We start from the raw sequence: 144,179 nt of genomic DNA on the forward strand, positions 1-144,179 counted from the left end.
CCAATTACTTCCTCTCCATCTGCATGAATCATCACAAAAGGAAATGGCTTATAGATTTAATAAATTCCATGCATCTGTTTCTACAAAGATACACATTTGAAATCTTCCTCACCAAAATTATCAGGTCAGAGGTACAAGACTGAACAACAGTTGACAGTCAACATTTTGCAAACTACTTTGGTAGAATAAAGGACGATGCATCACCAGACTCAGATGGCACTTACCTAATACTTTTTAAAGAAATAAAAAATGAAGGAGACTTCTCGCCTAAAATGTATAACCTACTAGGTAATAAATAGCCACTTTTCTGGAAAATGGTATTATTAATTTGATGCCTATGCTTAATAAGAGCCCTAAAGGGACCTGAGTGGGGACCAGCAAACTCGTGAGTCTCTGGAAAACTAGTGGTATAAATAATAAATTTAACAAGCCACAAAATAACTAAAAGTATGCCTATACTAACTAATTACATTATTTCTTAGGAAGATAGGCATGAATATAAAACTTGGTAAATATATTCTACTTTAAAACTTAGGAAAACTTTTGAAAATGTTTCACACCATAGGCTATTATTAAAATAAATGCAGGGGCACCTGGGTGGCTCAGTCGGTTAGGCGTCTGACTCCTGATGTGACTCAGGTCATGATCTCAAGGTCATGAGCTCAAACCCCACATCGGGCTCCATGCTGGGTGTGGAGCCTGCCTAGGATCCTCTCTCTCCCTTTCCTCCTCTCACCTCTCTAAAAAAATAAAAATTAAAAAAATTCAGTCATTATGGGATTAGTGAATGTGAGAGGGAAATTTTGTCACATAAAAACTGGCTTTGAGAAGGAAAAAAAATTAGGACTAAGCCAGTACTTCTCTGAATAGGGCAAGTTCCTCAGGGGTTAGTACTAAAGCCAATCTATTAGTCATCTTTATAAATGAGAACAGTTTAGTCTAATAGAAAGAAAAAATGTGAGCCACATATGTAACTTGAAATCTTTCAGTAGATACGTTTAAAAAAGTGAAAATTGGTGAAATTAATTTTAATACTTTGTACCCAACGCAATATACCCAATATGTTATCATTTCAACACATAATTTTCAATTTCAAGCAGGTATTTTACATTCTCTCTCTTTTTTTCTAACTGTCTTTGAAATTCAATGTATATTTCACATTTACAGCACATCTCCATTCAGACCAGTCACATTTCAAGAGTTCAATACCCACATGTGGATAGTGAACACCATATGGGACGGCACAGATTTAGAAGAACCAGAATGCAAGTACATTTTCAAATTTTAACATGACTTCACCCTTATAAATAATGTATCATCAGTTTGCTAGGTAGAGATTGTACACATAGACCTTTAAAATTTTTCCTGTTTTAAAAAAATTTTTTAAAGTTGGTGGTAAAGAACAAATTGAGGGTTGCTGGAGGGGAGATGGGTGGGGGATTGGCTAGACAGGTGATGGGAATTAAGAAGGGCACTTGTTGTGATGAGCCCTGGGTATTATTATATGCAAGTGATGAATCACTAAATTCCACACCTGAAACCAATTTTACCATATATGCTGCCTAACAAGAATTTAAATAAAAAATTGAAATAAAAAAATAAAGTTGGTGGTAAAATAAGGGAGATTTAATGAGAGCAGATGTGAACAGGCATCTCAGTTTCTTTAGCTTCTCCCACTAGTAATATTAGACTTAGGTACAGTGATATACAGGGTTGAGAGAGTGCTGACTCCTATATTTATTGGCATTATATAGAATTTAGGTAAAAAATTTAAGCATAAAAATACTTGGAATTACATGAGAGTTCATTTATTTTAATTACCTTCCAGTTGACCCATCCTTTGTCATTTTCATCCATGTTCTTTTTCAACTGGCCTCCATGGCTTGTCAAGTAAAACTGACAGAGATGGCAGACACAGAAAGAGAGCAAATGACCATTAGAGTCCAATATTTTATTTCTCTTCTATTCACATCTGATCATCAATGAAACATAAAATACAGTCATTTTAGAAAAAAATAAATTTGAGATGCTTTAACCATACAAGAATAAATGTGCGGTTGAAGTGACATGTTTGGCGTAGCTCATAACCCACTACCTTGAATAGTCCGTCCACATTTTCCCCATTTTACAAGCAGCTACAAGCTGATTCTCTCTCAGTGATAGCTTTTCTACTTCCCTATTCCCACGTCAAGTTTTCATTCAATTTCTTTTGCCACCACTGTTTTTTTTTTTTTTTTTTTTACCAGTTCAAAGTCTTCATAATTTTCCTTTGATTCTAAACCCTGACACCTATTGCAAGTCTCATCAAGGGTGAGAAGAATATAAAATGTAAAAATATAAAAATACTATCACTTGATAAAAAGAAAATAAATATCTAACCAGAAATCTTATTAAGAGTTTCTGGTTCTTATTCATTTAGTATTAAAATTTCATTTTATTGTAATATAGAATACATCTATCAGCAATATTCTAGCAAACCTCTTGAAAAGCCTGAGAAGGAGTAGAGAAGGCATTGCCATAGATTTACAAGCATGAGAGTAGCATGTATCAGATTTCATCATTTTGTGTGTTTTTCATTAAACATTTATGATTAAACATGTTCTTGATTTTTTATTACTTTCAAATTACATTGTGATACTCATAAAAATTCATGATTTGAAATGTTTCTTAAAATTAGCCCAAGGTACCTGAAATTGTATCTTCATTTTTAAAAAATGTGTTCCTAATTTTAAGCAGTATTCATAATTGTAATTTAAGATAGCTTAATTCTGAAAAGGCAATTGCGTAATTCAGGCTATTCACTCATTATATTCCATTTTAATAGTATTAGTAATAAACAAATAAAGTCTAAGTCATGTAGAAAAATTCTAAACTGGATTACTCAAAATGATTTTGTCAAACTGTAACTGTTCTCCTAAATAGAATAATAAACGATATCTCAGGTTAAAAAAAAAAAAAAAAAAAAGTTTCTGGTTCTTAACACCAGTGAGCCAGTGTTAATTTTTAGGTCACCTAGAATTCAAACACATTCAGTAAGAGAAAAGACCCTATCTACTCTTAACAGCAGCCAATTAGTCTCAGGAAGTACCTTTCGAAATGGTCAGACTCAAAATCCTTTAGGTAGAAGTAACCTAACCAACAGGTACGATGGCACCCATCAAGCTGGGGGCAGTTCCCTCGCTTCGTGTGAGGGAAGGAATTAAGAGCTGGGAAACTAGAATGAAAATATGTATATATCCCTTAGTGAAGATGTTAACTACACAGGAATGTGGTCAGTGTGCACAAAACACGATGACTGTGCAGCATGTGACTAAGACTGACATGGGAAATGTTGAAAATATTTTTGTAGCAAATTAAAATGTTTTTCAAATAGGCATTTTGTTCTCTAAGGAAAAGCATCTGTAAGATTCTTGTATAGGCAATTGGGATTACCTATGCCTTTTTCCAAGGAAGTTATAAAAGGAACCTGGAATCTGTTTTAAATTCCCCAAACATACCTGCACAGGATGCAGTGCTCGTCGATTCTCTGCATAACATCGCTGAATCTGCTTATGAAGCTTCTTAATGTCCTATAAAGAGTGTAATTTTTAAAGCAGCATTTTGAAAATCATCTATGGCCATTCCATAATCTTGGTAGAATAGAATAAGCAGAAGAGAGGGACTAGACAAGTACATTTTTTTCCTCTGGAAATACAGGTCCTTTCTGACATTTTCCATTCAACTTCTGTACATACATAATAATTACTACAAGTAAAGTCAATACCCTGACCAATAATTTCAATTTTGTATCCACTTAAAATGTTAATTCATGAAAACATTTACTCTTCTTAAGAGACAACAAAAGAAGAAAAACTCTCTTAGAGCCATACTACTGCTATTTTCATAACTTACTAACGGTTTGCAAAGTAAGTAAAGTATGTTTTCTTCGCTAACATTGTTCAGACAGCCAGTTTTCTCAAATTACTAAATAAGAAATAATTCTATTAAACCAATCGCATTTCTTACTTTCTTCTTTTGATTAGAACAAATAACAAAAACACTCCTGGATCTTCATGATTAATATAGAGTTACTGAGTCTTGTAATCTAATTACAGTGTCTGTCTCTCTCTTCTATGCATATAAATAAGAGCAATTTATTAGCTGGTTTAACTTATGGGGCATGATCTTGAAAAACTTTAAGATGCATTTTAGTATATGAATTTATATCAAAGTGATATTACCTATTAAAGCAAGAATTATTCAACCTACTTTATTTTGGTTTTTATTTTTTAAAGATTTTATTCATTTGAGAGAGAGAGAGAGCACAGCTGGGGGACCACCAGAGGTAGAGGGAGAAGCAGACTCCCTGCTGAGCAGGGACCCCGATGCGGAACTCGATCCCAGGACCCTGGGATCATGACCTGAGTTGAAGGCAGATGCTTAACTGAGTGGCTACCCAGGTGCCCCGCAACCTACTTTATCTCAGGATTTTTCTGACAATGATTCATGATACCTTTAATACCATCAAGCTGTCAAAACTGCAGTCAATGATAAGGCGGAGTGTGCTGTGAATAACATCTCTTCGAATACGTTTTCTGTCGTTTCCATCTGAGTTTGATTCCAGTTGACACTGTCGTTCTAATTGTTTTCTCTTGCGTTTTTCCTTCCGCTTTTGTCTAAAATTAGGTATTGAAACTTTTTGTTGTTATTTATATATTTAGATATTTACAAGACCCTTCTAAACAGACAAAAAAAAATAAGTTTTTTAAATTAGCAGGCTGAGCCACATGAAACTACCACTTCTGTGGATCAAATGTCAGCAATTTTATATAGTCCATCTAAAAGCTTCAGATAGAAAGAAAATGATTTTGCAAAAAACAATAGAATACTTTCTACACAAACCCTTACTACTACTAATTTCATTTGTTATTGGTATTACAGTAAGACTATAAAATACTGAAATTTTAGACTTAAGGATAAATTTTTACTTTTATCATTCTTCTCCTACATGATTTTCACACAACATTAATATAGAATAAAGCAAAGTAAAAGTGTTTTTTAAAAAAACCTCATGCTTTTTCTATAATCTACATCAACTATAGTTTATTTTCCCTCAATAAATGTTGGCATTATATAATAACAGCTTCAGCTTAACTGCTCTCACCAAAACCTACAATGGTTTTTCTAGCAAAATCAATGGTAGGCCCAAATTTGATCTTTCTGAGGTGGTTATTTTTGTTCTATATCTAGGACATGGATGCTAACTATATCCCTTATCTAAGTCAGTTATTTCAGAAACTGTGCTGCTACTCACAATAGGTTCTGGGTGAGAAAAAGTGTAGCGTAAATCCACCAGGACGGAAACAAATACAGTTTTAACAGCCAACTGACAATGCTGGCTAACAACATAAGTAGCTCCAATTTTAATGATCACAATTCCTTTTGATGTGTCAAAGGGCTGTGCAAAGTTCAACCCTCCTGAATAGGGTAGCATATGTATGCATACTTGCGGAGCTCTCGTTGTTCCTCCCATTGTTTCTGTTTAATGAGCTTCTTCATTTGTCGTTTAGATAATGGTTCAAACCCTTCACCTAATCTTGGCTTCTGGCTCTTCTCTTGATCTTCACTTAAGCTTTGCTTTCTTTCAACATTAGAAGACTCAATAAATGCTGGCAACATTTCAGAGGACATTATCTGATGCCTCTGAAAAAATTGAAAAGCAACTTTTGACATGAACAGTTAAGTTACAAACATATACAAAAAGTAAAAAAAAAAAAAGATGTGATTAGAATTAAATCCTATCAATAATGAATAAAAATATAAATTTAGACAATTAAATATCATTTACTGGCAAAGACCATTTGATGAAATGGGTGTTTGCATATACTAAAAGCAGTAATGGCACAATTTTCCAGAAGGTTACACAGATCTGTGTTTCAAGAGCTTTAAAATGTCATGATGCCCTTTGACCCAGTAACTTATTTCCTTAGAATAATTCCCTGTAAATGGATGAGAAAAATATGCAGAATTAAGGCAAAAGGGTATATGTACTGCAGTATAATTTTTAACAATGAAAAATTAGAAACTACTTGAATGTCAGCAAAAGGTGGCTGTAAATAAATTACAGTTCATCTATAACACGGGCTGGGAATACTAAGCATCCAGTGAAAATCATGTTTCCCAAAATTAGTTAGTGATAGGAAATGGTTATGCTAAGTAGAAAAAAATAAAAAAAACCAACATATACATCATGTCCAACTTTGTTTTAAAAAGAATATGTACACATAAATATGTTTAATTTTTATCCATTTTTTTGGATTTTCTATACTTTATATAATGAAAGTATATTGCTTTATAAAAGAAAAAATATTTTTTAAAAAGTGATGGGAAGCACCTTTTTTTTAGTTGTCATTAATGCTACAAGGGGAATGTTACTTCATTATCTGGGTGTATACTCAGAAATCATTTTCGACAAACAATATGCTATAGATTTATATATTTTGGACAGTGAAGAAAACAAATTTGGTTGCCTCTCAGGATATTTCATTGTAAATATGTAATTATAAATACCCATGTTAGTCATGGCTAAAAAACAAATATGTAGGCTGATCTTATAATCAGTCATGGGATGTGTAGGACCATCTCAAACATATTTGATTGGATTAACCACCCATGTCTTTGTATCTATTGTCTAGAACGGAACTTACCTTCAGATTAGGAAAGGGTAAAAATACTAAGATTTCTTTTCTCTTTAATAGATTACCTACACCATAACTTAAAAATTTCTTTATCCCTAGCAAAGACTAAGCATGACTTGCAAATGTTCTATTGGCATTAAAAAAATTTCTATGATTCTTCCTTCTTAAAGAGATGGCTAACAAGTCTGTGTAGAGAAGCTAACATCTAAGAGAAAAATCCCAAAAATTCAGGTAATGGAAAGGACAAAATCTTGTAGAAGATAATTTTTAAGCAGTTTTATTATATGGTTCTTGTTTTCTTTAAAAGTGTAATGTTGTAATAGGACACATAGGGATAACTAAGAAAACACAAAGCTTACCAAACTTTGACTGAAAGATCAATTTTAAGATATGTGTTTTGGGGGCTACAGCAAAAACAGTGGCATTTTGCTAAGTCACAAATTACTCAAGGGGAAAGAACCATCTAGAAATCCAAGTAAGAGTTCACAAGTTTTCCTTATACCACTAACCAAATAGTACCCTTAGTTTGGGGGCTATATCTCCTAGAAATGACAACTCAAATTTGATTTTACACTGGAAACCGGCTATAGGCATGCATGATGTCTGCTTTGACTAACGTCGTATCGCCACATTACATTACTAACAGTGCCTGGCACTTAGTAGATGCTTATTATTTATTTGTGGAATAAACAAACGAGTGAATATATTACAAAGGATTTTAAAAAGTAATAAAAGTTGTTATAATAAACCTTTATTAATTCTTATTGTGCTAAATAATGTATTATCTAAATTAATCCTTAAAACAACCCTATGAGGTAGACAGCATCATGCCTACTTTCCAAAGAAGGCACCATGAAATAACTTGCCCCAAATTACCAAAGTACCAATTAATTCCTAAGAAACAAGGCACCTAGAACAAATCTAGGACAAAGTCCTCAAATACTTGCTGAATGAATAGACAAATGAAGTGATGGAGGTAAGATTCAAACCCTGATCCAACTCTACTCTCTCCCAGAAATCCAAAATCTTATTTAGAAAATGAGGGTTTCCAAAGAATGTAAAAGAGTTGTGTGGCTTCATCCCTGCTGTTGGAGAGCTCTGAGAACACTGCGTCACTGAACGAGGAGAAAAAATAGCTCCAGTTCAATTCTTATGCCACTGAGTACAAAAATGGGACAGATTTCCTAGAGATGGTTGCCAAAAGTTCATGTTTTGAGGCATCCTGTCTCTCAATCTTGAAATACATGACAACAGTAGTTAAAATCAAGGGGAAACAAAAAAGGTATAACCTCTCTCAAAACCAAAAATAAAAACTAACATAGATATTGTTCCTGCTGGGTCTGCTATGTAAAGGCTATGTAAAGGAAATGTAAATAAATGTAAAGGCTATGTAAAGGAAAGGGAGCTTTCCTAGCTTTGAAGAGGATGGGAGAAAGAATAGCATTTTTTAATTATTATTTTTTTAAAGATTTATTTACTTATCTTAGGGAAAGAGAGAGAGCACATGCACTTGGGGGGGGGTTGAGGGAGAGGGACGGAGGGAGAAGGAGAGAAGCAGACTCCCTGCTGAGTATAGAGCCCTATGCAGGACTTAATCTCACACCCCTCAGATCATGACCTGACCCCAAAATCAAGTGTCAGACGCTTAACCCACTGAGTCCCCAGGCGCCCCTAGCTGAGAGTTTAAGATGAACTCTTAAACTAGTGTTGGGGGTGGGGCTCCTTTTTCCATGAAAAAAAAAAGCCTGAAAACAGGTGAAATTTAGACTGATGGTTTATACCATGCTGGTTACCTGGGGAAACCTGAAGGAATTGACACAGCTTCTCAGCTACAACCAGGGCCAAACCATGAGATGACATATGAACTTAGAACACTACAGGTTTTGAATTCTGAATCACCTATGCAAGCTGTGCTGTGGAATGAAGCACTAAACAGGGCCAGGGGTAGGAGCGACCACAAAATCGGCAGCAGATAGATGGTTTGGAGAGAGGAAGTGATAATTCCATGAGAGGACTAAGCAAAGTTACAAAAAGAAATGATAGGGAAAACCCAACAAAATCAATAATCAGGAGATTAATTCACTCTTCACAAATTGAAAATAATAGGACAATGTGAAAAAAACTTTAAAATAAGTTTGGTTGGGAGGCGCCTGGTGGCTCAGTCATTAAGCGTCTGCCTTCGGCTCAGGTCGATCCAGGGGTCCTGGGATCAAGCCCTGCATAGGGCTCCCTGCTCAGCGGGAAGCCTGCTTCTCCCTCTCCCACTCCCCCTGCTTGTGTTCCCTCTCTCGCTGTTATCTCTCTCTGTCAAATAAACAAAATCTTAAAAAAAAAAAAAGTTTGGTTGTAATCTTTCAGAGATCATAGCAATAGAACCATAAAAAACAAAACAGGAAATCGGGACACAAAGGGAGGCATTAAAAAAGCAAAAGAAGAATCTATGAAAAAGAACCTATTTGGAAACCAGGAAATTAAGATATAAAAATTTCAAGAGATGAGATGAACTCCAGATTACCTGGGGTCCAAGAGGTAATGAATGAATGAGAAGACATCCTGACAATCTCAGAATTCAAAGAAACAGAATGACAAAATATGTCAGAACAACTGAAAGACTTAAATAACAGAATGAGAGAAATACAAGCAAAAAGTAATTGGAAATAAGTGAATAACCTTGAGTTCATTCATTAAAGAGTGTTTTTAAAAAGCTGGAAAATAAATAAGCATTCAACTTAAGAAACAGGAGATGGGGAAACTCAGTAAGCCTGAAAAAATTAGAAGGAAGAAAATTTTAAAATATATACTGTGATCCCCAAAATCACTTTTGTTTTACTTCCTTTATATACACAGTACATTAAATAAAAGCAATGCATGTATGCAAAACAGTACATGGTAGAGAAAACAAACTAAACCTCACTAAGCTAAATGTGCAAACTTAAAAGCACAATTAAAATTCACAGGAAACAAATTGCTCTCTTCATAAAACTATGACTAATATTCCAAAACAGAACGTTTCTGTTCATCACTTTATTCTTTTAAAAAAAAACTGCAAGTGTTGACTGGCTCTATAATGTGAAATTAAAAAAAAAAAGGAATATAGAGCAATGTTTTGTAGCTCGTGTACACCAGGGGGAGCTTTTGCCTTTCTTACCTGAGAAGTGTAAATTAAATTTAACTTAGCCTATCATTGCATACTAATGTTTTTAAACAGCCTATCAAATAGAAGGAAAGGTCATGAGCTGGTCGACATTTTCATTATTTTTAAAGCTATTCCCAATTAAGAAAATGCACTAAAGCGAGTGAATTTTTTTTAAGCTTTGATAAGCTAGATACATTGAGACACAAAATAAAAAAAATGATGCTAGCTTGCGATCCAATGTATTGATGCTTACATCACACTCCGCATATAAAGATATGTATCAACTCTCACTTCCTATACCATATGATAAGCATTTCACCATGTACTAGCTTGTTCGGATGACCCGAAGCAAAATGTGGCATTTTTTACTCGGTATACCTGTTTTTTAAAGTTTTTGCCACAGTTTATAAGCTCCATATCAGAAGTTTTGTGTTCCTCCCTCACATGCAGTGACCCAGTATATTTTCATTTATTCAACCATGTTCAACAAATATTTAAGAACAATATTTTGTAGCAATTATAGAAATATGTGTGAAATGTAGTTTACTTTAATATAGAATTTTTACAAGGTTGGTTCATTTATAGTCACAGAAATAGGTTAATAAAACCAAGAACTGGATAAAGGTGACTAAGAACATCTGGTCTGAGAGGCAAAGAAGTAAAAAAAAAAAAAAAAAAAAGGCATTTCAACCTTCCAGCAGGGCACACACACATACATCCATCAGCGAGCAGCCAATAAAAATAAAGCCCAAATTTCATGGATTTTGATTGGGCTAAATAAACAGTCTTCATAATTTATGACAGAGCCTCCCTTCCTAAAAGATCCAAACGAATGTTGGAATAACTGCAAATGGAATTAAATGACCTGACAGTGACAGGCAAAGAAAGAGAGAAAACCCTTTTTAAAACGCGCCGGCCAGATCTGCAGTACCGAAAGCACGTGATTCAGTTGTCAGACCCCTTGGCAGAATTGGGCTGGGATAGGGGGAGGCGAAGGAATTAAAAAACAACCAAAACAAAAAGTGAGAAAGTCATCTGTTGCTATCCTCTTTATATCTCTAGAAAAATTCCCCAATTTTAACACTTACAATATTTCACTGAAATCAAGTAACGCCTCAGTGTTCTTTAAAACCATCCTCGGCTCACCACCGTGGGGCTAACAGCACCTGCAGCAACTTTCCCCTGCGCTCTCGACATTTCAGAGCGCTCAGCTACGTCAGCCCCTCGTTGGAGAAACGAGGTAAGGCCGATTTAAAGACGTAAAGCGACTGCTCACGGTCTCTGGCCACCAAGTGGCAGAGCCACCTTTGTTTTCCAGTCCTTCAGAGTCCAGATTTCCCTCTCCCTTCATTATTTGGAAACTCACACTCTTCATACACTAGGGACCGGATCCCGACCCCCAAACAAAAGTCGACCATAGGCGCCCCCACAGCGGGTGGGCAGAGCCTCGCCCCACACCCCCCTCTAGGCAACCCGTCTGAGGACGCACTCGAGGAGGGATTAAACTGCAGCCTGCGAATCAGGGAGCTGCTTGGCGCCGGAGACGCTCTCTATCTGACATCACTTCCTTCGGGAACTGGGTCGCGGCGCCACTTCCACAGCCTCACTCCCCTCTCCCCCGGAAGCCGTGTTGCTAGTCGAGGATGGCACTCGCAAGAGCCCCTTTTGTGCCCAAAGAAGACCAGAGAGTAGGCAAGCGCCAGCGGCAGTGCCAGGAGACTTACCGAGCTGAGGAGCTGTCAGGGAACTGAGAGCACCAACACTGAGCCTTCTCGTAATGGTCTTGATACAGCTCACGAATCTTGCTTAGGAAACTTCAACTCCCAGAGGCAGGGACGGCAGCTAGGCGTAGGAGGCTACGGCGCGTACGCCTCTGCGTCATCGCACTGCGCCACGTTCGGACCTGCAGTGAAAGAAAGGGGAGGGAGTTCATGTTGGGCGGAGTCTGGAGTTAGGGTTTTTGGAGGGGGAGGTAGTTACAGTGATGTCCGTTTTTCCACCTCGAAGCAAGTGTATACTTGCAGGCATGTATTCATTTATATATTCCTATGGGGATGGAGGAGGGGTGTAAGGCATACCTACTTTTATAAATTTTAAATGCGAAACAGTGATGGAGGCCTCTTTAATTCTCTACAGGAGATGAAAGGAAAGCGTAGCTACGCCTAAGCTATAATGTATACGGAGGAAGGTTGTCAGTATCACATTTCACACAACTCAAATGGAAAATCAAATTTAAAGAGTGAGTCAAATGCCCAATTAGATGCATTTAAATCTAGAATGTTTCAATTTTTTTCTTCATTATAGTCATTAGTCTTACTCTCCATTCATTCCTTGAACTATTTTTCCTATGCTGTTTTGCAAAACATCATGTGACATTTCATTGTTTATAATACGTGACCTTATATGATCTTTTTCTATATATAGACCAAGTCAACTGAGGGAGAACTGAAACATAATCTAGTAGACTGTCGTTTTTAGCTTTTGTTTTAACCTACTTCTAATTGGTGATTATTGCAGAATTTGAAGATAAGAATGAGATATGAATGGATGAATAGAAGACTGCCGTATTGGTACGGAAAGAATTGTGAAGTAAATTATTCTTGATATTTGAAAACATATTTGAACATGTTTGAAGACTTTAATGAATAGAAAATTAAATTTAGAATTTGAGTTCTCTAGTCACAAAACTGAAGTCATTCTTGCTTTAAACCCTCAAATTTTACTTGAAAAACTGTGTCAGCTCTAAGAGTGTGAGTCACTCCCTGTTTCTTCCTCATCTTAAATCTAAAAGATCTCTTAACTGAACATTAACAACAAAGTCTGGATCCATTTCTGATGTTAGTAGGGCATCTTTTTTCAGCTGCCTCTATATCAGGGCAAAGAGTAGCTGAGTGAGGATTAGTAATTGGATATGTAGCCCTTCACATGTAGGTCATTAAACTCAGGCTGGCATAGTGATGTGCCGAATTTTTCAACAGCTGTTCAATGCCTCTCAGGATTCTGTTTACGAGTAATAATATATTTTTTCAGTGTTAATATTTGGCATCCCTATATATTTAAAGCAGAATTTTTAAAGTTACCTTAAAAATCCTCATACTGTCCTGGTGGAGTCAATAAGTTTTCTTTTGCTATAGCCATTTTAACTTTACAGTCATGTGGTGCAAAAATTTAAGTGATTCTACTATCAATACAAAGCAAGCACCAAAAAAGTGCCAGCAAAAAATGGGGGGGAGGATTTAATCAGAAATTGAAGCGTAATATAGAAAGTACAGGAAAGTAAATTCATGATATGAAATAATCTTTTCATTCATTCGTTGATTTATAAAATTCATGTATTTGTTTATGTGACACATTTATTGAATTCATATTTTTGTCTTAGTACTGTTCATATAAAGATAACTAAATCATAATCTCTGTCCTTGTAAGGAATCCATAGACTAGTGGGAAAGCCAGCAGTAAATGAATACCCATACAACATACAATGTACTTGAGATGCCTATACATGAAAAGGAGCAACTAAATGCTCTTGGAGATGGGGGATATAGTTTTAGAAATTGAGTAATTTCGCTCCATCTTGGAAAGTAAGTGGTTTTCCAGATATCAAGAAGAGAAAGGTATTCAAAATATTGGGAGCTATAAAAGCAAAGACATGTCATAATTTGGCACATGATTGAAAAGCTATGGGTAGGATGAAAAAAAAGGAGGAAAGAATAACCCTAAGGGTTTTTTAATTTGGACAACTGTAGGAATGCAATTATGTTAACTGGGTCATTTAGAGAATAGTGGGAGAAAATTAGGTTTTGAAAATAGTTTGATATTGAATATGTGGGTTCTGGAGAGTATGCAGGATATCTAAGTAGAAACAGGTTTAGAAATCATCAGCACATATTTAGTTGTTTAAGCCAAAATAAGAGTTTGAAATCAAAGATACTAGTTCATGGATTACAAACCTATAATGTCTATGAGGACTAGAAGGTAACAAATGAGAGAAACTGTCTGGGAGAAAAGTGTCACAAACCTGAGAGACCATTCTCTGTTTAGTCAGGGCACAAATTCCAAGTAGGAATATGGGCTTCATTACACCAGATCTCAATTTTTAAAGAGCAGCCAGGAACCTGGATTTTTATGTGAAGTCTGGTTTTTAAGTGTTGGCAACGATTTAGTTTGTTCGTTTTTTAAATAGTGAGCAGGCTAAACAAAACATAGACCACAATCAGATAATTGGCAGCCAGTTTGTTAAGTTGGACTGTAGTTTGTAGGGTGAGAAAGGGGCTCAGAGAGAACCAGAATTTTGTAACAACACCAACAACAAATGGTAATAAATACAGTTACGAGCTCCTCTAAATGTTTGGCCTGAGAACATTGGGCAGTCATTACAAATTCCATGATTTTAAGCCTAGTTCTGTCATTTCATTAAGTCTAAGAGTGTCCTTCAGCCAGTTGGGAGTGGGGAGGTGTGGGAATAGACTAATAATGCTTGTGAGTACAATAATTTTAGGCTAAGAAAGCAAAACAAATTAACTTTTAAATTACTTGAAAGTTATCTAAAAGGCAGAATCAACATACTATAATCATTTCAACTTGCATTTTGATTGATTTCAAAAATATAGGAAAAATTTAAAACTTGAAAAAATATAACTCCCCCCCCCCAATTAATACATGAATATTGAAGCTCTATGAAGATAACTGTGGAGGCATTGTAGTCTGAATCTCCTCATAAAAACAGGTAGAACACCTTGGATAGCAAAACAGTAATAACAACAAATACAGACCATGGGTAAAACATAACTAAGTGAAAAAGAGTCCTCATAAAGCTCATAATATAAGCAGGTGGGAACAAACGGTCAACTTAGTGTCAGTTTCTGTGTAGAAGGAAACAGCAGGAAGACGACAGAGCATCCAAAGGCCATGAGAGTGGGAGGGCCCCCAAACTGACAACAGGTATTCACTGAAAAGCAAGGGAGACCAATATGATATCAGGAGCAAAACTGGCTGACTATAATTTCAGGGTGAGTACAAAGGGAGGAGCAGGAAGGTCTGAAAGTGCTGGAGAGATATGGAGCTTATGAATTCATAAAACTTAATAAACCTGAGCTCCCTTCTTGGACAAAGCCCAACATTAAGGAGAAACTTCTGGGAGTAGAATCCAAGTTGAACAGGACAGGGACAAAAGAGGCAAAGAAAAATGCAGGTCCAAATAAGAGTGGGAGAGAAGAGACAGAGCTCAGAAATGACAAGGATACATAGGTGTCATTGTATGAAAACATGAGGAAAGGAAGCTTTAGAACCATGAGGCTAGGAAGCTATTATACCCATCCCTCCCTCTTAAAGGTAAAGAATAACTTATTTAGCTTAAAAATGTAACACAAAAAGGATTACAGTTGAATCCTTTTTAAGTTGCTATAATAAAATATGAAATAGAGAAAAAAAGCATATGAAAACTATAACCCAATATTTCAAACCAAGATAATTTTTTTTAATGATGGAAGTTAGAACAGCATCAAACAAACAAAAACCTCAGAAATAAAGTGGAGAAAAGATTTGAAGAGGAGTGACAGAATTCAGAAGAGAATACAAAATATAAAAAGTACATCTTACTGGGAGTCTTAGCTAGTGCAACAAGATAAGAAAAGGAAATAGTTTTTTTAGAGACTACTAGAACAATATATACCAACGAATTGGAAAACCTAGAAGAAATTGATAAATTCATAGAAACACACAACCTTGTAAGACTGAATCATGAAGAAATAGAAAATCTGGGTAGACCAATTACAAGCAATGAAATTGAAGCAGTAATTTTAAAAGTCTCCAAAAAAATAAAAGTCCAGGAGCAGACAACTTCACAGGTGAATTCCACCAAACATTTAAAGAAGAGTTAATACCTATCCTTCTCAAGTTATTCCATAAAAAACTGGAACACTTCCAAACTCATTTTACGAGGCCAGCATTATATTGATACCAAAACCAAAGATAACATCAATATTCCTGATGAACACAGATGCAAAAATTCTCAACAATTATTAGTAAACTGAATTCAACAATACATTAAAAGGATCATAAGTCATGACCAAGTGGGATTTATCCTAAGGATACAAGGATAATTCAACATCTACAAATAAATGAATGTGATACACCACATTAACAAAACAAAAGATAAAATCAAATGATCATCTCAATAGATGCAGAGATTGACAAAATTCAACATCATTTTATGATTTAAAAAAAACTGTTAACAAAGTGGGTATAGAAAGAAATGCCTCAATATAAAAAAGGCCACATATGACAAACTCACAGCTAACATCATACTTAATGTGAAAAACTGAAAACTTTCTCTCTAAAATCAGGAACAAGATAAGGATGGCCACTCTCACCACTTTTATTCAACATAATACTGGAAGTCCTAGCCACAGTAATCAGACAAGAAAAAGAAATAAAAGGCATCTGGATTGGTAAGGAAGAAGAAAACTGTCACAACCTGCAGATGTTATGATACTGTATATAGAAAACCCCAAAGACTTTATTTACCAAAAAAACTATTAGAACTATTAAATGACTTCAGTAATGTTGCAGGATAATATACAGAAACCTGTTGCATTTTGTACAGGAATAACTAACTGAGAAATTAAGACCATCCCATTTATTATTGCATCAAAAAAAAGGTATCTAGGAATAAATTTAACCAACAAGGTGAAAGACCTGTATTCTGAACACTGTAAGACATTGAAGAAAGAAATTAAAGATGACACAGATAAATATATATACCATGTTCATGGATTGGAAGAATAAATATTGTTAAAATGCCCGTACTACGCAAAACAATTTACAGATTCATTGCAGTCCCCACTGAAATACCAAGGGCATTTTGCACAGAACTAGAACAAATAATCCTTATATTTGTATGGAACCACAAAAGATCCTGAATAGCCAAAGCAATCTTGAGAAGGAGCACAAAGCCAGAGGTATCACACTACCTGATACTATACTACAAACCTAAGGCATTTAAAGCAGTATGGTAGTGGCATGAAAACAGACATATAGATCAATGGAACTGAATATATAGCCCAGAGATAAACCCATGCATATATAGTCAATTGATTTATAACAAAGGAGGCAAAAATATTCAATGGCGAAAAGACAGTCTCTTCCATAAATGGTGCTGGGAAAACTGGATCGCTATCTTACACTATATAGAAAATAAATTCAAATAGACTAAAGGTTTGAATATAAGTCCTGAAACCATAAAACTCCTAAGAGAAAACATAGGCAATAAGCTTTTGGACATCAAGCTTAACAATACTTTTTTGGGACCAGTTTCCTAGTCCAAGGGCAACAAAAGCTAAAAAACAAAACAAATAAACCAATTGGGATTATATTGAACTAAAAAGCTTTTGCACAGTGAAGGAAACCATCAACAAAATAAAAAGGCAACCTACTGAATGGGAGAAAATATTTGTAAAGCATACATCCAATAAGGGGTAAATGTCCAAAATATAAAAGAACATACACAAATTAATATAAAAAACCCAAACAACCAGATTAAAAAATGAGCAGAGGACCTGTGTAGACATTTTTTCCCAAGAAAACATTCAGATGGCCAACAGTCATTTGAGAAGATGCTCAATGCCACTAATCATCAGGGAAAGGCCACAATGGGTTATTACTTCACACCTCACATACAACAATGCTGTTTGATAGCACTTCTTTCAAAATTGGAGTCAATCCTCTCAAACTCTGTTGCTGCTGCTTCATCAACTAGGTTTATGTAATATTCTAGATCTTTTGTTGTCATTTCAACGATCATCACAGCATCTTCACCAGGAGTAAATTCCATCTCAAGAAACCACTTTCTTTGCTCATCCACGAGATGCAAATTTTCACCTGTTAAGTTGTTGTTGTTGTTGTTGTTGTTGTTGTTTTCCATGAGATTGCAACAGTCCTGCCACATCTTCAGGCTCTGCTTCTAATTCTAGTTCGTTTGCTATTTCCCCCATATCTATAGTTACTTCTTCCACTGAAGTCTTAAGCCCTTCAGAGTACTCCCTGAGGGTTGGGATTGACTTCTTCCAAACTCCTGTTGATATTGATATTTTGATCTCTTCCCATGAATCACAAATGTTGTTATTGGCATCTAGATTGGTGAATCCTTTCTGGAGGGTTTTTCATTGGCTTTGCTCAGATTCATCGGAGGAATCACTTATCTATGGCAGCCATAGCCTTATGAAATGTATTTCTTAAATAGTAAGACTTAGAAGTTGAAATTAGTCCTTGATCCACAGGCTGAAGAATGGATATTGTGTTAATGGGCATGAAAACAACATGAATCTCATTGCACAACCCCATCAGAGCTCTTGGGTGACCAGATGCATTGTCATTGAGCAATAATATTTTGAAAGGAAGTCTTTTCTGAGCAGTAGGTCTCAACAGTGGGCTTAAAATATTTAGTAGACCATGTTATAAGCAGATGTGTTATCATCCAGGCTTTGTTGTTTCACTGACAGAGCACAGGCAGAGTAGATTTAGCATGGTTCTTAGGGGCCCTAGGATTTTCTGAATGGCAAACGAGCATTGGCTTCAACCTAATGTCACAAGCTGCATTAGCACCTGACAAGACAGTCAGACTGTCCTTTGAAGATTTGAAACCAGGCATTGACTTCTCTCTAGTTATAAAATTCCTAGATGGCATCTTCTTCTGTTTGTTCTACATTGACAATCTATTATTTATTGTAGTCACCTTCATGAATTACTCAGCTAGATCTTCAGGATAACTTGCTGCAGCTTCTACATCAGCACTTGCTGCTTTACCTTGCACTTTTATGTTATGGAGATGACTCTTTTCTTTGAACTTCATGAACCAACCTCTACTAGCTCCAAACTTTTCTTCAAACTTTTCTGTTAGCTTCAAACTTTACAGCTTCCTCACCTCTCTTACCCTTCAGAGAATTGAGGAGAGTTAGGACCTTGCCCTGGATTAAGCTTTAGCTTGAGGGAGTGTTGTGGCTGGTTTGATCTTCTAATCCAGACCACTCAAACTTTCTTCATATCTGCAAGAAGAAGGAGTGTTGTGGCTGGTTTGATCTTCTAATCCAGACCACTCAAACTTTCTTCATATCTGCAAGAAGAAGTTTCACCTTCTTATCACTCTTGTGTTCAGTGGACTAACACTTTTAATTTCCTTCAAGAACTTTGCATTCACAAGTTGGGTAATCGTTTGGCACCAGAGGCCTAGCTTTCAGCCTATCTTGGCTTTCGGCATGCCTTTCTCACTACACTTAATCGTTTCTAGCTTTTTATTTAAAGTGAGAGACATGTGATTGTCCCTTTCACTTGAACACTAAGAGGCCATTGTAGGGTTATCAATCGGCCTAATTTCAATATTGTGTCTCAGGGAATAAGGAGACCCAAGGAGATGGAGAGAGATGGGGGAACAGCTGGTCAGTGGAGCACTCAGAACACAGATATTTATTTATTAAATTCTCCATCTTATATAGACATGGTTTGTGGTGCCTTAAAACAATTACAATAGTAACATCAAAGATCTCTGATCACAGATCACTATAACAAATATAATAATAAGGAAAAAGTTTGAAATTTTGCAAGAATTACCAAAATGTGACACAGAGTCATAAAGTGAGCAAAGGCTGTTGGAAAAATGGCACCAATTTGATCTGCAAACCACAATAAAGTGAAGTGCAATAAAACAAGGTATGCATGGATCTTAGTTAATAGTAATGTATCAATATTGGTCTGTTAATTTAAAAAACCCAAAACAAATTTTTCAAATAATGTAAGATAATAATAGGAATAACTGGGTGCAGGCTCTATGGGAAATATCTGGACTGCTTTAGTAAATAAATCAATCTGATCCAAATTTAAATTTTGTTTTCTTTATAGTAGTCTACTGAAAGAGTCATCATTTCTCTCCTTTAAATGCTAGAAATTCAGGGGTTTTTTTTGTGGCCAAAGATAATGTAAAGTTAGACTGTTCTTAGGGAGCTGTTGGGTTATTATTGAACCATAAGGATTTTTTGTTGTTGTTGTCAAATGTGTGTGTGTGTGTGTGTGTGTGTGTGTGTGTGTGTGTGTGTGTGTAGGTGGGGATGAGAGTAAAGTTTGTTTAATAAATTCATTTTGGAAAAATTACTATCCTTCTCAGAGAGCCTTAGATTTCAAATGTTTCAAACCTAAGTTTCAAGTTTATTCTTGTTAAGGAAAGACATTTAGTGTTAGGCACTTAGGTGTTTATATTTTTAAAGAGAATTCTTAAGGTATACCTTTTAACATAGTTTATGTATTCTCCTATAATTTTGCCTCGGTATAAAAGAGATCTTATGATGTGATCATCATAAGAATATTCTCAACCTAACAGAATTATTTTTTGCAAGACCTCTTGAAAATTCTAATTCCCTCACTGAATTGAAAATGCTATTAAACTTTATTATGACCACTTAGGGGTAACTTGAAATGTCCTTCCGAATTTTTTTTTCCCTATTAATGTCATGCTTTTTTTTTCTAAGAACAGAGAAGGTGTTCTAATGTTATAAAGACTTTTTCCCCCCTCTATAGCTATCTTATAGCCTGACTTACTATATCTATATCTGGAAGGGTAATACATTTCCTTCCAACCTCTAGTGGGTGAAGTTCATTTGTCTTCCAATCTATGAAAATGAGTTAACTCCTAATAACCTCTGATACTCAACAGAAACACAACTGCACTTTGGAATTAGTCATTCATCTTTATGTCATAGTCTCTTATTTGTCACTGCAAAATGGTTGTATAGCAGATATTCCACAGTGTCATGTACTACCAATAGAATTTCTTTGCAATAGAATTGTTTTAAAATCTATTATTTGATTTTGACCTGGTTAGCACAGATCAATTTTCCCCCCGTATGTTCAGCCTGGAACATCTAAACACAGCAGTCAAGTGCTCCATTAGCCACTGTACAAAATTGTGATGGACTTACTAAAGTTAGTGATAGTCCCAATTAATATTTCTCTGTCATCCTTAAGAAATCAATTTTTCCACTTCCCATCTCTAATTTTTTTGAGTAAAGGAGAATAGTGATTAGGTTTTAAGTTTTATTTTTCTATATTTCTTAAGTTATTTTTTACTAAATTAATGAAACCTCATTTTTCTAATATGTAAATTGATTGTTAGGATATAGTATAAAAAATCTAAAGTGCTTGGCATAGTGTATTATACGTAGTAATTGTTTCATAGATGGCAGCTCTTGCTATTTTTATACTGTGCTGTGCTTCTGTCCTGCTTCACATGCCATGTAAAATAGGTGATGGATTTGGAGAGCTATCTTCCACGTATATTATGCCACGTTTGCTCTCCTTGATCAACTGAGCAACAGAGGAGAGTGCCCCTTTTTTGGTACAGAATTCACTGAATATGAAAAGAGTTTGGCATTCTTATTTCTGGTGAAACAATCTTAATTCTTTCAAATATCTTTGTACGAGGTAAAAGTTACAAGCAAAATATAAAAGAATGATGTTATTTATTACTAACATAAACAGGCATCTTTGAACATCCTATGCTGAAATGACTGTTTAATACTGTGATTCATAGAAGCTCTCTAGTTCAAAGCAAATGCTCAAATGAAAGAGCATTTATTTTATTAGGCAATACTGATATGTCTTTTATTGGTTGGACTCTGGTAAACACTTGACAACAAATGGTACTTTACCCAAAGAGACACGTATCATGCATGCATCGCATAGTCTAACCACAAACATTAAAGGTCTATGTAACTGTGAACCTCAAATGGAAATACAAAAGATGGTTTTCACAGAATCATATACGATTCAAACCGATCTTTAAAAAATAAATGATCGTGTAAAGTTTAGGTATCTATAATAGCTTCCTATCACTATGTATGTAATGCAGATATTGTGGAGCACATAGAAATCCATTCAAAAGTAAAGTAGCAGGGGCGCCTGGGTGGCTCAGTTGTTAAGCGTCTGCCTTCGGCTCAGGGCGTGATCCCGGCATTCTGGGATCAAGCCCCACGTCAGGCTCCTCCGCTCTGCTAGGAGCCTGCTTCTTCCTCTCCCACTCCCCCTGCTTGTGTTCCCTCTCTCGCTGGCTGTCTCTATCTCTGTCAACTAAATAAATAAAATCTTAAAAAAAAAAAAAAGTAAAGCAGCAAAGCACTTTCACATTACCTTGTATTTGTAATTCCTGTAATTCATAAAAACTTATATTTCTTCAACAAACATTTTTCTAAGAATGGCCTTTTCTGTTTACCCCAGAAAAACTTATTATTTATACTTTTAAGGTGGTAGTCACAGCCAAACATTTTATTTTTGTATAAGTACTTTAGCCATGATTTATATATGAAACTTAGGAGGGCAAATAAAGTTTTAATCTCAATAGAAGATAAACAGTTTTCATCCTTCAGTTCTTCATACAAAAATATATTTCAAGAGGTAATATGCTCAACTTTGGAGGTTTAAAAATTTTATATTTCATTTTGTGACCCTATTAAGTTGGCTGTCTTTTATCTGGGTTGTCTAAAAGATGTAAGCTTAAGGTTAGGATTCTAGAAAAGGGTTTTGAGAAAGAGGAGGGAAGATTCAAGGACCCATTTTATACTTAAACATGGCTGTAAGTATTTTTCAAGTTCATTCAAATAGCCTTTCACCAGTACTTTATTCCCTACCAAAACATCCCCACAGACACCCCCCACCCCTGCCAACCATCTCATTTTAGTAGGTTTTGTTCATAGCAGGTTTCTCTTGCAGGAGTTTTCAAGGACAAGAGTTGGTTCAGTTAGTATAGTCTTAGCCATACTAGGATATTCACTTTGATTCTAGAGAAATTTCCTAATTAGTTTTCTGTAGTAAAAGTGCTAAGGGCTAGAATTCTCCTTATGAATCTTCCTAGAAATGGGATTCAGAAAGCATAGGGGACAGCATCCACACAGTCTGAGGACTCAGACAAGTGTTTCCTATCATAGAAATAGCTACAGGTCTACTATGATATCCTCAATTGGCCTGCTAGCATGTTAATGATAGACAGTGCTGATTTGCTACAACCCCGTTAATTTCACACATAAAAAGAACCATCTAGTTTTCAAAATGGAAAGCTCTATCTACTATAACATTATTTTGACGTGGTTGGTGATGGCAAACTTAAAAATTTAAAAATAAATCCTAAAATTCAGAGAGATTTTTAAATAATAGCATACACATAGTGTAAAAAAATTCCAAGGTGACCGTAAAAGACATAATAAAATTCAATTAAGTTTAGCTTAGTTTGAGAATCCTCCCCACCCTCCCACATAAAGTGGCAAAATGTACAGATAAGCACTTAATATAGGATGATGATGACTGTGTATTGAGCAGAAAAGTATCACCACCAGTTTTTCTCGACTGTCCTTCAACACTTCTGAATTTATAGGAAGGCAGACCAGTTTAGCTCTCAAAAGTGAAAATTTTCTTGATTTTCCTTCTTAAGTAAAAAAATAATTAAATAGAGAGAGAGACCGAAAACTACAGCCCACCAAAGTTTAATCATTAATAGTGAGTTCTTTGGTGAACTTAGGTCCTCATTTTGGAGTTTGGAATCTGACCTTTCCCCAAAGATAAACATGCTTGTTGCAGGTTCTGAAGAGGGTCACTCCCTCGCTGCCATCAGAAGAGTCCACTTCTCAGTGACTCCTAGCTGGGAACTGGATGCATTAGAGGGTAGCTAGTCAATATGATTCTCCTCGCTGTGCTTTTTCTCTGCTTCATTTCCTCATATTCAGCTTCTGTTAAAGGTAAGTTTATGTTTTTGCTAAACTTTAATTTTAATCATTGAGGGGAAAATTGTGTGTGTGTGTGTGTGTGTGTGTGTGTGTGTGTGTGTGTGTGTGTGAGTAGTGAAAGAGTTCCTAACCAAACCATCTTCAAAACTACATAACTTTGGAATATTCGTGAAGGCATGCTGGGGTTGGAATGAAAACCAAATTCAAATTCCTACATACATTAAGAAAACAGAGGTTCCTTTTAGTTTCAGCCCCTTAGACTAATGTGCTCCTTGCTTCAATTTCTCATTCATGGTCTATTTTTAAAAGGGAGAAAAGAAATGCCAGCTATTGTTACCTGCTGCTGTTGGTCACTCACTGAATGCAGCTCCTTCATTTGAATTGTAAAAGAGGATTTTAAAAAAAAACAGTTTTTAAATTTCCTTCTAGTTGCTTAGCAATGGAACATCAAGAAGAATTAGACCCAATGAAAAAGGCATTTGATTTGCCAAAGAATTATGAATGAAATGGTAAAGCATGCATTTAATTGCATTACCATTCAAAAGTAAGAATTATCATAATTGGTGAATTAAAGAAAATAAAACTACATGGTATAGATTTAAGAAATAAAACTTACTATCTTTGGATTAATAGTGTTGCTAGTTATAGTGTTTACTTTAAGAAAAGTTGATTTTAAAAAACACATGCGAATTGATACCTTTCAGAACAAACATATTTTATAAGGGATGGTTTCTAAAAGCTGAATGAAATGGATTAATATGGAATCTTGTTTTAAATCAGCTAGCATATAAACAAACTCCTTGGATTTCTAAATGTTGTACCTGATGTTAGATAGTCACTTTTAGAGTCTCTTAAGAAGAAACACTGTAAAAACCAATTCATCTAACACATAGCTTAGCATGATAGGCTCCAGTTTTAATAACTATGTACTCTAAGTGACATAAAACAATTCACTTGTAAGCTTCTAAATCACTTTTGGGATAACTAGCTTTTGATCATAAAATAAAATTTGTCTCAGGATTTCTCTTAAGAGACAATCTTTCTTATTGAAGCAATAAATGCAAGGGTAAATTTAAATTATTTCACCTAAACAAATCACACTTAGGTTCTTGAACTAAAGATAATATTTTTTTCACCAGTTTCTAAAGTGTTTATTATTTAAAAATACAGCCCTTATTTGGTATTATCTGCCAAATAAATTGTTGAGTATTTAAAATATGAGGGATTTATACACCATAATTTCAAATCTAATACCCTTATTATTTTGTGAAAAATTATTGAACTATAGTAGTTATTGTACACTTCTATTTTTTCCCACTCTATAAAGGAGAAAATCGGATAACTTGATGTTTTCCAATACATGCACTTATAAAGACTCTAAAATACACACACACACACACACACACACACACACACACACACGACATACAGGAAATACAGTTTAAACATGACAGATAGCTACAGTTTTTTGTGTACAAGCTCAGTGGCAACTCCAGAGTTTTAGAACCTGAAGCTTATGCAATTTAGGGGCCATCTTTGAGAAAAGATTGCAAAAATACCTTACGCTTGCAAATGTTACTGTAAAAAAAAGATATGGCATGTGTACACATTGCTAGAGTCCCCTTCCAAGACCTTGGAAAGAGCTTGGGGATATGAGGGCCCCAAAGCTTAAGTATCATTAGCTTCAATCTACAAGCTACGTATGCCAAATATCATAAATAAAAAGTAGAGGACTTGACAGCTCTCTCTACCTGGATGTGATAACTTTTTGTATTATGGTACCATGATTTCATTGTAGATTCCTTGCCCTCTGTAGTGATTGACATTTAAGAAACAAACTACTTGTAAAAGTCTATTTTAAAATCAGGCCATTATTAATTTTGGGATCTCATGTATCACCTCACAACCCAACTCAAACTTAATTATAAATGCAACTGTTTAGCAAATGCCCAGATCTGGGTGGATTCTGAGTGCAGGTTGGACTGAAAGAAGTAAGGGTGGGATTAGTATGTACTAGGGTCTACTTAGAAGAGATAGGCTGGGGCCGCCTGGGTGGCACAGTCGTTTAGCGTCTGCCTTCGGCTCAGGACATGATCCCGGCGTTCTGGGATCAAGGCCCACGTCAGGCTCCTCCGCTATAAGCCTGCTTCTTCCTCTCCCACTCCCCCTGCTTGTGTTCCCTCTCTCGCTGGCTGTCTCTCTCTGTCAAATACATAAATAAAATCTTTTAAAAAAAAAGAATAGATAGGCTGAGTGAATGTCTTAAAGACTCAAGTTTTCCCTACTTTTTTTCAATTGCATGGCGGATCTATTCTCAGTGCTTTACTCAGGTTTTCTTTATAGTATTTTTACTTTTGCTAACCCAGGCATGAGCTTTCTGTTTAATCTTCTAACTTCTAAACCCAAACTGTCCCTTCACTTCCAGTCTTTGTCTCCGTCCCTAGGCTGACCTACACGTTTCAGTCCATTCACATTAATCATCTTCCGATCTTTTTCCCTTATCCTTCATCCTACTCTTTTACTTTGTACCTTGTAGGTTTCTGTTGGATTCCTAAATCCCATTACCTATCCTTATCACTATTGCATATGTCTTTAAATCTCACCTTGAATTTTCCTAATTTTGAGAAATGCATATTTTAATATATTTCTTAACAGGTTCAAAACTGAGAGTTTTGTTGCTTTTAAGTCACTTCAAAATTTTTAAATGCATCTGAAGGGGTGCACGAAGAGGTTTTATCTAATCTCAGTTTCAAAAAGTGCCATTTTGCATACTCTATAGAGCAACATCCTAAGAAAGAAAGAAGTCGACAGTATAAATGGAATATGCTCCCATTGCCCAGTGTTGCCAGATCCCTGAATAACACAAAGAGAGAAATACTTATCAAAGATGGAAGAATAACAGGGACAATATTACAGCAGTCCAATTACTTGAATCCTTTTAGGCTTTATCTCCTGTTAAAAGAGGTAGCAAAAGGGCACGTGGGTGGCTCAGTCGGTTAAGCATCCGACTCTTGGTTTTGGCTTAGGTCGTGATCTCAGGGTCGTGAGATGGAGCTCCATGTTGGGCTCTGTACTTGGTGTGGAGCCTGCTTAAGATTCTTTCTCTCCCTCTGCCTTTCCCTACTCCCCCCCCCCTAAAAAAAAAAAGGAAAAAGATCTAGAATGAGGTCTAATTTTTCTGATGTTTTATCACTTCCAAATCATAGTCAAGAACTGATCTATAATATATTGTCTGTTTTCACATTCTTTTTTTTTTTTTAAGATTTTATTTATTTATTTGACAGAGATAGAGACAGCCAGCGAGAGAGGGAACACAATCAGGGGGAGTGGGAGAAGCAGGCTCATAGCGGAGGAGCCTGATGTGGGGCTCGATCCCACAATGCCGGGATCACGCCCTGAGCCGAAGGCAGACGCTTAGCCGCTGTGCCACCCAGGCGCCCCTGTTTTCACATTCTTTTGACTGGTAAAGTAAAAGGAAAACATGATCAACATGATACTTTGGAAATCTTTGAAATTTAAGAGAGGCTACCTTCCTACAAATTTGTCATTGTTGTTTTAACCGGAAGACACCTTTGTGTAGTCCACAAAACTTAGATCTCAGTAATTTAAACATCAAATTCTGCATTCTATCTGCTATGTTGGTTTGAAAGCAGAGTCAGCTTTTCTCAGCTTGTCATATAATGCTTACCTTTCAAAATTGCTGTCCTCACAGATAGATAAGACATGTATTTCCTTTATGTCCTCTGTGGAATTCAATAGGCATCATAAAAAGAAGGCCTCTCTGGCCAAGCTGTCTTTCCTGGCCGGAAATCCAATGTTTGAACTTGTAGCTGTGTCCCCAGGTAAAATGCAGAAGAGGTAGAGGTAGGGAGGCAAGAGACAGTCACAGACTTTATCTCCTTCAAGGTTTTTCCTGACTTTTTCTGTCTTCCGTATCTTATACCAGAGGTTCTGCCTGATTTGGTGGTTGGACACAGTCTGTTTCTGTATGCATACTCTTAGTATACCCACCTCCCACACTTCCTTCTCCTGGCTTTTCTAGGTTCTTATTTCTTGTCTCCTTATCTCCTTTCTTTGGGGTTTGTCAGAGCATATATCTTCACCACCCAAAACTTTCCAGGGGCTTCCCATCTCATTCAAATTCTAAGTAATGTCCCTCCAAATCTCCCTGCACCCATAGGTACCTATTTGACCTCATCTTTTGTAGTGTCTTTCACTTAATTCCAGCCTCTTTGGCCTTCCTGCTCTTCCTCCGTTACCCCTACACTGTGTGTGTGTGGAGGGGTTTGGAGGGGAAGGTAAAAGTGTGGGCGTAGGAGGGGGGGGGAATGCTTCTCCCACAGATATCCACGTGGCTAGCCTAAATAGCCTTTGCCCAAAATATTACCTTCTCAGGAAGGTCTTCCCCTCAGCATTCCCATTCCCTTTCTTGTTTCATTTTTCTTCATTAACATTTCTAATACTTTGTAATTTGCTTATATATTTTTTATTGCCCATCTTTTCCTCATTCAAGTGCTCCACAAAGACAGATATTTTGTCGGCTTACTAACAGGTATAACCTCAGAGCCTAGAAAAGTGCCTATACCCAGCAGGTGCTCAGTATATCCTTGTTGAATGTGTGGGTGAATCCCTAGCTCACTCCCTAGGAATGGAAAAGAGTTCAACCTAAAGGTTTAGATGTGTATAGTAAAGGAAGAGCACAGTCTCTAGAGCCAGACAGCCTGGGTTCAAGTCCTGGCTCTATCACTCACTGTCTGGGTAACCTTGGGCAAAATGTATATCTCTATGCCCTTCCCTTTCCTCATCTATAAAAGGAGACTAATAATGGTACCTACCCCATTAGGTTTGAAAGATTTGATCCTACTCCTTCACATTTCTTTGGGTTAAGTTAGGCTGAATTAGAGAGTGTGTGAACTGCTCCATATATCAATTATTTTGGCTCACTATACTATTTGACGTTAAACTGCCCCTGCCATATTAAAGCCTGTACTAAGATTTTATGTAGTATAACATTATTTCATTCAGGAACAGCTAATTTAAATTTACATATGTGTAGCCTTGGAATGTACCTTTGTGCTAAAAGTTTACTATAGTTAAATAAACTGTAATATATTTACTATAATTAATAGAGAAATTACATTGCAGGGGATAGCCTTTAAATATTGCCTTCTAACCCCTAAAATTACCTTGGCATTGATCTGTTGTACTGAAATGATATCTTAATTGCAAATGGTTTTTTATTAATTTTGTAAAACAATTCTTGGCTAACCCTTTACTTGAAATCATACTCATTATACCTCAGTAAAACTGGGGAGAGAAGAGAAATCATATTCATATAATTAAAAACATAATGATGACATTTCCTTAAAAATGTTCTATGGCTCAAACAGGGCAATATTTAGATAATCTGATTTTGATTAGGGATATAAACATTTCCTGAAATGGAAGCTTATTTGTTTGCTAGGTGTTCTTCTTGTTGTTCAAGTCTATAATTTCAGCAGATGGAGAATAGAACCATCTTTTACTTAGCAAATATTACTAAGTTCCCACTGGGCACTATTATGCTAGATGAGGAATGCTTTGATAGCAAGAAAGCATAGTCCCTGACCTGACAGGTACCTTGCAACTGAGACTTGAATTGTGTCACAATCTTTATGCAGGTCACACAACTGGTCTCTCATTAAATAATGACCGGCTGTATAAACTCACATATTCCACTGAAGTTTTTCTTGATCGGGGCAAAGGAAAACAACAAGACAGTGTAGGTTACCGAATTTCATCTAATGTGGATGTCATCTTACTCTGGAGGAACCCTGATGGTGATGATGACCAACTGATCCAAATCACAGTAAGTATCTTCTACCAGAGATCAAAGTTTGGATGTCAGCAAAGTCTTTGCGAAGTGTATCATTCAACACTTTTGTGGGCTTGGTTATATACCTGTTTTAGTTTGTTATCTATCACTAAAATAAGTATATCTACAGTTTTGAAGCTTTTTGCTAATCAAAAGTGATCTGGTCTGTCCAAGTAGTTGAAGCAAGCAAAAGAAGGCATATGCTGGTGGTAACTATAGCATGATGTCCAGTTCTATATTTTGCATTAATAGGCACATTAAAATAGAAATCATTTGAGATGTTCTAGGAGTGAGAAGTCTAGAATCCATGTCATGTGAAAAACAATTAAGACCACTCTAGTTGAAAGAAGAGATAAATTAGGAGCTCTCAATTTTTCTCAGTTCTTCCGTATAAGAGATAGAATTACCAAGGAGGAAATGAACCTGTTCTGTGTTCTTCCTGAGGTAAGAAACAGGTGCTGTCCTGCATGGCAGTGTTTAGTCAGTTATGATAATTTAGATTTATGTGTTAAGAAAGGAGGTCAAATTAGATGGCCTCTGAGGCCTTAAACTTTCAGTTTTAATATGTGGTGATTCCATATTTGCTTCCACGGGCCTAAAGCCAATAGATTTCTCTAGCAAAATCAGTTATTCTTCTACATGTTAGTGTGAAACAGGTACACAGGACAAAGATCTGTTCCCTTGTAACTGATAAGTAGTTGTTGATAAACTTTATAAAGAGGTGTCACTGTAATATGTGTACCCAGTGATCTTTGCTTCTTTGGACGTCTCTAATAGCTGTTGTGTCTTCCAAGTTGGATCAAAACTTCATCATCCACCTCTCTGAGCCATTTCTCAATAGAACTGTAAAGTACTCTACAGAAAACATTATGTACTTCCTTGTTCAGTAACCAACTGTTCATCTTTAATTTTGTATATGTAAGTGAAATACAATGGGTTAGGATTCCTTTCAAAAAAAAAGGTAAAGAAAGTGAAGAAACCAGGCAAACAGCAACAGTCAAAATGAACGAGGAGAGTGACTGACAAAAAAGAGCGACCTTCCAGTCATAATTATTGTAAACCTGAATTCACAGATTTCTTTAAGAATCAGTGTTTTTACCTTATTCAAAAACCCTATTTTTGGATACCTTCTCCATTCTTTTGAAGTTAATGGCTAAGTCCTATGAATCATGAATTGAAAAAGAACAGAATATATTATGGCCAACCCTGTTTATTGCTTTACCATTTTATTTTCTAAGAGACTGTGATGGAAATAGACATAGCAAGTTTTTCTAACAGGTTTCTTTCCGTGATTCCAGATGAAAGATGTAAATGTTGAAAATGCGAACGAGCAGAGAGGAGAGAAGAACATTTTCAAAGGAAAAAACCCACCCAAAATCATAAGAAAGGAAAACTTGGAAGCTTTACAAAGACCTGTGCTCCTTCATCTAGTCCATGGAAAGGTAAAAGTGATTTTGGGGGTCCCACATCTTTTTTCTCCTACTTCAAATTTTTCTTCCCTTCAGTGGTTATTATTTTGCAGTAATTATGATATCACTACTTTCATAGTAAACGGAACTTTTTCAAGAACTGATAAATAGAGATTGTAAATTAAATACTTCAGAAGTAAATCAAGGCATTGAATTCACTTATATTTTTTAGCCATTTGTTTCCCATTTTTATGAAAATCTTAATGGTACAACTAAGTATTTGTTTACTGAGAGGCATTCTTAAAAGGTATATTCCTTATTAGGTTAGGAAGGATTAGAAAGATATTATAACACACTAGGTCGTTACAGGTGATTGTGTACATTGTTCAGGAAAGTAGACAAATTATGAGACTGAAATGATCTAACTTAGATTAATGATATTGACTCATGAGAATATCAGTATCTGGCTAATGTACAAAACTGAAGCTTTTGAAAGGGCATGGCATTCCTAAGGTAGAGTTGATTTTTTAAAAAAGCACTTAGAGTTTATTTAAAAACTATGACTTTGAAAAGCATTTTGTATATTAAAGTAATGAGTGAACACTATAATATCCATTTGGAAGTTTGCTCAGAGAAGTCTGTAAGTGTGCATTACTTATGATTTGATTGTAGGCTATTAAAAATGGTCTAAATATGTTTGGAATTGAGACACAATTGTGATCAGTGAATTACTAGCCATTACATATGTGGGTTTATGAAAAGCATAGATATTATATTGACATACATAAAAATGTATCTGTAAAGATGAAAACTCAATTTTAGGTACCAAAGTAGAAAAACAGTAAGAGATCCTTAGAGTTAAAATGCTGCACATCTCCAAAATGTCTCTAGATTAAAATTTCTAGATTCAAAATAAAGGTGAAAGCAAATACTTTAATTATAAATTTCAGACGTGATACATTGTTAATAATGATGTGCACTTTTATAGAAAGTACTAAGAAGGGATTCTTGTGTTGTTAATTCTACAACCAAATATGAATCCCCTTCTCAAGAATGCTTCTCTTCTCCTCGTCAAAATACTTCCCATGCCTCAGGCTTTGCTCACAAGGCCCTTTCTTTTATAAAGTTTATATCCTTCCAACCAGTTGGAAATAACCACCCCTCTTTAAAACTTTATATTCCAGGCCCTCCCTCTCTCCTTCATGCCCTTCCACTCCCTTCTTCCCCAAAGCACCCAGAACCATGCCTTGCATCGACTGATTTGGTGTTCCAGGAGACTTTCCCAGCATTCTCCCAAACCCCATTCTCTCCTAGGGCTTATTTCTATTTGGTGTTTCTCACAGTATGTGGAAATTCTCTCTTTATTTGTCTATAGTCAGTATTCAGAGTAAGCTCATGGGCAGCAATTGTGTCTTTAACTCTGTATATTCAGTGCCTTGCTCATAGTGGGGACTCAATGAATGTTTGTAAACTAAAGGCATGAGCATATAAGGATACCTGGGGCCAAAATGAGTTGAACTTTGAGAATGGCTTTGGTTACTGTTTGCTTAATAATAGCTAAATCAGACTGGGCACTTCTTGTGTACCAGAGGCTGAAGGCATTACATGAATTATCTCTTCTATCCTCCTGAGAGCTCTGGGAAGGATCTTGTAATAGATGAGGAAACCAAAGTTAAGAGCAGTGAAGAAATTTGCTTAGGGTCACACAAGTGGCCATGGTAGAGGTGGGATTAAAACAGAATGTCTAATTTCAGAGGCTAGGTTGGAAACATCTACTTATACTGTCTTCCAGCTATAAGGATTTGGGGAAGTACCACCTCTCTGGTTGACTTGTAATATTCCTATTTTATCCTTCAATGTATCTATTAACTCACTTGATTTTCATATGGCACAACAACATGAAAACCTGTTTTTTTTCATCTCTGGCCTTCCAATGTGGAAAGACACTTGAGCCCATAAAATATTAGTTGCTTTTATAGTTTTAATGACAATCTACCCTTTTATAGCCCCTTGCATAGCAGTTGAGTACAAAGTCTTTTGTTACACACAAAAGGACTCGGTGCCCTCACTGTTCAAAGGCTGGGCTGGAGCTGCCACATCATTATTTCGGTGACTCCAACATGCCAATTCTGCACGAGCTGTGATCGTAATGATTTACGATAGTCTCAGGTTAAAGTGCACGGTGGTATCTATCAATGATATGACAAAGTACTCGTTGGAAAAAAAAATATGACCCTGGAGACTAAGAAGCCATGTGGAATTTTCAGCCACATCACTGTCAGAAAGATCATTATTTAAATGATCACTTCAGTTTACTATGAGAGGAATTATGAAAGGAAAAGCTAAACTGCTGATTGGCAGTTTTTTTAAAAAATGTGTTCTACCCCAGACTCAAATTCAGTTTTACCCCCTGAAATTTCTGTGATTTCAAGGATGCTCAGCAGCATGTATTTTTTTTGGCCTTCCAGAGCCCTGTTTTAAGCTCCTATATTTACATTATAAAAGAGAGCCCATTAAAGCACTCAGATGCATATTTATTGCACATCATCCTTTTTCCACGCCCACTCATCTTCCCTACACAGGTGTTTGGGCATGGCTCCAGTTTTGTCTACAAATCATAGGTGAAGTTGGAAACATGACAGTTTCCTGGTTAAGTTGATTATCACTGACAGGCAAAAGATGCCTCAAGTTATAGCATGGATTCTTTTTTTGGCCTGAAATGCTAATCCAATTAACCGGATAATTACCAGATTTCCATTTCTGGTTTTCACTGTCAGTATTGATTAAATTAACCTCATGGCTGCTGAGTTGGCCCTTTATTTTGTGTTGTTTCTAGGCATTGATTTGTTCTCTGAATCTGGCAGTGTGGCTCCTTTACATGCTGAACCTCCATAAGGAATCCGACCCCTTGAAAACCTTCAGTTCTTCTTATATATCTTCACTTGTCTGTTTTCCAATGTGTCATTCCCTAGCTATACTCTGATACACATCAAAGATATGTTTAGAGATACAGCTCCAGCTAAGTAATTCAATAAAATGATTAGTCTGTGTGCTGGGATTCTTTTTGTTCATTTTTGCTGTTTGTGCCAGTTAATGGAATTTTGCTTTCTCTTATTCTTAAAGAATGTGTAACTTAAGGGGATGTATAGAAGCATTTTTTTCCTAAGGAAAAAATATGATGAATCCCTACTGATTCCAAGACAAAATTGGCCCTCAAAATTTGACAGAAAGAGGCACTGCATCTCCTTTTCCACAATTCACCCATCTTCCTCTGTGTTTGGTTTCCTTGGGTTAAAGACTTAGTTTGTAACTAGCTGGTGTCACTGTTGCTTTCCGGAAGCTGTTGGCACTGTGAATTTAGATAAGAGTCCTGTGCTCTCAGATGTTCAGAGCTCATTTCAGAACTGAATGAAGTAAATCAGCTTTATAGCCTGAATGTAATAAAACTTAACTTGGTTCCTGTTGTGAAATAATGAATTTAAGATTATTGCTGTGACAGCCACATGGACTGAACTGCAAAGTTCTGACTTATAATTTTTTTTAATTATCGGGAGCCTGCTCCATTCTAACTGTTTTGACTTTTAGCTAATATAGATACTAGAGCCGTCTTTACTTTGAATCTCATCGGTCTACACTAAAACAACAGTATTTAGGCCCTAAAGATAGCAGTCATACAAGTGAGGAAAAACAGATTTGTCCACTTTTCTAGTTTCAGGGAAACAATAAAAATTAATAGAAGAATGAAAAAAAAGTCTTTTTATGTCTTCTAGTTTACACTGTTCAATCTGTTAGGGAAAACAAGTTGCTAACACCATTTTCTTAGAGATCTAGCAGTCAAGATCAAAACTTGATCCATAGGCATGGGCCATTGATAAAAGAGCATTTAATCTTTTCTGTAGTCCAAAGATTAAATCAGAGAACTATGTTTCCTGAAATTTTAAGTAAAACTTTCTATAAATACTTCGGGCATATTTTATAGCCTGGAAGGAAAGTGAGAATACTGATGACCGTACAAGTATTTTCACCATTTAACGGCTCCTCTTTGCTTTCTGAGGTACTTAAGACTCAGACCACAAAAGTCACAGGTCATAGGCTATGCATATTGCCACTAAGTGTGTCTGGGTTTAAGCGATCCACTTAAAACCTTTACTAATCTGGAGATATACTCACAGAAATTTGAAAGTGAAGTTACACTGTAAGTCTGAAAAGGAAAGAAGACCCAGTTAACAAAATAGAACATCAGAAACTCAGCCTTGGATCTGAGAAATTGCCAGTGATTTGTTTGAGAATATGATACCATGGATTTTCAGACGCTGAAGTCACCATCCCAGTTCCTTTTTAACCTGGACAAACACAATTCCAACATTTATAGGTTCATTCAGTATAATGACTAAAATTGATTGCTGGATAAAGTACCTAATAAATTTGTCACTAGGCAGAGTATATGTAGAAAATAAAAATAGAGATTTGAGGCACTTGTTTGGCTAATTCAGGCAAAATATTCTTTTCTAAGGTGTGAGAGAGTTTTCATATAGGTTGAATTGTTCAGATTGGTATTAACTGAATTCATTGCATAATTACTGAACTTTCTGTTTTACTTGAGAAATCATGGTTGGTTTTAAAGAGAATAGGAAGGCATTCAGGATATTTCCAATAGGAATGCTCAGCTATAATTACCATAGACCTTGGGAATTTTTATAAGGAAGCCTCTACTTCTAAATTGTGTGAGGTGTTTGGAGTTAATATAGGGTGAAAAGTGACAGACCTCCCAGAAAATTCTCTTTGTATTTTTATTCTTGTTCCTAAACATGACCTAAATTATCAAAATGGTATGAGACATCGTTATCACCCCTGGGCCTATAAATATCAAGGATCAAACAAGAGCTAAGCCATTGACTATTACAGACAAATCACAGTCATCCTCCTCATTTCAACCTCTTTTCCTGCCTTCCGAAGGGACTCAAAGCAGTGCCTGTGGCAGGCCATGCAATGGTAGCAATCTCAACCTCAAATTTTCCAACCATCTCTATCTCCTTAAAACCAGGGTCAGTGTGAATGCTGGAGGGCCAGAAAGAGTGGGCGTTAATTGGGGTCATGCGTAGGCCCTTGTCATAGCCCTTAGAGGCTGTCCTAGTTTATGAGTGTCAAGTATGGTAATTGCCATTCTCTTCCAAGAACTGATTTCTTTGTTATTTTAAACATTGGTTCATTTTTGTTTCAAGTAGAGTTATAGGTAGGGAACATATTCATATGTTCAAAGAAAATATTCCTGATTTCTCTTCCTTGGGCAATCCTTCTTGCTTTCACAGAAATCCTAGTCTAAATCAGGGCACTCTTTCCTTCCCTAGGCTATGCCCATCTTGTTCAGAGCCTTAATTATCTGTCTCCCAAAATTTCATATTCTCATGGTCTAGCTTCTTAGGAACTTAAATAACATCTTTTCACAAAAAAGAAATCCCAGCTTTGGAGTAACAGATCTCTGTCTCCCAGATTGATGGGGGTGAAAATCTGATCTTTCCTGCTAATTATTTAACCAAATTGATGAATGATGCATTTTTGCTTCATGTATGTTTGTCTTTTTCCCCCCCCAGATCAAAGAGTTCTACTCATATCCAAATGAGCCTGTGGCCATAGAAAATCTCAAGAGAGGCCTGGCTAGCCTATTTCAGATGCAGTTAAGCTCTGGAACCACCAACGAGGTACTTACTAATATTAAGGATCCAGAATATTATTTGTCAATAGTTACCAAAATTGCTCATATGGATTTCTATTTGTAGAAATTCAGTAAAACTTACTACTGTGGTAATGCTCGGAAAAGGTGAGTAGTGTGATTAAGTCTCATTTACATGTGAAACAGAATTGCCATTTACCCCAATTCGTACTCAAATACAGGGTGAAGGAAATTAGAATCCATTATACTAAGGAGACTTATGGAATGACTAAATGATAGAGATGCAGAAAACGTTGGGGAGCATTTCAGTGGCATCACTGTACCTCACGGTCCCATGGGGACCTTATTTAAGATATGGATTCCCTGGGGCGCCTGGGTGGCGTAGTTGTTAAGCGTCTGCCTTCGGCTCAGGGCGTGATCCCAGCATTCTGGGATCGAGCCCCACATCGGGCTCTTCCGCTGTGAGCCTGCTTCTTCCTCTCCCACTCCCCCTGCTTGTGTTCCCTCTCTCGCTGGCTGTCTCTATCTCTGTCAAATAAATAAATAAAATCTTTAAAAAAAAAAAAAAGATATGGATTCCCTGCAGAGATTCTGATTCGATAAATCAGGGAGGTCCTGAGCATCTGTATTGTAACAGTTTTCTCAGACAGTTTCGATGCATTGTCAGTCTGGGGATCCAGTGGTCTATACCAACCCCCTTCATGTCACAGATGAAGAAAGTTAGGTTAAACTAGAGAAGTTAAGTGGCTCCCCAGTATCCCACTTTGAGTCAAAGGCAGAGCTGAGTCTGAGTACCTGTTCTGAATTCAGCCATGGAAACATCAGGAGCCCCAGTTTTCAGGCTGCTTCCCACTGGAATTTAAATGGTCCCTGTGAAAATCCCAAACATTGTATTTTCACTTTTCTTTTTAGGTAGATATTTCTGGGGATTGTAAGGTGACATACCAGGCTCATCAGGACAAAGTGACCAAAATTAAGACCTTGGATTCATGCAAAATAGAGAGGTCTGGATTTACAACCTCAAATCAGGTATGATCGGTATCAGCCTCTTTAAGGCATCCAAATAATTACATTTTGTAAAGATTAATTTAAAATGATAGAAGAATAAGGTAACAATATAATTTGGGAGCATTTATAATTTTTAGTTTAGGGTATTGTTTCACATAGTACCAAATGAAAAGGTTTATTTTCATATGTTATAAGTTTGTGTGGTGAAGGGAAGGTATTAAGAGGAAGCTCTTATGAAGATTAGAAGAGAGTTTGCTATTTGGCTTGATTCAAAGATAAAAAACTGATTGTTACAATGACAAATGTTTATTTATTTATGTATTTATTTAGATCTTGGGTGTCACTTCAAAAGCCTCATCTGTCACTACCTATAAGATAGAAGACAGCTTTGTTATAGCTGTGTTTGCAGAAGAGACACATGCTTTTCGGATGAATTTCCTACAAACCATTGCAGGCAATATAGTATCAAAGTAAGATAATGATGAAATTTAAATTTCCTTTCCTATTCTTTGATATATTATTATATTTGGTTTTAAAATATACATGTTAGAAGTGTTAAATGTATGTAGGAGATATATATATATATATATATTGCTTCCTCATTTTGACTGTTAGCTTCTTGAAAACTGTGATTATGTCTTGCTCACCTTTAGTTTTCACATCATCTACACTAATATATGGCATATTTTTTTTTAATTTTTTAAATTTTTTTCTTTTCTCTTTTTCATTTTCCATTGTCACATGGGTTATTTATTTTATTTTTATTTTTATTTTTTAAATTTTTTATTATGTTATGTTAGTCACCATACAGTACATCATTAGTTTTTGTTGTAGTGTTCCATGATTCTTTGTTAATATATGGCATATATTAAATAGTTTTTAATAGAATTTCATTTAAAATTGTATCAATCATTTATTAAATAGATTTACATTTTAAAAATGCAAACTACTTGATTCATTCTAGTTTATTTTCTAATTTTTCTGTCAGATCTTTCCAATGATAAGTTTAAAAAGTGGTGGCATTTGCATGTTCTCTCCTTGAGATTTTTGTTGTTGGTGGTGTTAAGAAACACATAAAAAGTTCCATAGTAAAGTGATATGACAGAATTTTTGTATTTTTGGTTTATAATACCATATTCAAGCCCGTTATTTCAGTGTGAGAAAATTTCTCTGGTCAGAAGTTCTCAGGGGCTTAGGAACTAGAACTTTCAAATCTAAGACTGTATGTCATTTTCAGATTTTAATTTAAGAGACTTCCTAGCATTAAATGTATTCTATCTTATGCCATCACTTGTCAAATGATTTCTCTTAAGTAGCTCTAATAACAGAGCACAGTGGATGCAGAGTCTTGGGAAAAGTGCCTCAAACCATAAATGCTTGAAAATTTTTTTGAAGTCTCATCTGGATAGAATTTTGCATTTTACTTTGCACCATATCGTTTTCATGTATTTTCATATAAAATAAATATTTTAAATTACTAATCAGGTCTATCAGGTTTCCACTGCCCTATAGCAAACCACTCCCAATTTAGTGGTACAAAAAGCAGCAGTCTTTTTACTATTCTCTCTCAGAATTCTGGGTCTTGCCTTGGCTCAGCGAGGAATGCCTTGTTTGGTGTCTGTTCTGCAGTGGCAGTCACTGACCAGAGCTGGTTAAAAGGTTGCTCCCTCACCTATTTGTTATCTGGACTGGGAAGACTCAAACTACTGAGATTCCCCAAGCATTTCTCTTTATCAACATGTGGGCTCTCAAAATGGCGGCTTCAGGGAGTCAGACTTTGTACATGGCAGCTCAAGTCTCCAAAGGGACGTGCGCTGCTGGCATTCCAGATGAAGGCTACATTTCCTTTAAAGATTTAGCCTTAGAAGTCACATAGTTTCCTTCCACTGTCCCTCTCTTAGTTGGGGGAAATCACAGAGTCCTCCCTAGGATCAAGGATAGGCATGCAGACTCTACCTCTTGACGGGAGAAAGACAAGGTTCTGAAAAAGCATTTCAGGCAAAAATATCATGGAAGGCATTTTCAGTAAATAAGATTTCTTAATAGTCTTAGTTAATAAGTTGTTGTGTGGATGATATTTTCAGAAAGCAGGGCTAAATTTAAAAGAAGTGACATCATATATCTTCTTCAGCATCCAAGCAAGTTTTCTTCCCTATATTCTCTTAAATCTAGACTTAGATTTTCAAACCCTTGAGTAAAATTGTTGTTCCAGAAAGATTTTATAATTATCTTGAGGTTTCTGCTACTGAGATATTGCAGTTTGAAAGACATGGACTTACATAGTGTGAATATATTAGATCTGGTTTGCCAAAAGGATGGCAATCAGTAACTTGTTCACTCAAAAGAAAGCTGCTAATGTGATATTTCTCTTCTTCGCTTGTGCAGGCAGAAATTAGAGCTGAAGACCACTGAAGCAGGTCCAAGTCTGACACCCGGAAAGCAGGTTGCAGCCATAATTAAAGCAGTTGATTCAGAGTACAGGGCACTTCCCATTGTGGGACAGGACTTCCAGAGCGAGTGTAAAGGATGCCCTTCTGTAAGTGTGAACAACTCCGTTGTGTGGTCAGATAGGGGAATAATCATGGCTTAAACTTCGGTTTTTCTTTTGTCTCCAGTGGAAGCTTCATTTAATTCTTTGAAGAATGTTTATAAAGAGCTACCAGCTACCAGTGAATTCTAATGGCTCTAGCACTTAACAATATGCACCCAAGATGATGTGTAATCCAACAATAATTAACAAATAATTACTGTCCACTCATTTCAAATTAAAAATGTTATGGCTTAAGGGCTGCTTCTGAATAGTAATACCTAGAATGCAGTGGGGGATAAAGGGCCTAATGAAGTTTTGGGAAAGCATGTAGTGTCACGAGCATGGACAGGGATCTGAATCCTGAAAGTTCTACCACTGAGTAGCAGTAAGTCCTCAGGTGAAATATTTTACTGAGGTCAGTGTTCTGAGTATTGCTGTGAGGACTAAAAAATGATACCAAGTTCTCTGCTAAGTTAGGAAACACTTCTTTACCATGCCCCAACTCCCCTACAATTCCAGACAGAAATGAGATAGCACATCTCCAAGGCAAACTGTAGATCATCATAACATTTTAAGTCCAACAAAGAGAGCTTTCATTTATCGCATGAATCAGTTGTGTTAATGGCCGTTGATAGGACCTTCGGGTCTAGCATTTCCTAATACTTAGCCTTTTGTCAGGAGAGCAAACCCTTGCTTCATGCTCTGTTGGTAGCTACCAGAAAATGCCATTCCCTTGGATATTATTGGTATTCAGAGAAGTAGAATTATCAAGAACTAATATCATAATTTGCTTAAATTATGCCTGCTTGCTAATTTCTCAAATTTACCAAAATTGAACTAGGGGAAAAACAAAAAGAGAGAATCGTCTTTCTCAAATTGTATTTTTTTTTACATCTTTATTTGAAATATTTCTTTTAATTTTACTATGTTGGTCACCATACAGTATTTCATTAGTTTTTGACGTAGTATTCCATGATTCATTGTTTGCATATAACACCCAGTACTCCAGGCGATACCTGCCCTCCTTAATACCTATCATTGGGTCAAATCCTATTTTTTATTTGTTTTTCTTCCATATATCATAATGTTCCAGTGTAATTTTCAAATGTGTCATATGAAGGTGGAAATTGTTTAGGGAAGTGACTGATGAAACCAATCATCTTTTTTAATGCTATGAACTATTAATTTCTCTCCCTGCTGGTTATTAAAAATTATAAGCCATTTTAGATTTTTGATAATTACTTCTTCATTATTGTAGGAAGGGTTTATGTCTTTGAGGAATTGCTTTCACAATTTCAATACACTGTCACCGTTGCAACCTTTAAAGAAAAAAAATCTGAATTGACACTGGTGTGCTCTCTGCCCTCAGAAATGACCCAGTAGATCTTAAGCTAAGAATAGCTGGAATTTTGCTTTGGAATATCCTCTTAAGATTAGATAACCAAAAAGGATTTGAAAAAGAGAAAATATGTGTCTATTGCTTATTAGAAGGAGTGATTAATTTAAATATTGGTAGCATCCTGATTACCCCAGAATTAGAGAGCTGAAAGTCACTAATGGGATTAAAGACATTATTTACAACGAGGGGAAAAGTGGTAAACTATGAAAAATCAGTTATTTAGCATATTTCAAAGCCAGAATATGTCCCTAATTAGAATTATTTACTATTGTTAAAATCATAATAGAATAACAACAGTATGAGAATTACCTTTATCTAATACTACTCTACTTAACATGTAAGTAATGGGGGCGCCTGGGTGGCTTAGTCGTTAAGCGTCTGCCTTCGGCTCAGGGCGTGATCCCGGAGTTCTGGGATCAAGCCCCACATCAGGCTCCTCCGCTATGAGCCTGCTTCTTCCTCTCCCACTCCCCCTGCTTGTGTTCCCTCTCTCGCTGGCTGTCTGTCTCTGTCAAATAAATAAATAAAATCTTTAAAAAAAACATGTAAGTAATGAACAGTTCAGGCCTCAGGATAGCTAAACATGACATTTCATAGAAACAATAAAGAGATACACTAGGGAGCTCAAGTTATTTCGAAGACTGATTTTCAGTGAGGTCGCAGTACATAAGAAACCTGACACAATTATTCAGCAGTTTATTATTCCAACACCTCCAGCTGTTATCAGAAATTCTGCACAGTTGCGGGATGATCGTCAAAGCCTGGCTTAGGTATAATTCCCTTGGTGTAACGAAAATGACCTTATAGGTCCAGAAGCCTCGGTTCTCTGAAGCTAAGTACTAACAGACCAAAATGGTCCTCTCGCAGAGGAATCGCAAACAGAGTGAGCAGGCCTTTATGTTTGTCTCTGAGAGTCACAGGAGTGTGAGAGGGGCATGTGGCAATCAGGGATATGGACGGTAAGATACAAAAAGCTTCTCTTGCTTGTCAGTTACAAGGCAAGATTTCTTTCTGGGGAGAACTTCCCTTGACAGTGCGGCTGTCCAGAATCCCGAATGGAGTGTGAGCCTGCTGCCGTGTTTCTTTGCAGCTCGCAGAGCACTGGCAGTCAACCAGAAAACACCTGCAGCCTGACAACCTCTCCAAGGCTGAGGCTGTCAGAAGCTTCCTGGCCTTCATTCAGCGCCTCCGGACTGCAAAAAGGGAAGAGATCCTCCAAATCCTCAAGGCTGAAAGCAAGGAAGTGTTGTAAGTTCCCGAATCTGGTGCAGGGCTGTCTGTAGAGAAGCATTTCTGGGTTATTGGTTTCTTATTAGCAAGAAAGACCCTTTAACCAACTGCCCAACTTCCAAATCAATTACTGCGTTGTTTATGCATTTTCATCAAAGAGTTATGCCATGATACAGTAACTTAACAATTACTTGACCAGAAATGTACTAAAACAAGGTTTTAGCAGTGACTCAGAATGGACATTTTTGGAGTGTTTCTGAGTTTAAATCAAGTCTAAATTGGTACATACATAAGGGAGGGCAGAGCTTCATCTTGACACCATGATGCATGTGCTGCCTTCCTGTGTTTGGACCTATTAATTTACATTTGCAAAGACTCCAGAGTTGATTATAAAAACAAAAAAAGTATGACTTTTCAACTGAAAAATGTGATTTTATTAAAGATCCAGTGATCATACCCATCAAAGCCATTTTTTATATAGAAAATTGATAACTAAGGTAAATAGTCAAAAGAATCTAGAAAAAAGAAATCTGTGCATTATTTGAATGTTTGCTGAAAGTGTGATTCATTGACATGCATAATAGAATTAACTTAATTCTCAGATTTACTTTGTAAATACAAGTGGTTTTTGTTTATATAACCCTAATGATAATTACCCTAATGATACAGAAAATAGCTCAATTAATTTGACAGTCAAAACTAGCCATTACCATAATCAAAAATGGAAATTGGCCAACTTACACACACACCCACATACACATACCCACAGTACCAGTAGCTGTAGTCACTGAGTTCAAAGGACTCAATTCTCCAAGAAGGAAATTGAGCTTTTTTTTCAAGAAGTCTCTTTATTCTTGATTATATTTGTTATTTACTTGCCTTGAGGACATTTTAAAAATTGATAGGAATTCCATATGACTAACCAGAGTTGGTTGCTTTCTTCAAAAATTAAATATTTAAACCAGAAATTGAAAGGTACACAAAATCAGAGATTCTCCGACTCCTGTTTTAATCATAGAACTTTAAAATATATTTGTAGGGTGATTTGTCTTTATAGGAAAGGCAAAGATACTGACAAGAAAAGTTTAAAAATTGGCTATTAGTTTAGAATGGAGATTGAATTAAATTCTAACCTTATTTGTATCCTAAAAACCTTAAGGTAGCAATTATTTGGATAATTTCTTGATGTAGTTTCTAAATCAGATTACAGGTTTCTTCTGCCACCCCGAAGTAGAGCCTTCATATGAAACCTTTTGTCACCCTAAATGGTGTAAAGCAAAGAATTACCATTAATTTACATGGAAAATTTTTGAGGATTTCCAGACCAAAAAAAAAATAACCTCTCTTAGGTTTTTCTGATACTTTAGGACACATGTTGCAAATGGATACACGAAATAAATTGAGATAAAGCCCAGACACTCATAGACACAGTTCTAAGCTATGGTGGCCTGACGCTGAGATGCTGAGTGTAGTTCTCTGGGAAGGGGCTTGGTGGGGCCACACTCGCTGCTCAGGATGCGCACTGCCTCCATAACGGGCCTGCTGCAAAACATGTTGAATGCTATTTTGCTTTTAACCTTTTTTTTTTTTTTTCGGTAAAAGCGGAAATCCTCTTCAGATTTCTTTTGGTTACCAAAAACAGGTACTAATGTAGGGCTTTTGTAAAAGCAAAGTAGCCTAACACAAACTTTGGAAAATCAGAGGATACTTGTATTTACATAATATTGTACCATATAATATGTAACCCCATGTAGCATAGTGTAATGGAAGGGATACTAGGATGAACTAAAATCAGAAGACCTAGTTTTTTTTAAAGATTGATTTATTTGAGAGAGGGAGAGAGTGAGCAGGGAGAGGGGCAGAGGGAGAGATTCTCAAGCAGACTCCCCACTGGGCAGGGAGTTCCACACCGGGCTCCTTTGCAGGACCCTGAGATCATGACCTGAGCTGAAATCAAGAGTCAACACCGAACTGACTGAGCCACCCAGGCATCCCTGGAAGTCCTGGTTTTTAATTTTGACCTCCAACACTGTATAACCTTTGAGCAAATTGTTTATGTTTAGCCTCTCCAAGCCTCACTTTCAACATCTGTAAAATATGGAGAATAATTCCTTCTAGTTATTGTAGCATAGTGGAAGACAGGGTGGTGGAATGTAACATTTCCCAAAGTGTCCATGTTTGTATCCTGTAATTTGCAGAATATTAACAAGTATGCCAAGAGGAAAGAATTCTGTGAGCAACTGAGTTGGAAAAATGCTGGGCGAAACCAAATTGAATAGTTTTCTTGGCTGCAGAAATTTTCAACATCTTCGATTGTAAATTATTATATATGTTTCCTTAAACATTTTCTAAACTTAAATAATCTTGAAGATCACTTTCCTTACAGCATTTTGTAGGACTAGAATCACATGGAAAATAACACTTTGGGAAACACCAATGTATTTAAGAGAGCATGGATACCAGAGTCAGAAAAACCTGAGCTCCAAACCCAGCTACACTTAACAGCTATGGGGCCTTGAACATCTCTGAGTCTGTTTCCTCATATGTAAGGGGGAATTAAACTGACAGAGGTGTTTCATGGATTAAATAAAGGAATTGTATTAATAACAGCATATATTTATTGAGTGTTCTAAGTGCTCTACATAGATTATGTAATCTAATCCTCCCAACAATTCTAAGGTAACTACTATTTTTGGCCTCATCTTACAAAGAAATGAAAGCAAAAGAGAAGTTGCACACCTAAAATTTCTGGTGCAGTACTTGCGTAATAGGCACCTACTAAGTACTCTCTTTCGGTCTCTGCGTCATTCACTACTGGGTTTTTGTTAGGAACAAAATGATAGAGTGCAAGCGTGTCCTTTTTTTGAAGTACAAAGCACTAAACACATGTATGGTGTGTTCATATGATGTGAAATAAACTTACATACATAATGTCCATATTCATTAGTATGACAACTAGTTTCAGAAATTTTACCATCCCAGACTCAACCGGATTCCTGATGACCGGTGTACATAATTAGAACTTGCCTATAGGAGTTCTCGGTCCACATAGCCATTATGGTTGAACATTGAACATGAACATGGTAACTATACCATGGTAATTTTTATTTTTAGAAGAAATGAACAACATCTTCTCCCTCAGATATATATTAAAGTTAAAAGGATTTCCCATCTTTTCTTTAAATAATACCAGCTGAGTTAAATTAGGCATTTGAGAAATGTGTACATTTGCAAAGCTAATTAGACAAAAGAGAATCAGTATTTGAGACCATAACTCTAATGTATCACTCATGGAGAAAAGAATTTGAACCTAATTTATAATTTTGCATGTATAATTTTGACATATAAATTTCCAAATTATGTTTGGCCTTAGGCTATTACAATAAAATTAGTTTGTATATTCTGAGTATACATTGAATTAGAGAAAGAGGTATTAAAGGAGAGGTTTAAAATAAAATAGGGGGATCTTTTTGAGGAAGTTATTATTTTGTGTTTGTTTATATAAAAAAATTTCACTTCTTTAGGAAACTCTAATCAATGGAAAGTCTGTGAATGGTAGAGATTTAAATAATTCCTTAAGTCCACTAAACATTGATATCCATGACTCTCCCTTTTTTGTAGACCTCAACTGGTGGATGCTGTCACCTCTGCTCAGACTTCAGACTCATTAGACGCCATTTTGGACTTTTTGGATTTCAAAAGTGACAGTAGCATTATCCTCCAGGAGAGGTTTCTCTATGCCTGTGGATTTGCCTCCCATCCCGATGAAGAACTCCTGAGAGCCCTCATTGTAAGTCAAATGAACACTGGGAAAATAAAGTCTCTCAGCTACTAGAAAGTTCATTAAGAATCCAGGCAGTAATTGGATTATTTTCTATCCATTAATCCATTAACTATAGTAAACTGTTTCACACAGTGTCTTCTTTACAATTCCTCTAAGATAACATAAGCGGCATTGTAAGGAAATTTAAAGATTATATTCACCTACCATATGATATGATATAGAACAAAATTTCAGAGGAGATGAATTTTGGTTATGCTTCAAAAATTGGTTTTAAAGGTTTTCTTTTGACTTCAAAAGTCTTCATGGCATTTAATATACAATACGTTGAAGAGATACAATTCCTCCAATATTAAAAAAAATTATGTTGGAAACAAACGCTAGACTTCTCTTGGATCCAAGATTCAAAAACAAAATGTGCACTTATCCACTTATGATCTAGTGGAATAATTTATAATCTTTTTGGAAAATGGGACCATTTGAGGACCTGATAAAAGCAAAGAATCTCCTCTTCACCCATATGCAAAATTTACAGACTTTTTTTGGTTCACTGACCCAGTGAACCCAACCCATAAACCCCTCAGGAGTTCATAGACCCATGTAAAGAAGACCTGGAGAGGAGAGATTCTATTAATTCTTCAATTCGAAGTTAGAAAGTGAATTTGTAAGTGTCCGCAAATCAAAATTTTCAATTTGCTATATAAGAACATAAGAACATTTTCCTTAGACATAGATTACGTTGCGTCTTAAAAAACATTTCTAAAAATGTCCCTTGGAAATGTTTAAATGTTTTGATAACCTATTTTATCTCTGTTTGGCTAATAGAGTAAGTTCAAAGGTTCCTTTGGGAGCAATGACATCAGAGAAACTGTTATGATCATCATTGGGGCCCTCGTCAGGAAGCTGTGTCAGAATGAAGGCTGCAAACTCAAAGTAAGTGCAAATCCAATCTCATGTATTATATAGTTCCAAATCATTCTATGTCATACTCACTGAGCTGCCTATCACTGGCACTCCTGATTTCCCTTAGCCTACTCCACTTTCCCTATTTCATAGCAATTATTGTCACCTAACATACTTTATAATTCAGTTATTCATGACGATTATTGCTTATTTCTCTCTCCCACTGAAAGGTAAGATCCATGCAGAAATGAATCTTTGTCTTGTTAACAACAATTGCTTAAAATAATAGCCGATGCATGATAATGTTTAACAGATACTTGCTAAAGAGTGTGAATAGTCTATTAATCCCTCACCATTATATATTTATTGAATGCCCACTACATATGTGGCTTTCAATGGCATGTATGGTATAGTTCTTTTTCTTAGGAAAATATTAGACTCTAGGGCTGTCTCCTAGAGGAGAACTATTTTTTTTAAAGATTTATTTATTTATTTTAGAGAGAGACAGGGAGTGAAAGAGAGTACGAGTGGGAATGGCAAAGGAAGAGGGGGAGAGAATCCCAAACAGACTCTGTGCTGAGCATGGAGCCCTACAGAGGGCTTGATCTCACAACCCTGAGATCACAACCTGAGCAGAAACCAATGCTTAACCGACTGAGGTGCCCTGAGGAAAGCTTTATAATAAGTGTGGTTTGCAGTTTTGAGTTTTGATGGAGAGAATTTAGTTACTTCTAATTACCTAGAACTTTACATTTTCTTTTTAATTTATTTGCTCAAAGCTTCTCCATTTGTCTGAGTGGACTATTAATTTTCACATCTTTCTCATAAAAAGCCAGAAACCTCACTTTGTGAGCTTAACTAGATATAGAAAATCCAAATGGATTAATATCCAACACAGCCTATCTTTCTATAATGCAAATAGATTAAAGAAGCTGAATATATAAAAAGTCTTTTTTTGGTCCACATTTATAATACATCCAGCTTCTAGTCAGCATTTTTCTTCTCTCTCAAAAAAGACATCGCTATATTATTTTGCTTGCTGAGTGCTTGCTCTTAAAAATAATAGGGAGAACATTCTTGAAATAGTGTCAAAAGAGGCAACCCATAACTAGAATGTAAACTAAGTATGAAAAAGATTACTAAAAAAAGAAACAGCGTTGAAAATGTTTGAACATCAGCCTAGTGAGTTCTGGCAGAGATCAAATTTGTATTACTACTATGACATCAAGGTAGTTGACTTCTAGGACTTCGTACATTTTTTTCAATTTCATAATTATTTGAATAGCTGATTTACTTCAGTGATTATGTATCAAATATCTTAGCTAAAGACAACACTCATATATGAAAACATCCATTCAGCAGAATTTAAAGAGCATCTACTCTGTGTTAGGTGTGATGTTAATCCCTTAATATAAAGATGCAAAACATATTCTGCCGTCCTCAAAGAACTCCCAGTCTATTTATCAAATACAAACAAAAAACAATATCGAAATACAAACAAAGGGCTTCAAGAATACAGACTATATAGCAAACAGCAAACTATTCTGTTAGGGGGTGCTGGGGAAGGTTTCACCAAAATAGTAATATTTGAACTTTGTCTAGAAGAGCTATTTGGGTGAAGAGATGAAAGTATGGAATGAAGGACATTCTAGGAGAAATACAGCAATGCATGAAAGTCCTGAAGTCAAAATGCGTCTGGTATGCCTGAGAACAGTGAGAAATTCTGTGGAGCTGGAGCACAAAGCATTCGTATTTGTGGGGCAGACGGGTGAGAGTGGAGCTACAGGAAAGAAGGGAAGAGAAAAAAGAAGTTGGATCTTTATTAATGAGAAGCTAAAGAGTCTGGCCATCACTCCATAGAAAGAAGGGAGAACAGTGCATTTTTAGGAAGATGAATGAGATACTCAGATTTTTTGTTGTTGTTGTTTAGAAAGAAGCAGAGTGTAGGGACTGGCTGTTGACTGGATTAGAGCCTGCAAGATCTGATTGGAAATATTTGCAACAACCAGACAAGAATTAATAAAGGTCTGAATTAACATAGAGGCAGTGGGGTGAGAGAAGGAGACAGATTCAAGAGTCATTTAGGAGGTAGAGTTAATAGTACTCAGTGACTGATGGGATGTGGGGAGTGTGAAAGACTGGTCGGATTCCAGGGTAGGATACTAGGTGTGGTGATGTCAAGCACTTAAGCACGGTTTATAGAATCTAATTTGGGTTTGGGAGGTGGGTAGAGCTATGAATTTGTTTTGGCCATGTTAAGTTGAAATCCTCTGGGCCACCAAGTTGAGTTGTCCAAAAGACAGATGGCCATAGCCACCTGCAGCCCAGGGTTAGGGCCAGGAACAGGGTGGCTGCAAACTTGGGAGAGAGTAGAATGCACATGAGAAGGAAACTGAACAAAGGATTAAATGTAAAGTTTTGCTGAAAACTGGATAGCCAAATTCTCATCACATCTTTAAAGTTAACTTGCAGGTGCTTAAGACTATCCCCTATCACTGTCATTCAATTTTGTTAATGTTTTGGGGGAACTTTTTAAAAAATGCATCTTTGAAGATTATTAGCCACCAGATGGATTGTTGTAAATGTTCACATTTGTGTTCAACTTTCTGCTGTGGAATATTCATCTACCTGTAGCCTAAATCGAAGACATATGAATAGAAAGAAAATGATGTATTCTCAGCAAAAATTTAGGGTATATCCTGGGCATACAATACTTCGACTGCCCAAAAGGTACCTGCCATCCTATCGAGTGCTGAAGTTTTCAGCATTTACTAGCGTGAAAGCTCTCGCCTACCCCGTAGCAGTCGGATCGGCAGCTAGCCAAGTTTACTCACTGAGTACAAAGCCCCATATTTCTTTTTCTTCTTAGTTTTTTGTTACATTTTGACCTCCTTGCATCCTAATTTCATTTTTCCCCAAATTTGTATTTGAAAAAATTCAAATCTACAGAAAAGTTGCAAGAATTGCATAATTCCATGTACATCTGGGTATCCTTCACCTAGATTTGCCAATTTTTAACATCTTGCATATTTCCGTTATCTCATTCTGTTTTATCTCATTTTATTTGTATTTTGATTGAACTGTGTGAGAGTGGGTTGCAGACATCTGGCATTTTACCCCTAAATGCTTTTACTTCTTATTACGTGAATACTATTGCATCTAGGCCCTTACAATGGACAAAATACATACATCTATACTTACTATACGGTGAGTTCATACTGCTATCTCTAATTCCAGTCCAATGCAACAAGCTTCTTTCTCTGCTTCCATTCCATTCGTTTATCTTCCTTCTCCTGCAGTGAGAACTTTGGTGTTCAAGAGCGTGCATATGCTGATTCATGTGGTCAGTCCTAAAGCACACACAAAATAGTTTGGGAATTGCTACACCAGTGATGCTACAAAAGTCAGACTAAGTAAAGTTTAAGACTTCATCGCAGTTCTTGTTTTTAGAATATAGTCTATAGTTGTGTACAGAGTTCTATATTCGGAAGTCTCTTGCATCAAGTCTTTCTATTCTCTTCTGTTTGATTATGTTAGCAGTTTGATACGCACTTATGTTTGTTTGTTTCTGTTTGAATTCAGTTCTGGCAATCTTCCATCCTTATTGATTTAATTTTATTTCTTGCATATGTGAAATATTAACATGGTCCAAAAGTCAAAACTACATTTTAAAAGCATTCTCAAAGCGGTCCCGTTCCCCTTCCTAGCCCTTCCACCCATTCTTACCTGCCTCCTCCTCCATGTACCCGTTTTCATTAGTTTTTGGTTTCTCCTTCCTGTGTTTCTTTTTGCAACAGTAAGCAGATGTACACACATTTTTTCTTTCACAAAATACAGTATTCTATGTATACTCTTTTGTAGCTTATTTTTTCCACTTAACAATATACCTTGGAAATCACCCCATACTGGTTCTCAGAGATCTTCCTCACTCCTTTTCATAACTGCCTAGTACTCCACTATGTCTATGGACCAGTGTATTCAGAGTCTGCTGCACATGGTCATGAGATGGTTTCTACTATTTTGCTATTATATATCATGCTGAGATGAATGATCATAGGCATATTTTTTCTTATTGTTGGAGATGTAGCCTCAGGGCTGGGGTTGCTGGAACAAAATGCAGATATCTTAGCTTTTGCCAAATTACCTTCCTTAGGAATTGTATCGTGTTATGCTTTCCCCAATAATGCATGAGAATCCCTATTTCCCCATAGCCTCAATAGGAAAGTATGTTATCAAACTTCTGAATCTTTTAATCAATCTGATAGTTGAAAAATAACATTTTTCTGATTATAAATGAGATTTAGTACCTTTCCTTCTATTTGGGGACCCTTTATATCTTCTCTCACCCCCTATCTCCCTCTCTTTCTCTCCCCTACTGTATGTGTGTGTGTGTGTGTGTGTGTGTGTGTCTGTGTGTGTGTCTGTGTACCTGCTGCCTAATTTCAGAATTTGCAAATTCTATAGATGAATTAGACCTTAGGGATCGTTAAAGATGAATCTGAAGCCTCTAAAACATACGTAGTGGCAAAGACCAGAATCTAGACGTCCCTATTTGTAGCTTGCTTTTCCATTAAACTACTACCTTATACTCAATTCTTTTTTTTTCTAGGCCGGAAAAAGGGGCCTTTTTTAAAGAACATAGTTAAATTAAAGTTAAGTTAAAGTACCTAACAAAGTATTGGCCACATAGAAGGTATTCAAGAAAGATTTTTTGAACTGCATGGCAGCATTAATCAAATTTGGCTTTAAGTGGAAACAAGCACTTTTTAAACATTTAGAACAAGACCTTATGGTCAAGTTCTAAGTACTTTCACCAACCGTTACTTAAGAAAAAGTGTGTGGCGTCACTTAGTTGCCGTCTAATTGTTGCACTACAAATTCAATGGACGGGCAGTTTTATGAATAATCAATCACAAGGGAATTTTTAAGAAGGCTTTATACATTCAGAATGTGTTCAAAAGTAAATATATCTATTATTAATTATGCTCATTGCTTTTTAAGAATATGTTAATGTATGCATTTTTTAAAAAACACACCACCTTTATTAGTATACTTGTTCATTTTCATTGTATGTCTCAGTCAGGCAACCAGTGCAAAAGTTTCTAAAACTTTGGGTTGTTTTCTTGGACCCAAGAGTGAAGCCAGTCTTGTCCAAGCCTTATTTAATGTATGATTATCCATATGCCTGAGGTAGTACGTGATTTTTTTTAGGCAGTGGTAGAAGCCAAGAAGTTAATCCTGGGAGGACTTGAACGAGCAGAGAAAAAAGAGGACACCATGATGTACCTCCTGGCTCTGAAGAATGCGCTGCTTCCGGAAGGCATCCCACTCCTTCTGAAGTACGCAGAGGCAGGGGAAGGGCCCGGCAGCCACCTTGCCACCACCGCGCTCCAGAGATACGATGTCCGTTTCATAACTGATGAGGTAAATTCCCCAAGAGTATTTGCAACATTCGCAGAAGGAAAAGAAGCATGTCTAAACTTGAGTCAAATGCAAAGTTCTCTGATGTCGGCCTCTTTTTTCCCCCAAACTAATGATCTCTCTTTCCTGTTTAGAAATAACTGTTAAATTGAATTTAAGGCTATTCTGAAGCAGCCTCACATTTTGAATAGATAATGTCCTGTATCCTGAAGCATAAATATTGAAGTGCATCCTCTTATTTTAAGAAAAAAATTCTTTCCAGAAATACCTTTACTTCCATAAGTTTTAAGATGCTATTAAATGTTTCACCGAAATATCCTGGCTTACGAATTACTGTGTTGGTCCCTATAGCTGCATTTTCAGGAAACCATCTAAATTAAACTTTTGTTAGAACAGAAAAGGTTTTAAACCTCAAGATAAGCTGCCTGCTGAGAATGATCCTTCTAGTTTGCAGCTGAGCACCTTCCCGCTACTTTTGTGTCAAAGTTGGTAGGCTGCAAAGCACGGTGGCCAGGGTCATGGGCTTTTGAGACAGAGACCTACCCATAAGTTCCGGCTATTTTTTCCCAGTTGTTTGTGCTCAGGTGAGTTATTGACTCCTCTATACTTACTTGAGAATAAGGCCAACATTTGGGGAAGATTGAAAAAAGCAGAGAGAAATGGAATTGAAAGAACTGTTTATAAATGCCTAGTACAGAACCTCCCCCCTTATACCACATATTGTTAGGCAATGCTAGTAACCAACAAAATTATTTGTTGCCATTACTTTTTTTTGCCACAGAATGCCATTATTTGGGCAGATTTTCTTTGGTGTTAATCTTTTGTTAAGAAAAGAGTTCCCTAATGTAATTTGCGGACTTTGGGTGACAATGGTGTGTCAATATTGGTTTGTCAGATGTAACAAATGTACCGCTGTGGTGCAGGATGCTGATGGGGGGGGGGGGCGGTTACATGTGTGTTGGGCAGGGGGAAGACTGGAAGCATGGGGTGTCTAGGAACTTTCTGAAATTCCAGCTCAGTTTTGCTATGAACCTAAAAGTGCCCTAAAAAATGAAGTTTATTAATTTTTTTAAAAGGATAAGGAAAGATTGTGAGGGACTTCATTGTAAGGAAATACCAGTTAATACAGCAATCACTCCCCAGTAGTATCTTTAGAAATCTGTATTAGTTAGGTAACACCATGATATGCTGCAAGAACAAATGAGCTTCAAAATCTCAGCTTATCAGAAGCATGCTTCTCATTCGCACCATGCCTAATGAAGGGAAAATGTGGCCCTAAGTTTACTACAGAGGTAGTAAAAAGAGAGGGAGAAGGCACACTAGCTCTTCACTGTCTCAGTCCAGAAGTCACCCGCAGCAATTCTGTTCGTGATCCATTGGCTAGAACTATGGCACCATTCTAATTGCAAAGAGCCCTGGGAAGAGTAAGAGCACATGCATATTTTTAAGAGCAGTAACTATTCCTATCACAATATCAACTTAACAAATCTGGATGTGCACTAAGTTTGAACATCTCTGAACAGGTGAAGAAGACTTTGAGCAGGATATACCACCAGAATCGTAAAGTTCATGAGAAGACTGTACGCACTACTGCAGCCACTGTCATTTTAAATAATAATCCGTCCTACATGGAAGTAAAAAACATTCTGCTCTCTATTGGGGAGCTTCCCAAAGAAATGAATAAATACATGCTCGCTGTTGTTCAAGACATTCTACGTTTTGAAATGCCTGCAAGGTATGATGGAGTGCACCCGTCTCTCTATTTAAGCGAACTTATTTCACTTTACTTGTTCAGGCTTACTTGCACATTGACGTAGTACACGTGTGGCTAACAATAATGCATGGTCATTATGCTAGGTTATGTTACATAAAACCAGAGTTTGCCAAATTTCCTCTGAGAAGTATTTAGCAGGCCAGATAAAACAACTTTACTTTGGCACTATGATTTGAAACCCGGGGTAGGATTTTTACTTAGGTCTCCTGTTCAGTCTGGTAAATGTATATTGCCAAACATTTGTAATGTTTTAAAACCCAACTACATTTTTAATAGGACTATTTTTATCAATAGCACAACAAAGTGATAGAAGTTCTCACCAAATGGTCTTTCATGTTAACTTTCCAAATGTTAGTGATCTAATATTGAAACCTCATCTATCACAGATCAAATGAATCTACCATTTAAGTTAAAAACCTCAGGCATGGCTCATGTTTTGGGACTATGCAGGGTATGGAGAGTGGAATCAGCAAATTTCATCGGTCTCAGTAACTCTGACTGGATTCATCTTCCTTCCAGTTCCCAGGTCTCTTCTTCTGAATTCACTGATGTCTCCCTTCAAAGTGGGGCTTCCCCAGAGCTCTGTGCACCTCCTCACTGAAATGAGAGGGCTGGAAAAGAGATCTCCTTTTCCCCTGAGTTACTTGCACAACTGGATCCCCAGGAAAGATCAAATTTGAGCGTTTTCAGTTGAAAAGTAAAAGACATGGAGGAGGTTGGAAAATAGATAAAGACAAAGGAAAAAAATTTTAAAAGCAGTAAAAGAAAGGGTGTGGGAGGAGTGGGTAGAAGGGAGAAGAGAACAGGACGGATAAGGAAGAAGGAGCAGATGAGTAAGGGAGGAAGAAGCAGTCTGTCTGTAGCCATGTATTCCAAGTGGAATAGATTTGACTTCTATTTCATTGTTTCCTTTTATGAGACTCTGTGGAGGAGATCCTGAGTGGGTTTACTACCCTGTCTTGTGACCCTAGTGATTCAGGGGACAATGAAAGTGGACACAGTGGGGTAGAGAGCAGCCAGGGAAAGGCGAGGAAGCTATCGCAAACACTGCAGGGCAGATTCTCAGGAGCAAAATGGTTAGAGTTGGAAAGGACATCACAGGCCACTTTGCTTGGTATCTCTCTCCAGTGTGGGATCTAGTCTCCTAGCAGGTGGTGTCCAGTCTTTGCTTGCACCTATCCAGTGGCAGGGGGCTCACCTCCTCTGAGGGAAATTGTGTCATTATTCAGAGACTATCACCAGTACTTCTTTATGTAACTGAAAGTTTCCTAATGTCCCTATTTGCCCCAATCCCTGGAGCAAAGCAGAGCAGGTCTAATCATTCATCCATATGCAGGCCCTTTGAATATTTGAAGACAGCCTCCTCATCCCTTCTTCTCCAGGCTAATATCTTATAATATTTGGGGAGGCAGGGAAACTATAGGGTTACTATTCCTTCCCCTCAATAATTTTCTACCTCAGGTCTAGATCCAGATTTCTTTAGTTAATTATTATGGTATTTTTGTGATATTACCATAATTTTAGTATTACGGGTATGATTAGTGTTTAGTCAGGATTGGAAAGATCTCAACACTCCTTAGATAGTAGGCAAGATAGAGGCATAGGGTAAAATTTAAGACTTACTCTAGGGGGGATAATCATTCATTTATGAATTCTATTGAGATGTCTCTTTAGTTGAAAACTCTGTAAGTAGAAAAAATTCCTGGAAATGAACCGTGACATGTCATCAGCCACTGATAACGTTAGAGAGCATAGGAAAATGTTTAAAGAAATATTGAGCAAACCTTCAACCCCACCCCCCCGTTTGGTACAGCTTTCCTTGAAAGTATATACTATTTAACAATAGAACCGTGATGATTCATGGAACATGTGTTCTCCACTCCTGAGGTGTGTCCGTCAGTTGGTTTAGGCCATTCATAGCTGGGTGTCCTCGCCTCGCGTCCATTTTGATACCAAGCCGAGTTTCAAATATCTGAGGAATGAAGGGGAAAGCCTAATCCTAACACTGGCACTCCAGCTGGCACCTCCCCAGTCTTGGAGCGGCATGAGGAAAATTTGGCCCCTTTTTTTTTCCACTGAGGATTTGTTTTTTTTCCAAATCTGAGTTGGGAAGCAGCCATTACAATGAATGTGCAGCTTTTTCCTTTTCTGTGTTGCAGCAAAATGGTCCGTCGAGTTCTGAAGGAAATGGTTACTCATAATTATGACCGTTTCTCCAAGAGTGGATCCTCTTCTGCCTATACTGGCTACATAGAACGTACGTCACCCCAAAAGGGGTTCTCCCTCTCTGCCCTTCCCCAAGTTGGTATTGCTGGAACTGTTACTAAATTACAGGAGTTTGGGTTTTTTGATGTTATTTTTTGTTGTTGTTGTTGTTAGGTGCTCCCCACTCGACATCCACTTACAGCCTGGACATTCTTTACTCTGGTTCTGGCATTCTAAGGAGAAGTAACCTGAACATCTTTCAGTACATTGGGAAAGCTCATCTTCACAGTAGCCAGGTAACTCATTTTCCATTAGTTTTGCTTAACAAAGTATGTAAAAAATTAGTCCAAAGTAAAATTATACACACACACACACACACGCACTGGTGATAACACTATAGAACACTATATAATGGTGGCTCCCATTTTAAGTTGCTCATGACTCCATCGTCTGTGGGAGGCTGTATGGTTTATAATTCCAGAGAGAGTTTCAAGTATGAACTTGAAACCTAAGTAATTTGATTTACTGGACTTGCCAAACATCCGTTTGTCATTTCAAAGGCAAATCTATTCACAAAATTGAAATTCTGAAAATATTTTTCACTTAGGTTTTAAAAAATATTATATTTTTGTTCATAGATATATTGCTTAAAGTTCCACTTACCTAACTCTGGAATATGTTTTCCTTCTCTGGGTGTTTCTATGAAGAGGTTGATTCCCCATAATAAAAATTTTGACTGTCTAAAGAGTCCATCTACAATTTTCAGTACCTCCAGGAGAAAAAAGAAAAAAGTGTAGGCATTTGACAACTGGCTGAATTCCATCTCTTTAGTTTTATCCAAAATTTGGTTACAATCTATAAAGGCTTCCTAATTTTAAAATATACTTTCTTTTTAGTTTTTATGCATATCAAATTATAACCTCAATAAGCTCATTTGAGCTTTAAAAATAATCCAGAACTACACAAACTTGAGTTCTTATCAATATTATGTTACTATACCCTTTGGTGAGACTCTAGTCAGAACACTATGTCCTTCAGTCCTGAGAAATCACCATCTGTTTGCTGATATGCACTCAGAAATGCCAACCACCCAGTGGTTAGGGGGCTGGGTATGGGGGACAGAGAATATGTAGGATTCCTATGTATGGGAGGGATCTTGATGTGAGCCTCCATCATCTTTTCTTTCAGCTCGAGAGAGAAGTTTGACAGGAAAGGTGTGGGTCACGGCTTAGAGTGTTCCACACCCTCTCGTAACAGCAGCCTGACGGCCACTGTCCCAACATTTCTCCATCTCCTTTTAGGAGCTCTGCAGGACAACTGGTCCATTATGTATGACAGTCTTGGAGCGACTAAGAGTCTCAAGGATGACACCATAAAATGGAAAGCCCATGGCCTTGGTAGACAGAAGGGATTGAGTTCTGCCTCTGCCATTTGAGTTTTTTTGGTTTTTGGTTATATCTACATCTACAAAAGGGATAAGAGGTTATAAGGGTTAAATGAAGAAAATGAATTCACCTTACGTTCAGGCATAGAGTTGGTTTTTTGTTTTTGTTTTGTTTTTGTTTGCCTAGCTGCTGCAGGTGCCTGAATTTCTGACTCTTAGGAAAGTTCTAGCCACAGCTCAGAAGCCTCATCATCACTTACAGAACTGGCAGGGAGCTGATGTCAGAACTGTTATCTCCATTTTTCCCCAGGTGGTCATTGAAGCCCAAGGGCTGGAGGCCTTGATTGCAGCTACTCCTGATGAGGGGGAGGAAAACCTTGACTCCTACGCTGGCATGTCAGCCATCCTCTTTGATGTTCAGCTCAGACCTGTCACTTTTTTCAATGGATACAGTGATTTGATGTCCAAAATGCTGTCAGCATCTAGTGACCCTGTCAGTGTGGTGAAGGGACTCATTCTGCTGGTCGATCATTCCCAGGTAATCCTTTCGTTCTGCAAGTATTTGTTGAATCCCTAACCTGTTCCAGGCACATTTGGAATGTCCTGTAGGCTGGGAGGATACAGGACAATGTTCCACCCATCTGGGAGTTCTCATTCTAAGCACTCACCCTATTGGTATTGCTGCCCTTCCTCCTTTTCCCCTTTGTTATAGGGAAGCAGGGTTTTCTTTCACCTTTGTTAGCTGATGAAGACACAGCCTCACTGTTGAGTCAAAAGAGAAAATAGTCAATATAATATGAGTGCAGTAATGTCATATATATTTCAATAAAACTGAAAGAAAAAAAAGAGAAAATACTGCTGCTAACAGAAACAAGAAATTATGGAGAAAATAACCTAAGCCCTTCTGTTGATCAAAACTGTGTCTTATGGATATCCCTAGCTTCAAGGAAAACTGGTAAGTGTAGTTTTTCAAAGGGCGCATTGTCACTCTGAACTAGCCTGTGTTGTAGTTAATATGAATGAAGAGAAGGACAACCAGCAGTACCTGTCATATTCCTTAATCCTCAAGGTCACATATGAAAAAACAGTTCTCAGACTATATCAGAATTTTGCATTGCATGTATCCATTGCAGTATTAACTCTGAGGAAATGATTTTTTTTTTTTGAGAGAGAGAGAGAGAGAGAGAGTCTGTGTGTGCATGTGGCATGGGGGTGGACCACAGGGAGAGGGAGAGAATCCTAAGTAGGCTCCATGCACAGCATGGAGCACGATGTGGGGCTCAAGCTCACAACCCTGACGTCATTACCTGAGCTGAAATCAAGAGTTGGGCGTTTAACCGACTGAGCCACCCAGGTGCCCCTAAGGGGAGATGAATTCTTAATGAAAAATATCTCCGAAGGAGGCATGAGAGTGCTGAGGAAGTGATCTACGTTTGAGGACACAGGAATCATGACAGTTTGACCCCATCTGTGTGAGCCCAGCTACCTAGCAACAATCTCTGATGGTCAGAATTAGGCTGTAAAACTTGATGAAAACACAGTAATCTGGATCAGGCTCAGCAAACTGTTCACGTAAAGGGCACAAAGCGAATATTTTAGGCCTTGTGGGCCATATGGTCTCTACTGCAATTGCTCAGCTCTGCCGCTGTGGAGTGAACAGCCCTCAGCAATATACTAACAGACGGGCGTGGCAGTGCTCCCACAAAATCGCATCTACAAAACCAGCAAGCGGGCCAGATTAGCCTGCAGGCCACAGTTTGCCAACTCCTGGCCTAGAGGGTCTTGTAAAGTTCTTCTGCTCATGAAGAGAGGGCACCTAAGGTGTATTCTCAGGCAAAGACCATCCCGCGGCTATTCAAACGCGCCCCGATGTCTGTGTATTTCCTCCTGGAGCACTTGGCTCATCAGGGGCTACCATATAATAAGCTGTTTGAGGCTCCCTGGTTCTGCAGAGCAATCCAGGAATGCCATCCCGGCTCCAGAGGCACATGCCACTCTAGGTCAAGTGCTGACATTGAAGGAAATTTGGGCAGTGGATAGCCTGTCACAGCTACCAGGGCAGATGGAATTACCCCGTGCTTACTCTAGCTCTCTCTTTTCAGCTAATTGGATTACTCTTCAGAGAAGGATGTCTGATAAAGTCAGCTTAATAGGGAGATCCTCTTTAGCCAGCAAAGGAACATATTTTCCTGAATGGAAGCAATGGGATAAGTTGTCAAAATATCAGTGTTTGAACTGTAAGAGAAACCTTTGAGACCAAAGGTCCAAGACCAAGGGGTCACACTAGCTACAAATGTAAACTGTCTTGTACTTGTAGCTCATAGGCAATAATTTAAATAAATATGCATTCTGGGTCAAACAAGGACATAACCCTATGATCTTTATTACCATAATTCACAGAACATCCTTTCCTGTGCACCAGGAGACAAAAGAGAGTTATGATTTTGTGATAGCCATGTGGGTAATAGAAAAGTATTCTCCCTAGAGACAGTCTGGGCATTCATCCTGTCTCCATGTGTGGCTACCAGGCCTGAGTTCCTTTTCGATCTTCAGATATAATGTTTATCATGGAAGATTAGTGTGGGAATTAAATGAGATATCAAATGCAGAGCTTTGGGGACACAGTAGGTACTCAAAACTGTTAGTTCCACTTACTTTGTACCCTTAAAAATGAGAACCATTGCACTATGTGGTTTAATCCCTTTCACAAAGAAAGAGTGGTGTGTCCTTCTACGGGGGTCAGTGCTCTGTCCTTCAATGGGAGCTCAGGAAAGTTCCTCTGTGATTACATCTAAGAGTTCTTCCATGGTCCCTTTGCATGAGAGAAATGGGATCTTCCCAGAAAGTCAAGGCACTCCTTAAAACCCAGACTGCAATGGAAATGCTCTCTCCCCACAAAAGGCATATTGTCTAAAAGCTGTGAAATATTCTTTTCCATGGCACTTGGCGTGTTTTGACGTCTACCTAATGTATGGCCAGTGGGAAAGCCAAAGTCCACATCAAAGACCTTTTTTTTTTCAAAGATTTTATTTATTTATTCGACAGAGAGAGAGACAGCCAGCGAGAGAGGGAACACAAGCAGGGGGAGTGGGAGAGGAAGAAGCAGGCTCCTAGTGGAGGAGCCTGATGTGGGGCTCGATCCCATAACATTGGGATCACACCCTGAGCCGAAGGCAGACGCTTAACCGCTGTGCCACCCAGGCGCCCCCAAAGACCTTTTTTGATTGGGTGGACTAACGAGATTATAGTTTTCAAATTGGGAAGAGAGGAGAAGATTCAAAGAAAGAAATACTTTTTTTTTTTTTTGAGAGAGAGAGAGAGCACATGTACATATATGTGAGCACGAGTGGTGGTGGAGGGGCAGAGGGAGAGGGAGAGAGCCGAGTGTGGAGCTCAATCTCATGACCCTGAGATCATGACCTGAGCTGAAATCAAGTGTTGGACGCTTAACTGACTGAGCCACCCAGGTGCCCCAGAAAGAAATACTTCTAAAACAGAGCACACTGTAGGGTTCATTTAGGAACAATCACGATTACAGTGCAAATGCAGAACTCTGAAATCTTGGTTCTGTAGTTCATAGGCATAGGTTAAAATAGGAGCATAATTATGCTGGCTTTTTCAGGATAATTTGTGTTCCTTCAGTATTAGTTGTGAGCATGAGACAACCTTGCGTCCTACTACAATCACATTAGTTCTAGACTGAATGGAGCTGTAAGTATTCTTCAGGATCTCTCCTAATGCGTCCTGAGCTCCACATCAAGAACTTCATGCTTTCCTCCCAGTGTCTTTTTAGACTGAATGTAGCTTCATGCCACAGTGAGACTTTTTTGGTATACCTGGTTGTAAACCAAGGCCTTTGAATGAGGTTTCTTGCCACGTTTTTCGGAAAGTGGAGAGAATTCAGGGAGATCAATGTGATCCTGTCTAGAAAGCAAAATCGTGGCATTTATAGTTGGGGAAAGCATGGCTTGTTTGGTCTGAGTAGGGCAGTTACATAAGGAAGTTAGTCATGCTGCCAGTTACCACCAACCTAAGATCTTTGGAGGGATATCAAAATTAAGGATACTGAGCCTTTTTTTCTCCAGAGCCACTAGCATTTCCAACACTGTCCCCAGGCAATGTGATTGCAGTCCAGCTGAAGAACTTTTCAGCCAACATCACCCCAGCTAATGTACTCAGAAAATGCAAGACTTAAAGGCCAACTACTGAGAACACAAAACCATGGGCTTCAGACAACTGCAGAATGGCTCAGGATGGACTATGTTTGTGAATGAGTCCTGTCGCTCTGGAACATACTGTTGAGTTCATGTTGGACTTGTTTGCTTATTTGATGCCATTCCAAATGTCAGACAGCAAGGTGTTGCGGCTTAATTGCCTCACCTTCCTCTCCCAGCTTTGTCGATTCCTGGAACTCGCGTATTGCACCGGCAGTTCTTATTCTGTCTTTCGTTAGCCATCAGGATGCAGTTGCCTATATCTGACCCCGCACGTAACCCCGCACGTAACCAGAGAAGTGCCGAAGGACTGCAAGGGCTCATCCGGCCGAAACTGCACACCCCCCACCCCCAAACCACAGCTGCATTTCTGATGAAGATACCTTCGTTTTCCCCAGTCTGGTAGTTCTCAAGTTCAGGTGTATCAGAATCACAGGAGGGCTTTTGAAAACACAGATTGCTGGGCCCCATCCTCCAAGTTTCTAATGCAGTAGATATGGGACTTGCGTTTCTAACAAGTTCCCGGTATGCTGGTGTTGTTCTGAAGGGGACCATACTCTGAGATCTTTGCCTCTCCCAAAGTGAGGCAATGATTGGGGGAAAAAATCCATACCCATCTCAACTGGCACTTCACTTTTTTAGTATTTTAATGGATTAAATACTTTAGCGAATCAACGTCTACTTCCAGTGATCAAGATTAGGACAATGTGTTTCCAAGCCTAGAGAAAGACTCCAGCATTAGCACAACTCAAATGGTATTACCTATAGCAGGAGCTTGAACGTGCCTTTGGGAAGGGGTTGACTAAATTTGCTTATTGTTGTTATTACTATTATTAAATATTTTTGCTTCTAGGAGCTTCAGTTGCAGTCTGGACTAAAGGCCAATATGGATGTCCAGGGTGGTCTAGCTATTGACATTTCAGGTGCAATGGAGTTTAGCCTGTGGTATCGTGAGTCTAAAACCCGGGTGAAAAATCGGTAAGCATATGTATAATATTCTGTGCGATGAACTACAGAGATATGCTTCTGAAATTGTTTAGCTTTCTGACTTTCCAAAATCTATGTTTTCTGTTTGTAATTATTAAATCATAGAGTAGGAAGAAACCAAGGGAAGTCATTCTTTCCATAGCTTCTCATGAGCAGGCCAGTGATCTGATCAACTCAACCAAGAATCATCACGCTTTTAAAGACATCCACAGCCAGCTTGCCAACGTTATCAGAAAATATGGCTCCATTGCAAACTTTTTAGTTTATCCCTCTTGTTGAGATTTTTTTTTAAAGATTTTATTTATTTGTCAGAGAGAGAGAGAGACAGACAGAGCAGAAGCAGGGAGAGCTGCAGACAGAGGGAGAAGCAGGCTCCCTGCTGAGCAAGGAGCCCAATGCAGGACTAGATCCCAGGACACTGGGATCATGACCTGAGCCAAAGGCAGCCACTTAACCTAGTGAGCCACCCAGGCGTTTGCCTTGTTAGAATTTTAAATCTTTACTCCTTTGCTGTCTTCAGTGGAGAAAAATAAAAAGATGGTCACTTTTGCCAAAATCGAAGTCTTAAATATTAGGAGTCCTTAAGTTTTTTCACTAGCATTATTTTTTCTAAACAAAATGTTCTCAGCTCCTTTAGTTTTTCTAACGTACATGTCGAGTCAAATGGAAGTGTTTTATTTTGAGCTTAAGGCAATGTTTCTAAACCAGTGTGATAATCAAAAGAATTATTCTTCTGTTTGTTACAGAATTGAAGAAAAGGAAATGGAGTGCAATTGATTTTTACCTTTTTTGATATTTAAAAATATGGTGGGGCCGAAGTGAGATAGGAGTGATAAAATTAAAGTTTTGATTTCTATGAAACTGTGGCTAAAGGAATTGAGAAATCAAAAAGCAGCACATTTAAATGTGACAGCTGACACACAGTGTTGCTAAAAGGAACCAGAGAAGAGAAACAGAACAGGCCATCAGAGGGATCAGCAGTGTAATTTAGGGCTTCGCAGTGAATCCATCTTCTTTCTCCTTTTTTGAAGTAATTTCCAGAGATGAAGTTTCCCCAAATTAAATGGAATTGAATTCTTTGCAGAAAGAAATCAACCAGAGCCACACCCAAAATTATCTGGATTTTTAAAAAGGACACAGTATTGCTAAGAATCTACCAGTATCCACACTGTAGCCAATCTATCTTCAATTTTTCATTTGTTCATTTAAAAAATATCTCTTAAGCCTTTGTTGAGTGTAAGATATTAGAAGGTATGGTAAGGGATTCAGGGACTTACATGATACCACCTCTGACCTACTTTTACACTGACAGCAACAGCCGCGAGGACTTTAATTTATTTGCACAGCCAGCTTTGATTGTATCCTTCTGTCAGAAAAGCCTGGGCACAGAACTCAGATTTAATTGGGGGAGTAATTTCCTACAATTTCATTTAAAGTCTACAATTAAATTAGAGCGATCCTAGAGGTAGGCCTTCTACTGGGATTGTTTATCCTCTGTGTCATCGTCCAAGCCACATTCCCTTGTCAACCCAATCTGCCTATCCAGCTCTCTAGGCGACTGTTGGGGACCCCACCATATTTGTCCTTCCTGGGACAACGCATTGTACATGCCCCACTGTGGGAATGGTTTTTGGTGACACAATATTTTTTCAAATATCTTGGCAACCGTAGGCTTAAGTCTCTGGAGAACCTTTGGAGAAAGTAATGAAATGGATTCGAAATAGCTCCATTGAAGCCCACAGAGAGATCGTTTCCAAGAAAATTGTTATGAACGTCAGCTGTCTTTTTGAGTTTAGACTTTGTTTTAAGCTCGCTCAGGTATTTCTGATTTCCTGAAAGGATCAGGTTCCAGGCACATTTTCCTCTTGGCCCTTGGTATGTCAATATCACACAGCAGTACCTGCTGGACACTTCATTCCCACATCCGGAATTGAAGGCCATGGGCGGGTGCAGGGGAAAGGCAGACTTTCACTGCCTCATCCTGGGGATTAACCCTGCCCTGACTCCCAGCAGAACGCTGGTGCATTTAGGTCACATGGTAGTCCTTTACATGTTTCCTTCCAGTCGTTGAGTTCAGACCCTGTGAAATTAGAGCTATTGGTCCAGATCAGTTAAATGTGATAGTAACGGGAGGGTTTTTTGTTTTTTTTTTTGTTTTTTTTGGCCTAAATCTTTAGGGTGGCTCTGGCAATAATTGGCAGCATCACCGTGGACTCCTCTTTTGTGAAAGCTGGCCTGGAAATCAGTGCAGAAACAGAAGCAGGCCTGGAGTTTATCTCCACAGTACAGTTTTCTCAGTACCCTTTCTTGGTTTGCATGCAGATGGACAAGGATGGAGCTCCATTCAGGTAAGACTCAGTGCTCATGGAATGTTCCTGGGCAGTCCCCAGTTCGCCAGGAAAGTTCCTGGAGTTTTGAGCATTTAGTTTCAGAAATTGAAAGAAAATGGTAAAAATACAGTGAAACATAAATTTCCTTTAAATAAGTAAAAGAATAATTGATAAGGCTAAAAAAATCAGTTTCTAGGATACCAAGAAAACATGAGGACTAGTTCATTTGATTCTGGGGATAATACTGTATTCTAGTCCAGAAGTAATTCATCGAGGTAACAAAGGGATTTGATTTACCCTAAGAATTGCCACGTAGTTTCAGCAAAAATAGTGCACGTGCACTTACTATCGGCTAACTTCCCAACTGTCTCCTGGACTGAAAATTCAGAACAAAACACCTGGTAATCATTTGCCGTGTGTAAGAGCCCAAATTAATTTATAATTTTTAGGTAATCACACAAGCAACTTGAAATTGTTTAAGTTTTGGGTCAAGCTTGAGAGTTTGGGATTTTGAATTTAAAAAAAAATGCTTTCAGTAGAATTCTTAGTGTCTCAAATGCCAAATGTATGATTGTTCATGTAAGCTTGCTATCACCTTTTCTACCCTACAGCTTCTCATTTACACTGTGTCCTTTGAATCTTATAATGGTTATTTATAACAATACTGTCACATGGAACTAGAATGCTTTCGTTAGCGTTGACTCTTCTGTTAGTTGTAGAGATCTCCCTGACACGTTATTAACCACGAAGGCAATTGGTATATTTAAAACAGCAAGCATATCTTACATCATCTCCTTTGATTAGTAGATCAAAGTTGAGCACCTTCTTTATTATATTGACATTTCATGATTCATATGAGGAATGTATAAATGATATCAGTACAAATATGAGTAGATTATATTTTTACGGAATAAAAGATAGCGGATTATAAACAGAATATTAAGCTGTTGTTAACTTATATTAACTTATGTTTAGAATAAACCTCCATTAATGGATTTTAAAAAATCAACCTTCCAGTGGTCAAAATGCAGTGACCACCAAGCCAGGCTCATGGCTAACTGGTTTCGTCCCACATTCCACTTGGCCCAGAGCTCTAGGAATGTTTGCCTGTCAGCATTCTCAGCTTAAATCCAGTTGGACTCGCTCCTTACTCAAAAGGGGAGTGCTCCCAAGGTGGGGCTCCTGGAATGAGGGGTGGGAGACATAGCAAGGCCTGCAAAGCTTAACAGCATCTCCAAAAAGCTGAGAGGAATTTGGTCCTTCATTCTAGAAAAATGTACGGCAGGACTCCCATATTCCAGGCATTCAAAGTATATCTGTCGGTGTAGAAAGAAATGGGAAGAAAACAATCATGCCATTCATGGGAATGGAAGCCGGGAGTCTTTGGCACTCCCATCCCTTCTCAAATTGCTCTGAAACAGAAGCTTCAAGTGTACACCCAGTTGCTTGGCTCTGAGGGCTGTGGGGTCCTTTTAATATGTGTTTAATTTTGCTATTGTTGCTGTTGTTATGCAGGCAATTTGAGACCAAGTATGAAAGGCTGTCCACAGGCAGAGCTTATGTCTCTCGAAGAAGAAAAGAAAGCCGCATAGCGGGGTCTGAACTCCCGCTCCACCAAGAGAACTCTGACATGTGCAATGTGGTGTTTGCCCCTGAGCCCGAGAGTAATTCTGGCGGTTGGTTTTGAACCTGGTTGCTGAGTTTCACTTGGACCTGTCTTCCGAGAAGGGATATGATGTGACATGCTTATATACTTGCTCTCTGAGAGCACAGTGTTTACATATTTACCTGTATTTAAGATTTTTGTAAAAAGCTCCGAAAAACCTCAGATGATTAAATTTGGGCCTATTCCGTATACCACCGATAGTGTCATTTTGAGCCAACGTACGTGACACTTCCAGCAACATCCCTAGTGTTCTGCTTCCTCTGTCAAATCCCATTTGGTACAGTGGGAAGAGTGTTGTTCTGAGAAGAAACAGTTGTCTGTAAAACACAAAACAAAACACACGTACCCTCAGGAGATCCCAATTTTGTTCCAACGATTTTCAATCAATGTGTATGAAGCCCTCCATAGGACCTAACGCATGGCTTGTTTCTACCAAATATGCTGCCCAATCAGGGGGAAAAAAAGACCTTTTTTTTTTTTAAAGGGGAAGTGGGGGGAGGGGATAAGACTTTTTAAAGACTTTTGTCACAGCTTCAAGAGTGGATATTTATCTCTTTTGTCATTAGTTTTACTGAGAGTTGAGTAGAAGGCACACAAAATTAAAACACAGCATCATCTCCCCACTGACCACAGGGTCAGATTGCTAGAAGAAAGCCCTTTCGCTCTCTGCCTTCTGCCCTGTAAGAATGTTGGACTTAGCACAGAAGAGTTAGAAATACGAATTTCAGAAACTCCATTTGATTTTACTTGTGCTGTGTCTCTTTGAGACTGTAATGTGGAACACTGTCCTTTATAAGGGACATTTTCATATGTTCATTGTTGTTTCTTTCATTCGAGTGTTTTGTGGTAGAATTTCTATTCTGTTTGACTACAGTCTTGCACAAAACCCAGAATGGCCAAGAGAATTTAATATTGCTTTTAGAAATTGATGGATTTGACTTCTAAAATATGAAATCAAGAAAAGATTGTCTTGTTTGTACAGATTAAAAGAGCCATGTTAAACGTTTTCAAATACCTATTAATAAACCAGACGTATGTGTGGGTGGTGATAAACTCAAAACAGGTAACAGGTGCTCATTTGTCCATTAAACACACACACGCGCGCAATGGAAATTTAGCTAGCTCACCACTGGTTGTAAACTTTAAATAATGTGTGATGAAATAAATATATGGACATCCTATTGAGTTGTCTTTGTCTTCCATTATTTTGAACACCTTATTTCTCTATTTCTGCCACTTTCTGAGCCCAGACACAAACACGACTAAGCCTCTGCTATCTATAGACCCAAAGTCTCTAATAGGAGGTCAGAGCCCTGTGGAGTATGAGCCACAGATTACCAGCAGTCAGAACCTCTTCAATACCTGTAAACTTGAAAACGTGAAAATTCCAGTTTTCGTGATGCCCTGGGGTGGCGCCTTTATTGTGACGTTACTAAGAAGAGAGACTGGAATCAGAAACGGGGGGGGGGGGGGGGGGGGCGTGGCAGTGTGTCCTGGGTGGCGGCATTGGCCTTGGGGGAAGCACTCTGTAAAGATACTTGTGCTACAGCAAAAGCAAGCTGAGCTCAGGCACTAAGCCAAAGATGTCACGGGCCAGGGAACCTCAGCCGTGTGATGCTTAACACATGATAACTGCTTCTGTAAAATGCGCAATAGTAGTTCACTCAAGAGCGATGAGTGTGGTGTCCTGGATGTTAGTGTCCTGCTGCTTCCCAACAGCCTGTCCGCCTGGCCGAGTCAAACACGGCTGCCAGTTTGGAGAATGGATAGCACTTAGCAGCTCTAACTTGCTCCAGAGAAACAAGAAACCTGGAGACGCATAGGACAAACACGGACTCCTTTCTGGATGAACACAGTAGAAATCTAAGAGGGCTGGAGCGATAGCCCACGTGTTGGATGGACATGCTGGAGCCCGAAATATCGCTGTAAGCCTCGCTCGCCGTCTCTAATTCTGACCTCTTCACTGTCTCAAACATCCAGACAGCTTTGTCGTCTGCAGAGACGTCTGCTCGGACCTGAGTCCTCTGCCCTGTCGGCTTCTGCCCACAAACCTGCAGGATGTGGCCTGGCCGCATTTCTCCTGCGAAGGGCTGCTGCCATTCCCTGTATCGCGTTAGATTTCTGCCCACGACAGCTCGCTCCCTGCCCCTCTGAACCTGAACGCCTTCCGAAATATCTTTAAAGCTAACACTTTTTTAGTGCTTGCAATGTGGCAGATATTTGAAGCATTGTAGATATATTGAATTTCTTATTTCTCACCATAACTATATTTAATAGGTAGCATTATTATTTCCATGTGATAGATCAGCACTGTCCAATAGAAGTATAAGGTGAGCCGCAGAAGCAATTTTAAATTTCTAGTAGGGACTTTAAAAAAATAAGCAGAAATCAGTGGAATGAATTTCAGTAATATATTTTCAATCCAATATATGCAGAGTATTATATCAACATGTAATAAATTTAAAAAGTATTAATGGGATATTTGGGGGGAGGATTAGATCTTTGAGTCGTGATATATAATTCGCATACACTGTATAGCACATCTCAATTTGGATTAGCCACATTTCAAGTGTTCGAGCGCCCGATGTGGCTAGTGGTTACCGACGTGCGCGGTGCAATTACAGATGGAGAAACTGGGGCTTAGAAGACATGTAACTTACCCCACAGAAGACATTTTCTCACTTAGAAAATGGTAAAACTAGGATTCAAATATAAGTGGTCTTTCCCAGGACCTACTCTCTGAATTCGTTCTATTTTCCAGATCATTGTGGTTTTAAAAATTTGCTGCTAGAAAAATCCAGACAGTAGTTATTAAAATGGCCAATGTGGGACAGCAGCGATAAGGCTTCAAGCTGCATTACAAAATTCTAGAGCCAGTGCCCTTTCTCTGTGGGTCTTGTGTCTCCTTCTCTGATAGTACCAGGAGTCCTTGTCCACTCAGAGACCTCTATTTTTATTCTTTGGTAAGTAACCCTTCCTCCATGAAGAGTATTGTAGTTTTAGCTTTATATTTAGGTATTTGACCCATTTTGAGTTAATTTGTGTATATTGTATGTAGTAGAGGGTTCAAATTTATTCCTTTTTATATGAATATCCAATTGTCCCAACAGCATTTGTTGGAAGATGATTCTTTCCCATTGAATTGTTTTAGCTCCCTTGCTTAAAATCGATTGACTATAAACAATCATTTCCGGATGTCAGTTTTATTCCATTAATCTATATGTCTGTCTTTATGTCAATACCACAGTGTCTTGATTACTGCTGCTTCGTGGTAAGTTTTGAAATTGGGAAGTGTGAGTTCACCTACTTTGTTCTTTTTCAAGATTGTTTTGGCTACTGTGAGTCCCCTGAGTTTCCACATGGATTTTAGGATCAGCTGGTCAATTTCTACAAAGCTAGCTAGGAATGCGATAGGGATTGTGTTGAACCTGTGTATTGGTTCTAGGAATATTGCCATTTTAACGTTAAATGCATGGACATGGGGCATCTTTCCACTTACTTAAATCTTCCTTAATTTCTTTCAACAGCCTGTAAACAGAGATTGTTTTACTTCTGCCTTTCCAAACTGAATTTCTTTAATTTCATTTTATGACTAGATTGTCCTGGTTAGAATCTCTAGGACACTGCTGAATAGGAGCGGTGAGAGTAGTCATAGCCAAGGTGACAGGTGCTGGTGAACACGGGGATGGGAAGTAATAGCAGTGACAGACAGTCATGATCACAGAACATAAAAGGAAGGCTCACATCATTTGGGGATGGCTCAAGTTCTGTTTTCGCCTAGTAATATACTTGAAAATTCATAAAATCTTATTTGAAAGCTTAAAATATTTAAATAGTCTAAATGCCCTCCCTAAATACAGGGAGGGGGAAAGTAGAACTTGCAGTATCTAGCCTGGCATTAAGAATCTTCCAGGTTCAGATCAGTTCAAGCTTTACTACTCTTCATTGGTTTAGTTGCTAACTAAAGAGCAGTGGGGTGGCAGGGCAGGGAGTGAGACAGGGAGGCCTGGTATAGAATTCTAGTTCTACCACCTACTGGTTGAATGATCTTGGGCATGTCACTCAATCGTCATCTCTCACATGGGTAGGATAATTTCTGTTTCACGGGGTTATTTTAAGTTGAGACAAGGCATGTAAAGTACAGTGCCAAGCATACAGTAGCATGTGAGAAATGTTTTCTAGTATCATCAATGTTGTGTTTAATATGAGAGATGCAGTGAGCCATGTTCTTACGTATCAGCGAACAGCTTTGATCTTATTCATTAGCAAAGAGGCTTGTTGGCACTGTATTTTCCCTTTACCTTGCAACTAGTTGGAGAGCACCGTGGTCCTCTAGCTCTCGGGGCAGCATGGCTTGCATATCTAAACCTCTTGCACGCAGCATGCAGGAAGGAGGGAAGCAGGGCAGTACAGCGGTGAGGGTGATTTGGAGTAAGAGACGCCTGCGTACGGGCGATCTCACCTTTTCCACGTACTCCTGCTATCTACCCCTCCAGCCTCTCCGCGGCTTCAGCTGTAAAAGAAGCAGCGGCTCAGAAGTTGTTGTAAGGCTGTGCCTGGCAGGTAGCATGCACTTTGTAAGTACCCCTAATGCTAACTTTTAATATGCGGTCCTAGAGAACTCCTGAATAAAGCAACATTTTATATTCTGACTCCATGGAGTAAATTCTATTTTCTGTATTTTCACCCATGAGCATCATAGATTTTAGGAAGATTACCAGGTTTGCTTCTTTGCTTATCGTGAAATCACTAGTTTCACGTTATAAAAATCATTTTCATATTTTGTAACAACGTGACTTTCACCCACTTCTCCACACGTCCAAGTTGACTTCAGATTTCACTGATCCTTTCTTTACCAAATTGCTTTGCTTTTGTTCTCTGTGACTGTGATAATTACCAAGAGGAAAGAGTAAGTATTTTCATGAGAAAGCATAGAATGAATCTAAAATTCAGCCATAAAATAAGCAAGTTCCAGTAGAGTTCTTGGAGAAAATAGTAAGAAGATTCCACATCATAAATGAAATGGATGGCATTTTGAAAGGGAAGAAAACACTGGAAGAAGACTGCATCTCATCTCAGTCCTCATCCCACCTCAGGAACTTGAACAGAATGTCCTGTGTCTAAACTTCTGCCTATTCTTACTCACCAACCCCCTCTCTATCAGGTTCTCTTTCTTTGTCAGGGACCCTGCAGGCACAGAGTCGCTGTGTGACGTGGATGGCACATCCAAACTGGGTAGTTTGAGAAGAGCTCAATAAATGTTATAGAGATACGAGCAGGACGAAGGGAAGCCACAACGGATGGTGCAGCACTCCGAGGCTCGTAACAATAGGGAGCCTGGAAGGTCAAGGGAGAGAGTGATCACTGGAACCCAGAGAACATAAACTATGGGGAGCTATGGCTTTGAATTAAGGAACAAGCAGCCCTCACCACATCCCCCAGAGGGAACCAGGGAAACAAACACTGTGACCTCATTTTCTTTCCTCCCTGTGATCTCTCTGTTGTACCCACCGGCTGAAACCAACCAGACGCCAGAGGCATGAGTGCCTATTGATCCAGACTATCTGCAATGGTGGAAAGGGCAGAGAGGGATTCGGAAGGGAAAATGGAAAAAATCCAGCCCAATTTATACGATAAGGTCTTCCATAGAATTTATTAATTGATTTAATCAGTCATCTTGTACAACATGGTGGGTCTATTAAGATCAATAAATGTACTAGGTTTAAAAAAAGAAAGTAAAATAGGTTGTCTCATCTCAAGAAAATCGGTGAGGTGAGGGAATTAATACAGCTAAAAACAGGGTTAGCACAACGGTATAAATGTTGGGACAGAAATGTGTCCAAAATCCTAAGAGAGCATAAAGGAGAGAAAGATAAGGAGGGAGGTAAAATTTGAGCTGGGCCACATGATTTCTTTACCCCTGTCCCGGCCACTAGTCAACCAGAACTGGCCTCTTCCTTTGGCTGTGTCAGATGCCTTTACTCTCCACCATATCTGAACCCCCAAAGTGGAGTGTGCTCTGCGTACCTTCTGCTTGAGTGTGCGGGTAAACGGTTCTCCGTCTCAGACAACTACCGCGTAACTGCAAAAGATTACAAAAGAGTATAAAACTGTAGATCATCATTGGCAGTACATTAGTTCATCATTTGCCTTCCATCATGGGATCACAGCTAATCTAGAATGAATTTGTGATCCCTCCTATTAATAAAAGTGTAATTTATTCACAGTTGACTTGGAACATCACATAAAACCTGTAAGCTATTTTCATCCTTCTATTTTTACTAGAAAGATTCCTGCCGTAATCTTCTAGGATTACATGTAAAAGTTCGTTCTCTGCTGGCCACGTGGTTGTCTTCTTTGGAAAAATGTCTGTTCAGGTCCTCTGCCGTTTTAAATTTGGATTATTTGGGGTTTTTTGGTGTTGAGTTGTATAAGTTCTTTATATATTTTGGATATTAACCCCCTATTGGATATGTCATTTGCAAATATCTTCTCCCATGCAGTAGGTTGCCTTGTCGCTTTGGGTATGGTTTCCTTCACCATGTAAATGAAAAGATGCTTAACATTACTAATCATCAGGGAAATTCCAATCGAAACCACAATGAGATATCACTTTACACTTGTCAGAATATCTTGAATAAAAAAAGTAATAAGTGTTGGCAAGGATCGGGAGAAAAAGGAACCCTTATGCATTGTTGGTGGGAATGCAAACTGGTGCAGCCACTGTGGAAAACAGTATGAAGATTCCTCAAAAAATTAAAGATAGAATTACCATCTGATCCAGTAATTCCACTCCTGGGCATCTACCTAACGAAAATGAAAACACTAATTTAAAAAGATTCATGTGCCTCTATGTTTCCTGTAGCATTATTAATAATACCCAAGGTATGGAAGAAACCCAAGTGTCCACAGATAGATGAATGGATAAAAAAGATATGACAGGTAGGTAAGTAGGTAGATAGATAGATAGATAGATAGATAGATAATGGAATATTACTTGGCCATAAAAAAGAATCTTGCCATTTGCAACCACATGGGTGGACCAAGATAGTATAATGTTAAGTGAAATAAGGCAGAGAAAGATAAATACATGTGATTTCACCCATATGTGAAATTAAAGAAACAGAACAAATGAACAAAGGAAAAAGAGACAAGCAAAAAACCCCCCCAAAAACAGATTTTAAATACAGAGAACAAACTGGTGGTTACCAGAGAGGTGGTGGGTGTGGGGATGGGTGAAATAGGTGAAGGGAATTAAGAGTTCACTTGTCCTAGTGAGCACTGAGTGATGTATAGAATTGTTGAATCACCATACTGTATACCTGAAACTAGTATGACACTGTATGTTAATGATACTTCAATAAAAAAAAGTTTGGATGTATTCTCTCCAGAATAGGCTCCAGGTTTAAATTACCTGATTCCTGACAGTAACTTCTTTGACACCAGCCATAGCAACTTCTTTCTAGATATGTCTCCTGAGGCAAGGGAAACAAAAAGAAAAGCAAAAATAAATAGTAAGACTACCTCAAAATAAACAGCTTCTGGACAGTGAAGGAAATAATCAACAAAACTAAAAGGCAACCTACGGAATAGGAGAAGATATTTGCAAATGATTTATCTGATAACGGGTGAGTATCCAAAATATATAAAAAATTAATAAATCCTAACACCCCCCAAAATTAATAATACTATAAAAATGGGCAAAAGACATGAATAGACATTTTTCCAAAGAAGACATACAGATGGCTAACAGACATACAGAAAGATGCTCAACATCACTCATCAGCAGGGAAATGCAGATCAAAACTATAATGAGACATCACCTCACACCTGTCAGAATGGCTAACACGAACAACACAAGAAACAGCAGGTGTGGTGAGGATGTGGAGAATGGGGAACTCTTTCGCACTGTTGGTGGGAATGCAAACTGGCACAGCCAGTCTGGAAAACAGCATGGAGTTTCTTCAAAAAGTTAAAAATAGAACTATCCTACCATCCAGCAATCACAGTACTAGGTACTTACCCAAAGGATACAAAAATGCCAATTCAAAGGGATACATGCTCCCCGATGTTTATAGCAACATTATCTACAATAGCCAAATTATGGAACTAGGCCAAGTGTCTGTTGATTGATGAACGGATAAAGAAGAAGTGGGACACACACAGACAGACACACACACACATATACACTGGAATATTACTTAGTCATAAAAAAGAATGAAATCTTATCATTTGTAATGACGTGGATGAGCTAGAAAGCATTGTGCTAAGCAAAATAAGTCAGAGAAAGACATATACTATATGATTTCATTCATAGGTGGAATTTAAGAAACAAAACAAACAAGCAAAGGTGGGAGAAAAAGAGAGAGCGCCGAACTAAGACACACTCTAAACTATGGAGAGCAAACTGACGTTTACCAGAAAGGAGGTGGGTCCTGTCTGAGCCCCTAAGCCTGGAAATCCATTCCCCCTCCACACTCAGGTCAACATTTCATTGCAGCCTCATGTGCACTACTCTTCACGAGCAATACCCCTTCTGTTTCTGCAGCGGGCACGCTCTGAACACACCAACATTCAACTGTTTCAGCTCCTCTGCTCTCGTTCTTCCCTCCGCCTTCTGCCCAAAGGAATCCGAGCAAGCCCAGCTCCCACCACATCTCCTGCGCACGGAGGCTGCCAGCTGCTGAGACACCTGCTTCCCAGGTACGCTTATTACGCATACCACCCGCTTGGGAATTAACCGTAGCGACTTGGGTGACTGCCCTTCTTCATTGTCTCATGTTATTAAAAAATTACTTTCATTATGTAAATCTTATTTTCCCAAATAAAGTGTGAGCTTCTCAAGCTCAGGACCCTCTCTGCAGTCCTCAGTGTCCTCCACACCGTGTGTGATGTGCGGTAACTACTGAGCTGGTCCCTACGATGTCAGCGCATTTGTAACTTTCCGGATGTTCCCACTGCTTTCAGGATGGCCAAAGAGCCATCTGTGTGGATAGATTGCCATCAGATCCTCCGGAACAAATCAATTTACTCCCCTTTCATGGCTCAGTGCTCTGACACTCCCCTCAAAAACAACAACACATAAAACAAAGAGCAAAAAATAAAGGCTAGATTAACTCTGCCAACAAGGAAGGAAAGCAATATTTCTTAAGTACGATCTTTTTTAAATGTTCACAAAAACCCCGAAGCAGATGTTCATTGTCTCTGTTAGAAAAAAAAATCATTGAGGAAAAGGAGGCTCTCAAAGGGAATATTTTCCTGGGGGCCGGTATGCTGACTAGATGACTCAAGCAGGGCTTTCTAGCAGCGGCATCAACCGTCTTGCTTCCTTCCAAGCGGTCAGCCTGTGCTCGCCGGTGAACTGGAGTCCGGAGCAGCGGTGCCCAACGTTGTGTGCGTGAGAATCACCTGGAGGGTTCTTAAAACACAGATGCTGCCCATCCCTGCCCATTTCAGAGTCACCGGGCCTGACGTAGGTAGAGAATTTGCTCTGAAAACAGGTGACGGCTGCCAGCTGAAGCCCACGCTGTTGGTACGGGGGCTGCCCTTTGAGATCCTTGCTCAGAGAAAGAGGAAGAGATTTAAAATCAAGTGAAACCGTGATCTCTCCTCATGTTTGTAAACTCTGTGTGTGTCTGTGTGCGTGTGTGTGTGTGTGTGTGTGTGTAAGAGTTTGTAGTTTCTACACTGAAAATGTATTTCAGCAAATCATTAGGAGCCTCTCACCCCTCCATCTTGGGGATAATTTTAAATGAATACTAAAAGATGAAGTTTCTAGATGGCGTGCGTGCATGTTTGGGGGCGGCAGACTTGGGATATAGGAGGCAGGAAAACATTTCAAAATCCCATGCGTCACAAGTTTTAACAACGCTCATGGCCTTTTTATTTGGTAATTGCACTTAGAAGGCTTGGACTTTAGTTCAAGGAAATAATCAGAGATGTTTGGAAAACTTTGTGTTCAACGAGGTTCATTGAAGCATCATTTTCATAATCCAAAACTAAAAACTAAGTACTTAAAGACATGTTATGATACAGCCATATGAGGAAGTAAGATACAGCTGTTAAAAATTAGTCCTCTAAAAGTATAGGAAGATAAGGAGGTAGGTTAATAGTTTCATGAGGCAAAAAAGTAGACTATAAAATGGCATGTAAAGTATCAAGTATGCTTACAAGTATTTATTTCTAGAGGACAACTTGTGTAGTGGGTAGCTCTGGGTGATTACAAATTTTCCCGACTAGTCAGTTTCTAGAATATTCTAACATTTTCTAAATTTCCTTCCAAGAACATCCTTTATTTTTATAAGTAGAATGTGTCCCAGTAAATGGTCTGAGTATTTTTAAGCAACCTGTATAGCAGTGAATTTGAATTTTTCAGAAGCAGAAAAGCTGCAAGGGAGATGCGTATTGTAGTAGTTAATATTTCCCGAATGCTAACCTCGGGCTAGAGGTAATACATAGTATCTCCTTATAATTCTCACATTCTAAAAATACGTATAATCCAATAATGTTATTCCACAACACTGTATTTCTAGTGTGGGTTTGTGTGTGCATGTACGAATGTATATAATGAACCCTGTTCTTATTCCGTATCTGGTGGTACTGAAATACGTAAGCGTTCAGAGGAGACTACACTCGAGGGACAATCTGCTGATCAAGGTTGTAACTTCAAGGGGCAGAAAGAAATACTAGTTTTGGCTCTGTCTTTGATGACTACCTTTTCTCAGCACTTCTGTCAGATAAGCTTCCTATCGAAGGGCTTGGGCCGGGCTGCTTCTCCCTATCCCCTTTAGTGTGGGTATACTATCCCCTCAGTAGCTCCCTGCCCTCTGCACAACTATGCAGTTTCTTCACTTTTGGTCTCCTGCTATCGCTCTGGTTTTCCCGACTCTCTTCACACCTAGCCCTCTGCTCGTTGCCTGCCCCATGCTGGGGCGTTGGCATGGATCTCTTCTTTGTGGCTGGTAGCCAGTTTCCTCTTTCAGTCCCCATGCCTTTGACAAGGCTTAGACCAGATAGCTTCATCAGCATATCAGGCATTCTCACCATATTTACAGGCTTCCTGAAATCCTAACCTCTTCATGAATCACTGCACCTGGCATACAGTAGGCATTCATTCATTCATTCCTAAAGGACATTGATTCCCTCCACACTAGAAATGCAACAGTGATTTCTTCCCTATGAGACTCCAACATATACTCAGCACACACAAAAAGGCGTGCCCACTAAACCTTGTACAGGCCACCCTCACTCTAGATTTTTTTCTGGAATCTTTGACTGAGCCTTTACTAACCTGAGAACCAACTTTAGAATTCCTTTAAAAGAAAGTATCCATTTAAAACCACACCTTAATGAGCATGCTGGCCTTAAAACATGTCCCCAAATTAGTTGACCCTCTTCCTGTCAAGAAAAGTGCGATCTGTGTTCCAGCCCATTAAATCTGGATTCTGCATTTGCGTGTCAAATCAAGTGTGGAGAAAGTGATGCCATGTCACTATATATAAATTTAGGCCTTGAGAACTGGCAGCATCTGCTACTGTCTGTTGAGATGCTCATTGTTGGAACTCAGCCACCATGTTTTGAGGAAGCCCAAGCAGCCCATGGAGAGCCCCTCCCCCCCCGGAAGAGGAACTGAGGCCCCAGATGAACACCCAGCTGACAGCATCAGCTTTGCGGCCATGTGAGTAAGCCACCTGGGAAGCAGATTCTCCGGTCCCTACTGCAGCTGCTGGGTAAGGCAGACCCAGCCCTGCCGTGCTGAGCCCTGCCCAAATTACAGATTCCTGAGCCAAACAAATGGTTTTTGTGGTTTTTCAGCCCCTGTTTGGGGGCGGACTGTTAGCCGTATACAACTAAAACAGGGGGTGTACACGGTTATCTGCACACACTGCAGTGGGTCTGCATTAGCGGGGCTCCCGTCGGTGGCTCAACGGCTCTGTGTAGGAGATAACAGGCTATTGGACGGTTCTAAGGCAGCAAGCTGAGGAGCAGAGGAAGCAGAGGAGGAAGGGAGGGAGAGGGCTGTAGACATAGGGAGAGTGGCCGAAGGATAAATGAACTGAACGGCCTGTGAAATTATCTAGCGCCAGAGATGCCGGAGATGACCTGGAACGGAGATACCGTGGTTCAGGTTTAAGGTGTTTGCTAAGGCAGCGGCTGCCATGACGGAGCACCTCCTCAACTCCATCCCACGCACCCTAACCCTTCCCCCCCATCCTGCTGCATGTCTAGTTTCCAGTCTGGACTGCTCAGGATCTGATGAGGGTACTGCCTTCAAGTCTGCAGACAACGCGGGGCCGAGTAACACGGTGAACACTTGAGGCAAATGGAGAATGCAATTTGAGAATTCACTGGAAACAAGAGCCAGAAGCCAGAGGTGACTCAGGAACACATAAGGTTTGTAACTGTCCTCCACTCTCTCTCACCCCTAACCCCAGCCCCTGGACATATGTGAGGGATCCTGGATGTCTCTCTTTGTGGAATGTGGGCTCCAGTCTTTGGGGGGCTTCGATCTTAAGGTTTAGAGTGACTTCAGTTGACTAGCGGTTGACTTATGGGGCACGTTCCAGAATTGATTCTCACCGTGCACCGGGGCTCCAAAATACATGCCTCTAGTGTTTGTGCTTTGAGGGGGAGAAGCACAATTCCTCTCCGGGCCTCCGTGTGGGCCCCCAGGGACACTTGTCCGGGCTGGCCTCTGGTGTCGCTGGAGCATCGCACACCGTGGCAGGTGCCCCTCACCATGCTGCTTACTGGTGCAAGCACGTAGATTCCTCCCGCCGGCCGGGCACAGGGAGAGACCCATGCCAGACTCCCCATGTCGCAGGCGTCAGATAACACACTCGTGGGGTCCGGAGCCACGAAGCTTGCGGTTACCGCGGCAATCGGAAACCAATGCAACCTGGATGTGAGCCATTACAACAGAGGGTTTTAGTTAAGTGCAGGATTTAAATCAGAACACGGAAAAAAGTCAAAATGTCCACAGTTTGTTTTTTGAGTCAAAATAGAGACAAACAGGGCATGTTTTCTTCGCAGTTACTTTTACTGGAAAAACAACAACAACAAAACATTTTTTTTCAAAAGAATCAAAATAAAAGACCATTACACAAGATTGCACAATCACTTACGGATGCCGCAGTTTAAGGTAAGTAGGCCAGTCTCACAGAGTCCTTGTCTAAGAAGTTTTCTCCGTCTGCAATACACCGATAATGTAACTCTCAGAGCTGCTGGGCTGATTTCACAGTCCCATTGGCCAAGCTCACTGTGTCTTATAATTGAATCAGACCTCAGGTAGGAACTTCTCCACCAAGATGTCTGTCTTGAGAGCAGTTTTAACGTTCACATTCTTTCCATTTACCTCTGGCTTTTTTCATAGGCGGGGGTACAATTCGGCATTACCCAATGTCTTTCTCCATTTACCACACGATGTCCTCTCCTCTGCTTGGGACACAACTTCCGCAGTCTTCACATTCTTTTCTGCCACCACCGTCTTTACTATACAATAATATGACTTGCATATAAATACAGAACCCACATCCTCAGAGAGGGAGAAAAAGAACGGACCAGCTGCTAGAGCACAGATCCGGTAGGACAGGTGATCTCAGGGAGCCCTGGCAAGGACTCTGCCGTTAACACTAGCTTGTAAAAAGTAATTGTGAAACTTAAAAAAAAGAAATCAAATTAGACGTGTTGTTTGTGTGTGTGTGTGTGTGTGTGTGTGTGTGTGTTTTGTTCTGCACCATCTTGAATTAAATAGGAACAAATCTAATAATACACTCTAGTCGCACCACGAAACGAGAATGTTAACAGCTTACAAACACTGCCGGAACGCTCAGTTCTCTTCTGAGACACGGGGCATACACGTGAGTCCAATTTGCAGACTCTTCCTCTGGGCCTTGTAGTCGCATGTGCCACAGATGGATGTGTCTCTTTCCAGAGCACCAGAGGCTGCAATTCTGATTAGATTCAAGCTCGAGGTACAATTTAGCAAATGCTACATGCTTTATTAATGATTTTATGCACCTGTGAGGTCTACTTAGGACCCAGAAGTTAGGTAAGAATATAGAAACAGTCTCTTGAAATATATATCATAGCTATCTGTTTAGCTTCTTAGAAATTATGAAAAAGCCTAACGTAGTTTATGAATTTGATTTTTATAAGTAGTTTTCTAAAACAAGCCTACACATAATTTTTCCCCTCAACAGTACTGATAAAATACAGGGCACCTTTTTCTTTCAAGTATTTGGGTAAAATAGTATACCCTGAGAATTTGGGGTGCAAACCTACACCTTGTAAACTGTAGAATGAAACTCCTTAAGCACCACGTAGGAAAATGTATACCATGATAGTTTTTAAACACAGAGACTATTACTGAATGTGTTTTCTCATGCACATATATATATACTTATCATGAGATTATATAGTCAATCTACTTAAGAATTAATACTGTCCTGCAGTCCAAAGTATTATTCAGGTAGCATGAGCATTCAATTTGTAGCAAACACAGACTTCATTTCTATGAAGTATGAACAGAATTAAAATGCATGAAATCTCTTTAAGAGGCAAGAATGATAAAGTCAAATCTGAAATCAAGAAATTTATATCACTAGATAGTTCCTAGTGTTATAAGGATGAATTTGAAATGTGTGCTAACATTTGAGATTTGTCACAAAGCTGTCAAAGTGTAATTTGGTTTAGCTTATCTACTCAGTGGTGTATAGACAGCCACGTACACGCAAATGCATAGAGACGTATATGGACACACAGAGAGCCTATATATTAAGTCAGTAATGGCATATTTGGGCTTCACTTAATCCTGAGGGCAATTTCAGCGAGTGCTAAGAAAACATATTCTAGTGGATTAAAGTTTTCATACTGGTTACAAATGCATTCAGTTTTCCAGAAATGACTCAAATGGAGCCTATTTCAACCTGACCATTTAACCAACAGGGGGAAAGAGGAAACGGGTCGAGGGTTTCTACAGACGACGCCCTGTGGTTCCTCTGGAATACTGAGTCACACACGTAACCCTGAGAGGAAATGGCAAAAACCGGACTGTACAATTCTAGTTCGACTCCGGTGCGAGGCACTATTTAGGAAATGCCACGTGCTTTATCAATGGTTTTGGTACATAAAACATAAAAGAGTAGTCCAGTAGCTACAGGGACAGTGTCAGGGTAATAGCTTTATGGATAAGAAGGCTTCATAGACTCTTATTTTATTCCACTTAACTTTGGTTGAAATGGGAAGGGCACAACCACTTCATTCAAATAGCAAGGCAACCTCGAGAAATAATAAAACACTGAAAACAGGGGCACCTGGGTGGCTCAGTTGGTTAAGCGTCTGATTCAGCTCACGTCATGATCCCAGGGTCCTGGGATCGAGCCCCCGTCGGGCTCCCTGCTCAAGGTGAGCCTGCTTCTCCCTCTCCCTCTGCCTGCTGCTCCTGCTGCTTGTGCTCGCTCTCTCTCTGTCAAATAAATAAATAACATCTTTAAAAAAAAAGCACTGAAAATAAGGATTTGGATTTACCTCATGTCTTTAAAAATGTTCCTCCCTATCACTTGAGATAGTAAATGGCCAGCAGCGTTGGTCTGGTTTTTGGTTGGATGAAACAGAGAACCATAAAATTATCACTCAACAACATGGCATTCATAGAATATTATGTTCAGAGTTACAGTTTTAACCACCTGGACATTTACTATATCCTTGACAGCTTCTTAGAGGATGTGGCCTCTCTGATAGAGCTGACAAGTGAAAAGTTCTCTTTTCTTTCCTAGTTTCTGTACTAGTTTACCCGGAATTTAAGGCTCAGATCTGCTGGTGATAAATAATGAGAAATAGCTTATGGGGTCCCAGGCCCTTGGTAGGTGAGCACTCTACCACATTTGCCAGGGAAAGAATGTCTCTCTTTCTGAAGACCTGGCAAGCAGTCGGTTACTCCATACGGTCACCGACGATACTCACCCGGTATGATCATGTTAGCCTTTTCCTAAAAGTCACCCACGGTTTTTTAAGTCTTGTCAATTCTGGTACCAGCTCCCCCCAGATCCTAGATCGGCTTTGCCAGATGTGTTCAAACACTTGAGAATTCATGGTGCTGCTTTGAATGTTACAGGTTGGAGCGCTCTGAAATTGATTGCACGTTCTTCTTGTAATATTCAGTGAGCTCATACCCAGCCAATCTCTACAGAGAATAAGGAATGGCTGATGCTGTCAGAGAAGCTCTCCAGTGGTGAAAAATTAAGTCAGTTCTGGGGCAAAGCTGCTGCTGTACCTGGGTGAGAGGACCTCCGTGGCCAAGGACAAGGCTTTCCCCAGTACAGGACAAAGGCATCTCGTCTATGCACGGAGGCCGTTTTATATTTCGTGCTTCATTTCATGGCTCATCAGTGCATTGATTGAATTGCGACCAGAGCGGACTACTCCTGCCTTAAACCCTTTCTTCTATCCAACAGTATTTCTTTTTAGAACAAGATCCCTTTAAGGAAGGCCCTGAAAGTGAAATTAAGTTATTTTTCCTAAAGGAGTCTGATATGGGAAGCCTAACTACAAAGTAATGAGATTATGTAAATCATACAAAAATCAGTCTCGGGTTTTTACTCACATCTCAGTTGTGAGTAGCATAAAATGCTGTGGCTTCGAGAAAAAATTTTAAGCAGAAACCAAAGACTGATGATCATTAAAATCATAAAGGATCTAAAAGAAATTCACCAGGATGCCTTGTCTTCGAATAAATAAATAGATAAGAGGAGATTCCTTAAAGAAAGTCTGAGAGAACCTTCAGGTTATTCTCTTTAAAAGTAAGAAATATTTCAACGTATCATTTTTCGAATATATGTTGACACACTTATTAATGATGACAATCTAAATATTTATCTGTTCAAACAACTCTTCAAGACTCTCTGTGAACACTCACTAAAATAACCTTCAGAATCGAGTTACAACCGAGGCAGTATTGAAAGTCGCTGAAAGATTCTGTGATTTGGATTCTCGACACCTTGACACCTCGTAAGCCCATAAGGAGCAAGTGATGCGATCCCAGGTTGTTGCTTCCGGTAGGGCTGGGGCTGGAGAGCATCAGAGCCGCTGAATCAGTTTACATTTCACTCTACTGCCCCAAACAGGTCGCTCCTCAGACTCCAAACAATCCGTGAGAGAGGGGCAAGCAACTCCAGAGGGAGGGACTCACTGAGGAAGACAAACAGAGGCTATCCACTCACAACAAAGGTTGGATTCCTAGAGGCAAAGAGGTATTCTATACCTTTCTGAGACTAAGAACTTAATTTTAAACGCAATCACTGGCTCTTCGGTATTTCAAGCCATTCTACTTTAAGGCAACAGATAGCGTCGTGGCGTTGTACAAATGGGAAAATGAAAACAAAGCCCAAGAGTTAAAACCACTAGCTTTCACAATCACATGTGAAATCATGCTAAACCCAATAAAAGAACAAGGAGAACATAACCAAGGGAATGACTAGGCTCGGCTGGTATATGATTCAAAATGCAGACCCGTGGTATTTAAAATCGGACCCGTGTTCCAACTCTGTCTGCTAATCCGAGACCTCTAGGGAGATCCGCGATCCGAATCATTGATCCGCCAGCAGGCTTTCTGAACAATCTCATTCTGTCGTATGTTTGGATTGAACTATGAGAACACTTAAGGGATGGCTGGCCTAGTCACAAGTACAGGAGGGAAAGATGAAGAGAAAGCTTATCTTCTGTATTAAAGTATAAAAAGAAATCGTTTCACAGGGGAAAACCGCAACCATTCACTCAGCTTCGTAACACTAAAATAACACAAACTGTCTCAACAGGGCTGTTCGGGAAAATATAGAAACTTACACACTTGGTTTATAAGAAGCAAAAACTAAGAATAACACATGTAGAGGAAGCTTTTCAGCTGACTTCTTAGTGCTGTTACAACGCAAACTTCGGATTACAGAATAGTCCATCTTCTGTCTTGCTCCTATGAACAAACATAGTCGAAGAGAAGATCATTAGTTCTAAAAGTAAATCTCACTTCTCAACAAGCAAGCAAAATGTCAGGACACATTTTATTTAACTATTTGGCTAATTTCAACATTACTAATGATGAAGTTCACATTTTCAAATGTGTTTGGCAAATGTGTTTCTGAACTTATTTAGACATTAAACTGACTTCAAGAAAGTGCCCAGAGTGGAACCTCTCTTTGAAGCTTGAATTAAATCCAATCAACTGTTTGAAGATGATTTTAGAGTTAAATGTTTAGTTTCATTGAAATCATCCCTAGCAGAGATGAAACGGTGTAATAGATATGTTCCTAAAACATGCAGAAATGATATGTAAGCTAAGGAGAAATATTTGAAATTTATCATGAGATAGTAATCTAGTTAAGGGAGTAAACTCTATACAGAGAATTCTTAAAAGTGAATGATCACAACTTAAATAGTGTCGAATTCCATACAGTGCCTTTTGATGGAAATGAGATATACTGACTAGACCCTGTAACTTACTTAAATCCATTCGATCACAAGCACTGACAAGTTCAAACTGAAAACGAGCCCTGTCGAGCTCTCTCTATACAGTATATTTACTAACACTTTGCCTAAAAAATTTTTTTTTAACATTTGAGAGTTGATATTTGAACACAATATTATGAAGACAGAAGTAGAGTGTCCTACAGGTAATATTTGTCAGGGATTAAGAAGATTCTATCATGTGGAAAATAACCTCTGAGTAGTATCAAACAACAGCTATCTAATCAATTCTATGCAATCAGAGTAGCTCGGCAATGGATATTTTATTCCTGTCATGTAAGAACTGACCTGTGTTAAACACGTAAGAAAAAAAAGTCTATAAGAATAATTATGATTATGAGGACACCTGGGTGGCTCAGTTGGTTAAGTGTTTGCCTTCGGCTCAGGTCATGATCCCAGGGTGGTGGGATTGAGCCCTGAGCCCATGTGGGGCTCCCTGCTTAGCGGGGAGCTTACTTCTCTCTCTCCCTCTGCCCCTCCCCACCATGCTCTTTTTCATATGTGCCAGCACTCTCTCTCAAATAAATAAATAAATAAAATCTTTAAAAAAAAGAATAGTTATGATTTCATACGTATATATATCACGTTTGTTTATTTTATTCTTCTGTATTTTATATTGAGGACTGACCTTCAAGATGAAAGGGGTTGTGGTAGGTTTGAACACTTCTCATTTGCTAAATTTAAGTTTTTGAACCTTAGGACATATAAAGCAGCAACCAGACAAGAAAATATAATTACAAGCAGAGGAGAAGAAAATAGAAAACTAAGAAGAATAATTTCAGATTCAAGGACCCAAGGATCTGACAACAAGATCAGCTCAGGCTGAGCCCATCATGAGGCAAGATTTTGCAAAGATTCCCTGAGCAGGGTGAGAAGGACATAGGGTGGTAGTTGGGGGGTTGCCGACAAGGGTGGAATGGGGCAGGAGGTGAACTACGGGACGGTGAGAACAGTCTGAGAAGTGAAGGAGAAATCTAGTTATACAATCTACTAGGATCATTTCCGGGACCCACAGTCCAGATATTGCCTTCCCATTCATTCCCAGGACACTGGGTCTGCTTACATTAACTTCAGAGGACTTTTACTTGAAATTCTGGAAATAATAAAGTTGCTCCGACTCCTATTAAGGGTAAAATAACAAAACCACCAGTTTAACCTACCAGAAGATCATGAAGAAGCCAGTAAAGAGGAGAGGGGTGATGACACTGTGTCACCAGGCGGTTTGGCCTGGATGACTTCCTGTGATTATAGGACCAGAACACATGACAGACTTCCGCAGGGATGCTGGGTCAGATTTTCCCTTGCCCCATGCAGACCTGTGCCCAGACAGAGAGGCGAATCTACATGCGGCTGGCCAGCCATATCCAGAGTTATATAACATTCTGGAAGGCCTTGGTCCTAGAGTACCCTGACCCACAGCCAACTGGCCTCCCCAAGAGATAAGCCAGCTCAGAGGCGACCGCGGGGCTGTGAGCACTGCCTTCAGTTGGGAGAAATACACAGTGATCCTGAACGCAGACCCCTGATGCTGGGTGCCCTGGAAACCTGCCTAGATCGGGGCCAGTTTGCTGCTCCGGGGAGGGGCCCTCAAGGATGAGGGGCTTCTGAGGCATTCAGGACGTTCATAGCTGTTTGCTAGGTCTTTCGTACTGGTTTTAGAACTCAATCTTCACAACACTCTCACAACATATTTCCATTTTACAGTTGAAGAGATCAAGGCCTAGACAAGAAAAGTCACCTGCCGAAAGTAATACGAGCATGAGAATTTGAGCAAGAGCTGCCTGACTTCAAGGTGCATATGCTTGGCCTTTAGTCAAAGCCCCACAGTTCCCCTTCAATTACAACGCATGAACCCATTAACTCATGTGGGCACCCCACACCCACCCCTGCCCACGTACCACAATACCTCCCTACCCCCGCCCACTGGCAGCCACAGCCACCCCTACAAGTTCTGAACCTGCCTTGAATTCTCTTTGAGGCATAAGATGTTCAAATAACTAAGGACCGCTAACATGGAGACTTAGTAGCTGCTAGACACTGCCAGATTCGGGTCAGTTTGTTACCTGATTCTCCTCCCCCTTTTCCCAGGGAAGGGAAGAGGGACAATTCGCCACAAGAAACTGAGGCATGGGGACCCAAGAGCAAAAGAAGCAGGCATAGAGGGGTCACCCAGGAGAGGGTGGGCCACAGAGCTGGAAGGGCCTGGACTGCAGCTGACCTGTTCATCTGGGACATGTCATTTTTTCATCGGTCAAACAGGAATTAGAAATAGTACCTACTTACTTTAAGAATCAAATGGCATGATATTAAGTCTTGATATATAATCAATGATTAATTCCCATTAGCTATTATTTTTCATTTATTATTAATTTTATAGACAGTAGAGAAGAAAATATAAAGGCAATCCAATTGCAGAGAAGGACACACACGTGTAAGCTGGAGGGAAGCTAGAATCGAAGACAAGAAAACGGGAGAAAAGGCGAACAAGACATGAGGAAGATAATAAAAGAGCAGCTATAGATAACCGAGAGAGGAAGCTACAGCTAAATGAGGGGGGAGTAGAAATAAGCGAAGTGATTCAGGAGTGTAATTACAGAATGCACGAAGTGTCAGGCTTGCAGCCTGCAGCCCTGCCCCCTGGCCTCCCGCACGAAGCCACTGAGAACGCACAGGCGCACCTGTCCTTCCCCCCAGCGGGTGATGCGAACAAACCGCAGGAAGGAAAAGCTGAGGAGCGGGAAGAAGCAAGGTGGGGCATCACACCAAGTCAGCCGGAAGCGGATGGGAAAACAGAGACCGTAAAAGGGAATGAAATCGCCAAGCAAAACACAGAAAAGCAAAAATCAGTGAAAACTAAATTCGCAAACCTATGGGAAGGGAAGAAAGGGATGGGGAGTGAACGGGTGGGACAGACAGCAGGAAGGACGGCCACCAAAGAGGAGAGGCCTCCAAGGGGAAGAGAAGAGGCGAAACGAAGAGCAGGAAAGAAGCCAGCTGGGAAGAGATCCTGGCATCGGATAATTCGGGTTTTGAGTCCCAACTCTGCCCGCAGGGACACTGTGACGTAAAAAGGGTCACTTAACCTCTCTGAGCCCCACTTTCCTCCTGCAGTGTTACTTTGTTTTATTATTTATTTCTTTATTTGAAATTTATTTAAATTCAATTAGCCATCATTAGTTTTTGATGTCGTGTTCAGTGATTCATGAGTCGAGTATAACACCCAGTGCTCGTCCCATCACGTGCCCTCCTTACTACCATCACCCGGTTACCCCAGCCCCTCCCCTTCCTCCCTTCCAGCAATCTGAATGCCAGTGACACGGTTCGATGATCTGAGGAGCCCTGGAGGGCTGCCCCTGCGCCCAGCCCCACTCTCTTTCCACCTCAGCTGCTGCTGTGTGGGGCTCCATTGAGGGGGTGGAAAGAACCCGGAGGAGGCAAGGAAGAGAGTCCAAGGTGTAGGAGTAACATGAAGCACACTCCGAAATGAAACGACTAGTGGATCAAGCCTTACAGGGAAAACACCAGACATTCAATGAAACAAAACAATTGTGTGACCCACCGTGGGGCAGGCGTGGTGCCCATTACAGTCTTCTCTTGTTATTATTACGTATTTATTTTCTCTTTATGCCCCCACAAATGGCATTTGTGACCAAGTCTGAAGGAAAGTTTGTGCGCAGGGGGAGGGGCAAAGGGAGAGGGAGAAGCCGGCTCCCCTTCGAGCAGGGAGCCTGATGAAGGACTCGATTCCAGGACCCTGAGATCATGACCTGAGCTGAAGGCATATGCTTAACCAGCTGAGCCTCCCAGGCGCCCCCTCAACAAACGTATTAAAACAAAACTTTGGCATCGAAGTGGGTGGGCAGGAGAAAGCATGAGTGTGAACATGTTGGGGAAGGAAAAATACAGCTACATGTATCAAAATGACAGAAAACTCAACCAAAAATAATCTCATCAGAAAAGGCATCAAAAATCCTGCGGAAAAGGGACTTTCAACCCAAAGTCCACAAACAACAAAGGCCTAAAACAGAAAAGTCCTGACAAAAAAGGAGAAAACGGCGAAGTTTGGCAACCGGTGTGCCTAGCACACTGGTGTGTCACGTCCAGGGCTCCCGTTGTGACTACCGGCCGCTGGGCCACCGGCTGTGAGCTGCCTCCATTGGCCACAATGTGTGACATCATTACTAAGGAAGGATAAAGGAAATAATATTACTGATTATCTTCTTAGCTGGGCTGTGACCTGGCAAAGTTTGAGGAATGCTGCCACATGGACCCCAGGGAGGCAAGAAGCAGCAAGACCCCTGTGAAAGCTGAACCAAAGGGAAATTCATAACCTCATAATCAGAGAGAGATCACAGCAGCTGGTTACGCTCAGATATACACAGGGGGAGAGAGCAAAGCTCCCTGTTACAACGTGCAGCTAAAAATAGACGATGAAATACTTATTATTTGAGCTGGAAGGAATCTTAAAGGTTAAGACAGGACTTGAATCCTGGTCTCACAGGTCTGCGTGTACGGGTCTGTGTCCTCCCGCTGGCGTGCGGGTTCTTGGCCTGTGGGACCATACGGGGTCCCCCGTGGGTGGTCAGCCTCGCCGCATAGTACACCGTGGCTGGTGGAGTGTAAACATGTAATTCGTGTTCTTTGGATGAATGAGGGAATGAGCGCATTTCATTCATTTTATACAAACGTCCGGAGAGGCAAGCAGGAGAGCCAGGCGTGCTGGCCGCCATACAGAGCTCATTATGCTTCTCTGCCATCCTTCCTTTGCCCCAGGCCTCCCACCAAGAGGCGCACAGTGTGGCCTGGGGTCCAAGAGCCCCTTCTGCAGGTCCTGGCTTACCTCATCCCCTGAGCACTGTGGCAAAGTCATTCCAGTCTAAGCCCTAGTTTTCTTCTCCGTGAAATGTTGTGATTGGAGCAAATCACTGGTGTGACTTCTCAGTTGAAAGGGGCACAGAAACTCCTACCCTACCTCAAGAAAGGTCTCTGAAGTCAGCCTGGTGTCCAAAGGAGATCTTGACGTGAAAGCAGCTTCCAAGACTTCCCACCCTCACCATCCCTAGGGGCGTCCGTCGGTCAACGAGTGTGGACAGTGTGATTTTTTATTTTTACGTGTCTGACCAATGTTTACCATATTTTGCACACAAGAGAAGGAACTGCACACTTTATTTTTTTTAATGTATCTGACTTTCTTTGGAAAGTGGCATAGAACTCTCAGGAAGGTGAGTTTTGAGGGATTTTAGTTAGTAATGTGAGTTTGGGTACTAGATTTTTGCCTGCATACAAAGCGCTAATCGTCAGTTCCCGACTGGTCTTCAATTGACAAGTCGGCTTTTGTACTTCTATCTTCAGGGCTGCGGACTCAAATAAAAGGCTGTGCTTTCAAAGGGGAAAAACTTAAAAAAAAACGTTACTGTTCAAACCTTGAACACTCACAATTTGGATTTATATTTGTGTCTGACGGCAACAGCTCCATGCCTAATCTCTCCAGACTCAGCAGACAGGAGAAAAGCCAAAAGCCGCTGCTAGAGGGACAGCATACAAGTGTGTGCCCGTTTGCTCCCTCCTCTGTGCCCTGTCCTCTCCTCCCCTCGCTTCTGCACCTCCACGGCTCCCACAGAGGCCTCACGGGATTAGCTGCCCCAAAATAGCTTTAGGTAAACATACCACCTGTCCGGAAGATTACAATATCTTTGTCTAGAAGCTACTCTTTTCTTTCTGCAAACCTAAGTGTCTAATTCAGAGCCTCTTCCATATGCATATTGGATTTTTTTTACATTGAATGAAAGATGCATTATTTACCTTTAATCCCCACACTCCCTCTTTGTGATTGTCATACACCACCGGTTGCAAACTCTTAGGAAGAATTCAAATGATCTATTTCTAGAGTGCAAGGAAAATGAGGCTTGGGCTCTCATTTGAATATTTAGAGCAAGACCCAAGGATTTTTGAACAGTGGCCTAATGTCTACGAGTCTAATAAACATAATGCATAGTAATAGTCCCTGAATTTGGCAAAGGTTTTATACTTTGCGATATACTCTGATGTCATACTATTGGCATGAGTGTCATGAGTCTCAGGGAGTGTATATGCCCACGAACACACAGCTGGTGAGGAGACCAAGCTGTGACTCTAATTCAATGATCCCACTTCCTCATTTAAGGCTCTTTTATTGCACGAAGAAACAATGTTCTTCTGTTCCTTTTAGTTCAGAAAGGAACTCCAGCTCCCTTCGTGGTTCAGTAAGATCCTACCGAAAAGTGAAAGTCCTAGAAGCATATATGAGGCCAACACATTCTAATTTGAAGAGAACAGGAAAATGAGGGGACAGATTTGTCCCTACACTGCTGACACCTCTGTGCTCCTATCTGAAGGTTGCCTGTCTTACGTGTTTGACCTGAAGTGTCCTGGTTCAGACAAGCCAAACTCACTTCTCCTATCAAGTTCCAGGACTGTATTTACAGCAAGAATGCCAGTCTGTGAAGGTGGCTTGATTTGGGTGTTAGGAATCTACTTTATCTGATTTCTTTTAAAGGGGTGCAAGTGAAGGTTGATTACTTTCTGAAGGGAGAGAATGCAGACATGACAAGGAGCATCTTACAGGGATTAGCAGCCCGGCATAGTGGATTCAGTCTGATCAGACTGGATCAAACCCAGCAGCCCATCCAAGCAGCCATTGCAGCTGGAGGATCTCCCCCTTTTCGTGGTGGTCAAGCGCGTGCGTGTGTGTGTGTGTGTGTGCGTGTGTAAGGTATATTAAAGACCTTGAACTCGCCCTCGGAGAGAGTACTCTAATTGGAAACAGAAAAACAAGAGCTTAAAAAATACAGTCCCTTTGTATAAGAAATGTCAAGAGAAAGATGTGGTGGAGGGAGAGAAGCCTTTCTACAGATTTTAGAAAACCTCCTAACAAGAAAATGTCAGTGTGATTCCCCCTTCTTGCGAGGGGAAACTAGAGTAATGGTGTTCCCAGTGATCCCTCGGGATATTCGTGCCTTCTGTCACTGGGGCTGCCGGGAAAGAGCGAAGCTCATGACGCAAAATCCAGACCGGGTTTTCCTTTCTTTCCCTTGCCAAACTTCACCGAAGGCTAGCCTGACAGATCTAGGTTCACATCCCTCCTACTCACTCACCGGTGGGAAAAAACACTCAGGCAGCTCGAAAAGGTCAATGGGGGGAGGTCGGCTGCGGGGATGGAGGAGTGGGAGGAGGAGGAAACTTGGCAAGAAAATTAGCTCCTTCATCATTTGGTTGGGGTTTTGTTCTGTTCTCCCCAAATGCCCCTTTGTACAGACAGCCTCCTCTGCCACTTCAGACACAAAGCAATAGGATTGCTCCTAAGCCCTGAAAACTGATTACCAAAGTAACACTCACTCACCAGCAGCTGCTCCCTTCTGCTTTCTGGTGACCGCTCTTCATCTGTGTTCCACCACAAAGCTCATGGTGGTGCCATCAAAGGAAGGGGGGGCAATGATCCTCGGCCCCAGGGGTTGCGAAGTGATGCTGATGACAGGCTTGCCGTGCAGCTGGGCGAAGCCTTTGGCCCCCACGAGCTGGGATGTGGCTGCTGGGGCCGAGGAGGAAGAGGAAGCAGAAGGCTGACCAGAGGCCATGAAGTACGGGGCCTCGGTGAATGTCGCAGCTGCCTCTTTGCTGGGGGGCTCTGTTGCCATGGAGGAGAGCTCGCTACCCGCTGGAGTGTGAGCAATTGGCGTGGGCTGCAGGGCACTGGTGGGCAGCACCGTGGGCAGAAACCCAGGGTAGATCATGTAGGTGGGTCCATAGGCCCCAGGACTCAGGGCCAAGGGAGGCACAGGGAGGGACATGGGAGCCACAGCCTGCTGCTGGGAGGTCATGGGCACATCCACATACTGCCCCGTCTCAGGGTCAAACAGTCTTCGGGTCATGGGCTGTACTGGTGTGTCCACCAGATAGTACTGGCCGGTCGTCACATCCAGGAGCATCTTGCGCTGGGTCTGCTGGGGCTGTGGCTGCTGGAAGGGGTCTGCGGGGACTGAAGCTGGGCCTGCAGGTGCTGGGGCAGGCATGCTGGGTGGGGAGAAGCAGAGGACCTGGGCCTGGGCTCCCTGCAGAGTGAAGGGCAGCGGCTGCTGGTGGTAGATGGCAGTGGGGAGATGCTCAGGGCTCTGTGGCCCTGTGGGGGCAGCCACTGTCCCCCTGGGGTTCTCGGGTTTGGTACGCCAAGCTGGCCGGCTGGTTCCACTGACCTGAGAGCCTTTGGGACTACTAGGGACCTGGCTGCGGGCACTCAGGGGGGGCAAGCTGCAGAGAGTGGCTGCTGAGGAGGCTGGGGGCCCCTCCCTCCCAGCCCCCGGTCTGCCTGGAAGCTCTCCGGCTGTAGAGCTTCCTTTAAGGGGGATGGACAGGTAATTCTCACAGTCACTATTGTTCTTTTCCAAATTGCTGCCATTTTTCCTATTGGTCACCTCATCAGGAGGTGCCCGTGTGGCCGGAGAGATCTTGAGGGACCGGAGTCCCTGGGATTTGATGCCTTTTGCTGCGGAAGGACTCTCTGGAGAAGGCCCTTGGGGGAACTTGCCAGCGACACCCCCTGTTTTCTGGGTGCTGCTGGCACTCACCATGAACACGTTTCGGTTGCTGGGGAGTGGTGGGAGGGGCTGCAGGGGCTGGGTTCTCTCCACATCCTTGTGGACTGGGGGAATATAGAGGGATCGTGGCCTCTCCCTGGCCAGGTTCTCAAAGGCGGCTGCCCTGGCGGACACACTCTCAGCGCTGGGGTTGGAGTTTCGCCGCTGCAGACGCTCCACGGGGCCCCCACGTAGCACCACGCCGCCTTTGTTGCCGGTGCCCCGCTCCTCCAGCTCACTCAGTCGTTTGGCCAGCTTGTCCGGGTCCCCCTCAGCACCCGCAGCCCCTTCCCTCTCCTCACTGGCAATGAGCGACAGGACATGGCTGTCCATCATCATGGGCAAAGGGTCACTTTTGCGCTTCCACTCGTTCCTATTGAAGCTGTACAGCTCTTCCATGGACCTCACGGCGGCCGTCAGCTTCTCCAGGGCATTCCGAGACGGCTTTGGGCCTTTCCCTTCCTCCTTGACCTCCTCCTCCTTGGCCTTCTCCGGGGTCTTCTGAGCAGAAGCCTTGGAGACGATCTTGAGCACCGGCAGGTAGGAGCCCTGCTCAGGCTTATTGGGGGCAATGGTGGCCACAGGCAGCCTGCCAGATGCCCTATGAACCAAGACTGTCCCTTCTGGTGAGGACGAATTCAAGAACCTGCCGCTGCCACCTTTGCCTACGTTCTCCCTCGGCTCCCGGTCCATGCTCTCTTCCCTCTGGTTCACCACCGCCTGGCACATAATCACTATGGGGGAAAGGGATCTGGATCCGCCCCCTGCAGCGGCCAGCTGCCTGGGTTTGGGCCCGGTCAGCCCCTGCTCTGGGGTAACGCTGCCCTTGTCACTGCTGTCCCCTGACCCTTTGATTAGTTTCCTGACATCTCTCACCTGGTGGAGGGGACCTTGGGCCTTGGACTTGTCTCTGACGTCTCTCACCTGGAACTGGGGCACTTTGTCCAGGTTGTCTCCCCGGAAGAGCTTCTGCTGCGCCCTGCTGTTGTCCTCAACGGTCTTGAAGAGGTTAGAGGCGCTGCCACTGGCCAATTTGGGCGTAAGCAATTTGGCAATGTTGAAGTCCGAGCTTGGCTGTTGCACACTCCCCAGCCGGATCTTGATTTCGGGAGCCTTGGGCCGTATCACTGCCGTGGAGGTGGCTTGGGCAGCAGGGTACTTGGTAGCCTGCTTCCCCGGCTGCTTGTCCTTGGGGGTCTGCTGGATGTTGGGGACAAAGAGGCGCGACATGATGGTGGACTTGCTGGCAGAGATCTCTCCAAGATCAGCCCTCCAGTCGCCCCCTTTGGGAATCTTCAGCTTCCCAATGGGGGCCTTTTCTTCCCGCTTCTCGGCCTCCTTTTCCTTCCAGGAGCGGAATGCACTGTTCTGACTACGGAGGAAGATGCCTTTGACGGTCTCCGATGCGCTCTTTTTAATTTCACAGACTTCTTCGGTGTGTCCGCCCGAGAAGTGTCGGCCCGAGACTGCATTGCTCTCCCGAGGAGCACTGGCTTTGAAAATCGGCGACTTCGACTCGGCCGCAGAGCCCTCCGCAGCGGCGTCGGACACGCTGACCACCGTGTACTCGGAGCCGGCCTCTGAGTGGCGAGAAGTCTGCCTCTGCAGACCCCTCTCGCGCTGCTTCTCCGCTCGGGCCGGGCCCTCGGTCTCCTTGGAGGTGCTGCAGAGGTTATGGTGGGATGTGTCTGTGACTTCTCCCCTCTCCATCTTGAACTCATGTTCCCGCTGCATCTTCTTGGAGATGACATTTTTGAGCAGACTGGAAGCAAACCTGGACTTCTTCTGGGGGCCGTCGGCGAGGGACGCAGGCTTGCTGCTCTCAGAGGCCTCGGAGCCATCGTCTGTGCACACGGACCCGGGGCCCTTGCCCGAGCCTCTGGCCGTTCTGCAGGGCCCAGTGGCTGAGCTGGCTTTGCTCTCGCTTCGAAAGTTCAGGGGCTCGAGAAGGGTGACCACGCGGGAGCCTGTCTGGACCTGCTTCTGGAAACACAGAGGCGTCTCCACATGTTTGATTTCCCCCTCGACTTTGCTGACCACGAACTCCAGGGCTTTGGTCTGGGACTTCTTGGACTGGATGTAGAGCTGGTCGGCCGTCGTCCTGGCCCCACCGCCCTTCCTCAGACCTGCGGCCACCGAGGCCGCACTGCCCCTGAGGAGGCTCTGCTCCACCCTGGCTCCGACGCCTCCACATTTTAAATCCAGGAAGGTCGACCACCGCCCAAAGCCGACTTCGGAGAGGGTGGAGGACTCCCGGGAGCTGATGTTCAGGGCCTCAAAGTAGGGGTAGGCGAGGCTCCGGAAGGCCCGGGAGGTCAGGTTGCGCACCTCCTTGTCCGCATCGTCCAGTTCACTCACGGCACTGGAGGCCCCGCTGGAGTAGTCCACCAGCTCCTTCGCCCGGATGGCCCCGCAGCGGGTTTGCAGGCGAGCAGGGACGGCGATGAATTTCTTTGCATGGTCCTGAGCCACGGCTGCAGCCGGGTCTTGCTTCAGTGAACTTGAATTGTGTTCAGCAGCTGTAGAGACGCGGAGGCTCATGTCGCCTTCATGCTTGGCAGCATAAATAATGTTTTGCTTTGCACGCACGTTGCTAGGCTCATTTATAGCCCGGGAAGTCGGTTTGATTGATAGGAGGATCTGGCTTGCTGCACTCCCACAGCTGCTTGCGGCAGCGGCTGCTGCCCCTGAAGCTGCCTCCGGGGGCTCTGGCAAGGGCTCACTCAGGGTGGCAGTGCCAGGCCCAGTGGGTGGGGGAGTGGGGTCGCTGTCCGAGGGGCCGCTGCCCACTTCCGTGCTGCTGGTGTGGCGACCGCTGCCGTCTGCGCTGGGGCGGGCCGGGTCACTGCTGGTGGGGCTCGGAGTCCGGGTGGCTTGGGTGCTGGGAGTGGTGCTGAGGTAGCAGCTGTTGTCGTCGTCCTCTTCGGTCGGGGTGGTGACGTCCCCCGGGGTCTCGTCGCTGCCACCAAAGGAAGCGTAGTCCACGAATGAGTAGATCACGTTGTTGTCCTCGAAATCCCAGCGGGAGGCCAGTCCCACATCAAAATCCATGTCCTGCTCCACCTCGCTCAGCTGGATCTCGTGGGTGGTGATGTAGTGAGCCTCCTCATTTTGGGGGGGGTCCCTGCTGCCCCGAGCCTTGGCAATAATGTCCCTGCACTCCGTTCCATCTCCCCCTCCGCCCCCTCTTCCTGCCCCTCCTCCCCCTCCTCCTCCCCTGGGCGGGCAGCGCACAGCGCTCTCACCGCTGTCACTCTCAAAGCCTAGAGACGAGGACGAGGTGGCCAGAGCCCCCGCTGATGTGGCGGTGTCCTCCATCTTGGAAAGGCCGCCTGCTTCTGGTCGGGCCCCTGGCGACGAGGAGCAGGAGGAGGAGGAGGAGCAGTCGCTGCCCTCCTCGGGGCGGGCGAGCTGGGATCTGGAGAGTTCCGAGGAAGCAAGAGTCTTCGGGGGGGTGGGAGCCTTGCTCCCCTGGCCGCTGGGCTCCTCTCGGGCTTCCTCTTCGGGGCTGCGGGGGGCCCTCCGCGGCCCCGGGCGCTGCTCCAGAGCGAGTGGCGGGGCGCGGGGCCTCTCCCCCTGGGCGGCGGCGGAAGCACACATCTCCACGTATTTCGCTTCTCGCTGGGAGGAGGCCGGCGGCCTGGGCCGCGGCCGCAGCTGCTGCTTGGGCTGCGGGCTCTCCCGCGCTCCGCTCGCCCGGCCGCCCACCTCCCTCGGGCTGGCCTGCGGCCCGGGCTCAGGAGTGGCGGCTTCCACGCCGAGCCCCGGCCTAAGCTGCAGCGACAGGAGGAGACAGCGGTGAGCGGCGCCGGGGCTGGCCCGGGTTCCTCCCTGGCCCTGCAGGGGCTGCAGAGTGGCACGAAGCAGGGCCCCACGTGCCTGGAGCGGGCCCAAGGCCGTAGGCACCACGGCCGTTGCGGCCACCACGTCCCAGTCCTTCAGCCCCTGTGGCGGGGCCGCGACAAGCCCGAGGGAGGTGGGAAGGCTCCCGGAAGGGGCGGCAGGGGTGGTCTGGGGCCCGGGGGCTGCTGCTCCGGCCGAGACTGTGGCCGGCTTCCCGTGGCTGAGCTGTGGGGTCCAGTTGTTTGCCTGGCACCGTCGGCGGCGAGGAGTCGGAATGCCATCGGCCACGGAAGGAGCAGCATCTGTAGGTCGACCCAGGGACTTCCAGAAATGAAAGGAAAGCATGTGCTGTTTCTCGTGAAGCCTTGTCCCTTTCCTGAATGGGGCGAGAGTGGGTCACGTCATTCCAGAAATATTTTTAGTGTCTATTCCCTAGTCATACTGAAACCACACTTGAGGGCAGAGAGAAGAGGCTCTGAGATGACAAGAGGAGGTTGAGGGCAGAGGGAGGCATGTGGGTTCTCACTCGAATCAGCCACACGCTCTGGGTAAGCTAGCATAGAGACGTCTCGCAGGTAGGGAAGGATTCTCTACTCACTGCCATCTTTCACTCCCAAGGCTGATTAAATGGGTTCTTCCCCTTGTTCTTACATTAAATCCAAATTCTGCATTGCGTTTCAAACGAATTCAGGGCGATCCAGAAAGATTTCAAAATCTCTCCTAGATACATGGTAGGCTTTCTGCTTGCCTCAGAATCTATGCATTTTCTTTTTCTTTCATCTCAAATCAGATGAGTTCTGGTAATAAAACTTTTCATAGGAATAAAATATTCCATCCCTCTTTCTCCAAAGTTACACTCTAAGAAACATATCTGTTTGTTTCAAAATAGAAGCCCTTTTAGAATCCTTACCACGTTGACTTGAAGTATAAAAGGGCACTTTTCAAAGACTTAAGACCTTAACACTTTAAATAAACTTTTACATACAGTCACTAAAAAGGAGCACATGGGGTCAAAAATGAACACTACTTCAAAACCCTGCAGTATCCAATCGATCTCAAAACAAGTTCCTTAAACTTCTAAACTGTGGCAAAACAATAAATCCTCAATTAAATATAGTCTGAGCTGCAGCCTCATGATTCGGTTTCGCTGGCGGAATTCCAGACCTGCAGGGCGTGGAGTCAAAAGGCACAAAAGAACAACGAATACACTTACCCTTCATGAGTACAGTGCAGCTTGGAGGGAGGTTCAGAGAGGAAATGTGACCCGCTGGTATGCCCCACGGACATGAAGCCAAAATCCCAGTTCACTGGCTCTGAGGTGCATCCATTTCACATAATTCAGTAGTTGTGCAAGGGAATTTGCCTGGCACCCCATGATGAGGGTTCTGTGCTGGCCACCCTCAGAACAGATCCTTGGGTGCTATCCATGGAGAACCACGACTCTTGGTTTTGGTGAGATCTGGCCCTTATCACCTGCCAGGCCCCATTTCACCACTATACATAGTCTATGTGTCACTTATGCCGATTGAATAAAGCACTATTTTAAACATCCACATTTGTGGGGAACAAAAATAACATCATCACCCATCCCCTTCCAACATGACTGCCACCCCCGCACAGAAAAATGTTCCTTCCTCTGGATAGGCGTGGGGGTAGGTATGGAGTGGGAGCCCCTAACAACTGAAGCATTTACCTTCCCATACTTGAGATATGGAGACGACAGCCCTGCCATTCTCCCCATGACAATTTGCTTCTGCCCACATCATTGCCATTAAAAACATGACATAAGGAAAGACTGGAAATATCAAGTATCATAGTGTGGATATGGGCCAGAGCGTGAGGTGGAGAAGAAAAGAGAAAAGGAAACAGAAAGAGATAGAGTAAGAGGAAGGGAATGAAAGAACAAGAAGAAAAGAGGGGATTTGCTAAATTTGCAACCAACTTTTTCGATTATGGGGAACCAGACTTGATGGCACAAAATCCTAGCTTTTTAATGATAATAAATATTTAAAAGTGATAATCACCACTAAGAGTTAGATAGCGCTTCCTGTGTGTGAAACACTTTTAAATGTGTATGTATTAATTTATGTAATCCTCACAACAACCTGATGAGTGAGGTGCAATTTTTATAGGTAGGAAAGCCGAGGCACAGAGACGCTAAGAAATTATGGATCAGGACTGCAGCCCAGGCAGTCTGGCTCCAGAGCTTGAACCTGAACCCTGGTGCTGCAGAGGCTCGTTAGCTTCTCTGCTCAAATGCTCTCCATGGCAGCAAACGCACAGGGAGAAGGGAGCGGTGCATCCATTAGACAATTCCATCCACACGACCGCAAACAATCCTGTAACTGTTTCTGGGTTCGTTGGTTTAATATCAACCTATGTATATATTAGATACCCAGGGATTAAGGAACAGGACCCTACAAATAAACGACATAAAATATCATTGGTTGCTTCAGGCAAGCAGAGTAATCTCAATGCCCAATTTTAATCTTGCTTTGAGGCCTTGGACAATAAATCCTGAACACTGCCTCAAGCACTGTGGGCCATACACACTCCAAAGAGGAATAAAAGGCAGAATTTCTGCCCATCAAGGCAATTATGGTCTAAGGAGGAATTTTCCAGCACTTCCCATATGGCCCTGTCTGTCATGATAACTCGATGTATTTCAGCAGTTTCTCCTCGAAGTTGGCAAAGTACAAAATTGGAAGGTCAGATGCCCTGGGTGTAGGTTAAAGTATAATTGCTTAATGCCTGAAGTTAAGAAAACCTGCTTCCAGAGTCTTGCTTCCTCCAGAGAGCACAGCCCTAGCCAAAGCTCCCCAAGAGACCAAAAAAAGAGAGTTATCCTAAAAGAGGTACTTACCTCCAAATTCTCTGCGCAGCTCTTTTTCTTTTTTCTAACTAAATGAATGCCATGTCGGAAAAACTTGTAAGAAAATCTTTTTCAAATAAAGTCAATTTCCAAAAAGTAAGGTTTCATTCAAACCACGAGTTCTATTTAAAATTCAGACAAGCAGAGAATTCAGAATAGGAGAGACTCTATTAAAAGATTGAAAAAAAGGAGAAGAAGAAGAAACTCATAAATGGAAAACAATAACCAATTGCAAGGCAAACTCAGCGCAATTAAGAACCACAAACTGCCTGCCCCCTGCATTTTCAGAGTTCTCCTTCAGTATATGTTACTACGAGATACTCATTTGGTAGTCATCGAGGCTTATATTCCTTAATATGACTATAGTCATTTTTTTTTTTACAGATGAACTCAGTGATTGCCTACCTGATCTCACCACTTGAGCAATTAATAGTGACTAATGTCACCAGCATAAACCCATGTTAAGCAAGCATCCTTGCTAGACCAGGCAAGGTATACTTGGTAGATAACTTTATATGGGATTTGAAAGAGCAACAAAGGAAATGACTCAGTGTCATTATTTTTATCTCTGCAGAGAAAGTTCTTAGCATTCCCTGAAAGTCTTGTGAAATGTATCATAGTATGAGAAACTTTAACATGATTAAAGAAATTGAGAATGAAGGCCAGGCTATCCACCAGTTGGAAAAAGGATGTGGTCATACTTCAGTTCCATGACAGTGGCCTCATATAACAGACACATACATCTTTCAAAAGGAAGAGCACTTTAGCTGATATAGACTAGTAGCCGAGAAACAGAGAGGTAGGTTTCAACTTGGACTCAAATCAGAAGTCAGAGAAAAGATTTACTAAACACAGACATTCTCAAGATTCTCTGGGGTGCAATACGAGAGAGAGATTTTGTGACTTCCCATAAACGCCTGCACACCTATTCACACGCACTGAGGTGAAGGAGGAGTTTCTGTTGGTCACTGCTTAACGCAGGAGTGTGGCCAGCTGTTTCCGTTTCCTGGCCCTGGTGGGCGCGCCTGAGAACTACATCTGAAGGAAAGGCATCGCGTTATTTTTTATTTTTATTTATTTATTTAGCCAGGGGTGCCAAAAAGTGTTTATTTATGCAGTTACTAGGGTAAATATGTGCTTTGGCTTGTTTAAGCCTCTCAAAACCACCACGAGAGAGCAATGATTATTCCCGTTTTATGGATAAAAAATTGAGGGTCGCGAAGATGTGTAGCTGTCTGATTTTTCACAGCGAGTCCTGCTAGCGCCCTGACTGCCCAGTTCTGAGTGACTCAAGCCCACCTCGCTCAGTCGATGATTGAGCACTCAGTCTGTGAGGTGGAGGTCACAGGCTTCTTGGCACTGCTGGCCAATTAGCTGTCCCACAGCCTCCGCCAGCTGCCTGCACAGGGGACCAGCTGGTCCCCACGGAGTCCAAGGAAACGGAGTGGCAGGATTAGTGTAAAACTATCCCTGTGAATAAAAAAACAGCATGTACCCTAAGGTTGAATAAGTGGCACTATCTACTTGTGCAAAGAAGAGCACGTTGCCGTAGGAGCGTGCCCTGCACACTGTACGCGTAACCCCTTAGCTATGCCCTTAAAACTTGGAAGGACAGGAAGCAACGGTTCACCCCCAAAAATAAAACTTGACGCTCGAGCCTGCAACAGAGGGCGGCGGTGGTGCGAAAAGATTCCCTGCTTTCCCCCTCCAGTCGGGGGGGGGGGTGTCAAGGAATTGCTTCTCTCTGGTCTCTCCCCTCCCCTCTCCTCTCTCAGTGGTCTCCTAGACATTGCCCTCTCTTTCCCACCCCTGTTTCCCCTCGGCGCCTGACAGAAACTTCCATCTGGTTCTCTCTTGAGGGAGTAGTGGAAGTTTTGGTGTTTCAGATCTTACTGGATAAGGGAAAATTATCCTTTCCAGACCCATCTCAAAGTGAAACCCTGACAGGACAAATACATCTTTCTCTGTGTTATACTGACCATTTCGAATAGCCTAACTCTGTCCATCTCTGCAGACTCATCTCTTGGCTCTCGGTTATCCCAGCCTGTAGGAGGCAGGGTCCCTGAGAGTGGAGTTGCTAAGGGTCCTGGACAGCAGGTCAGGGAAGATGCGTCATTAGGCTTTAAAAGTTGCTGGAAGTTTTTCCAGGTTAGTGTTGAAACAGACTTTAAATAACCAATCAACTCAGCTTCCTGTCTACAGAATAACACGAATGACATTTCTGTGATTTTAGACAGGAATTTTTATTTTTTATTTTATTTTATTTTTTGTCTTTTAATTCTTCATATGGCCTTTTTGGGGCTAAAATCACCTCTCTGCTTTGCGTTCCTTTGGGAAATATTTTCCCTTCCCACATTTCTGATTTCAGACTTCAGTGATTTCAAACATGAGCCTTTAAAGCTACACTTAATGTTTTATTTTTCAGCTTTCTATTTTCTATGACTATTTGGAATATTATGAAAATTGTTTAAGATCTCATTTCTTACCTCCCTTCAAATCTCGCATTCCAATCTGCTCCAAACTCAAGTTTCGAGATGCAAATTAAGCAACTTTTTAGAAAACATTCTGATGGTTTTCTATCTATCATACAGAATGGGAATATTAGGGTCTAATAATATATGTGCAGGGATGTTTACTGCAACATGATGTGATAGCAAAAAGTTGGAAATCACCTACATATCAATCAGTAGAGGCATGGTTGATCGATTACAGTGCATGCACGTTATGGCACATTGTGCAGACATTAATTCTGCAGACATTAAATGAACAGGAACATATGTTCTGGTCTTGAAAGAATTTCCACAAAAAGAAAATTACAGACGAAAATGTATTAGCATGATTCCATTTCAAAGACAACAATAATAGAACTCTTTAAGGGAACATATAGTTGTAGCAACAGGAAATGTATAGATGCATAAACACCGAACTAACATTGTTTTTGTGCACTGGGAAGGCAAGATTGAACAATTATTATCAAATTTTCCTTTACGAGGCTTGGTGTTGTTCGAACGATTACAACAAATATGCTTTTCTTTTGAAATAGAAAAAAAGAATTTCATTTTAGAAAAAAATTATTTCCTCTATAAACTTTCCTTAAGTTAAGCCCATTCAGCTTAGAACTGAAGCAAAGACAACTCATACAGGGGTAGACCAAGAGATGGTCACTGCCCTCTGCCCTCCCCATTTCCTTTCTCAATGGTCTCCTAGACATTGCCGCCCCCTTTCCCCACCTGCTGCTTCCTTATTTTATAAATGTAGGGAAAGAAAGAGGTTCAAAGAATTTAAGTGACTTGCTTAAGTGACAAGGTCACACAGCTATGAGTAGCGGACAAAGACTAGAATCCTTTCTCCTGATGCCATATGTAGTGCTTTCTCCTGTAGTGCTCAAACCTGGTCATCAAAGTGAGCAAATGGAAGAGGAGACTCAACTTCATTCTCAAAAAAATAGGGGAATATTCCCTAAACAAGCAAATAACTTCATTGTGGCAACAAGTTTTATCCTAAAAACTAATGTCACTTACACCAACTACTTATATGTGCAACAATACAGGTGCATCTACAAATGCAACGTTAGGACAGAAGCCAGCTACGAAGAAAGCATACTAAGTGATCGCTCTCGCTGGGGATGGTGTCAGAGAAGGGGCAGAGGGGGGCTCTGGAAGAGCTCCATTTCTTCATCTGGGGGCTGGTCGCATGGGTGCAGCCGCTGTGTGAAAGTATAGCAAGCCGTATGCTTATGATCGCTCGCTTTTCTGGATGCATCTTATGCACTATGCTCATTAAAAATTAATGCGATTTTTACATGCATAAAATTCTCATATCTGTTGTCATATGTATTTTTTCAAGTCTTGAGATAAAGTTGATTGTTTATAGAAGTACGCAATATTCATTTTGCCACTTCACGTAGCACTCCATAAACTCTGGGAGTCTCTAGAAGTGTTGATACCTGGTATTGATGAGAGGCATGGGGTCATGGCTCTCTCGGGCTACAGCAGTAGGTCAGGATATTCTGGCACCGTCTTCAGAGTGTTCCAGAGCTTGGGCAGTGGAGTTACCACTGCCTGAGTTTGAATAATGACTCCACTTCTCCTGGCTGTGTAACTAAGGACAAGTGATGTAACTTCCTTTTACCCCAGTAGGGTACACCTCGATAGGGGTGTGAGGATTAAATCGGGTAATCCATTTAGAACACTTAGAACAAGGACCGACTTATAGTAAGCACGGGAATAAATGTTAATGATCGCTAACTACTGTTATGCTGTGAACAAATTTTAATCCTTCTCCCTTACGTGTGTGTCTCCCATCCCCACCGCCAAAACCAGGACACCACACATTGCTTTGTATGTATCAGGTGCTCAATGTTTTTTCAGTTGAATTGGAACCAGTGATTCCCCACGCTCTGTAGGAGAAAATCCAATCTCCTTCAGTTTCATTTAGGGTTGCCCCTCATTTCAGTTCTTACCTATTTTCCAGGTTCAGTTTCTTCACTGTTCTATATTACTCCCCTGTTCCAATCACAGAAGTCTAAAACCATTTCCAGTATGCCTTGCGCTTTTCTCTCTCAGTGTGTTTCTTTGCTTGTGCCGCATTCTCCCCACTTCCTGAGATAGCCTTCCTCCCTGTACCTTCTGTAACTTCACGAATCTTTGAAGACTGATTAAATTGATCTCCTACGGCAATGGTTCTAATCTTTTTGTAATTCACAAAACCCTTTGAGAATCTGACAACTTCAATCTGATGATTCTCCTGGAAATAAATATGTACTTCTATGCAAACCATCCTGTATTGGAGTTTTCTCCAATCCCTCTGAACCCTGGTCCAGCCCCCCATCTCTGGTCCTTCGGTGACCATCACCATCACAAAGTGACTCTTAACTCTCCGTGCCCACAGTAATTCCTCTCTGGACAAATACATTGTTTTCTTCTTTTGCTATTTACTCCCACTTCAATGTGTGTTTTTTTCTCACAAGGAGAAATGTAAGATGTGTGGAGACTGGCCCATTATATCATGCAAGAGGCTCCTGGGTCAAATGAGATCTCTGAATACATATCTTTAAAAGGTCAAGGGTCATCAATCAATCAAGAAAGACTGCTGTAAGCTCAGAAAGCCAACCATTTTCTGCCAGCAGCTAGGGGTGATCAAGGGTGCGAGGAGATCCGACTTTCATTGCTGAGCATGTAGGCTTAGTGGAATTACAAGGAAGGAGAAATCAGCCAGATACATTTCAAGCCTGTGGACCCTTCTTATATTTATAACAACATGTTTTCCTAGTAACAGTTTATTTTGCTGAAAACATTTAAATAAAAACTTCCAGAGCCCCTCTGAGAAGATGGTTTTGCATTCCCCAGTCAACACCTGCCTGACTTTAATGTGCTACTATTTTTGTCCCTGTAAACATATACCCCCTGCCATAAGACTGGAGTTGGTCTCAGTATAATTATCACACACACGGCCTCTAAGAATAGAAATAGGTGCAGAGGACTTTTTTTTTTTTGGCTAACTCTGGTGAACTGTCCTCTCTGTATGCCTTAACAGCTAGAGAAGCAAACTTACGGACAAGAAAACCATTTCTAACTCAACACAACACACTTTTAATGCAGCAGCTCACGAAACATTCTCTCACTGACTTTGGGATGTGATCTGGATAAAACCTAACAGACTATCAAAAATAGTTCTGAATCACTCGAACCTCATTTTCTTCTCTATTCTGGTGAATTCCAGGATCTGACAGATAGAGACCCCACCGTAGTAATGATCAGGTTTGGATTCGTTCTTGGGCCCGGGAGACATCCATCCCATGGGCCTTCTTGCCCTCTGAAGGCCCATTTAATTCACAGAGGAGTCACCAGCTGGTTGGGCTTCCAGGACTGTGTTCAAGGTAAACAGCAAGTAAGATCAAAATTACCCTTGGAAATCCCTTAAGTTGCTCGTAAAGTCTGATCTAGGGTTTTGAGTATACAACTAATATAATAAGTACAATATAATAAATATAATATAATATGTGAATCTGTGTAATTATGTAGAATGTGTAATATATAAGTGCACATTTATACAATATATAAAAATGCAAAATAACATTTGCTAACATTTTATTTCCCAGCCTCCTACCCCCACAGAGTGGTTGAATTTGCATAACTCAAATGCACTTGAATTCAAGAATGCTCTCTACTTCATGCATTAGAGATACCTTTTGGCCTCTGAGTTCTATCCTGAAGCTTTGCTTCCCATTCTAGGCTCCAAACAAGCCCATTTGGAACCAGTTCTATACCTTAGATACTGTTTCCATGCAAAAAGTTTAATGAATACCAACAACCTTAATTAGACAAATCAAATAGTCACATGAAACCTATGTCTGCACACCACCAACCCATCTGATTATATAGAAAGACTGGCAGATTTTTCATTCCCAGACAGAGCCCCATCCTTTTCAAATTCCTATTTGTTATTTGTTGCCTTTCTTCTATGAAATGATTCACTCACCTGGTTGACTTTTGGAGTAATACTTGAGTTTTTTTTAAAGCCACGAAATTTAAAATATGTCCCATTTCTGATACTGTTGCACGCAGCACAACGTAAACTATTTGAAATGGCTGAAGTGAACGCTTTGCATATGTGTGTATGTGTATGTGCAGTGGGAGTGGGGGTGGGGAGGACTGGAGTTCACGACTTCTAAGCAAAGTGTTTCACCTCTCAGAATGGACTTCTACACCACACAGATACCCTTTTGCTGTGGATGGGTGTGTCTTGCTCAGTTCTCACTTTGCAGAGCCGCACTGTTTAAAGTTCAGCTCCGACAGCTGCCGGCACAAAGAGGACCGTACTGAAGACTCCATGGAGAGAGTAAGAATGTTCTCCCCTGTGCCTGGTGAGTGGAGAATGTAGAACACCCTTAATGAGACACCAGGCAACTCTGTAGCTGTGGGCATAATAGCTAATAGGGTCAGGGGGAGAGTTAAAGGAGGTAAGGCTTAAAGTGTTGTCCAGTGTACAGGGAGGCCCCCACTGTTGTTGGTGCTGCTCACACAGGTGGCATGACTCCAGGAACCCTGGGAACGTGTTTCAATCTGTTTGGAACCATCTCGTGATGTTTTCATAACTTACTGGCCCAAGATACGTCAAAGGTTTATACCAAAAGCAAGCAGAGATCATCTTTAACATTAGATATTCATTTAGAAACAAAGATTCAGCCCAACCTTTCCTCTTTGATAGTCTCAGGGGAAAAGGAATGGGCTCGTGGTCCCCCTGTTGGAGGATGAGTAGAGATCTGCAGGAAGAATGAATATGTATGCCATTTGGTTCAACCTGCTTACTGTGAAGCCAATAAAATGGAGAACAGGGGATACACCAAGATAACAGACACTTGTCACCATCAGTAGGTCTCTCCTACACTAGGTCTTCTCCCCTCATTTGTCAATTTCCATGGAGAAAGGAAAACCAAGATCATGTTTAACCATGAAATTGAAACACAGCCCAATCTCCTTTAAAGAAAGCAAACTCTATGTAGCTTTTTAAATTAACCCTACTATGGAGATTTAACTAGGCCCACAAAGTTTTCAGATATGCAACCAAAGCTATAGTTGAGTGAAAGCTCCTGTACCTTTAGATGATCTTTGAAAGAGAAAGTTCCAACGTAGCTTTGAAGGAATTCAGAGGAAGAGCTACGAGAGAAGTAGAACTCTCCAGAAGCCACAATGGCCACTAAGAGAAACTAGGCCTTGTGGTCAACTCAAAACAGCTCAAGACATGAAGGCCTTCCCAGCCTCACAGAAAGCGAGAGCCAGTGGTTACATCCAGGCCTCAGGAGAAGTTAAAGACTGAATTGCAGGGAAGAAGAAGCGTGGTAAGGTCTGTGCACTGAGAAACTTTTGCCAACAACCCTATCTGTTGTAAGCTCTTTGACACTTGTGTCTACCCCGCTCGAACCTAAAGCTAAGACAAATTCAGTAGCAATAGACCATCAGGGTAATGCCAGAGTAGAAAGGGTCTGGGTTCGAGAGAGCTGGGAAGGATTTATATTTGGGGCATCTGGAGGCATTGTGGTTGGGACACAGTCATTATTACAGGACTCGAAGTTGTACCATGGAAAAGAGGCTAAGCACCAAATCCAAACCGGATATGAAAACAGAAATGAGAAAACAGCAACGTAAAGAGAAGGCTAAGATGCAGGGCAGACAGAAATACGTTGGAAAACATGGTTCTGAAGCAGATACTGGGAATGATTGACCCCAATCAAGCTTTATACTCAGCACTCCCTCAGAACTGTGCTTGTAAGAATTACAGATGACTCCTTGGATTGAACAATGGTTAACACTGTTTAATACAAAGGTCCGTCCTCTACTTTTTTTTAGCAGCATTGGACACAGTTGACCATTCCTTCTTTCTTGATTATAAGTTTCTTCTTTTGGCTTCCAGGGAACTATGTTGCTTGGAGCTCCTCCTACCTCATTGATTGCTCCTTCTGTCTTTCATGTTTGTTCCTTTTTTCTCAGTACACAGTCTTCTTTTCTTCCCCATATATACACTTTGACTTTGTGATTTAACCCAGCAAATTCAGTATTTTCAGTATAATTCACATAGCAATGATTCCCAAATGAATATCTCTATCCAAACCTCTCTTATGAACTCCAATTCAGGTCTCTGCTGGGGTGTTTAATGGACGCCTCAAATTTCATATGTCCAAAATGGAATCCCTTATCTTATCCCCAAATCTCTTTTACTTGTAGCTGTTCGCATTTCAGCTGATGGAAACTCCAACCTTCTAGGTGCTGAGGCCAAAATCTTTGGTTTCGTACTTGAACCCTCCCATTCTCTCACTCCTTGGCCAATCCATCAGCAAATCCTATTGGCTCTGTCCTCCAAATATATCCAGAGCCCTTCCTCTTCTCCCCACTTCCTCCACTGCTCTCAGCCTCCAGCTTCTCTGTCCCCATTACTGAAGCCAGATACCAAGCGTTCGTGCTGTTTTAACCTTTCCCCTATAGCCTAACTCCAACAAGGCAGCCAGATTGTTTCCTCTTGGAAGTATAAGTCAGAGCATGTCATTATCCTGCTCAAAATCCATTTCCCATAGAGTTAAGGGCAGATTCCTTATAATACTCAAAAGACCCTACATGAGATGACCACCCCCCTTACTTCTGACTTCATCTAATTTGCCTCCCCCTTGCTCACTGGTCCAGCCATAATGGCCTCTTTGCTGTTTTGGAAAACAGGAGGTACTATTCTGCTTTTGCTGTTTACACTGACTATTCCCTCTGCCTGTAACACTCTTCCCCAGTCATTCCACATGGCGACCTCCTTGTGGCTTCTTTAAGTTCCTGCTTAAGGTCAATTTCTCCATGAGGTCTACCTTGGCCACCCTATTTAAAATTCCAACCTGCTCCCAACACCACTACTCTGATGTCCTTTCACTGCTCAGAATTTTAAATCGTACTTACTACCTTCTAATATATTACAAAGCATACTCCTTTACACTCATTGATTACGCTTTCACATGTGACTATCTCCACTGTTAGAAAATAAGCTTGACGAGGGCAGGGTTTCTCTCTGTTTTGTTGATTTACATGTTCCAAGCATCTAGCAGAGGGCCTGCAATGAAGCAGGTGTTCTATAAATATGTGTTAAAGAAATACACGATGCAGAGAATAAGGGGGTGAGTCTTGAGGCTTTGGGGAGAGAAGACTTCTACAGAAGCGTGAGAAGTGAAGCAAGAAGACCAGCAAGCAGCCGAGCATTCCAGCTCAGGTGAGATCTGATGGCGCTTGGACAGGTGGTAGCAGCTGAGTAATCCCGTTTTTGGCCCCATCTCCTTATCTGAATAGAGCTGGCCTCACTGTTCGCAAGTGCTGTACAATATGTCCCCATCTGGTCCTGACCTGACTCCTGAGTCTTGTTAGAGAGCAACTCTTTAAAGCCCAGCTCCAATGTTAACATCCATATGAAGCCAAAACAGATTGGTGCCCCACCTAGCTGAATTCCCTACTACCTTTCCTTGTTTCCACAATATCGTGCCCATACCTTTTATGTAATGCTTATTGCACTGTATGAAAATTAGAACGTATATCTTTACATAGCCATAAATTTTTGCTTCCCCAGTAGATCATGAGCCCCTGCGAACAGTGAATATTTCCACTGCTACTTATCTTTGTAACAAAACCAAGATTAGTGCCTGCCCGTGGTAAATGGTCGGCAAATAAATAACAATTATTTTTGATCCAGCTCCATTCATTTCATTTAAAGAGGGACATCTTTTTGCCTTAAACAGTTCGAATGTAATCATATAGTAACAACAGATGCAAAATGATTCTTTCTCAGAGAAGTCATGCATTTTCACAATTTTTAAAAATGTTTTCTTTTTTAAAGAGGGGGACCACCACTTCTACAATTAAAAAAATTTTTTTTAATGCAGGACCATTCAAGCATCATATCTTGTTTTCTGGTTTTGTTTTTGTTTTGTTTTTACCAGAAAAAAATTCAGAATTTCAGGCGATCACTCATTAAGTCCCAAGTTTGTGGCCTTGAAAGTGAAGCATGTCTTCAGCTCTCAAGAAGCAGATTAAACCACTTGCACTGTCAGCTTGAAGCATTTGGAAGCTGGCCAGAACTGCCTAAGAATGTTTTTTTCTTTCTTATTCTCTTCCTTTCTGCCAGGCTCTCACAGTGAGTTCATTTGCAAAATCCAATGAAAACCAATCCCTTTTATGCAAACCTTCCTGAAGCAGCAGGGCTATGTTTGGTCACAAGAGCAGTGGTGCGTGCGGTGGAAGGCCGGTGGTGATTTCTCCCAGGCCAGGACTCGCCAAGGTCCTCCCCACCACGCAGGGATGAAAGGAAGGATCAAACGGCCCTCTCAAAGCCAAGCTCCATCAGACTCGCCTTGGCTAAATATAGTGCACTCCAATAAACACCATTGTGAATTTGCAGTTTGCTTGCTGGTGGACACATTGCCACTTCCATCAAAATTTGATGCATGCATGGATGTATTTAGATCTTCTTGGACCCTCTTTGATCAGCTCCAATCCGAAGCAAATTTTCTTCTTTATTCTAAAATTAGACATTCAATCGTTTCTGCTCAGCACTTTAGGTAAATTAATTTAAAACAAAAAAGAGTTCTGAATTAGGGAAGGCTGAATGAATAAAGTTTAACCACAGACAAGGTTGCAGTCTCGGCAATTCTTAGAAATACCATCTTAGGTCAGGCTGCCGAGATCTGTGTCCTGTGTCCATGAAGTGACTCTTTTGCCAGCCAAATAAGGACTGGGTAGATCAAATTAAGATATCATTGCTTTAGACAGATTCTCCTGAGCAGTGTCTGCTGATATAATTGTCAGAGTATGTTCTGTTTTCTTGTCTGGAAGACTCTGACGGTCAAGGTGCTGTGCTTATTTTTGGCTGACGTTCACCTTTGATCCTGACGGAATGTAAACATCTTTGTTCTGCAGCCAGCACCTGATCCTTGGGCTTCTGTTCACTCTTACCTAAAAAAAGATCAGGAGACAAAGCACACCCGGCACACAAAGTTCAACAGCAGTTGGGGACAGGGACCAAGAGCACGGTCTTCAGCGGGAGGCCTGGGGGTCACTGCCGGGGGACGTGAAGTTTTGAGCTGACTTGGGACCCCGAGGCCCCAAGCAGGTGGAAGAGGCATGGGGATCTGAATAACCACCCAGGGGCAGAGCCCACTCGCTGTGGTGCGTGTGAGAGGTGACACTTTCTGAGACAAGCTTCCCGCCCCATGGGGTTCCGCTGCCTCCACGTTTACAATAGAAGAAAGCTCTCGACTCCTCCATCTGCGGTTTTCAGCATCTGTGATTTGGGGGAGTAGGTTTTCACTCCTCCACAGACCAATTTCTACTTCATTCGTTTATCCAGTCAACCCAACAAATTAGGGTCCCAATTTTGGAAAACAAATAGTTCAGCCTTGAAGCAGACAGCAAAAAGAAATAAAACATTATGTTATGTTAGCTGAATAGGAGAGAAGTAGATTCTGAGAGGACAAAAGAAGGGAAGAAGTCTATTTTTTGTTCATTCTGCTTTTTTTCCTTTTTCTTTTTGAGGTTAGCAACCATTTGTGTACGCTTTATGTGCTCAGTTACTCAATCTTCAAAATGAGCGTAAACTAGGGATTTATGCATTTACAGGATGGAGAGCCCCACTCTGGAAAAATCCAAAATAATACCCCAGAAATGACTTACAGCATATGCATTAGGCATGGTTTTTTCTTCACCCAGTGGCTGCTCAGTGGGTTTCTTTACATCAGAATTGTGCAGACTGAAGCTTTTACAAACAGCTGTTGAGCGGCGGGAAGAATCAAAAGATCTCAACTACCGTCCCAGCCACAGCAGCTAGGAGCTGTGTGACCCTGAGCACGTCAGTCCGCGAACTTTCAGAGCTTCCGTTTTCTCTTCTAGAAAACAAAGATAACACCTACTTCACAGACTCGTTGGGATCAGATGAGATCATTTGTGTGGAAGGGCTCGGCTAGCATAACCCGTTGATTTGCGAATTCAGTGAGCATTCAGGGAGCATCTACTGTGTGCCAGGCGCTGCCCGGCACCGGGCATGTGATCTACACAGCATGCGATTTTCATCTGTTAAGAGACTTCCAACTTGTGTTGGAATTTGGTCCGTATGCGGTACACCCACCACTTCTCAGACGTGCACCGAGTGGGTGAACTGAAGGGCGATCACACACAAGCATCTCCTTCTCCACGGGGTTCAGATGCAGCAGGAACTGTGAACGAAGGGCGTGCCTCTAGCAGACTTACCTTCCTTCCCGCCTCCTGTGCGCAAACCACGGCCTTTCCCAAACACAGGAGGGAAAGAAAACGCCTCTCGGTGTGTGGGTGCAGACGCTGCTGAGGGCCTTGCCAGTGTGAAGACTCCCCCAAGTTCCCCTGCAGCCCATTTCCCTGAGCCCTTGAACTGGGCACCAGGCAGGGTGTCCGGGATGGGGCTGGTTTCTTTTTTTTTTTTTTTTTAAAGATTTTATTTATTTATTCGACAGAGATAGAGACAGCCAGCGAGAGAGGGAACACAAGCAGGGGGAGTGGGAGAGGAAGAAGCAGGCTCATAGCAGAAGAGCCTGATGTGGGGCTCGATCTCAGATCGCCGGGATCACGCCCTGAGCCGAAGGCAGACGCTTAACCGCTGTGCCACCCAGGCGCCCCATGGTTTCTATGTTCCAGAGCCTCGCCACGTCGGTGGATGTTGTGTCTCGGGCTGTTCCGATGCCAAGGGCTCTGTACGACCTCCTTGTGTCCTGCCCCGATGTCCTGAGCGCCTGCTGCCATCCTCGCTCCTCTCCTCTCCCAGCACCCGTGTGGAGCAAGGACTGTTTCCGTCTGGCATTAGATCCTAAAAGTTACCATTAGCCATCTTGCCTTACCCTTACCTCTTCTGTTTAGTTGGGCTTATATACCCACGTGACATTTCTCGAGAAGCTATGTAGACTTCCTCCGGAAGTTTTGGTTTGCACAACCATGGGAAGCAAGATGGTGGCACTGCACAACTTGAAGGGGCTGCGGTCTGAATACACTGCAGTGTGTGTCAGTAGCGTCTTCGGTAGTGAACAGTAGCAACAGCCTGTCCAGCCATCTGTGGAGTAGCCCCGATAGGAAAACTAGAAGCTCTGGAATATTCCTTGCGATTGAACGGGAAGCTTGATCATGTCCACGCTCTCTCCCATGCTCCCACAAAGTAATCTAACTTTCTAGTCAGCACTGGAAAACGTTCCAAGTACAGGCATTCTCAACGCCTTGGAAACCGCCTCCTCCCTCCAACCACATTGTTCACAGCCTTAGTGCAGGACTGTATCGTCTTTCCCCCGAATTACTGTAGCCATCCATCTCCTTTCTGGTCTCCCTGCTCTCAGTCTCACCTCCCACCACCATCCGTTTCCTCGTGTTGACAGGGTGACTCGTCTAAGTCACAAGCCTGACCAGGCCGTGTCCCCGCTTACAAGGCTTTAATGACTTTCTATGGCCTTCAGGACAAACTCCACACTTCTGAGTGTGGATACAGGACCCTTCACAATTCTGGCCCCTGCTCTCACCTTCTGCTTCTGAAACAATACACTGGCTCATGTCAGGTCAAGGCTTTTGCGTTTGACCGGACTGCCCTTCCGCTCTTCTGTTCCCTTCTCCTGAACGAGCCCAGCTCAGATGTCACCTCCCCTGGGTGTAATTTGAAAGCAAAGTTGGGACCAGGTATTTAACAATGAAAACATTTCTTCAGCCCCCAGAGGGTTGAAAAGTAACAGTCTTGCAGAAAGGTCAGAAAGAAAGTCATGCCTCTCCCACCACACACTGACTCATAGAGATTAGATGCTAGTGGCAAGAAGTTCAGAGAGCTACACGCAGAGTAAGGGCCATGCTGAGCCGATTCCACTCTGCTCCTTCCTGGCCTCTGGGCCGTCACACAGAGATGATCAGATGACAGAAAGGTCCCAGGAGGGCCAGCCTCAAGTTGTTCGGGAAAGAAAAGTCAGAAACTAATGCAGAAAAAGTTGAAGCTCGAGAACCTGAAAAACTGACCTCTGGCCACAGTATCTTTCGATATCAGTTTATCATTCCATTGTGACAAGATTGGCCTCTGTCCAAGGTTAGCATACTGTGCAACCCAACCCTGAGGGTTCCAGATGCTTTTCAAGGACCACGTCAGGGGACTCAAAGGAGCAGAGAGGGGATGAACACAATTCCCCAAGAACACCTCCACTCCTGCCAGATACCCTGTTCTTCTGCGTAAGATTCCATCAGTGCTGCTTAGAAAGCATTACAAGACCCTAAGGAGACTAATAAACAGCAGATATGCCACGAACCGACCTATGCTTCACCTTCTCCCAGAGTTAAGTACAACTCGTGGACGGATGCTTCAGCGGTAATGGGGCATTGTTCTGGCTGCTCCCGCAGTTGCCCACCCACTCTGCTCCCTCCGGCTGGGCTGCTGACTGTCCGAGGATCAGCTGGACTTTGTCCCCAAACTGCTCAATGCCAGTTGTACTTGTTGATCATATTCTTTTAATTACATATTATACAAGCCAGTGAAATGAGAGTCCTTTTTTCTACGAATGCTAGGGAGAAAGCTTTGGAAAGACTTAATAAAAAACAAGTAACTAAAAATATCGCTGTGGAATTATGTATGGGGAAGTTAACCCTGTAGGGAAAGGTTGTAAAAATCTAGATGGAATCTACTCTCAAACTGTTTCACAAGTATCTTGGAGTTCTAATTCCACTATAAAGAAATCCCACCTGGGAATTCTACATGGTGTATCAGAAAGTGGGGTTCACTGAAAAGGGGCAACAACCTAACTCTAAACAGTGTGTCCACACTCCGATCAAGACTTGGCCCTACATTAGTCACTGGAAAGTGGACATCTGTGTTTTAAGATAAAATAAAATGTTTAGATAGATAGATGTATTATTTTTATGATTCCCCACTTTGAGACAGACTAGAAAATATTCTTTCTGTAAAAACAAGCAAGAGAACAAGCAAGCAAACAAACCCACAGCAAGAGTCAGGCTCTGAGTCTCTGTTGGCAGTTTTTTTTTTTTTTTCCAAACAGAGAAGTCACTTCTATCGAAGTGGACCCTGACTGGCCCTGCATTCGTGCAGCTGTCAGGCTCAATGGCCACTATAACACAGACAACGTGGTCATTTCCAACTTCAACAGGTGTCCCTGATTTTGTCTTTCTTAAATTTCAGCAGAGACTGCAGTACGATCATGAAAAAAAAAAGTTGGACCAGAAGAAGAAAGATAGTCGGGGGTGCGGAGTGAATGGTGTGACCTGGAGGATCTCTCTCTAACTGGTCGGTACATTTGTAGTGCCAGAGAGTTCTGCTTGGCCAACCCACCACTACAGAGATTTACTGATTCTGCTTTCAACTGAGATCAGGTGCTGAATGACTTGTCTCATTTGTATTGGGTGGGGCCGGGCTGCTGTACATACAAATCTATCCATGCCCAGTGGCAGTTGTAACTCTGTACAGCAAAATTAGCATTGCCAGGGGCCAGCAGACACGCACCGACTAGATGGGCATTGACCTAAAAAGTGTAGTACGTTAGTGCAAGGAAGACGCGTTAGGCTCTTTGGTGGAAGGTACAGCCATTCTGAAATCAGAGTGTGGACCCCTGCGGTACAAAGTAGTTTGTGAAAGACTAAGTATTTTATCAGGAGTCTCTATGGTCTGTAATTAAGTACAACCTTTAGTAAACAAATCAAGAACTTAATGACTTAGATTATAGATAAAGCATGAGCCCTCAAAATGGCATCTTGTCATCTATAGAATTCTACCTGGGAAAGTGGACTAGATCTTAACACCTTTGCAAAGCAAACATCTCCTACATCCTACCACTGTCTGACCTCAGCAGCCCCCTTCCCTGTGATAGCCGTTGTCTTATTCCAGACTTATTTGTACATATTAAAATATATTTTCTTTTTATAACACGGTTGAAATCACATCTTATGTACTGTTCTGCAAATTTCTTTATGCATCTTATGTTTAAAGCTCTACCATAAGGTACAGTTCTATGTGTTTCCTAAAGATTATTTAGCTAGCTAGCTCATGTGGGGATAGCTTTATAGTGGGGATAATAGGGGAAAAAAAAAACATTTAAACAATACAGAAGGATATAACTTTAAAAAAGAAAAACTGCGGACAGTCTGGGAGATACAAGAGATAATCTGAGGGGTGGGGAAGGGGCTGACATCTGAGGATAAGTAATTTTTATAAAGAGCAAGAATAGGCCAGCTCTGATGAGTTTTTCCATCTTCTGTAAAATGTAAGAATCTCTATGAGAATCTGCTGAATTTCCCAGGGAGCAATCTATAGAATAAAACTGGAGTAATGTCAGGAAATGTCCCCCAACTTTGTCATTATCCCTAACTGATCTCTGCTAGTTTATAGTATCTTAACTAATTAGGTGGGAGTCAGAGTTTTTGAAGGTCAGACTTTCTTTTTTTTAATTTTTTTTTGTTTTTTAAGATTTTATTTATTTGACAGAGACACAGCGAGAGAGGGAACACAAGTAGGAGGGGTGGGAGAGGGAGAAGCAGGCTTCCTGCTGAGCAGGGAGCCCGATGTGGGGCTCGATCCCAGGACCCTGGGATCATGACCTGAGCTGAAGGCAGACGCTTAATGACTGAGCCACCCAGGCGCCCCATTGAAGGTCAGACTTTCTAGTAGAAAGGGAGTCAAGCCATTATGAGGCCTGTTTATTCCTTTGGTTAATAATTTCCCTTTCATCCAGGACTATGATTACTTCTTTCGTAGGGACTTAATGAGCTTAACAGAGTCCTCTAAATTAAAAGAGCCAGTTGGAGCATAGTTCTTAATGGAATAAAGAGTTGTGGTCTCCAGTTTTCATCAATAGGAAGGAGCCATGGAGTTCACAAGAGGGGCACTGGGTTCAAATCCAGAGTCTACTACATACTAGCCATGTGATCTAGGCATGATTCAACTCTCCAAGCCTCTGTCTCCTCAGATGGAAGCTGAGGTATATTAATGCCCCCATTATAAGTCTATTGGGAGAAGTAAATAAGATCACGTACTTTCTCATAGGCCAGGTACCTGCGTCACTGGGCCAGGCACTGTGCTGGATTTCCAGAGAACGACACATGTTAAGTATAGGGTAGGTAGTCATTCAAGACTTGTCGACTGGACTCGGTTTCATAAAGTAACAGGGACACTCAAAAAATTAACAACACCAATAGGAGACCATCATTGAAAGAGATTTGGAATGGTGCTATACGAGAGTGGCTTAAGTAACTCTTTCCACATGTCCTCCCCAGGTCTTCTTTTCCAGAAACAGACATAGGAAGGAACAGGGAGGAGGAAAATCAGATACTTCTTGAGACTAAAAGAAAAGTCCTACAAATAATGAATACAACATATCCACTGCAGGGTGATTATTAATGAAAAATTATGTTGCGAAGGGCCATGGCTTAAACTCTGGCCCTATTCACTTCCGGGAAACAGATATTTGGGGCAGTATTTCTCAGTCGCAGCCCTACTGACATTTTGGGAGAGATGCTGCCCTGCTCCGTGGGGGCTGTCCCGTGCATTCTAGTGTGTTTGGCAGCAGCCCTGACTTTCGCACACTAAATGCCAGTGGAACTCTCCACCAAGTGATGACAACCAAAAAATGTCTCCAGACGTTGCCAAATGTCCTATATCCCACAAAATTGTTCCTGGTTGCGAACCACTGCCCTAGGGCCTATTTGGTCAAAGAATGTAAGAAAAAATATATTCCCAAGGAAGAGACCCAGCGCTCAGACTTAGCCCAATATGTGGCTGAGACGTATTGGAGGATATGTCATTTATATCAAGAGTAATTGGAAGATAAGTTGCTGGGACACTTCTGAGTGCAGGTGTTTTTGCCAGCCAGATTCGACATCCAGTCCAGCTGTATGTGCCCAAAGGGGAAAGGGATTACAAGAGCTGGAAAGATCTGTTTTCACTGAAGTCTCTCAGAAACACTGAGAAATGTCATCTGTCCTCATCATCTGTCCCTCTCACTAACCTGGCCACTCTTCCGTCTGATGTTCCTCCAATGTACTGATGAACCATGTCTTTTACTCTGTACTCTGGATCCTTTGACATCTCAGGGCTTGCTGACTCTGGAGGGACTCCTGTCCCAGGGCTAGCCAGTCACTAGGGATAGCACACGACCTGCCTGCAAGTGTCGGTCTCCTATGCAAGCCAGCCAATCCAGAGCCCACACCACCACCCACCTCCTCCATGGGCTCCAACACTCAGGGCCACTATTTCCCTGCCTCAGTCACCCCCAGAACTAGGTACCAGACGACTGGGGCTCCTTTGCTTCAGAGCCCGCTGAAATTATTCAAACTTGCCAATCCTAAACTGCATACCCTGCCTTGCCTCTTCCTTCCCACAAAAGCCACAATAAAGGCTCTTGCCCACATTTCTTCCTCACTCCCTCAGCCCCCTGACTGACCCTGGGGCTCCCTCGTGTGCCCCTTCCTCCTGGGATTTGTGGGTATAACAAATTATCTTCTCAGTGGTAATTGTCTCCTGATCCGTTGGCTCCTCCATACCTGAAAAATCATAAACCCCACATTTTAAAAGACACGCCTGCCACACTGCCACCACAGATCCTACATGTCGCTCCCAGCGTGGGTTCACTCACACTCCAGGCGCTCTCTCCAAGCACACCGTACCCCCTCCTGCCATAGAGCTCATGCCCTTGCCGTTCCTTCGGTCAGAGATGGCCCCCTTTCTTCAGAACCCCTTCACCCAGACACTCCAGATCTCATCTCAATCAGGAACTTCTTCAGAGACCTTCCCTGAGCCCCAGTCAGGGTCAAGTCCCTTTGACATTGTTCTCGTAAGCTCTCTACTGGTTCTTAGCACCTATGGAAGCTGCATTTGATTCCGAGTGATTATTTGATTAAGGTGTGGTGTCCCCCTTTAGATGGGAAACATCCAGAGAACAGCAGCTGTGTCCCTTTTTCCTCACTATTGTGTCTTCGGTACTCCTCCTGGTACATGGTAGGTGCTCAATATTTGTTGCTTGAATGAATAAATGAATCCCTTGGGGACTCCTAGAAATGACAGGAGGAGTCTTTGAAGACTTTGACAAGAAGGAGTCTTTTCCAGCAAAAGAAAGTTGGAAGAGAGTCAGAGAAATACATTTTATTACTATTAACATGGCTTCACTGTCCCCAGGCAGCTGGATTGTAACAGACAAGACAGTGTTAACAGATTATAGCACATACACAGGACAGCGTGCCATGCAGCCACTGGACATCATGTTTGTGGCCTGATAGCTCACACATGGTCATAGAATGGAAGGCCATGCAGATATTCAAATTATACTGCAGATTTAGGTTTGTCGTTAACATGTAAAAACGATCCTGATACATTATTCCATTTTAAAAAAAAGCAGGTTGTAGAACAGTTTGTAGAGGTTGATATTCCCTTGTTTAAAATTAGTAAAAAATTATAAAATTATAAATATGTGCTGATGATATGCCAGGCACTGTGAGAAATATTTTACATTTATATGGAATCTCTTATAATAGCTCTATAAGGAAGATACTGTTATCTCCATCCTGAAGATAAGGGAAATGAGGCTGTTATAGCCAGAACCCTTGCCGGTGGCTCTATATTAATTCATAGCTACATTAACAACTATGGAAGTAGCGATCTTCTCGAGTTAGGACTATTTCTCTATTTTCTAAATTTTCTGCAATGAACAGGGGTTAATTTTGTAACATAACATAATAATTTAAAAATACATGTAATTGTTCTTAATGACAAAAATGTTCTTTAAGCAACCTTAATTGTCAGGTAAGACAGCAAGATAAATTTTACATACAGTATTATTTCAGTGATGTTTTGTAAATGCAGAAAGAATATATTGAAAGGAAATGGGTACCCTTGTTAGAAAATGAATGTTTTTTTCTCTTTACTTGAGCACTTTGGCGTTTCCCAAATTCCTTACGATGATCTTGCTTTCCTCATTAAGCAGTTTGCCAAAGTTGCCCGCTGCACAGCAGTTCGCACTGGAATACTTTAATTGCAGACTAAATCCCCCCAAAATTTCTGAGGCATTTTGAACTCTCACCCCACAATGGCAGGCATGCAGGAGATTTAATTTTTTTCCCTATAGCAAAACTAATTTTTATTTCAAAGTTAAGAATGGTAAAAGTCTTGAGACCAATGCGTTTCACTCCCCTTTCTTCCCCAGCCCACCCCTACCCTCACCTCTGCCTGCACCCCATTCCTAGGGGTTAGCCACCGTGTTCTACCGCGACTCAAAATATCATGCTAGTATTTCAGAAATGTGAGCCTTCCTTGCATCAGTGATACTGAAGCAGTCAGACCCCACACCAGACCAAACCCTATTCACCCCTCTGAGGGACCGGCACACTGGCCTTTTCGAGGTGGGACTACTTTGTAAAAACCCCACCCTCCTGTGACTTAAAATCATCCAGGCTGACATGACCTCTCTTTCCTCGGGTTGAGGGTTTATTGTCAAACGGGGATAGAATCCTCTTTACCTAGAAGGGTGGTCACCTCAGGTCATCCTGGAGGGAACTGAAAGAGTACATTGAAGCCTAGGCTGGCAGCTGCCGTTGGCTGGTAAGTAGTCTTTCTGCCCTAGAGCAGATGGTGTTGGCAGGGCCATTGAAGTCACCCTGGAAAGACACAAACACATGGAGACGTTGGCTTTGACTTTCCACATTAAATATCTTCTGAATTTATATATATATACATATATCTATAGATAGATAGATACATAGATAAAATCAGCAGCATTTTTAAATGCTTACTTTGCAGGCTGGTCTGTCAGTGTACTTTATTTATTTATTTTTAAAGATTTTATTTATTTATTTGACAGAGAGAGAGACAGCCTGCGAGAGAAGGACAGCCCAGTGCGGGGCTCGATCCCAGCACTCGGGATCACACCCTGAGCCACAGGCAGACGCTTAACGACTGAGCCACCCAGGCGCCCCTGTCAGTGTACTTTCAATGCCTACTTAAGCCAGTGCTTGGCACACGCTGGGCACTCAGTATCAATTCGTAATACTTATGATAAATAAACAAAAGGTAAATGAGTTCTAAAGGGTGAATATTGGGGCGTGTGCGTGGCTCAGTTGGTTAAGCGTCTGCTTTCAGCTCAAGTCATGATCCCAGGGTCTTGAGATTAGCCCCCCATCGAGCTCCTTGCTCAGCAGGGAGCCTGCTTCTCCCTCTTCCTCTGCCTGCCGCTCCCCCTGCTTGTGCTCTCTGTGTCATGTAAATAAATAAAATCTTTAAAATAAATAAATGGCGACTATCCACAGATAACACGCACAGAGCTAGGGCACAATTCGAATGTATTCTCCCCATAAAAGGACACGTGGGGAGTCTGAAGGGGTAAGAGGGTAACTCTGCTTTTCCTGGCGCTCCAGAGCTGGAGCAAGGATCCGTCTGGAGTAGGAAATGCGGAGCTGTGCCGTGCTCGCAGTGGGGAGGAGGGAGTTCCTTGCGTTGTCCCTGGGTGTACCAGGTTCGTTCCAGAGTGGCACTTCTGATTGGAGGCATGCCAGGGCACGCAGAGCCACTGTCGGGAGCCCGCCGCAAGCTCAGTGTATCCCACGACTCAGGAGAGCCTGGGGTAGAACTGCATTGCCCAGATCCCCAGGGGCAGCCACAGGCGTACAAGCAGTAGGTCCTAACGGGGGCTCCAGAGCGTGAGGGGTCTTCTGAACCTGGTTTTGGAGTCAGCCAAGAATCCAATCACGGGCACAGAACTCATAACGACTTTGGGAGTTTGGAACTCGGTGCCAGGTGACACCCTCTGTTTCCGTTATCGTTTTGATCGTTAACTTTGCAATTACATTTATTTGAACACCTACACACCAGGCACTGTGCCAAGTACTTTGTTTCTAATTGTTACAACCTCTCTAGAAGGTATTGTTATCTCTATGCTGCAAAAGAGAAAATGAGCCCCAGAGAGGCTAAATAACTTTCTTAAGGCTCACAGCTAGGAAAAGCCTTGCCTTCTGAGCTCGAAAATCCATTAAGGACTCCTCATTACCTAAAGTCTCTGTTTGTATCCCTATTTCAAAGAACACTGGGGGGTGCCACGGAGGGGCCTCAGGAGCTGTCTCAAGGGCAAGATCATGTGGAAGGTTCCAAGTTTCCTCCCTGCAGATTACATTTTGATGAAGCTTCTCTGATTTCATCTATTTTCAATACCAGTCATCCACGTAAGATTTAATTTGATTTCTTCAGGGCTCTGCTCTGATATTTGGGAAAAAATAACAGAAAGAGAGGAAGGGATTGAAGTAGGAAGGGATGGAGGAAGAAAAAGGTAAAAAAGACTTTGGCCTAAAGAAGAAAATCTAAACATCTTAATTTTGGCATTTCTGGACCTTTAGAAACTTACCCTGAGACATCTTCCCTCCTGTAACTACAATCCCTGTTCTTGAACATTTCTGCTCCCATCACACTGGCCAAATTGTTGATTCTAGAGCTCTCCTCTTGTCTATTTGACTCTGTGTCTTTCTCCAGTCTTCTAGGCTCGAGCTGTTTCTTTCTGCCCCCCTTCCTGCTGTTGCACAACTCTGCCGGCTGAAGACTTCACCAGTCTCCCCTGCCTGGAAGTTACTCAGAAGGGTGGAGGGGTGGAGGGCCAGGAGCGGGTGGAAGGTGCCACTGGCATCTGGTGGGTAAGGGATGCTGCTGAACATTCTATAATGCACAGGACAGGCTCAAATTGCCAGGGTGCCAAGGGAGGGAAACCCTCCAACAAGGCATGGAAATTAGCAAAAATTGAAAAGAGTAAAACCATCTTTATTCTCAGATGACATGATTATTAATGTAGAAATTCCTAAGGAACTTATAAAACACTATGAGAATTACTAAGTTAGTTTATTAGATCATAGGATACAAAGTCAGTATACTAAAAAATTAATTTTTTTTCTACTTGCAGGAAACACTTAGAAAATATTTTTTAAATCATAGCAACAAATACATAAAATACTTCAGAAAAAATTTAATAAAAGACGTGCAAGACCTCTACACTGAAAACTATAAACACTGCTGAAAGAGTTCAAAAAAATCTAAAGAAATGGAGAGACTTAGAATTTTCCTGGATCAACAGACAGAGTGTTGTTAAGATACCAAGTCTCCCTAAATTAATCTATACATATAATACAATCTCAACTAAAACATTAAGATTTTTTTGTAGAAATTGACTCCAATATGAATCCAACATGATTCCAACTCACCAATTTTTAAGAGGATTTTAAGACCAATTATAAAGATACAGTAATCAAGATAATGTGGAATTATCATAAGTATAGACAAATAAATTGATGGAACAGATTAGAAAGTTGGGAAATAGATTCACATATACAGAATCAATGGATTTTTTTTTTACAAAGGTTTCAAGACAATTCAGTAGGAAAGAAAAGTCTTTTAAAAACTTGGAGCTGAGGGGTGCCTGGGTGGCACAGCGGTTGAGCGTCTGCCTTCGGCTCAGGGCGTGATCCCGGCGTTACGGGATCGAGCCCCACATCAGGCTCCTCCGCTATGAGCCTGCTTCTTCCTCTCCCACTCCCCCTGCTTGTGTTCCCTCTCTCACTGGCTGTCTCTGTCTCTGTCGAATAAATAAATAAAATCTTTAAAAAAAAACAAAAACAAAAAAACTTGGAGCTGGAAAAACTGGAATAAATAAATGGGGGGGAAAATGAACCTCAATCTGTACCTCACACTTTACATAAAAATTAATTCAAGATGGGTCATAGACCTAAACATAAAATCTAAAATTATAAAGCTTCTAGAAGAAAATGTAAGAGAATATCTGGAAATTTGGAAAGCAGAGATTTCTTAGAGGTGATCCACAAAGCATTAATTGTATAAGAAAAAGAGAGTTCAATTTCATCAAAATTGAAAACTTCTACTCATTCAAAGACACTATTAAGAAAATGATCAGACAAACCATAGACTAGGAGAAAATATTCATCTATCTATCTGTCTATCTATCTATCTGACAAAGGACTTGTATCCAGACTATATATACCGAAAGAAAGAAAGAAAGAAAGAAAGAAAGAAAGAAAGAAAGAAAGAAAGAAAGAAAGAAAGAAAGAAAGAAGAAAAAGGAAAAAAAGCAACCCAATTAAAAAATGGGCAAATCATTTGAATAGACAATTCATACCCCAAAATGAGCATTAATCCAAGGGGAAATTAGCACTCATAAAAATGACTGTTTATACTCCTTACCTCTGTCACTGCCTACCACAAGCAAGAAGTCTCACAACTTCACTGTCAAAGGACAATGGGCTATATTACCTGAACTATGGAGGAAATGGAAGATATGAATCCTCTAGGCTTGGAGGTTGTTGATCCAAGTAAAGAGAAAGACAAATTTGAAAATTCTACACGCAGTAGTCTTGACTTCTGGTAAACCATGACAATTAAGCACAAATATTTATCCCTACACCCTCCCTCCCAAATCCATTAAAACAACAATAACAGAATAAAAATGATCTAAAACCACAGTAAAAGAAACGACAATAGATGATAGGAGATGAGGAATGTCAACAAATTTTTGGAAGCTAAAAACATGGTGGGTATGTGGTAACTGACTCCGGCAGAGCAGAGAAAGCTGAAATGTAAGTGTCTGAGACACACAGGAAGATGCTGAAAAGAACCAAACCATTTCATTTAGCAGAGCCATGGAAAGTCTCAGGAATTGGATTCAACCAGTTAGTTTGGAAGGTGAAGCTGAAAAATGAGAAGAGAAATAGGAGAAGTATGTATCAAGAGCATGTCAACACCCAGATAGCTGCCATTGTCCCTTCATAGCATGGTGAGTACCGTTGTCTACTCACGAGGGGCGAGGAGGTATATTCTCGAAGGAAGTTGCATCAGAGAGTTTATGGGATCAAGTAGATCAGGTACCGCTTGGATAGAAGATGGTGTAGATGACACCTGCATCAAAATCAACTAGGATATAAATGTAAGATATATTAGAAGATTAAGGAGATAATGTTTTTTCAAGTTGAATGTCTTTTTGTCTTTCTCTTTACTGACTATAACCTTTTGTGCACCAGGCATTTACTGCCAATGATAAAATTCAATTTTAAGCTCTTTTTTTTTTTTAAGATTTTATTTCTTTATTTGACAGAGAGAGAGACAGCCAGCGAGAGAGGGAACACAAGCAGGGGGAGTGGGAGAGGAAGAAGCAGGCTCACAGTGGAGGAGCCTGATGTGGGGCTCGATCCCAGGACTCCGGGATCACGCCCTGAGCCAAAGGCAAACGCTTAACGACTGAGCCACCCAGGCGCCCCCAATTTTAAGCTCTTAAGCAAAATTTAAAATCTTCGAAAACTTGTATCTGCATAGAAGAGGCAGTTTCCAAATACTTAAAGACTTTTCTGATTAGATTGGTAAAACTGATGTGTTCGTTTAATATTGTATAATGAGAAAGTGCCAACATTTGGAAGATCCGTGTATCTCAGTGAACCGACATTTTCCCAGTGACCAATGCACCATGTTATAAAATTATCAATGGGTAAAAGATCCACCGTAAAATCCAAGATAGAAAAAGGTTTTTAATGTAATAGAAGAAGAAGACTTCATTGACATAATTGCAGTTTCCACATTGCAACTAATTTTTAGAAAACCGCCAGTTATCAAGTTTGGGTACAGTATCAAAGAATATCACAATTATATGAAAAAGCTATGAAAGTACTCTTTCCTTTCCAACTACATATTTTTGTCAGGCCAGACTTTGTTTGTATACTTGCACCAAAATAACAAAGCAGTTGTTTGAATGAAGAAAGTAGATATGACAATCTGTCTTCCAGTAAGCCAGACATTTAAGAAAATTTCCAAAAGTGAAAAATAATGCCACTCATTTTTTTGGTTTGGAAAACATAATTATTTTTCGTTAAATATGTTATTTATGTGAATATAATGGGTTTATTGTTGTTGCTATAAATAAATTGATGAAGTTTTTAAAAATTCCTCAGTTTGGATTTTTCATACTACAAATATCAATAGATAAAATCCACAAAATCAAAAGCTCTTTGAGGTCCTCAGTAATTTTGAAGGGATAATAATATAAGGGATCCTGAAACCAAAAAATTTGAGAACTGCTTCTCTAGGAGATCTCTTATGTATCCTAGAAGTGATCTAGGCTTTAATCATGTGCCAGCTAATAGGATGCAGTGAGGAGTGGAAAGCATCAATTCAAGGATATATACATCCTAGAATATATATATTATAGAGTTATAATAGAATTATATATTCTAATTATATATACTATATAGTCTAAACTTATATATTCTATAATTTATCCTGTTATATATTATATAATTATATATTGAATTATAATATAACTATATTATAAATTACAAATATATATTTTATTATATTATATATAGTTTTTTTACCCAGAATAGATAATTAGAATATGTATAATATATAACTAGAATGAATATATATATATATATATATAATTCTACCTATAATATATATATATTCTAGGATGCATATATTCTTGAATTGATGCTGGGCTTTCCTCACTGCATCCTATTAGCTGGTATGTGATTCTGATTTGTCCTGTTCCTAGTTATGCCAGCTTTGATCATTTAATTAAGGGAATGTCTACCAGCTGTCAATTTTCTCCACTATTAATTTACTCTTTTCCCCTTGTATCTCATAAGTATTTTGTGAAAAGATGTTTTGAGGCTATGGAAACAGAATGCTTTTCATCAAACTTTTCCTTCCATTGAAATGTTAACCTCCACAGGCGTCTGGGCGGCTCAGTCAGTTAAGCGTCTGCCATCATGATCCCAGGGTCCTGGGATCAAGCGCCCACACCAGGACCCCGCTTCTCCATCTCCCTCTGCCTGCTACTCCCCTGCTGGGCTCTCTCTCCATCAAATAAATAAAATCTTTAAAACAAAATGTTAACCTCCACTAAAATTTCTTGCCCAAATAATTACTATAATGTTTGCCAAAAAATGATATTTTAATTTCATCCATTCTTCTACATGAATTACCCACCATGTTATTGTTAAAAGCATTGTAAGAAATTTTCTCTTCTCTTCATTTATCCACCCACTTATTTATTTATATAAGTGTGGACTCAGGGATTCCTATTTAAGTCAGTAGATTATAACTTGTTACTATCATTATTTATTTTGATGCTTGACTTGTCCTAGATTTGGCCAATAGGAGACCTTTTAAGCTAGCTACTGTGCCTTTTTACGTGTCTTTATCATTCTTTGAGTTCTTCCTTACTTCCTGGTACCATATGACGAACAGTGTAATTTCCCTGGTCCGGAGCTAGAAATCAGGCACTTCTCCAAGGATCCTGAGGCTTTCTTCATGGTATGTGTCATTTACAAACCCAGCTCTGGGTGCAGGCATACCTATTGTTATTGAGGTATCGCCGCTTCCGGACTTCTCAGCGGCCCGAGCTAGGAAATATGTGAATGCTTGCAGAGAGAGAGACACGCATGCACATACATGCAGTTACATATGCACCTATATCTATGTTTATGGTCTGTCTATACTGAAAACTGTAAGATTTATTTTTAGCTTTCCCCCTTTTAATTATTGTAACTTCTTTCTCTAACTTTGAGAAATCTGGTTCCCATTATCCTCAGTATACTTACTTCTATGGTCAGTCGTCATATAAAAGCAATCAACTGCCCTTGCAAGCTGCCCCGGGACGAGGCACACTTTCCTCACAAGAGCCCCGACATAACTCTGAGATGCTGCATCTTTACAAGGCCAGCCTTCCTATCTCAGGCTCTGACCCGACAGGTTTGGGGATGGAGGGAAAATGGCAGGAAGGGAGGGAGGGAGGGAAAGAAAATTCTTCCATTTAATGTGATTGAATTTACCAATGTTTTCCTTCATGGTTTGGATTTCATTTATCAAAGAAATTCCTCTCTACTCCAATTTTGTAAAGACAGTCTAATACATGTTTTAAAAGTTTTGTCTTTCTTGTTTAAATCTTTACTTGGGATTGATCTTTATCCATAGCGTGTGGTAAGGATCCAATTTCTTCTTTTTCTTTCCTCCTCTTTCTCTTTTTGTGATTATGATTACTATTATTTTGTAACATGGAAAATATTTGTCCCAATACCATATATTGAAGTGGATTTCTTCTTCACAGAATATACTTTTTAAAGCTGTAAAGTGAAAGTAATTCAGTCTGAAGAAGAGCAGAAGGGAAAATTCAAACCGTATCATGTCTGAGCCTCAACAGATCACATGCCTTGATCTTCACTTGCAATCGTTTTGGGTCATACCGTAAGGTTTCTTGAGAACAAAATTCAAACGCTAAACCAAGGTAGGCAATCCCATTTCCAGCAGAACTAAAGGATTATTCTGATTGTATTGCCAAGGAGCTATTATATATTGAAGGAGAGATAATAGGACCACTCGTAGAGTTTGTCATTAGAAGGCACCCGTTAACCATTTGCATGCTACACGTTTCCTTCGATTAATATGGTGTTGCACACACGCTATGGCTGCCCTTTGACATGAGTATTTGTCACCGCTGACCCTGATGGACACAGGGTCATCTCTGACTGGCCAGACTGGCTGTGTTGACTCATCAGGGTATAGATCCTCTAATCTTTTCAAAGAAGATAAGGTAGCAACACAGAATGTGCTTTCATGAAAACAATTGCAGAAACATAAGAAACCATCGCAGTAAATTTTCCAGCAGAAAAGAAATCTTAGAACTGCGGAGTATGCTCATGGGTGACTTAAAGCCCTGTACATTTAATGAGGTATAATGTCTAAACAATGCCAATATGTGAGCCAGAGATCTAACCTCTTATAAAATAACTTCTTACTTTTCCTGAATCATGCTATGATAATTATTTAAATTCTTGGAGCTACAGTTTACCCTATGGAGGCCATACTCATGTGTTTTGTAAGCAAGAAAGCCACTTTTAAACTGGAGACTGCAGGCTTTTTCCAATATTAACCTTAGGGGTAATTGATACTTGAGATTTGTCAGTTACTAACTCTTCTTTTCCCTTGACGGAAACCATATCTGTTACATTTATAGCCAGTGTAAAATAGTTTTGCTTTTGTAAAACAGTGACAGACATAGGATTCCAGAAAATGACACCTCAGAGTTTCCCCAGAGGTGAGTCACTCAGCAGAACCTGGGCAAGGAGTGGAGCTGTCTCCATGAGTCTGGTTACTCATGAAAAGCTTCTCTGTTCTGAAGATGAGCTAAGAATTTAGTGGGAGACCCAAATGAGAATGGATACTTTCCAAATAAAAGGCAGAGATCCTGTTTCTCGTGGTTAGAAGTTACTGATAGAGATCTGAATGGGGATAGGTGGGATCTGTCGTCAAAGACAGATAAATAATAACAAGTTTAGGATCCAATGCCAACTTAGAATAGTAGGCGAAAAAGCTAAGTTTATTTTGAGGTTCAAATGAATGTTAGCAACTTAATAGCTAGTGACTATGTGTCAAGTACATCATAAAGGTTGTAAAGAAATGGATGATGGCTTAAGGCTGGATATCTAGGGCCCCAATGTCATGGAGCACATCCTGAATGGAGTTAATAAAATGGTGATGTCCCAAGACAGAAAGCCTGAGGACACACAGACACACTGAGAAATGTCTTCCTCCCCAGGGACCTGTGTTAACGGCAGAACTAAGGACACAGTGACTGGGCATCCTAGGAGCCAGGCCTAGAGATGATATTTGAAATCTACTTTTGGCAAGACTGTTACCATATTTTTAACAGTGCTCACCCAAGTCTGTTTAATTTAGTCTCACTTACACTGAGTGGGAGTCATAACAAGGAGCTCAGGTAGGGTGGCTAGTTAAAATATATGGGATTAGGTTTCGTCAAATTAGGTCAAGAAATCTATGCTTTCTGTGTCAGCCAATTCTATGCTAGAGTCAAACACTAACCCTGCCTCAGGTGAACTAAGAGATGAAGTAATTTTCCTAACTTGGTGATAGTGAGGATGGGTGAAGGGTGCAACACATGGATAAGGATGCTGTGCGTGGATGCCAGGGACCATTCTAGCTCAGGATGCTGGAAAAGGCAGTGGTATAGCAAAATGAAAAGTGCAATACAGGAGGGAAAAGAATCAGGACAATTTTTAACATCACCCAATCTGAAATTTTCCTTTGTAGATTTGTTAATATGTTTGATACGGTCATTCAGCAGCTGGTAGGAAGTTAAGCTCTCAGAGGTCCTCAGTGGAAACTTCCATCATCACTTAGCAGTGATAAAGGGAATTTACATCAGTGACCGCTTTGCGAAACAGCAGTGGTCCACAATAACACTCTGCTTCTTAACCCCACAGCAAGACTCAGCAAAAATGCCAAACGTGGATAATGAATTTATGATAGAAATCTTGAAACAGGACCATGTCTTCCACAGAGTGGGAACGGCAAGCACTTCTTAACTGCCCAGACCTGCTAGGGCCTCTTTCTCAGCCCTTGAGGGTGAAGAAATAGTTTTTCCTGGGCTGGTTTTCTGAGCCCAATCTTTGGGTTTTGACTTTTGAGAATGAAACCCTCTTTTCACAACTCCCAGTCATTCCCCACCCCCTTTCTTACTTTCTACGCCCACACTCCGAGCTGAGTGTTTGACTCAACTTGAATCTCATAGCAGACAGCCTCAGCCCAGTCTTGGTTCCTAGACCTGCTTTATCTGGGTCAGTCTTGAAAACACTCACAATACCACTTGCTTTCAGAAATGAGCTGCTGATGACAGGTAGTGACTACCTGCCCCAGTACGTGTATCCGGCACCACAGAAAGACATGAAGAGGGTGTCTACCCCACACAAGAGAGTCTCGTCTCTGGTCACAGAGGACCTCTAGGCTGATAAAATCACTTTCCTTCAAGTCTAATAGCACTTGGAACAAGCAAACTGCGTCTAAGAAATACGAATTGTAGCGAGACTGTCGGTTGTCATCTCACGGTGAGAAACACTACTGGCAAGAAGCTTAAATGCTTACATCAACTGGTGGGCAAGTTGCATTTATCATTAGAAAAATGATCTGAAAACATGGCCAATGATCTGGTATATAGAGCCCAAATTTAAGAGAACTAGATGGCTCGTAAGGGATATTCTGTGAGCCTAAGACAAAACCTAGTGACTTTTCTTTGCTTCTAGAGCTCCTCTTTCTAGTAATCTGGATGAATCCAAATGCCGCAAACTAGCAGTTCTTATCTTCACAGACAATGAAGGTCAGATCTTAAAATGGCTGCTTCCAAGCCGTGACTTTCTCTTTGAGCCTGGGTATGTCTACAGTAAAGTCATTGGGGATTTACACATAACAATTTTGCTTTGGAAATCAGACTATCTATACAAGGTAGGTAATCCTGCAGTACCTGAAAGGGAGAAGGTGCCCGGTAAATACGAAAAATCAAATGATAAATACATGAGCACAAATAATTTAAAATTAACTAAAAACCTTTGAAGAACTTTATGAAAAATGGATTTAAAAGTGGCTATTCTCTGTTTCCTATCCTTTTGAGAAGAAAGTTTTATAGAACTAGTAATGAATAACAATGTATAAATCATTTATTGAAATACTTCACATGCAAGGGACCGATCATTACGGTGGGAGAGTATCACATTGTTCACTTGGAATCTGATTTGCAAGACGTTCTGTTCAGTAGTAACATGGCAGGAATACAAATCTGCCAAATCGAATTGAGCACATACTCAAAGCTTCTCTTTCTTCCCGTTATAAAGGGAAAACGAGCTCTTGGAAAGAAGCAAACTAAAGAAAACATGTGGGACGCTTTGCCGTGTGAGCCTCACATGTTCAAATATAAGTCTATCTTTTCAGTAAGGACCAAATGTCATTTTCAGACATAACCCTTGGCCAGTTTTGTTAATATACACTCTACGTAAAGCCGTAATCACAGACTCTTTTGAAAAGATCAGTGAAATGATCTTTTATACATAAGTTACCATGCTTTGTCCCACATGATGGTGTTACCATGAGCAAAGCTGTCCTTTGGCCAAGGACAAGCCTTTGAGCCAAAGGCAGTCACTTACAGTCCATGGCCGGAGCCATAACACTGCATAATAAGGATGTCCCCTGGGCACCCAGTGCGTACGGCAGTCAGAGGCTCCCTCTCAGGGAGCTCAGCTCCAAGACAGACGCAGCTAGTGGAGAAGAAGAGGACCTGAAGGTGCCGAAATAAGGCAGGAACAGAAGCCTGAGACCTCAGGGGTACAGAGGCGGTTTCGGGAGTAGCAGCAGGTGAAAGCCGTAGAGGCAGAGAGCTGAGTCACCAAAATGGTGCAACACTAGAGGGGAAGGCCAGTGATGTGTCCTGTTGATGGAATGCGAAAATAGAGGCCAATCGAATGACAACCAGCAAAGGCTCTTTATTCTGAGCTTGCTCTAGCAAGGGAGTCGGCGGCTGTCGCTTGCATTTTGACAGACTCAAAGGCAGGCGGAGGAGTGGGGAAACATTACAGCAGAAGAAAGAGAGGGCTTCTGGTGTGCCCTAATTGAAACCGTTGGCCAGGGAAAGCTACTGGTGGGCTAACTGGAATGGGACATTCTGTATGCCTCGTTAGGGGGTGCCTATTTGGCTTTCTCTGGCCCTGTGCTGGAAGCAGGGATACCAATCAGCACAGCCATCAGTTATGAATCAACCTGGACATTTTGGGCTGATTGTTGCAGAAGTTATGCTTTAGCTTCCCGCGTTGCCGCCAGAAATAGCAATCTGGCTTCCTGCAAAGGGACAGCAGGTTGTTCGCTGCAGACAGGGGTTGGCTTCCTGGGCAGGTTGCTGCAGCTTGCTGGCCAAAGTCTATTTTTATCTATGGTCTGGCCACTGTCCGTTTGTATGTTCAGTCCCTAAGGAGTCTGGCTGCTGTATTTAAGCTGGTAGTTCTCCAGAGGGCCTGCCTGTGTGGTTGGTGAAACTGTTTCCCCTATTTTCTGCTTTAACACTCTTTCTGGGGGTGCCTGGGTGGCTCAGTCGGTTAAGCACCTGACTCTTGATTTCGACTTGGGTTGTGATCTCAGGGTCGTGAGCTCGAGCCCCCAGTTGGGCTCCGTGCTCAGCACGGAGTCTGCGAGATGCTTTCCCCCTCTCTCTCCTCCTCTCCACTGCAGGAGCACTCTTCTTCTCTCAAATAAGTAAGTACAATCTTAAAAACAACAAGCAAACAAAACCAAAACTGTTTCTGTTTTTAAAACTGCGATTGTCTGAGGTTTAACACAAAACTCCCATATCCTGGGGAAGCCTTCAGTTCAGGCAAACCAGGATGGTCGGTGGCCCTACCTATGAATATCCTTTTAATAGTCCTAATTAACTGAGTTAACAAGCAAAACACAGATGGTTTTTTAACATCTCATCCTGTTCAGAGCTTCATATCCCTTGAAATATAAAACAGCTTAACATGAGGCAAAATGACATCCCCATTTTTAAAAAGCGTAGTCGTGAAAACTACGTTTCTCCCAGCTCATTCGCACAGGAGTGCAAAAGAATGCTGCCCTGGGAGTTAGGAGGCCTGCCTTTGCTGCCGGCCAGCTCTGTGACCTTGCATAAATCTCAGAAGAGCCTCAGGCTCACTTTCTGGAGACGGTAGGCAGACTTGGTTTCAACAACTCCTTCTCTATAGCTTTGGGAAAGTTACTTTATTTCGGAGTCCAAATTTTCTCATTTGTGAAATAGAGATTCTAATAATCTGGCTTTAAGGATCAGTGTAAGAAGTATATGAAATAATGTATATAGAACAGTTATCCCATTGCCTGGCATGTAATATGCTTCAATAAATCTATACACTTGGCTAATATATTTTTCTTGCTAATACCTCCTATCATGGCCTAAGTTGTGCCCCCCTCAACCAGTTCATATGCTGAAGTCCTGACCTCCCCCCCAACCTCAGAATAAGATTGTATTTGCAGATAGGGCCTTTGAAGAAACTATTAAGTTACAATGAGGGAATATGGGTGGGACCTCATCCGGGATGACTGGTGTCCTTTTAAGAAGCAGAGATTAGGACACATGCAAGTACAGAGGCAAGATAAGGTGAAGACACAGGAGGAAGGCGGCCATCTACAAGCCAAGGGAAGAGGCCTCAGAAGAAACCAACCCTGCCGACACCCTGACCCGGACTTCCAGCCTCCAGCATCATGGGCAAATTTCTGTTGTTTAAGCCCCTGGTCTGTGGTGCTTTCTTATGGCAGTCCTAGCCAGCTAATATATGTCTAAAGAGGACATCTTAATTTAAATAAACAACTTGAAATTGAACAGCAACATAGTACAGTCTGCTAGCTGGTTGATTATTGTTAGATTTCTTCCATACCTGAGTCTCATACCTTGCCAGAAAATATGCAAAATGTTTCCATCCGTGCGGTCTCCACAGCATGAAAATATCGGAATGTCTCAGAATTAGCGGGTCTCTAAAGATGTTGACTGAAATCACAGTATCTCTGAGTTATATGAAACTTAAAATTACCCGTTGGGAAGCAGATTTCTATTTTTTCATAAATATCTGATTCCTAATCTCAACAAATAAGACAATAGAGGTTTCAGAGAGCTGTTGTTACTCTGTAACAAAATGCACTTCTCTCGGAGCCAGACGGGCAGGAACAGGACTCTGAGAAGAAATGGCTGTTGTCAGGGAGGGTTCCCTCTGTCACCCTCAGGTCCGGGGACTACATCCTGGCCTCTGGGCACCAGCGTGAATCTGCGGGTGCTTCTGAGCTCTAACATACTAATGACCACGCGGTGGGGACCTTCACCTGGGAAATGGCTGCAGAGCGCCAGGGGAGGCTGCTGTCCTGAATCTGCCATGACTCTGATAGCTTAGCTGTTGATGCAAGTAGCCAGGTAAGGGAGGGCAGGACATTTCAGTGACTGCAGTGAAAGGGTCAAGGCTGCCACTTTGAGCCATTATACCGTGAGGTCCTTTTTTCTCTTAATGGTTTGAGAACAGGCACGGGTTACCTGCAGATGCCTGACTGGCTCTGAGAGAGACTAAGGTTGCCCCATTTCCTACATTCCCAGAGGACAGTGGGAGCTACTCTCACTGAAGAACCAACTGTCAGCGTGCTTTGGGTATGAATTTTCTCCAAAAAGACAGGAACAGTGCAAGGGAAAAAATAAATAATAAAATAGGCCATCTTGTCATTCTGAGTGGCAACCACGACTAACACAAAGTCACGCCGCAGCAAATACGCTGTAAAAATAGTAGGCATATCCCCTCAAGAAAGCAATATGGCCGTTTCCGATGCTCTCGTGTGGAACACACAAAGGAGCTTTGGAAACACACACACACACACACACACACACACACACAACCTAAGATATCCAAGCTAACAGAGATTAAAAAAAAACCAACAACCCAGCACCATGGAGTATCTAACAAGGAAGAAAATATCTAGGGTACGCAGAGTGCCGAGTACCACATCAGTGTCATCATTTTAAGCTCCGATTTACTCAGTCATCTGCAGACATACCACATGCTTGGATTGACTGCAGGTTGGGTATTTGGGTTTCCTGTAACATCAACCTCGTGTGACTTTGAGCTCAACTGTCTTCTGCCCACCCCCCAAGGCAGCCAGGAGGGTAGGGGTTTCGGGGGAAGGACACAGTGGAGGTTGGAGGGGCATGAGTTGCTTCTCAGGCTGTCAGAGAATCAGCTGTTCCCTCCTAACAGGGACTGAATTTCCATCTGAAGATTTTTGTCACAGTGCTTTTTACCTCTTTTCTAACTTTCCAGGATTGAATTCTATAAACACCTGTATGCATTTTGCATCACTCTAGAAAATAGCTACAACTTTGATTTAATTTTTCAGTATCTTTTCAAATATTTTGAGATCATTTAGACGGTGCTATGATCTGAGAATCCTCAGTTTGGGGGATATGTTATTCTCCAAGGAGCCAAATGGCAGTTTCCAGATACTTTTAAAGTTATGGGAAGCTTGCCAGTGACTATGAACTCCCACCTTTCCTTTCAATCGAATGAAAAGGATGGTCAGGAGGAAAGAGACATTATCTCTTTCGTGTTGGCAAAGTTCGGTCAGTCTTCAAAATCCCATTTCCAAGGACTGTGACTGTGAGCTGTTTAACAACTGTAAGGCAAACAGGTTTCATAACTTTCTGCAAAGGTATGATTTTAATTCAACTTCAAGCTTCTACCTTCCTAAATGATGACTTCTTTCATACTTGCTTAATTTTTTCTTGCCCTGTGCCACTGTAATTATTTTAATATAAATCAAATGCAAAAGGATAGGATTTTCAACCACATTCTTCTACTTGATAAAGTCTTACTCTCCACCAAGGCCCAACTCAGATCTTCCTAAGAAGCTTGAAGAATCTTCTCCAGATGGATGGATCTAATTCCGCCCTTCCTAAGTATCCTACAGCATCAGGTATGTCCGTCTAGAATAGCACTCACCATATCAGAAAAGTCTCTCAACGCTGGATTATACACTCTTTGAGGAGAGAAAGTACATGATTTTTCTCCATATTCTCAGGGCCTGTGTTGCCCTCATATAATCCCTGGAATACAGTCAATGCTCCATTAATCCTGGTTGAATACACTTAAGGCTCGACTGAAATCAAAGACACCATAGGACACCTCTGTTTTATGAAAACTCACCCATGACCAGCGTGCTAACGAATAAAGACTGTTCCAAGACAATGTTTATACGTGATATTCCATCCTTGGGATGGCTTTCTACAAACTTACCCAAACAGCCTCAGATCCATAACATGATGTTTATTAGGGCCATGGACCTTGGAACTCATAAAAAACTATTGTAGAAAGAGCTGATATCAAGATCCTTGCAACTCTGAGAGCTACAATGGTTATAAAGATGGCTCGCTAGAGCATGTTAGGGACCTTCTGAGTTGTGTCTTTTTCTCTCTATTTCATCAAGAAGGCGAAGAATCAAAAACTACAATCAATCTTTGCTTGGTAGGCTTATCTCTGTGACCATGAAATTTTCCCAGGGGTGTTTGTTTGGTGATGTGTATGAGGGACCCCTGAAAGGGGCTTAGCATTTTAAGATGTGACCATGCTTTATCTTAATGTGTTAGGGCCTCATTCAACAAATACATATAGTTTACTTATTGCCAGGCAGTGTTAGATGCTGGGATTGTAGCAATCCCTACTGGTTCCTACCCCCATCCGATTCCTGCCCCCACCTCCACTTCCTTATCCATTTTGATCAGGCTAACAACGTGCCTGGCTAACAATCCCCAGCCTCCTAGACTGTCAGAATCGGGGGTGGCAAAGCCACACATTGCAGACAATAAGATCTAAGCTGAGGGTTTCCAGAAAATCAACTTTATAAATTAAGTTATGTTCGGGGACGGTTCTCTGTTACTTGCAGCTGAATAAATTTCTTTTTTTTTTTTCTTTCTTTCTTTCTCTTTCTTTCTTTCTTTCTTTCTTTCTTTCTTTCTTTCTTTCTTTCTTTCTTCTTTCTTTTTTAATTTTTATTTGACAGAGAGAGAGAGCCAGCGAGAGAGGGAACACAAGCAGGGGGAGTGGGAGAGGAAGAAGCAGGCTCCCAGCGGAGAAGCCCGATATGGGGCTCGATCTCAGAACGCTGAGCTGAAGGCAGACGCTTAAGGACTGCACCACCCAGGCGCCCCGCAGCTGAATAGATTTCTGCCAGGACCGCAAGGCAGACCCAAGCACTGCTGAAGTGTGACACTTCTCGGCCAGAACAACGACGTGTTGACGTCTCATATCCTGAGGCTTTTATTTCTAGACTAATCTGACATCTTCTCAGTGGGTGGGTGAGTGAGAAGAATTGAGGAAATACACCTTCCCCTGTTTTAGGGACCGAAGTGGATTCCGGGCCCACAGTGTTACCATTAGGCCTGAGACACCGTGTGGGTTGGGTGTTTGTTGTAAGGCAGCATGGCGCTAACGAGTCCAGTTGGGGTTTGTGTTCTTGGACAGGTAAAGAAGTAAAGTGATAAGTGAAGGATCAGTTCCCACAGTGCTGGGAAATTCCCCTGGGCAGCCGTCTGGTCCTTCCAGGGAAGGACGACTCAGAGGTAATTTCTAGTCTTCCAAACCCAGACTTCCTTCCCGACACTGCCACTTTGCGTCCTTGAAGAGGAGGCAGTCCTGGACAAGAATTTCCTTATCAGCCAACAAATTCTGGCTAGAAGTGGAAGCAACCAGCAGAGGAGTAAGCATCTGGTTTGGGGAGAGGGGGCGATGCTAAATGAATGAAATAGAGATATATTATTGCATTTCCTGCCTCTCTGTTGAGGTCACCTTGGTCCTTAGATCATCTTTTGTAATAATCACTCACCTCCGACTGGAAAAGCGAAGTCACTCCCACTGGCCCGGTAAATATAGTAAGACGCTTGCAAGGCAGTGCAATGCCTTTGAGGAGCCAGCATCCTCTGGGGGAGCGACCGCATCTCAATAACAAAGAGACAGCGAGGGACCTCCAGCTGGCCTGCTGGGTGTTCTGGGACTCAGACAGCTGCTTCCGGATATGTCATGCCCACCTTTCACAGCCTTTTGGCGGAAATATTTACTGGCTCACTCACAGAACAGAAAATCTTTCCAATTAAGCAAGTTGGTGCAAAGGCCCACGGTGGGAGCTGGCAGCGTTCCTGGAAGAAGCCACCTCGAACAGGAGGCCAGGGGGGTCCAGGCATGTCAGACACCTTTGCTCACAGACACAGGGCTGGGTGCCTACGATGGGCTCCTTCTCATTTTTTCTTTATTATCTCATTGCTGCTGTTGACGTTTTTCATTTTTCCAAGTCGTCATCACAACCAGAGCCCCTCTCCCGCAGCTGTGTGTGTGTGTGTGCGCACACGCATGCATTTGCGCGTGTAACGCCCGTATGTTTGTAGAGAAGGGCATGTGCGTGGGTGGGAGCAAAGAGCCTCCTGCAGACTGATGTATCTGCAAATACTCAAGACATTTGTAAATACACTGACAGGACTCCTGGGGAGCTGAAATACAACAAACACAGAAAAGAAGCGAAGCGACTAAAATAAAAAGTGAGTCTTAGGCAAGGGCCCTGCGGCTTGGTTTAAAGAGCAGTGTTTTCCTCCCTCTGTCACCTGCCTACCAGGTCCCGGCCAGCTCGTCTTGCCAAGGCCAGTGACTCAGCAGAGCGTGCCTCCAGCAGCTTCTGAATGACACCCTGGGAACAGTTACTGTGGGTCTCTATACTCAAGAGCAGCATAGCGACCTATGAGGCATTGTATCTTTTTCCCGCTGTTTTCGTCTCCAAACGCATGCCCACTACCGTGTGCATTTTCTGCCCGGCTCCACATTGCCTCAGTGCTATGAAGTAATGCCATAAGGGGCCACGAGAGAGGCCTCCTGCAGTCCAGTCTCAAGCCTGCGATTTTCTTATCTGACCTGGCATTTAGAACAACTGGATGGCTCCAGCCCTTGCCAAATGTTGCTTGGAGCTGTGGGACGGGGGTATTTGCTTTGTGACATGATTAAGTGAAAGCATGCAATTTCTCTTTGGTTGACTTTCTCTGTGCCCAGAACTGAAATCAGTCCAATCAGTAAAATCCTGATGCAGCAAATGTTAAAGCTCAAGGCTTACTACTGCTGCTGGAAAAGGCCAGACTCCGCTCCCTTTGACACAGCTGCCTTTACCTGGAGACCAAGCATTTCCCTCCCTGTTGAAAAGCATGAAATTGCCATTAGATGGAGCTCAATGAAAGAAAAAACAGAGGATGGGCTTTTTCTGGGTTAGAAAGAGGTTTTTTTCCCAGAGAAATCTACTGGAACTGTTAACGGAGCAAGTTTCATTCTGGTGTGTGATTTTACAGAGTAAAACTCCGTATAAACTCAGCAGACATCTCTCTGACATTAATGCTACCAGTGCAAACCCATCCCTGTGAATGTCAGAGAGGAAACTGACAAGTGGGAAATACACAGGCCTAGGAAATGACATCGAAATCACCAATAACGATCTAGCTTACATCCTGTGGGAGGTTAGAGTACACCAGCAAACTCAGATCTCCTTCTAGTTTGTAAAATGACCTCTAATCTAAACTGTTCCCATCTCTCTGCTCAGTCATCCAGGCCACCAGGAGACTTGTGGGTGTTCATACATGGAGCGAGCTTAAGTCAAAGAGATGTATGGTCTGGGAAGAGAAAGGCAACGTAGTGTGTAGGGTCAGCAGGAAGTTTCCAGTCTGGCTTTGTGTAATGGTGTGCATGGTGACAGAGCCAATTCCCACATAAAGCAATTGCTTTATGGGTGGGGTCAACTCAGAAGGAGCATGGTCCTGTGTAATGGGGAAAATATATGTCACAGGACAAACACAGCCCTTCTGAGTATCACAGAAGAAAAAAAACTGTAGTTTTTTGTTAACTGCCAGCTAGTAATACTATTTAACTGAATCATAATCATGGATATTCCACTGAGCAATGCTGGAAACTTATGAAGGATGTTTTATTTGAGAACTTCTGCATGCTGAGGTCTCACACCACCATAGAGCTCAAAACAGCAAGAGAAAGAAAATAAGAATAAATCATTTCACTGCATTTCTTTTTTCTTTTTTCTAAAGATTTTATTTATTTATTGGACAGAGAGAGCCAGCAAGAGAGGAAACACAAGCAGGGGGAGTGGGAGAGGGAGAAGCAGGCTTCCCGCTGAGCAGGGAGCCCGATGCAGGGCTCGATCCCAGAACCCTGGGGATAAATGACCTGAGCCCAAGGCAGACGCTTAACAGCAGAGCCACCCAGGTGCCCCTCACTGCGTTTCTTTATACCTACACAAAACCATAGTATGAGATTTGTATGTGATTAGCAGTGAAGAAATTATAGATTTAAAAAGGGCATTTGGGGGCTCCTGGGTGGCACAGCAGTTGGGCGTCTGCCTTCGGCTCAGGGCGTGGTCCCGGCATTATGGGATCGAGCCCCACATCAGGCTCCTCCGCTGTGAGCCTGCTTCTTCCTCTCCCACTTCCCCTGCCTGTGTTCCCTCTCTCGCTGGCTGTCTCTATCTCTATTGAATAAATAAATAAATAAATCTTTTTTTAAAAAAAAAGGGCATTTGGTTCTATGAAGTGATCTGTACCAATCAGTTCTTGAAAGAAGTCATTTTCCTTTTGTTTTCTAGTTGTAGCTAGACAATCCTCCCATCAGTGCAGAGACTGTCCATTTGTCCTTTCCTTTCCATCCCGTATATATCACTTGACATGTCAGAAGAGATGTGCCTTTAAAGCATTTGTTTGTAAATTAAATCTGTTAATTTTTCTTTAAACTGGTGGTTGTGGGGGCGGGGGGGGGGGGAGCTGGGTAGGGGCATGGGTGAAATACAGGGGATTAAGAGGTACAAAACTCCAGTTATAAGCTAAATATGTCACAGAGATGAAAAGTGCAGCGTAGGGAATATAGTCAGTAATATTGTAATAACGTTGTGTGGTCACAAATGGTGACCATACTTATCCTGGTGAGTAGTGAGTAATGTATAGAATGGTTGAATCACTATGCTGTACACCTGAAACTAATGTAACATGGTATGTTATTTATACTTCAATTAAAAATATGTTTTAGTCACACTGGGAGCGTCTTTATTACACCATTAGGAATAATTTCAGAAATAAAGCAACTTTTAGAGGGTGAATAATTAAACTGTGGTAAATCTTTTACATAAATAGGAGTTCATATACGAAGTGTGCATAATACAAGATACCCCACACAAAGCAATACACTGTGATACCCTTTACCTGTATGGTAGGTGTTCTCAGTTCGGTCAGTTAGCTCCTGCCTGCCAAAAAGATGTCCCAGAGACCCTCGAAGATTCCAAAGCTCTGAGCTCCCTCACTAGACCTCAAATGATGCCCTCCCCCTCTTTCAATTACGTCCTGATATTCACGCTGAACTCAAGGATCCACCTGGTCTTAAGTCTACTCACACCCAAAAACAAAGGTGGCAACGTATAAGGAACAACAGCCTTGTTACTGAGTCTCCAGGAAGATATTTACTCCCAAATAATAAAGGAAGAAATTTCAAGGGGTAGGAAGGCAAGACGGGAGAAGAGGAAGAGGACAACAGAGCTTAATTCGATTCTGAATTAGTGCTGACCATTAGTCTGTGATTCTCTGTTAATTTCATCAATGAGTGCTTGGGTGGAATGTTAATTTGGATTTCTATTCTTGCATTTACCTCCTTTAACAAAGGAAAAAATGTAGATTCCCCAGGACTCACTGACTTACTGGGGAGTGAGAAAAGAAAGGGATCAAGGAAGATGTGGGCTTCCTGACTTGGACCACCAGGAGATGACGGTGGTGTTCATCGATGTCAGTGTGGACACCTCTACGACGCGTCTATCTGTATTTGGTAAAAGACAGGGTTGTGAAGAATTGTGGTACTATCGCTTTATAGTTCTTTAATACTTTACAGTTCTCAAAGGTTTTTCAAAAACACTATCTCTTTTGATGTAACAGCCCAATAAAATATGTAGGTGAGTTATCAATAGCCTTGTTTTAGAGATAAGGACCCTGAGGCCCCAAACGCTTAATTGATTGTCCAAAGATCACAGGGAAAAG

The 144,179-nt window shown here is 41.2% G+C and overlaps 3 protein-coding genes across 8 annotated transcripts in view; 1 reads left to right on the forward strand and 2 right to left on the reverse strand.

Annotated features, from left to right (window-relative positions):
• TRMT10A (tRNA methyltransferase 10A) overlaps window positions 1-11,703 on the reverse strand; it is a 17,035-nt gene extending 5,332 nt beyond the window's left edge. Inside the window, exons 1-5 of one of the 5 annotated variants that reach the window (XM_026509671.4) lie at window positions 11,538-11,703; window positions 5,486-5,682; window positions 4,493-4,655; window positions 3,498-3,569; window positions 1,822-1,896 (exon numbers count right to left, since the gene is read on the reverse strand). In XM_026509671.4, the coding sequence (XP_026365456.2) occupies window positions 1,822-1,896; window positions 3,498-3,569; window positions 4,493-4,655; window positions 5,486-5,670 (495 nt within the window). In that variant the 5' untranslated portion in view covers window positions 5,671-5,682; window positions 11,538-11,703. Of the gene's footprint in view, window positions 1-1,821; window positions 1,897-3,497; window positions 3,570-4,492; window positions 4,656-5,293; window positions 5,683-10,901; window positions 11,397-11,537 lie in introns of those variants that run through there. The other 4 variants (XM_048211776.2, XM_044388063.3, XM_026509672.4 and 1 more) reach the window with 4 other exon arrangements.
• Window positions 11,704-23,390: 11,687 nt separating this feature from the next.
• On the forward strand, window positions 23,391-68,517 carry MTTP (microsomal triglyceride transfer protein). Its single transcript, XM_026509667.4, has 18 exons — window positions 23,391-23,582; window positions 29,231-29,418; window positions 30,723-30,866; window positions 36,425-36,532; window positions 37,417-37,533; window positions 37,843-37,982; window positions 39,898-40,048; window positions 42,532-42,689; window positions 46,293-46,461; window positions 47,278-47,385; window positions 52,567-52,779; window positions 54,300-54,511; window positions 56,710-56,807; window positions 56,930-57,051; window positions 58,450-58,677; window positions 63,207-63,331; window positions 65,518-65,688; window positions 67,186-68,517. The coding sequence occupies exons 1-18, from the start codon at window positions 23,522-23,524 to the stop codon at window positions 67,355-67,357; spliced, it is 2,685 nt and encodes an 894-aa protein (XP_026365452.1). The 5' UTR covers window positions 23,391-23,521; the 3' UTR covers window positions 67,358-68,517.
• An 11,839-nt stretch (window positions 68,518-80,356) lies between these two features.
• On the reverse strand, window positions 80,357-106,750 carry CUNH4orf54 (chromosome unknown C4orf54 homolog). Of its 2 annotated transcripts, none has more exons than XM_026509595.4 (3): window positions 101,168-106,750; window positions 93,231-98,680; window positions 80,357-85,301 (listed from the first exon to the last, which is right to left on the reverse strand). In XM_026509595.4, the coding sequence occupies exon 2, from the start codon at window positions 98,647-98,649 to the stop codon at window positions 93,268-93,270; it is 5,382 nt and encodes a 1,793-aa protein (XP_026365380.1). In that variant the 5' UTR covers window positions 98,650-98,680; window positions 101,168-106,750; the 3' UTR covers window positions 80,357-85,301; window positions 93,231-93,267. The 2 variants fall into 2 exon arrangements, with proteins under 2 accessions (XP_026365380.1, XP_044243996.1); XM_044388061.3 differs by having other exon boundaries at window positions 99,518-106,750.
• Between the last annotated feature and the right edge of the window lie 37,429 nt (window positions 106,751-144,179).

Source organism: Ursus arctos, unplaced genomic scaffold (genome assembly GCF_023065955.2).
Source record: "Ursus arctos isolate Adak ecotype North America unplaced genomic scaffold, UrsArc2.0 scaffold_9, whole genome shotgun sequence".
In the NCBI taxonomy this organism is placed as follows: Eukaryota; Metazoa; Chordata; class Mammalia; order Carnivora; family Ursidae; genus Ursus; species Ursus arctos.

Excerpts from the sequence above, each read along its gene's own strand:
- MTTP (XM_026509667.4), top strand. The coding sequence starts at position 23,522 with ATGATTCTCCTCGCTGTGCTTTTTCTCTGCTTCATTTCCTCATATTCA. Across the intron at positions 40,049-42,531 it reads AGTGTAAAGGATGCCCTTCT|CTCGCAGAGCACTGGCAGTC; the intron begins GTAAGTGTGAAC and ends GTTTCTTTGCAG. Across the intron at positions 65,689-67,185 it reads AAGGATGGAGCTCCATTCAG|GCAATTTGAGACCAAGTATG; the intron begins GTAAGACTCAGT and ends GTTGTTATGCAG.
- CUNH4orf54 (XM_044388061.3), bottom strand. The coding sequence starts at position 99,591 with ATGTCCGTGGGGCATACCAGCGGGTCACATTTCCTCTCTGAACCTCCC. Across the intron at positions 98,681-99,517 it reads CTGCACTGTACTCATGAAGG|GAAAGGGACAAGGCTTCACG; the intron begins GTAAGTGTATTC and ends CGCCCCATTCAG.